A 111139-nucleotide genomic window follows, 5' to 3' on the forward strand; every position below is an offset into this window, starting at 1 on the left:
ATCCTGGCTACCGAGAGAAGAGAGGCAAACACTGTGAGCTGAATCGAACAGAGGATGAGAAACACTTCCTTCTTGTCTGTCCCAAATACAGCGAAATGTAATAGGTTACAGATTACAAGATACCCTGTTTAAAATGTAATAGTAGTGTAACTTTTTCAATTACTTTATTAAAGTAATGTAACTAATTACTTTTGAGTACTTTTTGATTACTTTTCTAAATTTGTGAAAATTAAAGAATAATAAATAAAAGCATATACATCAACTTAAATACAGTTATCTAATAAGCATGTGACGTATTCTGTGTACTAAACTCCTGAAACATTGGTGTTTTTTTTTAAACTGCTGTCTCTTTGTATATGATGATAGTTTTCTCAAAATAAGTAAAATGCACATGAAGAGACACAGAGCAGTTCTAGAAATTGTGTTTATGTGCTCGTTTACTCCTATATTGAGGCGGCAGGGGTTGAAAACACCACGAGCTTCAGCAGGCCTATGTCTAGTAAATGAAACCATGTCTTTGCCATTAATTTACAGGAGGGGCGGACTGGGAAAAAAAATCAGACTGGAAAATTCAAACTCATACAAACAAATTCATGGACAAAACTATTTTTTATCTATTTTAAATCTTTAATTTGGGGACATGCAAAATAATTAAAAGTTCTCTCCTAAACTGCACCTTCACTTCCATTTTTCTCTTCAGTCTCTTTATTTTGCCCTGTTATGCATCTCTCTCATGACTTTAATACTCAAGATTGAACAAAACTATACTTTACAATACAATACTCTACAATACTACAATAGCTTTATAGAAAAATCCTAATACTGTACACGAGTCATATTTTTCCCTTACAAAAATTAACCATGCTTTTATTAGCCTATATAAAAGTAAAATAACCTTGTTTATTTTTTTTGCAAATGGATTTGTATTTATTTTTAAATAAATACATTTGTAAAATAATTTTACATTTTTGGTTATCACAGTTAAACAATAGTAACCATTTTCTCTGGATTTATAGTTAAATATTAAAATGTTAATTTTCGTAAGGGTGTTGTTGTCTGTCGTAGCTCCCCCTAAACCTATAAAAAAAATCGGAATTTTTTTCAGCTAAATTACTACTGTAACATTACAACAGATAATAATGATGTCCTTTATATAGTATTTTGAGTGATGACTGATGAGCAACGTGCTGCTGCTTGATTAAATAAATAAAAAAACAAAGCCAAAAAAGCATCTTTACAGATGAAACTGACCTGAAACCCTGAACAGTAGTTCTGCTTCTCTGCTCCAGCTGTCCACTCTATTCTTTCTTTCTCTCTCTCTCTCTCTCTCTCTCTCTCTCTCTCTCTCTCTCTCTCTCTCTCTCTCTCTCTCTCGCTCTCTCTCTCTCTCTCGCATTGATTACTCTGAGTCTGATCCAAACCGTTTGGCGGAGGCGCGGAGAGCGCGCGAGTCATGACTAACACTTCATGACTTATTAGAGATTTAATTATCAAATGGCGGATTCGCAAATGATTGCTTTAGTACATTCGGCAGGCAATTATACAATAATGATATTAAATAGTGGGGCAAAATCGGCTGCGAGGTCACCGGGAATGGTCCCGGTTCTCCCGGTGTCCAGTCCGCGCCTGATTTCCACAGACAGGCAGAATGTGCAAGTCATATATTGCATTTTTGGGGCTTAATATTCACAGACACTAGTCCATGACATGTTTTGATTCAAGTGTACTGACCTACTTTTGATTTAGTCATCCAAAATGTGGCATATTGCGTCCGCGTTAGGCATTTCGTTTTTATGACTGGATTCTACGAACCAGACTGTTTTTCCGCATCCCGGAAATTATTAGGGCGGTATGTCTCAGAATAGTCAGTGCAATTTGGGAAATAAATCAGCTAAAACTGTATGTGGATCTGTGTAAACATTCAAATGTAATCCCCTTTGTAATCGTTAAAAATTTCATAAGTAACTGTAATTTAATTACTCATTTTTTCGTAGTAACTGTAACTAATTACAGTTACAATAATTTTGTAATTAAATTACGTAACGCCGTTACATGTAACTAGTTACTCCCCAACACTGCTCACAGTTTGAAGCTTTGAATCGTTCATTCTTGTCTCTAAATGACTCAGAGAAACTACTCTATATACTTGGAGAGAATGAGACGGCAGTCACAATAGCTGCTAAATATTTATACACCATACACACCATACGAAAGTGATAATTTATTATATTCAGCTGTTTTATTTGATATTCTTAATTGTATATAATTACTATTATTAATATTAGAAATATTATCTGCTGCTGCTATTTTTATTGTATTGAATTTTATTGTAATCATATTTTATTCTGTATCTAAATGCTAAATTTGGCAATACTGTAACTCAAATGTCATGCCAATAAAGCAACTTGAACTTGAGAGAGAGAGAGAGAGAGAGAGAGAGAGAGGAGAAATGTAAGAAAGTTTAATATTGTATGTAAACTGTGTTTGAGGGGAAGTCGTGGCCTAATGGTTAGAGAGTCGGACTTGCAATCGAAGGGTTGTGAGTTTGAGTCTCGGGCCGGCAGGAGTTCACCGCTCTGTGTGTGTGCACTTCGGATGGGTTAAATGCAGAGCACGAATTCTGAGTATGGGTCACCATACTTGGCCGGATGTCATGTCACGTCACGTCGTTTGAGAGAGAGAGAGAGAGGGGGGTGTTCAGAGAGGAGCCTGTTGGATGTTTAGCTGTTATTTGTTTTATGGACTCAATGTTGAAAATGTAAAACATTTCTGTTGGCAGAAGTGAAAAATAAATAACTTTATGAAGTTACAATTTTGTTTGATTCCATGATGTATTTTACTGAACATGAGTATTTACAATGCAAATCCAAATTATTTTAATTTACTGTTACTTATATCTTGTCTTTTAACTTTATTAAGATCAGATTCTGCAGGTAAAATTACAATAAAAAGGTGACTTGACTTGGACTTGACTTGACTTACTACAGGACTTGACTTGACATAACTTGTGACTTGACTTGACTTGCCCAAGAAAAAAATACTTGGGACTTACTTGAGACTTGAAGGTTAAGACTTGAGACTTACTTGAGACTTGCACATGTGTGACTTGGTCCCATCTCTTGGGTGTGGCTTCAGCAACTAGCTCCCGCCTTTTTGCCCATTTTTGATTGTCCGGGAGAGTCGCGCGGTGACGTGCTGCCAAGATGGCGACGGCCCGCTCTACACACTTTAGGCTTCAAAAACACACTTCAGGAGTCTACGGATGACATCAGGGACACTACGTCCATGTTTTTATACAGTCTATGGTTATTACCGGCCCGAGATTCGAACCCACAACCCTAGGGTTAAGAGTCAAACTCTCTAGCCACTCAATCAAATGTTGTGGAGACGCTGTGTGTTTTGTTGTTAAAGTAAAACTACTTTGTTTGACCTTCCAAAAGAGGACACAACTAGAAATCAGTGGTTAAGTTGTATTTACAACACTGTTCCAAAACACTTCAACCCAAATATTTAGATGTGTGCAGTGTATTTTACAGAGGACGAGGACTGTTTCCTGGAAAAGTAGCCTACAATTGCTGGCATCTGCTTCTATAAAGTTGGGCAATTCCAAATTTGCAAGGACAGTCTGGCCCTTCTGACTCACAGCCTGTAAGTATGTTTACATATTTAAAGAATTTGCCACTGATGATTCAAAAGTAAGTTTTGAGCAGTGTAGAGTAGTGCTTGTCGTTTGTCACTTCTCCGATCACAAATGCAGACATGGTTTTATGTTTACACAGCGTGATACGCAACGCAACGCAATGCGTAAAAGACAGTATAAGTAATTTTAATCAGTAATTATGTGCCCACTGGATGCTACAAAAGCCTCGTTTGTATTGGGTTTCATTGGTTTTGTCTCGTCGCGCCGGGTATTCAGCATCACAGTATGTAAAGTGGTGTAATATTTCCTTCACACGCTTGAGGAATTCGGCCAATCACAATGCACTGGATAGCTGGCTAATCAGCATACACCACACTGAACAATGAGCTTTGTATAAAATGCCCGTTTCAGAAAGGCGAGGCATAGAGGAGCAACGATAATGTACATTATGTGGAAAATAAGGTGTTTTTTTAAACCTTAAACCATAAAGACACATTGCATTACACCAAATACACAAAATAATGTTCTTTTAGCAAAGTGATATGACCCCTTTAAGAGGCTTTTGGTAGTAGCCTGCCAAAAACGGAACACACGTCATGTATAATGATTGAGTCATTGAGATTATTGTAAGCTATCAGAACAGAACTAGATTCCTCTGTAATCTTTGACCTCAGTATCAAAATGTAAACATAAACACACATATTGAATGGTGCAGTATGTGTACTACACATTACAAATTAGCAAAAGAAAAACCACCAGCTTGTGTGACCATGTTTTAAAGCCATTTCAGGCTTGGAAATCAGCGATGACAAAAGACAGAACCAAATAATAATAATAAAAGTAAAGCAACTTTATTTAAGCAGTAATGCTCCTTTTTTAAAAGGAAATTAACAGACAAGCCTTAGTCATAAAATGGTGAAAAATATACAAGAAGGCCAAAGTGACCTTTGACCCCTGTCTGGCCCATGTGGGCGAGCATGTTCATTAGAGCTCCAAGTCACAGCACTGATAAAAGAGGGGTTTTACTAGGCAGTATTTTCTCTGTAGACCTTATATTCCATCTCCTCTGTACTCACATTCATTTTTCTATGCAATGAGAGCAGCCAGAAAAAAAAACTTCCTGTACATTCTGACTGAGATTGATACTGAGTTCTCCATTAACCCTCTGGAGGTTCTTGAAGCTAACGTCCATTTCCTCTTTTTTTCAATGTACACTGTGTAAGACTACTATGAACGTAATGAAAAAAGACACCTCGCTTAACCATTTAAACAAATCTATCATAAAATAATATGTTAGTGTGGTTGTTAACAGCAAAACTGTGAAAAACGGATAAGACTGAAAAAAATAAAGACTTTCTAAACATTTAAAACTGCTGCAGTGTTTTATGTAAAATTTGTCATCTACTATGAGAATTGTAATAATTTTAATTGTTTTATAAAAAAATATAAACAAAATATTTCACAATTTAGAGACAACACATTTACTTTCAAATCTAAAATTAATTTCTCAGTACTTTGGCTTGAGGGATTGTAATTCAAATCCACAATTGGCTCCACAACACAAATCACATTGGCTCCATTGTGAAAAAAGCCCAACAAAGGTTGTACTTCCTTCGCCAGCTGAGGAAGTTTAACCTGCCACAGGAGCTGCTGAAACAGTTCTACTCAGCCGTCATTGAGTCAGTCCTGTGTACTTCAATTACTGTCTGGTTTGGTTCAGCTACAAAATCAGATATCAGAAGACTACAGAGAACTGTTCGGACTGCTGAAAGGATTATTGGTGCTCCCCTGCCCACCCTCCAAGAACTGTACACATCCAGAGTGAGGAAAAGGACTCAGAAAATCACTCTGGATCCCTCACATCCAAGTCACCCCATCTTTGAACTTTTGCCATCTGGCCGGCGCCTCAGAGCCGCAAATACAAGAACAGCAAGGCACAAGAATAGTTTCTTCCCCCAGGCAATCTACCTCATGAACAGTTAAATGTTTCCCACTTAAACTTATGCAAAAATGTGCAATATCCTTATATTTATTTGTTACCCCTCCATCCTAGAACATTCCTGCATCTCACTCAATCCTATTCCATTATCATTTATAGCACAATTGTTTATAGACTTATTTATTTGCCAATTTGTAAATCTCCTGTAAATTTTTTTTTTTTTTTTTTTTTTTTTGTCTGTGTGTTGTTGTCTCTGTTTACTGGAAGCTTATGTCACTAAAACAAATTCCTTGTATGCGCAAGCATACTTGGCAATAAAGCTCTTTCTGATTCTGATTCTGATTCTAATTAGTAAACAGTGTTTCATTTTACTGTAAAGCTACAGCTTTTATTACTTACAACAAATAAGAAGCATTCGGAGAGGTAAATATTATAAGAAACTGAAACTATGAATATGTGCTTGTTTTGTTGCCTTTATCATGTCTGAATTTAGCACCATATGTTTTTTTATATTACCAGACACATTTAGCAGACACAACAATGTTTCCAAGCATGGAAGGTATGTCATTTCTAATGTATGCAGTCACCACTGTATATATGCTCTCCCAACTTGTATTTTCTAGCAACAATCTTCACCTGAGATGTGTCTGGATGTCTTCTGTGCTGTGACCACACAGAGACCCTTTCCGTAGCATGCTCGCCCCCACCAGCCCTCAAACAGAGTAAAAGAAGGCAGCAGAGTCTTCAAGTATAAACACAGCTTGGGCACTAAACCTCAGACATGCATTGTTAGAGCCTAGAATCACTGCTAGGAACACAAACAAGCAGGTTATTGTATTGTTAGCTTGTATTTCCCCCACATATATAATATTTATAGATTAATATGCTTATAAATAAAAATTCAGTGCTGTAAAAATCTCCGATTCCATAGGATCTGACCCACCATAGAAGGCTCATCGTGTTTATTTTTTAAAACATTTTTGTCATCTTTTTCTCATGGGTAAAAAAGCTACTGTTCAGAATACGTAAACAGAGCTTCTGTGTTAATACTGTAGGTCCTTGATTGAGCATAAAACACTGAAATACTGAAGACTTGTTAATATCATTAATTTGTCTTTCTCTTTTTCTTTTTGGTTTAATGCAGCTCAGAGCAAAGAATCCTTTCTTGTGTGTTTTTCTGGTTGCGGTGAAGCACCAAGAAACACATATTAGTGTATGTCTCTGTGTAAGTGTGACTGTAGTTTGTCCTGTAAGCGTCTGAGAAATGCATGTTCCTCAGTGTGAATGTGGCTGAGGGGTCTTTTTTCTGCTAGTGTTGTAGTACTGCGTCTATGTTAAGCAGCGCTCCACATTGATGCCCTCCTCTGCGTGGACCTGCAGGTCGATAGGTCGCGCTGGATTTTCTCCCGCACGAGCGTTCATCAGTGAGAGGTTTTTCACACAGCCTGTGATACCTGATGAGTACTTGCCACCGGTCAATGCTTTCATGTCTGGAGCTCCACCTACAGTTCAGATAAAAACAATCTTACTTCAGATTCATGTGATTATGATTTTCTTTTACAAGGAAAAAGTCATTTCTTCGAGACACAACAATCTGATCAGTATAAGGAACAAATACCAGTGTAATATTATACTTACCCAGGTATATATTGCCCTTGGTGTTCACCATGATGCTTTTGCCTTGAGATTGCCCATGTTGGACAGATCCTCCATCGATCTGAAGGTAGCCCTGCTTACCCGTTCTGATCAACACACAGAAAGAACTCACTATTATTTTTTTATTATTCATTCTATGACGGTTTGGAGAGGTAAGGAGCATTACCGGACTGCAGTGATCATGTGCCACCGTCCATCATTGACAGGCTTACTGGAATGAATCTGAGCCTCTCCACTGCCCAGCTTGTAACTAACAGAGGAACAGAGCACATTATGACTGATCTAGACCAGAAAGAAATTGAAACATAGTGGCTGCAGCAGAGAACCCTAGTAACAAAAGTCATGAGATCTTTTGAATATTTTAAACATTAGGTTATTACACTGTCATTATATCAGATTAGACATTTTAGCCATATATGTGAATTGTTAATATTAGAATGTGCTCAATTACTCACCTAAACACAATATGTCCATTTTGTAAACCAATACTTATGAAGTCCTGCCCTTTTCCTTGACTTCCCAGTTCCTGGAAAGTATTTTCAGTGAAATATTAAAGTCAGCCTCTTAGTCATTGGGAGGGAATATGGATGTAGACCACAAGCTAAAGCCACAGGCTTCTGGAGCCAAACATTTATACAGCAGTGTATATTGATGATGTTGTCTCTAGGAATAATGTTTCTCTTATGTTTAATATTAGTTACTACTTTATCAAACGGCACAGTGTAAAACAAACAGTCAAAAGAAAAAAAATTCTTCATTTCCATAACATGGTGTATAGAGTAGGCTGGATTAATGATTCAATTTAATGGCACTTTTAATTTACACAAGCACAAATTCCATATTTGTTGTGAAGACTAAGATATGTGAGACATGTACCATACAAGTTGGTTTTAAACACATCAGATGTATGACAATCTACTAAATTTCTTATTAAAGTTATTAACTAACAAATATGTTTTTGATAAACATATCTGTGTCCTATGTTTGGTTTGAGGTTAACAGTCAATAATTTCCACAAAAAAAAGCACACTTTCAGATTTGTGAAAAATGCAAACATGATTAACTTGCAGTAACACAGGTGCGTTGATTGAACTGGTGGAAAGCCGGTGATAAATATGCAAACAAAAGGCTAATTATGTCATAAATCAGTGGTTCTCAACCCTGTTCCTGGAGCCCCCACACTGTACATTTTGAATGGAACAACAGAATTTGCTTCAGGAACAGGGTTGGGAATGACTGTCATAAATAAAGAGCAACTTTGAAATGACACTAACACATGCAAACAATAAATGAGGTGAAAATGTATTTTTTTTTACCCATTGAAAATTCCTGAGCCTGTTCACTTACAGCCACTGAATAAACTAGTTATTTATCAAATGCTTTTCTAATATGTTTAAATGTATCTGTGCAAGTGCTGTAAAGTTCAAAGACATTTTGCATTTATTCTAAGGAGAAACGTTCATGCTAATGCAGACATAGTCGTATGTCTGACTGCTTGTGAAGAGTGAATACCTTTATACTAGCATGCTTCTTACGGAGGCTTAGAGCTGCAGGCTCCTGAGGAGGATGAAGGTGAGTTAGCCAGGCAGACATGCAATGCAGCCATTAAAAATTATTTAGAAGTGAAGGACAAAAGCATATTCCAAAAAAGCTCCAAGAAAATTCCTTTTACTCAGTTTAGTGAAATGAGGCTGAATTTAAATGTAAATGACAATGTGTATAATGTATCCGAATGTGAGTGTATGCAGGGTCCAAAATTAACTGGACTTTTTGACAAAACAACTACCTAAAATTGTAATTTTTTAAATTAAAAAAGTTGTATTTTTATAAATAAATAAAAATAAATATATGTATGTGCCCCTGAGATCCAGTAGAGGGCTCATGTGTACAAACATACCACTCCCTGCCACAGGATGAGGCCGTCTTTAGAGGCAGTGTTGATCTCTAACTCAATGGTCTCTGGAAAGTCAGGAGCACTAAAACAAAACAAACCATCAATATTGCTCTATATATATATATATATATAGTTTGTTTTTACAAAGGAAAATTATTTTCTGTGGTTAAAAACTGCAGAATTTGACCGCACTCATTTAATTGGATAATTAAGTCACCGAACACAGTTCATCAGCAGTTTCACATATTAAGGGCCCTCACCTTCGGGGGAACATAGGCTTTGGAAGAGCCAGATATCCATTATCATGGAAATATGCAGAATATTCAATAGGAGAGTCTGGAACAAAGAAACCAAATAAATAAATACATAAATAAACCCCAGGTGCCAACTCTGGGTTATACTACCACCCTGTGGAGCTCCACCAAATAACAGAATGAGCAGTCAGTGAACAGAACTGAGACCGTCTACATTGAATCACATCTGATCTGATGAATTACTATTTATGTTATAAATGCTAGATTCCAAATAGCAGGCTTCATTGGGAACATACAATCATCAAGAGCCACTTACAAAACAACAATATGCATTCCTCACAAAGCATTCTCTTGAACCATGTAATAACCGGAGAACCCTCAGGCAAATGAGTGCTTACCAAGAAGTGCTTCATGCTCAGTGTTTCTGACCTTAAACTCACCTGTCTGGTCAGCTCAAGGGTGTAAATGACGGACATTCAGAGGTTAGTGTCTAAAAACATGTTTGTTCACAGTGTGAGGACATCATGTTGACAGACGTCGCCGTAGCTTAAAGTGTGGAAAATAGGTTGGTTGTTGGTTTCGTAACAAAGAGAAACAAGGATTTAATGAGAAAGAGATGACGAACTGCAACGAGAGGTTGACCGGACAAGACGCCTCAGGAGAAGCTAAAGGGGAATTCTATGTATGTTCGCCTTAGGACACAATTTTAATATTACCCACAACAACTGTACCAAAAACTAGCATAAACTTTCAGCATTTTACAGTGAAGACATAGAATTCCCCCTCAATGTTACATTTAAAACCTCACAGTGGACACAGTGACGTAACCAACTGAGTGCAGAGAGCAGGGATCTGTTTACAAAACCTCAGTCTCAATAAACTGTTTTACATTGTTTTGATTTTGTTTATGAAAGCTTTCAGGGACATCAAACACCTATTACTGTAGATCACATCATTAAATCATTACACATACACTATTGGGCAAATGTTAGGGGTTGGTAAGATTTTTTGAAGATTTCTTTTCACTAAAGATTCTGTATTTAAAAAAAAACAACAACAGTGGGTTTAAATATTAAAAGTTGAAATAATGATTTCTTTTTTTAATACATTTTTCAAAGCTGAATTTTTAGCAGTCATTCCTTCGGTCTTCAGTGTCACATGATCCTTCAGAAATTATTCTAATTCTTTGGTGTTCAAGAAACGTTTCTTATAATTTTCACTGTCGAAAACAGCTGTGCTGTTTAATATTTCTGTAGAAACTGTAGATTTTTTGATGAAGAGGATTTTCAAAAGAACAGAATTTTTTTTAAACAATTTTTTTTTTTTCATTTTTTTGATCTCTAACTTTATAAATACTACAAAAAGAATTGTCTTAATATTTTATAGATTTTTAATCAAATATTATAACATCCTTAAAACAGCTAATTTGCATAACTGCATATGATAAGATCTAGATAAGCAAATATATACCCTACTGACAAACTGTTTAAAGAATAAACCTCACTTTATTTAGATTTATACTCAAAACTTTAAAAATAAATTATTTTAATAATTTATATAATAAGGATTTATTCAACAACACCGATGAAGAAATGTATTTTTTATTCATTTATCAAAATGATCAAAAATATGCTTGGTATTGCCTCTGATGTTGGTAAAAAGAGCTCTGTAAACAGACCCCATAAAATGCTTCATTTTCTGGCTTTTTGTCCCCCACTGAGGCCATTTGTTGTCGTTGTTTTATTTGTGGTGTTAGATGGGCTGATGGGCCCTGAGGAGGACGCTCTCCCCTGGTTAGTGACGAGCGTATCAGGCAGACTGTATTCATACTGTTCCATTTCATACTGTACCATTTCTCCAACTACCCTCCAAATTCCACGGTGCCTCGGTGAAGCTGGTCTCCTGCCCTGTGTGTGTGGGATAGCCATGAGAGTGCAGGGGTCAGATTCATACACACATGGCCTCTTTCAGCGGCCAACACACTACTGCTGGATGACGTTAGGCAGCCTGACTGATGTCGCCGCGCTTCGTTATGGAGAACCTTTAATTATTTCCCTATAGTGCTTTATGATGAATCACTTACAGATGTGGTTCTGTTTAATGCTATAAAACCATAGAGAAATACCTTTACTCCCATAGAGAATGAATTTCTAAACTGACAAATGAAGCAAACGGTTTCTAAAGAGACCAATACATTATCGGTAAGAACAATAAAGCAATTAAAAGTTACATTGCTCACATATTGGCTTTAATTATGTATGTTTATCACCGTACAGTACATATTAAATGACATTATTTAATCATGTAATGTAAAATAGATGTATAGGACTATTACAAATATTTTTTGCTGATTGAAAAAATATTAGAATATAAATGAAATCAAAAATGAAAATTAAACTTAAACTTAAAAAAAACTTTAATGGAAATTACAATTGTTGCCCTGGCATCTACTGTAAGTCAAATGAAGTAAGTTGAGGTTAAAGTAAAAACACTAAAACCACAAACTAAAATAGAAATAAAGCTTAATATATTTGTTAAACTAATAAAATGACAAAAACACATAACATTACTAAATAGAATAATAATTATTTTTATTATATTAATAATAAATGGAAAAAAACTAAATGAAAATATTCAGAAATTCTGTAATAGCAAATAAATTATACAAAAATAACACTAGAATAGAACACTAGAGACTGGGCTCACTTAAAATGGTCTTAAATTAGAATAATTTTTGAAAATTCTCCAAACTAACATTTAAACATCATCATATTTATACTCGTATAGCTATCTAGATCATAAGTTAACTGTATCTGTTTGATGAATGTATTTAATCATGGGCAATAACAGTGAAAAAATGCATTAGCTTTTATTGTGCCCAAGACTAAAGGCACAATACTAAATATTATAACTAGCATCATTCTTGCCTTTTAATATTTCCTTAATGGTAAAGTGGACTTTGGATGGAAAGAACTGACAGTGATGTACAATATAAAAGAAACACATAGCAAAAGATGTACAATATATATGTACAACAATGCAGTCCCAAATCAGAGGGCAAAAATCATATACAAAATGTGTTACACATCTAGCAGTTGTGAACTAACCTTTCTCACAGTGCCGACCTGTGTAGCCAGCGGGACACACACAGTGGTTATTCACACAACTGCCACCGTACTGGCACTGAGAGGATTCTCGACAGCTCTCCTTCACTATTTCACAACGGTCACCTGAAGAACAACAAGCAAGAAAATGAGAAAACTAGTTAAAAAAAAATGCTTAGGATCAGTACATCAATACTAGTATTTCAAGATGTCTACTTGTCAGTTGGTTAAGCGGCTTACCGTAGTATCCTTCAACGCAGAGGCACTGGTACTCGTACTCTGCACTGGCAATACAGGTGCCTCCGTGCAGACAAGGCCTGCGGTCACATGGGTTGCCATCTTTACACTGGCTGATGGCTCTGCTCTCTATGAAGCTGTATGATAGATCCAACTTCTTTCCATTGATGAAGACCTGTAAAGAAAAACAAAGCCAGCACCAAGCAATTTAATATTGAAACATGAGTGTGGGGTGTAGTGTGAAGGCGATTCTCACCTCTCCTATGCATCCATCAAAGAGCATGCTAACATTTGCGGGTTTTGGCAGGATGTCCATGCTGGGCACTCCTCCCAGATACATGGGTGTATGGATATTAAGGCCCTGGGCATTGCCTGGAGAGGACCTTGTGATCTCTCGTGCATGGTCCACCTTCAAGGAACCGTCCTTTTTGAGCCGCTCGGCCACCACGCGATGCCACTGACCCAGAGACACGGGCTCCTGACTGCGCAGAACTGCTTGACCTGAGAGCACGGAAAAGTATCATATTTAGCTCTGACAGGTAGAAATCAGGGCACTATTTTAAGCTTCTGGGTTTTCCTATTTGAAAGGTTACATTGCACTCAGGTGAGGAGGTACTTTTCACTTCGGTGTCAAATTATTTTTATTTTTTTTGAAAGGTCAGGACCTTTTAAGGTTGGACATTTCCATAACTATTTTAAAGGGGTCACAACATTTTTTTTTTTATACAATTATCTAACTTAAAATTAACCTATGGCCAGTCCCACATTTTAAGTAATTACATATATATATATATATATATATATATATATATATATATATATATACACACACACACACACACACACACACACACACAGTATATAGATAGATAGACAGACAGACAGACAGACAGACAGACAGACAGACAGACAGACAGACAGACAGACAGACAGATAGATAGATAGATAGATAGATAGATAGATAGATAGATAGATAGATAGATAGATAGATAGATAGATAGATAGATAGATAGATAGATATTAACAAAAACTCATCAGAACTCTCACCTGTTCCAAGTTCATATCGGAACTCAATGTGTCCGTCCACCATGGATAACGTCACAAAGTCCTCAACTTTCATACTTTTGCCACTGCCGAAGAACATCAGCCCATCTGAATCCATGGGCTTGAACTCCATCTCAATCCGGAGGTCGTCGTGAATATTAGTAAGAGGAGGATATGCAATATAAGACTTGTCTCCATCAAACAATGGCGTTCTTACCAGGGTACCTGGGATTGTCACAAAGAGTAATAGTAAGAGCAAAATTCTACCTAAAAGTGCTTAGAAAATATACTGAAGTTTACCATCCATGCACTTGTTTCCAGATTTGCCCAAGTGACAGCGGCAGATGTAGCCCGAACCCCTGGGTTGGTTAATACAGGTGGCATCTAGTCCACAGGCATCTGTTGCAGTTATGGGCAAAATGAATTACGAACAAAGAAGTCTTGTTGTTTACAAATCCTAATAGTGATTTTACAAATGCTGACCTGTGTGACAGTGCGAGGCAGACTGATGCTCACAGTTGCTTCCGGTGTATCCTATCTGGCAACTGCATTTGTAGAGACTGGCTGTAGAGTTCTCACATATTCCACTATTCTGAAACACACACAGGACTTTTGAGCTGGTTGGTTTTCACAGGCCAACCACACAAAATACATATACTGTTTAGAGACAAAAAGTATTTCAGACAAAGTCTATTTGTCCACTTCTTTCAGGAATTAAATTCACATATTATGACTTACAAAAGGGTCCAAATACTTTTTGGGGTCACTGCATACTAATTGAAAGTTATTTGGTTTTTAGGGGATTACCTTACATGGGAAGTCCTCGCAAGTGGGACAATTTGAAACTCCGGTGGAACTTTTATTAAGGTCCTTGAAAATGACCTCATCACCTTGGATAATCAGCTGCTTGATACAGCCTTGAAGAACGACCAAAACACAGTCAAAGAAGACATTTGATAATAATGCTACAACTGATTCTTTCAAACAAAATTCCCATGGAACAGAATAACAAGGTTTTCTCACCAACAAACCCTGTCTTGAGGCCTGCAGTTTTAGCAAGCATGCTGTAGTTTGGATAACCGCCCACAAAAAGCTCCTCATTCAGGTCAAGGCCCTTGAATTTTCCCTGCTCCAACACAAATCATGTTATACTACATTTGTTTAACAGCCACAATACTAGCAATTCACAGAGTTTATTAATAAGCATAAGAAATCAGCATTTTATGGAGAGAGGAATATGCACCTGTGAGGTTCCATTTATAGGAGCTTCTCCATCCACAACAAGAGAGCCTCGAGTCTGATTCCTATAGAGATTCACAGTGTGGAACTCCCCCAGTTTAATGGAAATAGGGTAACGTATATTTGCCATACCAGAGCCCACATCAAACCTGTGGAAGAAAAAATATGCACGTTTAGAACATGACATTAAAAACCCAAAGTTAAATCCAGTTTCAGACTGCTTTGTTATTGACGTTTAATGTACCTGAATTCAGGACGGCCACCCACCAACCCAAAAGACATGAAATCAGCACCAGTGGTCTTCATTTGTCCATTATAAAGAATCATACCTGGACATGAAGGGAAAAGTAAATCCAATGCCAACAATCAGCTCGCCAGTGCAAAAAGCCATTTTCTCTCTTTTTAAGCTGAAGGTAAAGCAGCATGCAGAGGCAAAATCTGCTGCCATGTTCAGAATTTCACAAGCCACATGCATGGGCACATGCCATGACTGCTACTTGTTGGATCACTGCTTGATGTCCAATATAAGATCTTGAAGCAAAACTTTTTGAGAACCACTGGTATAGAACATGCCCTCTGGATTAGTCAATTTAACCAAGCTTGTCGAACCTTGTATGTATGGATGCACAATATATGGGTTATGGACAGATATTAGAAATTTTAAATATATTGGTAGGGCTGTACATTTTGGGGGAAAATGTTCAATGTAATTTTTCTGATAAAACCGTGATTTCAATTTGAAATAGAAATCCTGGTTTGCTGTGCTTGTTTGTACGGCTGCACAATTTAGTCAAAATTATGTGATGCTATAACATGGCTATAAACAACAACAATAATTATTATTCTTGTAATAATTACTACCACTACTAAATATAAAAAAATAAAATATTACTATTATAAAAATGTAGTATTTATTATACATTTAACTGTAAAAGTGCAATACTAATATTTATGGCTGTAACGGTTAGCCATTAAACTTTTATTTTGACAGAAAACTGCAGCGAACTCTTAAAGCTTCTCTTTGAAATTATTGTTTTTTATTATTATTTATAAATAATAATAATAATAATAAACAGTGTAAAACTGTCACTGCGGGATGTAAAAGCTTCAGTTGGTCCATGATAACATTCCTGTATCATGCTTCAGCCAACTCAGTTGCCTTGATGAACATTATAATCTATTGTCATGTCTGCATATTTTCATAAGGGCCCTTCTAAGGGGCCAATGAGAGATGCTGAGCTGCACTGCTCCATGCCATTAAAACATCACTCTCAGGCAAGCAAGCAGACTCACCGGCATACAAAATGAGCCCTTCATACCAAAGATATGTGAAGGAGTGCAAAAAACAAAAAGAATAATTGAGTTTACATACAGGAAATGAACATATAAAAGAAATTGTTTTAGACAAAGTGTACTCTTCACATAGTACACGTAATACTGTCAATTTATTCTAAAGGGACAGTTTAGCTTAAAATAAAAATGCCATCATTAACTGCAACTGATGATGTTTCACACCCGTATGGTTTTCTTTCCTCTGAGGAACAAACAATTAGACATTTTGAAGAATCTGCAAACAGGTGATTTCCATTCAATGTGCAACAATCAATATAGAAAAGACCTGCAAACAGATTCTTCAAAATATAGAATTTTCAGTCGCACAGAAGAAAGAAAGTCCTACAGGTTTCAAATAAAATTAGACTAACAACAATTTTCATTTTTGGGTGAACTGTCCACTTCAAAATGATACATAACTACACAAATACATAAACTTATAAACAAAGTCAAAACTGCATATTCAGAACTGCTTTGGTGCAGTGAAGTATCTGGAAGTTTTGAGGGTCCTTACCATCAGCATTGTCTGGCTTGAAGGTAATACTGATGCTGAATGCTTTGTAGGGGTTTTTGATAGTGGAGAGTGTGAGGTACGAGAGTGGTTCCTGGGTAAAATAGGGCATCACTCTCTCTAAAAGACCACGTGGACATGAATGAATGTTAGAGAGACAAGTACAACATCTCAGAAACACTTCAGAAGAATAAACAGCTCATGAAAAAAAGGATGTTTCCAAATCTCCAAGCTGTAAGACATCTAAAAAGCAGCATTTCGTAAGTCACTTTAAATAAAAATATATGTTGACATTTAACTAGATCCTGTGTAGATTTTTAAGCAGAACTATACTTGTCAAACAATCCAGATGAAATCAGTGCACTGAAGACCTACAATGGAAAATATGTAACTTGACTTGAATACATACCATGAACCAAGAGTTTAGTGAAGGCCTCAACTTTGCCTTGCTTATTAGCAGCTGTACACACATACTTTCCTGCATCTGAGTGTGTGACACTAGGGACTGTCAGGACATGTCCATCGTGTCTGCACTTAGGGGGTAACTCATTCTCCACCTGAAAGAAGAGCACAAACAAGCTTAACATTGATTTTCTGAAGTGAATATTTAGTACGCTAAACAGGACTGAAAACTGTAACATGCTGCTCTGTGAACAAATAGTATCACAGAATGTTGCGTCCTGAATTAGGGCACATTTAGCCATGAAACATTAAGGTTACCTTTGACCATGTGATGGTTGGGACTGGGTATCCAGACGCAATACAAGACAAGACAGCATCAGAGCCAACTGCTACTTCCACTGACTCAGGCTGATCAGAAATCTGAGGCAAGGCTACAAAGTACATTATTTATAGGAAATTAGATGCCAGTTATATTTATGAGACTCCATTTTTTAGAAGACATTGAGCTTGGTGTTTTTTTAAAGTGTCACATAATACAAATACAAAGCAATGGGAAAAGATTTAACTATGTACTCACACTGGACATTAAGAAGCACCTGGCTATACTCCGAGCCAACATTATTAGTGGCGGTGCAGCGGTACTGTCCTGAATCTGACTCAACCACACGAACTATCCTCAGGATGTTCCCCCTTATTTCCACATGGTCGGGAAGAGAGCCTCCCACTTTACTCCAGCGCACCGTGGGCTCAGGATCACCGATCGCATGACACTCAAACTCCACTGAGCTGCCCACCATCACCGTCTGTACTGATGTGCGCACGTTGATCATCACTTTGGGTAGAGCTGCAAAGCCAAAGAGCACAGTCATTAGTTTTAAAGTTTAGTAACACAAGATTTGGAATCTGGATATCATAAGGGACCTTGAATGGTGAGTTTGCCACTGTCCTGAGCCTCTCCAAACACACTTGTAGCTCTGCAGGTATAGATTCCCTCATTGCTTTGCTCAAGGTTCTCGATCCTGCACAAATAATAACAAAGATATAAAGTAAGGACACACAGCATAACTCAAAGTTTAACTGAAATACAATTTATAAATAAATAATTGTAGTAAAATATATATCTTTTTAATTGAATAAATGCAGTCTTTGTGAGCATAAGAAACTTCTTTCAAAAAAATCTTTTGAATGATAGCATACATAAGTTTATTAATACATTTAATGTGTGATAGTCAGTGTAGATATGAGATAATGAGACTCACCTGAGCACTCCGTCTTTAATGTGATGATTTGGTGGAAGAAATCCTCCCTCCTTCAGCCACTCAATCTCAATGTGAGACCCTCCTTTAGCAGCACAGGTAAACTCCACAGCGCTGCTCACAGCCTTCACCTCCACCTGTGGGGACACTTTCACTGACAGGGGTGCTGCAGGACACAGAGGTCAAAGGTCAAGCTGAATGTTAGTTACAATTCATCTGATGATCACTTTGAGAGTTTGACTCACTGAACTGTCAGTACTCACATCTGACAGAGACTTTGGCCAGCGCTTCACTCTTGCCAACCTTATTGCTGGCCACACACTTATATGTCCCAGCATCGCTCTCTTTGGCCAGATTGATCTGGAGGTCTCCTTGTTGCTGCTGAGAAGTAGGAGGCAAGCTGCCATTGACCTTGGTCCACTCATATCGCAGGGGCGTGGTGCCATGGGCCAGGCACTGCAGTCGGATTACTTCACCCACTCGTACAGACACGTCATCGGGCAAGGAAGTGGCATAGGGTGGAGCTGCTCCAACCAAAGAAATGTCATTTAGAGGAATGTGTTTCACACTTCTCGAGTAATTCAGACAAGTTACAATCTTTAAATGTAAAAATGTTTAAAAAAATCTATTTTTTTGAACTAACACAAAATAAATATAATTAAGAGTACATTTTTTTGAGGATATTTAGTGTATTTTTCTTACTCTGTTGCCATCATGTTTTAAACTTAAATCTAACAAAATTTTGAGAGGTTTATGCAAAAAACAAGAAAAGTTTACCAATGGTATAATTTAATTATAAAATAAATTAAAGATATAAATTAACTAAAGATGTATTACCTCAAATATATTAATATCTTATTAAATATAGATACATTTGTAGATATATTATAGATGTTTATATTTTTTTGATGAAACACTGATCTTTAGATGAAATGCTAAAATAACCAGATTTCTTTCCTGGCAAACAAGAAAAAAAATTCAGAATAAGAAAATATTTTTTTGGCAACGGATATGAAAATTTGTAGAAAATAAATTAAAAGATAAATGAATTCAACATAAATGATCTAAAATGTATTATTATCTTATGAAATATTATGAATACCTTATGACATTTTGAACATGAAAAATGTTTTAAGGATATTTAGAACTAAAACTAAAATACTGAAGAAATGTTCTTTAAATAAAAATAAATATACAAAAAATTCTAAATATGAAAATTATTTTTCACAATGTACACCTGCATAATAATTTTGTAATAAATATCTAGATGTCATGTTTGATTATAAAGCAAGACAAATATATTTTCTTCACAATATGTTCTCAAAAATCATTATATTGTAAACAATTTTGCTTCAAGATCAATTATTTGGTTTGGTGGACATTTTTCCTGGAAAACAAAGTAAAAATATTTTTACGAAAATGATTATTGACATGTAAAATGAACATGCGTCAGATTAATAAGGACTAAAAATGATCATGTATGAATAAGTTAAGCGTACTGTCTACTTCCAGCATGATGGTGACTACACTGGTGCCCATGTGGTTAGTGGCGCTGCAGAGATATTGACCAGAGTCCTGACGGCCCACATTAGTTAAGATCAGGCTGTTGTCAACAATTTTGTGTCTCCAAGGCAAAGAAGACCGTTCTTTAGACCATGTGATGGTGGGCTTTGGGAATCCTTCAGATAAGATACAAAAGCTTTAAGACATATTGTCTGCTTGCATTTTCACCTATTATTTTTTAACAGTCACTTTCAACCGCTGCTTATGGTTGCACCTACCATGGGCATCACAATGAAGTGTTGCACTTGATCCCTCTACCACAACTATCATAGGCTCAAGTACGCTAACTTGGGGAACAGTCGGCACCTGAGGCCCTCCTTCAACAAACACCTCCACTCGAGTTTCAGTTGTGCCTTGGTTGTTCTGTGCAGTGCACACATATGTGCCACTGTCTTCAGGCCGTGCAACTAAGATCTGAACACAGAATGAAACACACTCTAATTAACATATAGAGGGAAATCAACAAAGGCTTCACTACAAACGGCCCATAACCTGCATGAAAGCACTGGAATCTGCCGACACGGGGCTGCTCAGCATCGTCTTGCGGTTGTTGTCTAGTCTGTGCCATCTGACAGAGGGTCTTGGCTCTCCAGCAGCCTGGCATTCGAGATTAATGGGATCGCCGATCCTGATTCGCACCGGTCCTGCAGGGGTCACTACAGCCCTAGGAGATTCTAAAAATGAAATCAGACAACAATATAAGAATAGGTTCCTAAAATGGGACAACAAAAGAATCTGAACATCAGAAAAATGGAGTGCACTAATTGAAATGATTATTTCTGAAAATGAATTCTTGACACAGAGATTAAGGGGATTTGAAAATTTGTCTGTTTACTTAAATGTGAAGATTGACATTAGACAACATTATGAAACAGCCCCTGCCCACATAACAGCATGTTTGGTTAATGATCTGCATAACATGAATAGTTCCCTGTTTCTCATCAATCTAGGAGACTTACGGGGCGTCACAGACACAGATACAGAAGCCTGATGGGGGAATGGGCCACCCTCGACCTGACAGATATATTCTCCAGTGTCATCTGCAGAGGCCTGCAGGATCCGCAACTGAGTTCCCAAAACCTTGAGTCAAATGCACATGCAAGCACACATATGGTTTATATATTTGACACTCTGCTCAGAAATCTGTCATACAAACTTTACGTAAATCAAATATGCTTTACAATAGACTGAGATAAAAACCTGATGATTGGATGACAGCAAGCCGCCTGCCCTGCTCCACCTGACAGATGCTGCAGAGGTTCCTGGGACAATGCAATTGAGATCTAGAGTCTCTCCCTCCATTACTGAAGCAATAGAGGGCTGGATGGTGACTCCAGAGGGGATGATTTCTCCTGATCACAGTGACAGAACAATATTACAATTATACCCTAAAGATACTAGTCTAAAATTTCAGGACTTGCCTCACCTCTTTTGATAAAGACATCTATATGTGCCTCTGAAGAACCAACAGTGTTGGTTCCAACACAGAGATATGTTCCTGCATCAGATGACCTGATATTGGGTACGAACAGAGTGCTGAGATCAGTGCGCTCCACGCTGGCCTGAGGAGGATATGGATATATGGGTTTTTTAGGTACATTTTTAGTTATTTTATATGGACTCTAAGATATTATTGCTGTAATAATTTTCTGTCAATTTTCTTTCAAATAATGTGAATTGTAAAAAAGTGCTTAATAAATAAATTTGCTCGATTGTTTGTGAACATCAAGTGAGTTTGGTCAGTAGGAGCAGAATAAACATAACAGCATTAACAGCCGAAGACAATTTAATACTCATTACTTACCTTGCCTTGACAAGACTTACATTAAATAAAACAGTTTAAATGCATGAATATAAAGTAATACCTGCAAATAAACTTATTAAGCAATTAATGTTAAGCATTTTAGACATTTATGAAGTGATTTTTTGTTATGAGGCTGACAAAATGAAAGGGGTGGGGGTGGTGTTGGCGCAGTGGATAAGACACATGCCTTTGGTCTGAGAGACCCGGGTTCGAATCCACTGTGAAACACCAATGTGTCCCTGAACAAGACACTTAACCCCTTGTTGCTCCAGAAGCGTTCGACCTCTGACATATATAGCAATTGTAAGTCGCCTTGGATAAAAGCGTCAGCTAAATGAATAAATGTAAATGTAATGTAATGAAAGCAAAAATGTGGAGTGATGCAACAAAATAGGTCATGAACTCAGAACAATTATCTGACTTTCTAGCTCTCGCAATGCACTGTAGCTGAAGAGCGCAAAACAAATATGTCATATTTTCATGACTTTAGTAGTTAATTAAGCATAAACGGTTTCCCCTTTTAATGTAAATGGTCATATGCACAATTAAGCAAACTGTTATCATATTATCTTAATCTATTATCGTTATTATCAACACACTGGTTTGTAATACAAATGGTTTTACCATTTTTCTGCACTTTTATTGTCCTAGTCAATTTAGCCTGCACAAAGAACCAAACTTCCATCAGTTGGACTCTTTGTAATGCTTAATTTCAAAGGGCTTTATTGCAGTGGCTTATGACATACAGGTAGGCCTACACTGCTGGACAAGTTAAGACACTGTAATTTTGTTTTCCCTTATAACAGATTGTTATTAATCATTGGTGATACAATTATGGTGCTACAGGTCTATATTAGCAGATGATTAACCTGCAATTACCTGTAGTTGATTAATGGCATTGGTGGTGACAGTGATTATTTCACACAACGAGACATATAGTGACAGTGGACAGTTAAAGCAGCTAGTGGCTACACAATATACATCAAAATCCTACATCTAGAGACATCCAGGCCTGTAAATCAACTTTCAAATGCAAACATATTTAGACTTTCTTAGTTTAACAAAGATTTATAGATGATGAATGATTTGTGAAGTGAAGTGACATTCAGCCAAGTATGGTGACCCATACTCAGAATTTGTGCTCTGCATTTAACCCATCCGAAATGCACACACACAGAGCAGTGAACACACACACACACACTGTGAGCACACACCCGGAGCAGTGGGCAGCCATTTATGCTGCGGCGCCCGGGGAGCAGTTGGGGGTTCGATGCCTTGCTCAAGGGCACCTAAGTCGTGGTATTGAGGTATTTGTGAATGCAATTAGCACAATTATGATGTCAAAATAGTTATACACTTAAAGAAACTCTAAAACTGTAATTAACATCTGTAGTGTACTCTCTGCAAAAGAAAACATGACTGTATTCTGAAGGGAGGGGGTGATATTTTTTATCTGCTTAGCTCTGATCTAGTGAAGCGTGGCGGCAGTAGAGCAGGGATGGAGCAGGCTTGATTGAATGAGTGTCTGAAACCATTCACAAATTTTAAAAGTGGCCCGTTTGCTAGAGCACACAGAATTTCTGCATGGGCGCACGGTGGACCAGAGCACAGCTTGGGAAAGGCTGACACAATGCAACAATGCTCTCAGGCAGAACAAACCAGTCCACAAAGACACAAGGTATGCAAATACACCAAACCCCTCCAGCGGCATGGGATGGGTCGTCCATGTATCATATCTCAAATAACCCAAATCTAACAGTGCAAAAACATGTACAGTAGGGTCCACTTGGAAAACTGCTTCTGTTTGGCTTTATATTTAGCTATTTTTCTAATTTAAATACATATATACGAGTATAACAATTTGAGTGCAAAGTTCAATTGTAAAATGTAAATGAATTTCAGTATTTGGTTTGTACATCCTTTGCTTTAAAGGAATAGTTCACCACCCAAAAATGAACATTTACTGAAAATTGATTCACCCTGAGTTTGATTCTTCATTAAAACAAAACTGGAGAAATGTAGGCATTACATCACTTGCTCACTAATTATTCCTCTGCAGTGAATGGGTGCCGTAAGGATCAGAGTCCAAACAGCTTAAAAAATATCACAATAATGTACAAGTAATCCAAATGACTCTAGTAGTACATCTATTAATGTCTTGTGAAATGAAAAGCTGTGCATTTGTAAGAAACAAATCCATCATTAAGGTGTTAACTTTAAACCATCAGTTCTAACCAAAATACATAATCCATAATAACATTTCAAACTGTTACAAAAGTCAACCCACTGCTTTCCTCTCACATCAATATCCATAAACATATTTTGCAACATATTCAAAAAAATTTTGGATGTTTTTTCCTTGTAATCAGTTCTTGTTCTTTGCATATTTCTCTCCTAATACAGACAAGATGACTTTTTCACTGGAAAAAACAATATTATGGATAGAGGACTCATATTTTAGGCTGAAGTAACAGTTTCAGGTCAAAATGTCTTAATGATGTATTTATTTATTACAAACCGGCAACTTGTGTATTACTTGCATTATTGTACATTATTGTAACATTTTTATTAACTGTTTGGACTCTCATTCTGACGGCACCCATTCACTGCAGAGGATCCATTCGTGAGGACGTGATGTAATGTTAAATTTCTCCAAATCTGTTCTGATGAAGAAATGAACTCTCTTTTGGCCCAAGGGTGAGTACATTTTCAAATAAATTTTTTTTGGATGAACAATGTAGACACTTTACAATTTACAAAACTTTAACTAACTCTTTGAAGACTAATAAACCAGCACACCTGTTTCCCAGTGCAAACTGAGCAAACTAAATAATGTTTGTACTCACATAAGCCATCTGCAATGCTTATTTGGCTAATAATCTAATGGATATCATGTGAATGATTAAATGAATCATGCATTTAGTTCACATAGAATTTGGTGAGGGTAAGTGAAGCGAGACAGGTGGGATGGGACGCGCGAGACAGACAAATGGACAGACCTGTAGCTCCTCAATACGTCTCTGTAACACATCGAGACTGTTGCTTTTAAATTGATGGAAACCGTGAGAAGGAATTGCCTGAATAAACACCAAAACATGGGATGAAACACAAAGAAAAACTCAAAGGAGGCAAAACAAGGCAAATTTGACCAATGGCACGACCCTGATTTAGTAACAGGATGAATGACAAAAGGAGAGATTGGTTTTTTCACCTGTGGTGGAAGTGAACCACCTCTCTTCTTCCATGTGAGGGCAGGGGTTGGACTGCCAACGGCCCTGCAGTACACCCGTAAAGTTTCACCCTCGTGAATTTCCATCCGTGGAGGGCTCACTTGTACTTGGGGTAGACCGTGAGATTGACCTGTACCTGACACATCAGTTAAAAAGTAAAGGAGAACTCGCTTATCAGTTTTGGGAGCTTGTTACACTGTAAATCTTCAAGCATTCTGATGTCGGTCATGTACTTTGAACATGAAGAACTCCTCGGGCTGTGTGCTCGCCATGTGTGTTCAGAGCCTTGCAAATGTACTCGCCCTCATCCACGTGATCCACCGACGGGATGGTCAGCAGCCCATTACGAATGACAGCTTTTGACCCAATTCGTTTTCCAGGACCACCTGGCGAACACATGTTATAAGCAATAGTCAATGTTATGTGGGAATACCTAACCACACGACCAGATTGAAAACTCAATATATCTTCATAAACAATCAATGCTTTCCATGATTTCAAAGTAGGACGTTCCTCGATCAACACCCTTGTTGGTCCAGCAACAGCATTCTTCAGCAACAAGTATCAGTAGGTTTACATCATCAGGTTTCAAGTATATTTTGTTTTCCTTTAAAGAAGTACACTTAATCCATAGTGTTGACCAACATAATAAAACACATGTAAAGTATTTTATTTATCTTTATAACTGTCATGTTTTAATAAATATTAAATACAAAATTGAATAAATTGCAATTTCACTGAAACCAAATACACTTACAACAACCTAACCATATTTATATGGAATTATGAAATTACATTTTAAAGATGTACTAATTAAGCATGTCAAAAAGTTAATCCAATTGCCTTTAATCTAAATATTATATATATATATATATATATATAACTTTTTCATTTAACTGTCAAGTGTATTTTAACTGTGAGGTGCCCACACTTGAAAGGGACCAGACTTGGGATTTCAGAATATTTAATTTTGATCAGTTGATTTCAATGTAGTAGGATCAGATGTAACAGGTGAAAAACCTTTAAATAAATAAAAGAAAAAGAAAACACAAACATTTTAAATAATCAGGTATTTTCCTAAAACAGGAAAGGTCAAATGCATTTTACAGGCAACACAGCTTGGTCTTTTACAAGCAACACTATACCAATCTAAACATTTAGTCTTAGTTAACAGTTTCTCTTTTTAAACCATGCAGTATTAATTGCTTTCAAACATTTACACATTTACCACATTAAATACCAAACAGATGAACAGACAAATGATTCAAACTAAAATCTGTGAAACAAGAGTCAACATGAGCTTACCGATAGCCCGTCATAATCAAAGAAAAGAAAAAGTCCCAGTTCCTCACAGTGAATGAATTTGTGCCTCTGCCAACCTCTCTTCCCATTGTACCCCAATCAAATGACTGCTGCGCGTATTTAAATACTGAACCAGGCGCGAGCTTCTAATTTCCCCAATTAAAATCACCTGGTTGAGCCCGCACCAGAGCGCGCACAGTCACGTGCGGGCCGGCATACAGAGCACGCACAGGGAAGGCGGCATGTAGGAGAAAGAAAATGACATGTTGAACCACAACTACAGAAATGTACACGGAAGACAGCCATACCTCCACCAGGTTAGCGCGACACCTCCCACTCGATCTTTACGTGGCCATGCCTGGAAAGATCGCACTCTCAAGTGGGCTGGTCTCCGACCTGATCTTCCACTGGCACGAGGACCACAAGGCGCCGGACGTCCCGATGCAGAATGGTGCTCAACTCGGGATCTCTGGCACCCGATTTTGGATTTCTCACCGAAATGCTGGAGCTTAGAGAGACCCTCACATAAACATCTCGAACAACACCTCTGGAATCAGGATTAACACCAACGACTCTTGCAAGTCTGAACTGCCCTCTCAGAGCATTTTGGTCACAGAGCCAAACTATGTCTCCAACGGCAACGTTCCTTTCAGCAGTATGCCACTTACTGCGAATGAACAGGTTCGGGCCAGCGAGTTGGCTCCAGGACTTCCAGAAATTGTTGACTATAGTTTGTACTTCTTTGAGTCTTTTGAATGGATAAATGGTGTAGTCGACAGTTTTGAAGTCTCCACTTTGTGTGGCTCGACCAAGCAACAGGTTGTTTGGCGTGATGTACTGGATGCGCTCTTCTCGGCTCTGAACTCTGGCGTCGATGGGTCTCTCATTAGCAAGATTGGCAGCTAGCTGGAGCACAGTCAGGAATTCACTGAAGGTAAGGCCTTCCACATTGGTAAGACTTTGGAGGGCTCTTTTAGTGACTCTGACAGCAGCTTCGGCGGCCCCGTTTCGGTGAGGTGAATCGGCCGGGAGGATTTTCCACGTCCAGGTGGTCTCATTTCTGGCAGCATACTCTTCAAGCGACTCTTTGTCCTGTTGATTCAGGTAAGTATACATTTCTTTTAGGACAGGTTTTGCTCCGACAAAGTTTGTACCAGGATCAGACCAGATTTTCCGGGGATGGCCTCGGACAGCAGTGAACCTCTGGTAGGTAAGCAGAAAGCTCTCTGTTGATAATGTGTTTGCTAACTCGACATGGACGGCTCGGCTGGACATACAGCAAAATACGACACCCCATACTTTCATAGTTACTCTCTTCTTGACATCATCCTTCACATAGTAAGGTCCAAATAGGTCAACAGACGTGAACTCGAATGGTGCAGCAGGACTGGACCTCTCTTCAGGTAAGTTTCCCATTATCTGCTTGCAGGTTCTTGCTTTTGCTTTCCTGCAGAAGATACACTTGTCAACAACTTTTCGGGCAATAATTCTTCCTCTTATGACCCACGCTTTCCTTCTCATCCGCAATAGAGTTCCCGCCACTCCATCATGTCCCTCGCTGTGTGCTTCTCTGGCTAACAGGGTGGATAACCAAGCTTGGAATGGTAGAAGAGGAACAGCTTTGTGGTCTTCTCCGAAGGTCTGGACTCTGCCACCACAAACCAGAAGTCCACTTGTCTGATCCCTGTAAACGACTAGTCGGTTTATTGTGGCACTTGGGAAGTTGACACCCTCTTGCGCTGCTAGGCAAAGGTCTCGGAACACGTCTCGTCTTTCGCTGACTGTAAGGACACCTGAGGATGGTACTGCCTCCCACTTTTCTTGGTCTCTGATCTTGGCACTCAGGAACTTTTTAGCTGCCCTCCAGATCCACGCCACAGTCCCGATCAACTTTCTCAGGTTGCTCAAGTGCCTTTCATCGACGAGCTGTTGAATTGCTAATCCTGCTGGTCTTCTGGACTCTAACCGGGCTGGATCGTATGCTGGATCGTGTGCAGTCTTCAGGCGACTTCTGGTAAGTAATGCTACAAATGTCTTTTTCTGGATCTTTGTGACTTTGTCTCGGGCTTGGGCTGCAACCTCTTTAGCGGATTTCTTCGGCCACTCATCATCAGGAAGTTGGAGGAACTTTGGACCCGACTGCCACTCGGAGTCCTCAGTTAGGGCATCTGGATTGGCACCTCTGGTGATGATGTCTGCGATGTTTGCTAGCCCTGGAATCCACCACCAGTCCTGGACGTCGGTGCTGCTCTGAATCTCGCCAACACGGTTTGCGAAGAAGGTCTGGTAGCCATAACTCTCATGCTGTATTGCGCCCAGGACGGTCTGACTGTCGACAAGATGGTACCATTTCTCGACCTGGAGTCGGCAGTGTCTCTGGAAGTAGGCCTTGAGACGGGCTGCAAATACGGCTCCACACATCTCAGCTTTCACAGGATCGCCTCTGTGGTCGAGAGGGGTCAGCTTGGCTTTGGATTCAACCAGTCTCACAACAACACCATGGCTGCAGCTCCAGCGAAGATACATCACAGCGCCGTATGCGTGTTCGCTGCCATCAGAGAACGTGATGGCACTGGGCTTTGCGCAGAGATCTGGCGGAGTCAGAGATCTGGCGAAGCGAAGTTGGCTCAGGTCAGCATATTCTTCTAATAGCTTTATGGCGTCTTCTCTGAGACCTTCAGACAAGGCAGCGTCCCATGTGTCTTCTAAGCAGTACCTTACTTTGGCTTCTTGGAAAGCTCTCCTAACCAGAATGGCACCCTTTTGCTTGACAGGAGTCACAAGGCCGAGTGGGTCGTACAGGCCAGAAACTTGGCTTAGAAGCTCTCTTCTAGTGAGTGGATCTGGAGTTTGATTTCTAACTTCTTCTCTCAGCAGGTTTTTTCTTTGAAAAGTTAACTGCAACCATGACATGAAGCTTGTCATCATCGACGGTGTAACCAAGGCCAAGGGCTTTGTTTTCATCTTCCATCAGCTGGTTTGGCAGGATCATAGTCTTTGGCTCTGTTCTGGGCATTTCACTCTTGGGATCTTTCCTCCCACTTCGAAAAGAGTAGACCCAGGGCTTCATGTAGAATCCTCCAGCTTTCAGGATGTGCTCGATGTTGGCTGTGAGGCATTTCAGATGGTCAAGGTCGTTATGCGAAGTCAGAATGTCATCGACGTAGGCATCTTCCAGCACGCATCTCTCTTCTTTGAAGTAACTGAATGAAGGCAAGTTTGCAGTCTCTCGCATGGCGACTTGGGCTATGCAACCGGCAGGTTTGTCTCCGATGTTAACTCTTGTGATGGCATAATCCTCTATTTTAGTATCTTCACTGTTACGCCACAGAAATCTGTGCAGGTGGACCTCTTGATCTTCCAGCCAGACGGAGTTATACATCTTGCGGATGTCACCAAGGGCAGCATAGACACCAGTTCGGAACCTCAGCAGGACAGCTCTGATCGGGTTCAGAACATCAGGACCTTTGATGAGGATGTCGTTTAGACTGAGACCTTTGTACTTTTGGCTGCTGTTCCACACTAGTCTGACTGGGGTGGAGACTGAGTGTGGATTTGGCGCGATGAGATGGCTTATGTACCACACTGGCCCGGTCCAATTCTGCAGGAAGTCTTCGGACAGCTTTATTGCAGCCTTGTTATTCACCATCTCATGGATTTGCGCAGTATAGGCCTTCTTCCACTCAGGTTCTTTAGACAGCTGCCTCTCAGTTCTGAGGAATGTTGCTTCTACTGCTTTCTTGTTGTTTGGTAGAGTTACTGGATCTTCCGTCCACGGATACTTAGCGTGCCAGTGTGGTTCAGTGCTGTGATCATCTCCAGTTGTATACGTCAAGCCATTTCTCACGAGCTCCATCTCCCTTTCCTCTGCAAGCGTCATTTCTTTACCCCCTGGCTGGCAGTTCCCGCAGCGGCACCCTCCACATCTTGGCTGGCAGGCGGCTCCAATACTTTCCCACCTCCACCACTTCAGAAAGTCTCTGCTGCTGATGGCTGTGCTAGACTGAGATTCGGTGTGATCTGGATAATGGCAGGGAGCTGGGTCTATTGCAAACTCTCGATACTTGACTGATGTGGTTCTCATCGATCTCGCGAAATGAGTCTTGGATGTGTGGGCCATCAGGATGACTTCCTCGAAGAGATCTGGATGCGTGCCCCGACTGTCTTCCCGAGTGGACCATCCCAGAGCACCAGGTCGCCAATAGAGCGGACTTTTTGGGGCACCAGCTGGCCTTCTTTGTGGCTGATCAGAAGCTCGATCTCTTTAGGTCTAATGAGGTCTTTGAGGGGAATATCAGGGAAGATCTCCTGCAGCTTATTAGGTGGAACATGTCTGTGCACTTCTGCAATTCTGTCAAGTCCGTAGCAGATTAGTTGGTGAGACTTGAGGGTCCCTCTTAAAGTGCTGATACGGATTTTGAGGAGGTAGCGCTTGGTTTCAACAGACACCTTCATCCCTCCGACGCCATGGACGACAAGCGTGACATCTTCACTGCGAAGGTTCAGTTTGCTTGCAGCTTTATGAGTTATATAATTCGTGTCAGATGCCAGGTCAATAAGTGTCCCGATTCTTTGCCCGTCGTTGGCGGTGACATCAAGGAGCATCAGGATCACGGGGTACTCGTGCAGACCAATCTCCTCCAGAAGGCCTCTCTTTGCTGCAGTGGAGTTGTATGCTCGGGATGCGATGTTGCAGAAGGCATTACGACCCTGCTGCGCGAGCTCAGGTGGAAGTTTAGAGAGGAACTCTTCCTGGGCCTCGGTGCATCTTCTCCCCTCAGTTCTCACTGGACCGAACTTGGGTCTTTGGGACAGATGTCTGGGCAAGGGACAGAGAAGGTAGTAGTGTTGGTCTCTGCACTCTGGATTCCCACACAGGTAAGTAGTTTTTCTGCAGGGTTCATCATGGACTTCGAGGCACCTCTTGCAAGCTCCGAGCTGTTGCAATGCGTCCTTCTTCTCCTGAAGCTTTGTGGTAGTTCTAAACCTTCTGCAGAAGTAGAGTTTTCTCTTGTGCTTTGGGTCTCCACAGATAATGCAGCCTGCTGATCCACTGCTGGAGTTGGTCGTCTTTGTTCGGGCATACTTTGTTTGAAACCTGGTCTTCTCCTTGGCAGGGTCGATGTCTCTCAACTGCTCTAACTGCTCATAGATGGACTCTTGGGATTGAAGATATGCAAGTAACTTGTCAAAGCGGTTCTGGTGGTTTACAGCATTGTTCAGGTCAGCAGCGTGGGTAAGCCAGTCTTTTTTCAGGGACTCTGGCAATTTGCTCTCGATCGATTTTATTACTAGTGGGTTTTTTATGGCATCTGCATTGTTCAATTCATTTAAATCATAGAGGGCTTTTCCCACAGCTTGGATGAGCTCTACGATTCTTCTCGGCTGGTTACCACGGACAGGTGGGATAGCGTATAGCTCTTCGACAACCTCAATGGCGATAGTAGCTTGGTTCCCATAACGGTTTTCCAGGATTCTGAAGATCTCGTCTGCTGAGGTGTAAATAGACAGGCGTAGATCTTTGGCCACTCTTTCATCGAGACTATCAAGCAGTTGGAATTTCTTCACCTCCATGGACCCAGTTGGTTCGCCTTGCTTCTGCGGAGCCTCCCATTCTTTCCTCCATCTGTAATACTCACGTTGGTTGCCGGTAAACTTTGGTAAAGCTGTGGCTTTGAGCTTTATGGCAGCAACAGGGGCTGTACTATGGGCTGTGACAGGTACGCTGTTGATGTCCTCTTTAATTCTTGCTGCTTTAATCAGGGTGGCCTTTCCTGACACCAGCTTGGGAAGCAGGGTTTCTAGCTTCGTTAGGCGACGATTTAAGTCTTGCTTCTCGGCTAGTGGAGCCCAACGGTTCCAGGTCTGGTGCGCTTCTTTGGCTTTATGCACCAGCCTCTCTACATGATGGAGCATAAAGTCATATGCCTCCAGGGGTGTGTCAGGCTGAATGAAAGGGGCATTCTCGCACTCTGCCTCTGCAGTTTCTAGAGCGAGGGTCAGTTCCCTCTCACCAAAGTAAGCCCATAGTGTCTCCTGGATTAGGTGCTTTACCTCTTTTAACTTCTGCTCACACTCTTTCTCTGTCTTCTCGAGGTCGGCTCTCTGCTGGTCGCTTAACTCAGGTGCGCCCTCTGCATCAGTCTCCTCGCACTGTGCAATGTATGCAGCCTCAATCTCCTCATTTACATCCATCATTTTGGAGCCCTCTGCTGTGAGTCTTTTAAAATGACCTTCTAGCTCCTCCACAGACATCTCCATGTGGGTCCTCATTATATGGTTGGTAAGTCGAGAAAGAAGTCTCTTCACTGTTGTTCGCTCCATTTTCAGCTCTTCGAGTGACTTGGACTCAGCCATGTTGCTTTCCTGGCTGTTGGACGAACAAGTAGCTGGACGGGTGGACGGCAGATAATTGGCTTTCATCCAGGCCCCCAGGTGGAATCTTCCCCTCTTGTAGCAGGCTTTTTGTGGAGTCTTCGCTTCGTCAGCGGTTTTTCACTGTCAAGTGTATTTTAACTGTGAGGTGCCCACACTTGAAAGGGACCAGACCTGGGATTTCACTCAGAAGAATATTTATTTTGATCAGTTGATTTCAATGTAGTAGGATCAGATGTAACAGGTGAAAAACCTTTAAATAAATAAAAGAAAAAGAAAACACAAACATTTTAAATAATCAGGTATTTTCCTAAAACAGGAAAGGTCAAATGCATTTTACAGGCAACACAGCTTGGTCTTTTACAAGCAACACTATACCAATCTAAACATTTAGTCTTAGTTAACAGTTTCTCTTTTTAAACCATGCAGTATTAATTGCTTTCAAACATTTACACATTTACCACATTAAATACCAAACAGATGAACAGACAAATGATTCAAACTAAAATCTGTGAAACAAGAGTCAACATGAGCTTACCGATAGCCCGTCATAATCAAAGAAAAGAAAAAGTCCCAGTTCCTCACAGTGAATGAATTTGTGCCTCTGCCGACCTCTCTTCCCATTGTACCCCAATCAAATGACTGCTGCGCGTATTTAAACACTGAACCAGGCACGAGCTTCTAATTTCCCCAATTAAAATCACCTGGTTGAGCCCGCACCAGAGCGCGCACAGTCACGTGCGGGCCGGCATACAGAGCGCGCACAGGGAAGGTGGCATGTAGGAGAAAGAAAATGACACGTTGAACCACAACTACAGAAATGTACACGGAAGACAGCCATACCTCCACCAGGTTAGCGCGACATTAACTCTAACTAGGTGTCTGAAAACATTGCATTCAATACACACTGAAATATTAAAGTATATTTTTTCCATAATAAGTATGCTGAAGTGTACTACTTTTTCGCAAAGATTTTCTTTTGCAGTAATGCCGTTCTAGGGCCAATATAAAATCACACGTCCTTTAACCGTGTCCTACTTGGCATAATCATGGTGACCACAAAATAATATATGAACTTATATTCTCAAATGTAGATTGGCTCACCTATCCATTCCACAGCAGGAGTGGGGTTGCCGGTCACTGTGCAGCGGAACTCTGCCCGCTGGCCCTGTTGGACTGTCAGCACAGGTGGATTTACTGTGGCCACCGGCTGGGCGCCTTCAGTAGCTACAGTGAGGTAGAAACAAGTTTATCACACACAGGAGTAGGACACTTCAAACTGGAGTACCAGTCATAGATAATGTCTATTCAGAACAGACCTTACCCTCTCTTGATGACGCAAGAGGTCAAGAACCTTGTCAGTGAAGTGGATTTTTCTCATACATGGTCTAAATGCTATGAAATGTCATGCTAATTAATTGATCATGTTTTTTTTTCACATTTATCTTGCTATGTTGTCTCTGTTACAAGCACTAAAAACAGTTAAAACAGTTCTACATTTGGCAAAAGTCTGTTCGTGAGAGTGTTTATGAAGTGATAGTGGTGTGACAGTGTATGCAGCATGTGTCTGGTTGCCAGAGCTGATGGTCAAATCATGTCTCTTGGTAGCCAGATTGAGGAGATGAGAAGCTGCAGATGGGGCTTGGCAGGGCAAGGCCCTCACTGCTGTCTGTGCCAACTCGGCTGGATGCCGAGCCCTAGATCTATAGTGATTTCAGAGCAAAAGAAAGCTTTTTTTCACCAACTAGGGGTGACTACTGCTCTGTGTACTGTAAACCCTGTGTTAAGCTCCGGTCTGCTTCTCAGTGACTAAACAGTGCTCATTTAGCTGCCTTGGTGTTTCAAAAATAGAGTTCTTATTTTGGTCCATAACTCAGAAAAGTACTTTTTTTCCATGCATTTTGAGATCTATCGACCCACCCATCTAACAGTTTACACATCTGTCCAGCCACCCAACCAACCATCTCTCTGTCTATACACCCAACAATATAGCAGTTTACCTAGCCCTTTATTCATCCACTCATCAACCCACCCATTATTGTCTACACCATCTACCAACTCAACTATCAATGTCTACCCACCCATATATTTTTCAACTTATCCATCGACCGAACCATCTGTTTACCCAATTTTATCTTCTCACGTCTGTCTACCTACCCTTCTGTCTATACATCTTCACATCTATCCACCCAACCATCGAGCTTTCTAGCCACCTATCTTTTTTCAACTCTTCCATCTACCTGTCTACATGGCTATCCATTCACCCAAAAATCTAGCCGTCTAAACATCTAGCAATCCAACCACAAAACTGCCTGCTCACCCATTTTTCAACTCATCTATCTATACCCAATCCTACCCGTCTACTGATTACAACCAATTTCTGTATAAACCATCTATCTTCCTAATCAGCTATCCATTTGTCTACCCACACCATCTTAATCATCTATCAAATCATTTATTTACCCTATCTTTTCCATCATGTCTATCTACCCACCCTTCTGTCTATACATCTCCACATATATCCACCTAACCATCTAGCTGTCTATATACCATGCTTTCACGTCATCCATCTACCTACCCACTATTTTGTAACTTTCTACTCAATTTACTCTCTACTCCTTCTACTCATTTTACTAATTTATCCATCTAATCTACCCACCCAACCATCTACTCATCTACACACCCATCTATAAACCCACCTATTTTTCAATTAATCTGCCCAAACCTATCAATCTACTCAATCCATCTACCTTCCCACCCATCTATACATAAATGCACCACCTTAACTATCCACACATTTAGTTACCTATACATCAACTTATCTTTCTACTCTCAAAAATTTTGTCTATACATAAACCCATGTGTTTATCTACCCACCCTATTCATCTACTAAATCCATATATCCACCCACTTGTACCCTATCTATTTACTCACTTCCCTATCTACCATTTCTCTACCAATCTATCTCACTCTCTATCTACTCTACTGCTATCTAACTAACCAACTATTTATCTACCTATCCATCAATCACCATAAACCATGTAAATTCATACTAAAGTGAAACCATCTTTTAAATAATTTCTAAAAAAGTTGACTGGACATGTACGCTTCAGTGATGACATTTATAAATGAGACATATTATGATCTATGAAAAACAATGTATGTTATTTGATATTCAACATAGTCTTGCATATCACAAGCATGATACTGGGCTGATGAAATGTGCAGGGGACCCCTCTCTGTTAGGTAACAAGTGTGATGTTTGGTGGTTTGGTCACATATATCAACAAGAACAACAGGTAAAAAGAATTAACCGTACCAATCTGACAGTGAACTAGTGTTGAGTACCAAGAAATCTCTGTGTTACAGACCAATTAGTAATAAAATAAGTATCATTGCAAGACACACTTCAGCAACAGAGAGAAGTCCCCATGTGTGCAAGCATGCAGCTTCACTGTTTCAATGGACCCATATGAGCCATGAAAGCTTAGCCAGATCAAGTAATGCTCCTGTGTGCAACTCAACACATGTACAGTATGTGTAAACAGGATTAACACAAATAAATAATATCTTTAAAACTGTGGTGGTTAAATTTTTTTGTGTGTGTGTGTGTTAAATTAGCACTGTGCTTGTAGTTTGGTTGTACCTTGGCACTACTTGAGATGGTAAAGCTTGCGGGGTGTGAAGGTTGCATGCATGAAAGAAACCGGTCCTTTCAGGCATGGAGGGAAAGAACCATGTGGACTTACGCTTTCTATGTCCTTCAAACATCTCATAGGTTGTGTAAAACATCTGTGACTGAGAAGCCTCTGTGAATGATGGACAGGCAGATTTTGTCAAGTGAGTCTCCAGAGGGTTCAGTGAGAGTGGCGCATTGGTGCCTCCAAGCACTTCAAGCATATGCCACTCAACTCAGAGACTTCAAAACTTTTGAGCTCCAGAACTTGCGTGCAACAACTTGCATTTCTTCTGCTGTGAAATTATACTTTAATTGGTGGGGACTATTTTATCTCTATAAAAGTTTCAGCAAGCTTACATCTTACATTTCCATGAAAGTAAATCATGTTTAACCGATGGCTTTACAAATATCTCTCAAATGTTTGAGGTTGATATCGTTCATATAATAAATACACCAGTACGTGTCAGATTTTAAATCACATTTCAAAAATTGTAATAAAAAAAGTCTCAAATATGATCCAGATATGATTTCTTTTCAACATTTTTACCTTTTATCTATTTGTACAAGGAAGCTTCTTATTGGATTTTTAGTAAGGTAAATTAAGTTCTTCCCAACTACATCATTATGCTCCAGTATCATTGATTTACAGTGCCTGATATGTGAGACTACAGTCAATAATGTAAAAGTTCATGAATAGATGCTGTAAAATGTCAAGCATTAGTTTGCCCCACTGAGAATCAAAGAGGGCGTTGAGTTTTCTAGTGAAAAAAATCAATGCATATTTAGAAGACATTTCAAGATGAGTGTTAGGTAAGCATACTGTCTGTGTAATTAAAAAAGATTGGAGGAAACAGCACTCAGATGAAGTCAAGGCATGCAGGTTAGTATCAGAACACAGCATATGTAAAAGCTTTACCTTGGTATAAACATTCATAATTTATTTTCCTTGAATACAGCTTGTGATTGATAAATGTCTTTCTTAGGATTTCAGTTTTCACTTTCAATCCATTGAGCAACAGTGTTTTACCTGATTTTCTTTTAATAAGTTCACCATTTAAAGTGTAATGTGTACATACATTTCACAGTTTAGACAAATCAAATACAATGAAATCATAATGCTAAAACAAACAAAACATTTTTTTCTCAAGATACAGCACCATTTCCAAATGTACAAAATTAAATATTGTTTTAAATCACTGAAACAACTGAATATTCCTACATGCTTGATTAAAAGGAAAATCAAAAAAGGAAAAAGATAAAGCACCATTCAAGTGCAAAACATACATAATGAATAACAAAAACACAAATGCATGAGAAATGTATGAAATCTGTTATAACATACACATAAAACCTTAAAGTCAACTTAAACATACTTTTCATTATATTTCTCGCTGTGTTTGTAAACGTAAACCAAAATTTTTGTTTTTATAGTAGTTTGTCAAACCAGTCAAAATAAATATGAAATTAAGTTCTAAGCAATAACTACAGCACACATCATTGTTGGCAACATTTAGAAAGTATGATCAATGAAATGGCTCTAAATACTATTTAATATAATCGAGTTTACAAAACCTGTTAAGAAATGTTTGCATTTGAAATGCTGGAACAATATTTATGTATATATATATATATATATATATATATATATATATATATATATATATATATATATATATATATAAAAAAATCTCAAACCGCCTAAACCACTGGCAGTTTACGATCTATTTAGATGACCAAAAAGAGAGACAAAAAAGAAACATTTTGGAATGGAAAATATGACACTCATTACAACAACTCATTACAATGTCAACATTTCAACAACTGCACTATTAATAGCACCATTTTCAAATACAAAACTGAAGAACATTTCCATGACAAAACAGAGATGGAATCACATCTTGGAGTCAGGAACGGGATTGTGCCTGCAGTACTTCTGGCTGATGGGTCCCAGTATTTATGACTCCTCCCTACCTTATAAACCACATATCCCCCAAAAGACCACCACAGGAGGGAAATGACAGTAAACATGCCCAGAAATTAAGACAGAAATCCCCAACTAGTATGAAGACTGAAACAGAACCACCACCATGACAACACCCAATAACACCCACAGCTGATTTCACTGACTGCTACTAAGAACACTATGCATGAATGTAATGCATGTTAGTCTGGAGGTTAGTAAAATGACTAGACCTTATCAATTAAACACAATTAGAACAAATGTCTTTACAAATAATACAGAAATCCATTTTTATGTATTTATTTTTTTTATGCAATGTTACGATTTGTGCCAATATTTTACAAAAGTCTCTAACACATAATTTTTTTGGTCATGTTTCATTATGCAATTGCATAATATTCTGAACCAAAAACTTCCATTGAGAAAATGTTTATATCAAACATTTAATACAGCTAAATTGCTGTCAGTCTTTATAGGAGTCTGTTTGGTTTACCTGCATTGATATGTGAGTCACATAACAAAATGAGCATCATGGGAATTTATAACAAGTCATTAAATAAGAGCACTGAATGACAAAAAATGCTTAAAAATCAACTTTTTGCTCAAGATTTTAGCTCGCAACACCATTTAGCAGTATGAGAAAAAAAGTTATCATGAATTTGTATTAAGAATAAATCATTTCAGGTGCTGGATTAGACTTGATTGAAAAATCATTTTCTGAGATTTATTTATTGAGTACAAAATGAGTAGTTTTGCATTTCATTCACAAGCTGTATCAATTTGTCTGGCGTAAAGACTTTACACTGGCAACATAAGAAGCCATTTAAGTTTGTGTAAGTGAAAAAAATAAAATAAAAATGTTTTGATTAATGCAATAATTTAAACACAGAGAGTTAGCCATGCTGCTGTCCATAAGACAAAGCAGAATTTTGCACAAACAACACAATGCACAAAAATGGGGCAAAAAAGGAAAGCAAGAGGCATGCAACTTGAAAAAGACTGAAAAACTAAAAGGCAGGGAGGTTTAGAGGATGTGGTGCCAATCACAAACCTGGGACATTGAGTTTGGCTGTGCCCTCATCCATTCCAATCATATTGGAGCCCGTGCAAATATAGATGCCTGCATCCTCAGGCTGCACATTCTGAATGGTCAGGATTCCATTGAAATCCATGGCCCGGTTAGGCAGCTTGTCGATGCCCTGGCGGGTCCAAGCAAGTGTGTACGCTGGCAGCTACAAGAGAAGCACATGTCCTCAAATATTTTCATTTACAGTCATTCATACACACAGCAAAATACTGCTCTATCTCTCTCTCTATCCCATCTGTTTTGTCAGTCAGGGAGGCTAAGATTATGTCTTTGATAGATGTGTGCGTGGATGACATTCATACCTTGCTTTTGGCTGTGCAGATGAAGCTCACTGTAAATCCCACATTCACACGCTGTGATTTGGGCTCCTCAATAAAGACTTCAATCGGTTTGGATGGTAAGGCTGTTGTGGGAAATCAAGAAAGAAAAATGTTTTTGTACTTTGACAAATGTTTCCCAAAAAAATAAATATGAAACAAATTAAATACAATAAAATATTATAAATATAAAATATTAACATTACCAATATAAAATAATTAAATTAAGAACACTAAAAGACTTGATATTATCAAATTCATACTTGTTTCATCAAATGTCTACATGTCTAAATATGTTCAATCCCAACCAGATTTTTGTTCTACTGTAAATGCAACTTGAGGGTAAAATAACAGCAACCGTTAAAACGAATTGTAAAATGTATTTTGTGCTGACATACATTAAATCAGTGCAAAGTAAAATACTAGAATAGCATGCATATTGTGTTTTTATGGTGATGAAAAATATATTAAAAAAACGTACTTGTAACAACAATCTCTGCTTTGCTTCGATTGTAGCTACGCTGGTCTTGGCAGGTGCAGATGTAAATGCCAGCATCACTGTGGAGCACACTGGGGAAATGCAACTCCACTCCTGCGACATGGAACGAAAAGGTTAATAATGCTTATCCACAAAGAATATATGCAATATGAAACTCAATATGTTTCTATTTTTAATCCTTGGTTTCTCTAGGGGATTAATTTGTGAGATTGCGAGATCCTGTACTAGTCACCTGAACATGTTTATAGGAATGTGGGGAGTACCTTGTCTGCGTCTCACTGCTGTGCTGGAGATTGGGCGTCCATCCTCACGAGACCAGTGGAAATAGTGTGGTGGATATCCAGACACCTGGCACCTGAGAGTGACTGGGATTCCCTGCGCCACCTGAACCCTTTCTGGAATCACCTTCACCTCCAGAGACGCAGCAGCTGATGACATATAAATACATTGTCTTAGAATCTGTCCAATGGAAGAGCTGTTTTACAATTGCAGCGGCTCATAAATGTGCCCTATGAAATCAATTAAATATTTTTTTTTCTGTGATGATGTAATACCAATTTGAAACAGGAAGTTAGGGCAGAAAAGGCTCATCCCCTTTTTTTAAACTGCCAATTAGTCTATTTTCTACTGGTTTCCAAAGTGGTTTTGCGATTATGTGTGTGTTCATACTCATAATTTAGTCAACTTTCATAATTTCACTAGTATAATAGATGCTAGACTCGGGACTCAAAAACACAAACCTCCAGTTTTGATTTCATGGGGTCATTACAAGTAATAGTAAATGAACAGATACCACTACGGCAGGGGATTCTCTCTTGTGGATTTCCAACATAACCAGACGCACAGCTATGAAGAAAGAAGAGTGTCACATTAAAAACTGTGATGACACTAATAGCATCTAAACAATTAAAATTCTATTGTAACAGTATAGGAAGCGTGATCTTACCGTTCACAATACTGGCCAGTGTAGCCGGGCTGACAGGCAGTGCACCGGTAGCCTCCGTTACCCAGACTTTCACAGGTACGAGAGAACCTACATATAAAATGACTGTTAAAATCCTTACTGCAAGCGAGGCAGATATTGTGAAAACAGGAGCTGGCAGGGTCAGGTAAGTTTTACAGGTGTATATGTTAAGACTAACTGGTTGTCAGGGTCAGTGCCGGGGCAGGCACATGCTTGGCAGTCTTCAGGAGTTCCAGCAGTTGGATCTCCAAAGAAGCCGTCAGCACACTGTTCACAGAGCTCACCCTTGGTGTTGTGCTGGCAGTTCTACGGATCAAAAAGATGTGGTATAGACTACTTTTATGAGGGTGAGTAAAGGCAATATATACAGTATGTTGATTGATTTCAGTTAGTTTATAATATTTATTCAATCTATAATATATATTTATTGATTATTCTAGATGTAACTATTATATTGTTTAAATAATATGTAAATATAGTTAAACAATTAAAATTGTATATTTAATTTAATATTTAAGAATTCATTAATAAAATAATTTAAAGTATTATTTATTTAGGATGTCAATTAAATAACTTTGTTTAAATTTTTATTTAATTTATGAAGGTGAGTAAAAGCAATATTTATTTAACATATTTATAGAATGTATATACTTTTTAGATATTACTTTTGGATAAAATTCAGTTTGTTAAAATATATTTATTATTTATTTTTATATTAATTTATTGCATTTATTGTGTAACTTATGTTTTATTGTATTCTATATTATAAAGAAATACATTTGACTAAATTATGTAGTTTCTTAACATGCAATGTAATTATATTATTTTGTTTACATTTAACCAACTTACGAGGGTGAGTAAAATGAATGTTAATTTGTTCTAAAATCTAGTTATGATGTGATTAATATTGTTTTAAATATGTATAGTATATAACACTTTTTAGATACAATTGTAAAATTTGACAAATTAATGAAATTATATTTAATACAAATAGTTCAATGCATCCAAAAAAGGGAAGCAATTGAACTATTTTGATTAAATATAATTCATTCATTCAATTTTAGATAATTTAAATATTTATTGTCATGGTTTTACTGTATTATATTTTGTATTATGGTATTATATAAAGGCATATATTTGACAAGTTGACGAGCTGTTAAAGGAAGAGCAACACTCTTGAATGGAACTGCATACATCCCTTAAAGGGATAGTTTTTTTTTTGCACACAGATGTATTCTCGTAGCTTCATAAAATGACAGTTGAATCACTGATCTCACATGGACTATTTTAATGATGTCCTTACTACACTTCTGGGCCTTGAACATGTCAGTTCCATTGCTGTCTATGCAGGGTCAGAAAGCTCTCGGATTTCATCAAGAATATTTATGTTCAGCAGATGAACGAAGGTCTTACAGGTTTTGAACGATATGAGTAATTAATTAATTTTCCTTTTTGAGTGAAATATCTCTTTGAAACATTCCGGAACACACTTCTGTTGAAGAACCGCTGGTGAAGCTTCATACCGTGCAGATGCCAGTCTCTGGGTGACAGGAGTCTGTGTGGCCATTACATTCACACGGCTCACAGTGGCCAAGGTACAAGCCTCCTCCTGTGCGAGTGTATCCAGGTGCGCAGTCCTACAGAATACAGAGACAACAAGCAGAAGTCTGGAAGTAAGCAATACTGTCATCATCATCACTGCATGGAAAAAAGCCTTTACAATTCATCTAGTTGGTCACAGAGCAAAAGCTGCATTGTTCCTACCTGGCAGGACAGACCATGGTAACCAGGAGGACACTGGCACTGCTCCACCTCCAAAGCCTGGGCCAGGCCAGTGTACTCAGGCACAGCGGTATCCATGAGGACCCCTGAAATACTGGAGGAGCGCATCTCTGTGTGATACGAGGCACGGATCAAGATGTCATCGAGGTCTGCGAGCACCATCATCAGGTGTTCTCGGGTAGCCGGCATGCCATCGGGACGCTGCCAGTGTTCCTACAGACAAAAAATTATCCATGTCATGCTAAACCGCATATCTTGCTTCAATATGAAGGACAGTATGGATGAATGGGTTCTCACCTCTCTGAAAACAATCTCAAAGTCCTGTGACTCTCTGGCTCCATGCCCGCTTCTCCATGGTTGCCGTGCCACCAGCGTGATGTCATTACCCTGTAGAAATAGTGATGACCAGCAGTGGTCCAACCTTAAAAGAAAGCCTATAACATGCACGTAACATCTGCTATCATACTCACAATAATCTGAACATCAGCATCTTCTATTGGAGAACCTCGGGGTCCTGGCACAAAGGATATAGTGTATTTCAGCTTTCCACCATACGCACCAACCTACATAAGAATCAAAAACATAATTATTGTTAGCTTCTAATCAAAAAAGCATTGAAATAAAGTACAGCATGGGGATGTTTGACATTTTTATATGAATCATAATTCCAAATGCAAAACCCGCCAAAAGATGGCAATTAAATAAAACTACAGCTGCTGGGTTTGTGTGTGTGTTTATTTTATTATTATTTTCAAAGATAAAAGTAATCATTTTCTTAATGGTTTTATAATTTTTTTTACTTTGTTTCAGTTAGGGCTTTTATGTAGTTGGTCAATAACTGTTTATATATAAATGTCAAAAAAAGAAAAAAGAAAAGAAACAAAATAAAAGAAAGTATGCCCTAACCAGACATAAATGCAACAAGTGACAGGAGTCAAGTAAAATCTCATTGGTCTAACTGGACATTAAACATCTTCTGAAAGGCTGAGAATGTCATTTCACATAGCAGTTCACAAACTTGCTGTTATAAACTTGTCATATCATAACACATTCAAAACTATTACCAATATTCATATTTTCTTTTTCTTTTCTTTTTTAAAACAGAAAAAAAAGTTACTTAAAGGTTAGCAAAACATCAATAAAACATAAACGCCTCAGAAATGAAACCTCTACCCTTGATTCCACAGCAGCACTTTTTTCTGTCAGCACCAGAGTAATAAACGCTCTAGACATGACGTGATTAGATACACCAGGGTGGTTGGATTAGACTAATAAGTGATGTTTTGGCTTGCCCATCGATCCCACTTTTGGCTGATGTAGTGATTCAGTAATGTCTAAAGTGGATCAGACAACCTGGTGGATCAGCGGTAGGCGGGCCTGAACCCATCCATGTGTTTACCTTATCCCCTCTGAACTGCTCCGGGAGCTGCCAAAAGAGCACGTCATCTGGGAGCAAGCTGAAACCATTGTAGACCAAAACATACTGGAGCGCAGGCAGAAGAAAATACAGAAAGGTGTGTATGAAGAGAAAAGTAGCAGATAAGCAAAGCAGAGGAAAGGATGAGAGAAGAGACATCTATTCTTGTCAGTCACTGACCCAATATCAACAACTTCATAAAAATTCTTAGCATAAAATATGGTAGTCAGAAATAAGAAGAGTTGGAAACTGAGTTTGGTTTACTATCTTATGCAGACACAAAAAAGGTGTCTATTTAAGCTATACCAACAGGAAAAATCCACCATTTGAAAATCTATCCTTAACTATCTTTTGCATACTTTCCTAGATAAGTAGATGAGCTAATCCTCCACAGTCATACTTTGTTGAACATTAACCTCTATGATACACTGTTTGAAAGTTTGAGGTTGGTACAGTTTTTCTTTGCTTTTAAAAGAAATCTCTTACTTTCCCTAAGGCTGCATTTATTTGATGAAAAAATACAGTAAAAACACGTAGTAATACTGTGAAATTTTATTCAAAATGTTTTCTACATTAATATATTTTTAAAAATGAAATAATTTTAATGTATTCCTATAATACAAAGCTGAATTTTCAGCAGCCATTACTTCACGTTTCAGTGTCACATGATCTTTCAGAAATCATTCTAATATGCTGATTTGGTGCCCAAGAAATATTTATTATTAATGCTGTAATCAGATAAATATTTTTTTGTGGAAACAAACACTTTTTAATGTCACTTTGTACCAATTAAATGTGTTCCTGCTGACTGAAAATATTAATTTCTTTAAAAAAATCTATTAAATAATCTTTTAATGGTAATGTAAATTCAACTTAACCTAGACTGTGACCTTCTTAGATTTCAGTTTGGTTTTCCCAGAAAAGGGTGACATTTCCCCATGACTGTCACTGGTTTTTTCCCTGTCCCACCTGCTGATAAGACCAACATCCAAACCAAAAATCAAACAGCATAACTTTGTTTATACAAGAAAATGTTTACTAGCATACACTAGGGAAGTGCTAAGCTACTAGCTAATCCATGAATGACAAGTTGACATTTTTTTGTGTTGAAGTGTGATTAAAAGTTAAAGTTCATCCAAAAAAGAAAGCTGTGTCACCCTCTTGTCATCCCAAACTTATATTACTTTTTTTTTTTGGAACACAAAAATTATTTGTCATTAATATAAGTCAATGGGATCAAATTATTATTATTTTCCAGTGAACCCCATTGATACCCATTGTATTTTATTGAAACACTCTCCAAAATATCTTCTTTTGTGATCCACAGAAAGTCATACAGGTTTTGACTGACGGTGAGTAAATTTCCATTTTTAGAGTTAAATATGCCTTTAAAACAATGTGAGATGCTCATAAACAGCACAGGACAATGCAATGGTCAAATCTAACTAGTTACTAGCCAGTTAGTCTGACTTTGAATGACTAGCCCTAGTGAAATCTTTACATAAACCTGCGTGAGAGCATACAGTACCCGAGATGAGTCAGGGTGAGAGGAATGGCCTTTTTGGCCCATTTGAATGGGACTCAGAGGCCTTTAAAGAGGAAGTTATGCCAGAATGGATAGAAGGGGCACGCACACTTGACCGAGATAGAGAACTCTGGGCCTCAAGTGAAGAATGGGAAGTGGAAAGAGAATGGGAAGAGGATCAAGAGAAAGGGAAGGGAGACTGCCCATTGGAAAAATTAGTGATGATTGCCCAGATTCCATCATCAAGTTTGCGTACTTCATCAGCAGGATGCTAGTGAGAATAAGACAATGGATGGAACAAGAAATATTGCAACTCAAAGGCTTTGCAACTCAAAGCCAAAGAGAGAGAATGAAGAGACAGATGTAAAAAAGCTTTAATGAACTGAGAGGAAAGAATGGGAAATGCAGCCAAACAGATGATTAAATGAATGCAGGGAAGTGCTCCGTGTAAGAATCAGGATACCATGTATGCTCTCACCTCAAGTGTTCATTCTGTTTAAGGTTGTGCCACTCACAACCAGCTAAATATCTTCCAACCTCAATTTGTTTGATGCAGTTTTTTCCCTCTTAAATTGTTTTATCGCTTTTAATTCAGACATCTACAGGTTAAGTTAATGCATTTGTGACCTTCACTGATTCTACTGGAAGTTCAACATATCTGTCAGTTTTACAGCAATTAATTTTCAGTGCAAACTCTCCAGCGGTCAGTGTATTAAAAGCATGGAAGGATTAGAGGGAGTTCCAACTTTCAGATTAAATTTACCGTAGTACATTCTGTTGCTAAGGATATATCCATCAGTTATGTGAAACAGGAGGGTGTCACATTGTTGAAGTGCCTCTAGTTTTCAGGTCAGTGGTGAGAACTAACAGTAAAAGTTAACTAATACCTCAGTGGCTCTTTTGGACCTAAAGAGGTTTTTACCCATATCGTTCATGAGCTGCCATACAGTGCCATCCCTTCTCAGTTTGTCCTTTATCCATGGGGAGTCTCTCTATTTTTTTAAAATAAAACAATTTCTGTAACCTTATTATTAATAAACTAATGAACTACAAAGAACTAGTTACTTTTCTTTATGTACCATTTTTACCATGTACCAAAATTTCATTTTTCTTTAAGACTTTGATAATGCCATTTTTCAGACAGCAAATTTACGAGTGTATGATGTCAAACCCTCAATTCTTAATAATTCAATAAATTATAAAATCACAAAAAAGGTGTGACCCCATGGTGTAACTAGGTGTCAACAGGGCCTTAGTATGATTGAAAACGCAGTCAGAATGATGAAATCCCATGCACTTAAAATCACAATCAAAGCAAAATAGAACAGTAACATGAGTTAATATGCAAAACATTCTGAAAAGATCGATGCTTAGCTGACCCATTCATGCATCAGGCCAACATCAGACACACTTTCAACAAAAACTATCCGATCGCTCATTGAACCTGCAAGGATTACCTTGTGTGCACGTCTAGTTCGAGCAGAGTAAGACTTCTAAGGAAGGCAAATAGATTTAAAACACTTAAATCAGTGTATCACATCCAAAAAAAACTATAAAAACACATCTATCAAATTAAGCCTAAGCAAACACAACTTGATGAGACTGGTACCTTTAGTACTATAGCCTTTGTGTAGACTCCAACCACTATGAAAACGTTTCTAAGCAGTAGAAGAGCTGCCACGACTAAGTACATTTTGAAAGAAAAGGTCTTGGCAGCATGCATTTGCAGTAAGAAATCCATTAGAAGAGAACTCAAAGCAGGAGAAGATACTTCAAGATAGAACATAGGCAAACACACACAAAGACTTAAAAGGATTCTAAAATCCATAACGCTGCCAGACTCTACCTTGTCTCCCCGATAAATGCTGGGTAACTGCCAATAGTGTGGCTCCTGTCCAAGATAGTCAAAGTTAGTGTAGGAGAGTTGTGTTCCATCTGTGGACAGCTCTACAGAGAAGCCACCATCAACTCGGTTGGTGCGCTGGCGGTTTACAAGAGCAAAACCTTGGTAGTTGCCAGGGGCAAAAATGGTGGAAACCTGGAGAAAAATGGAAGGAAATGAACATATGCCTACACAGACTGATGAAAAACACTGCTGTAACTCATCAGGCCTTACCACATCTCTATAGTGTCTGGAGCTGGAGCACTGCTGGGTGACGCCCATGCAGAAGCAGGACAGACAGCCATCATTGTTAGCAGGACTGAGGTAAAAGGTCCCTTGCTTGCAAGTGGAACATGTTGAACCCTCAACGTTCATCTGAGTACAAACAATTACGTTTTAAATCTGAGTTTTCATAGATGTGATGCAAATAACACACATACAAAAAATAATCATTAATTTTCTTACCTTGCAGCGACAGATTCCAGTTCCGCTACATCCCTCGCTACCACTTTGGTCACAGCGGTAACAATCTATAAACATATTTTGTCTCAAATACACATATAATTTTGTCAAATATTGCTAACCTATTTGAATGTAGGAGAAATTTTCATTTAATTTTAGAATTATTTGAGATTTCTTGTACTTATTTTAGGAAAAATTGCTACAGAACATTATCTTTGCCAGTATTACCACCATTACCGTCGCCTGGAGTGCATCTTTGTCCAAGTTGGGGATTGCCAGTATATCCTGGGGCACATCTGTGGAAAAATAGACAACACCTTGAAAAAACAGTTTCAAAATGTCATGCAGTTAAAATGAAACCACATTAGGAATTAACAGAGATGTGACCGGACATCCCATAAACATTAAGAGTGATTTATGATTGCTATGAATGGATTCACACCTCTCTGAGAATATGATTAATGCATAGAGCTTCTTCAAATACTTCTTGAACATTTTCAGACAAGCTAATAATGCTAACATAAAGGAACTTTGATTTGTGTGCAGATAACTGGTTCACGAAGGGGAAAAAATGGTTGGGTAATAATAGTAATAATAATAAAAATAGATGGATAAATTACAGCCAGTAATGGTCTTCTCTCTCCTCTCTCGCTCCTCTTCTCTTTGAAAAACTACTTTGCTAATCTGATGGGCTGAAATAAAGCCAAAGACAACCAGAAGGACCCAATCAAATTGTCTAATCAAGTAAAACCACCTCATCCCCAAACTTGTGGAAGCTGAGGAACTTGACAAAAAGTCTTACCTGATAATGCAAGGTTCCAAGGTAGTCCAGACAAATACATTATACACTAATACACTACAATATAATTCAATACAATAACCCACTACTTTTAAAAAACCTTTTAAATATATACTGCTGAAAATACAAAATACAACTTTTGGGCAAATCAAGGTTCTATGTTGATGGAGATCACAAACTTTACAAGACAATAAGTAGGCAGTGTGGATAAATAAAGATTAACAGAATTAAATTGAATGTGTATAAAAATACACAAAATAATGTCTGAATATAAAAGTAGACAAAATAATATTAACAGTACAACCAAGACATCACATAATATTAATAAAACATTATTTCCACAATTCTGCTAAAAATTAGGAAAGGTCTTCTTCTAAACATTAGGAGCATCATTAAATAAAAAAAGCAAGGCACAACATGCTTAGTTTATAACATTCTTGGTTTATAAGCATGATGATATGTAATACCACTTTTGCATCATAGTTTGTATTTATACCTCAAGCCTGAACATTCACAATACATTCTGCATAGCTCCTATGTGGGCTAAAAGAGAAAGAAAAAAGGTCCAACGTAAAATAAACTGGTAAAATAAACACCATAATATTTAGTAATCAGGAATTTTAACAGGAATTGCCAGCCTTCCTAGAACAATATAAAGGTTCTCGTCTTGTTTCAGCATGGATCTTTTTAATGTTTTTTGGCCCCTGTTATTCTTCATGAAGATGAAGTCTAAAACATTAATGGAGTTAGATGGTTTGCTTGGAGTTGATTTTCTTGAAACAGGCAATTTTACTTTGGGTTTAGGGGAGTGTAATCTTTTCTTGTCAGCTGATTTACTAGAAGCAGTTGTGTAGGTAAACTCCTCAGGTTGGTTGGACCTTAAGTCTGATGCACCTCTCGATTCATTAGAAGGAACTAACTGATTTTGCTTGGAAGATTCAGTCTTAGAACGTCTTCTCTTTGTTTGGACATTGTGAGAAGATTTGCTGATGTTTGTGGCTTTTTTGGACGGACTTACTACCAAATAATTTCTTTGAGTTTTCATAGATTTGGATGATTTTTTTGAAGCAATACGTGCCCCTTTTTGTGGTTTGCTTGATGACTTGGAAGATTTAGCCGATTCTCCAATTTGAGGGATTTTTGTATGCGATGGAGGAGGAATCTGAAATTTAGTTGCAGATTCTTCTTTAACTTGGAGTTTTGTATATGAATGGGATAGTTGATCATGTTTCCTTGTAGTTTTTTGAGACTCTGCAGACTTCCCATTTACTTTTGGACCACTTTTGTGGTGTTTTTGAGAAATTCTGTTAATCCTTGCCTGGGATTTAAGAGAAACTGTAGTGGGTGTCTTTGTTTTTTGTTGATTCTGTTGCGTTTCATTAGAGGTAACCAAAGTTGAAAGCCTTTCAGAGGATGCAGTAAGAGGATGGCTGGCAATTCCTTTGGGAACTGTTGATCTCCTAGAAGATTTACTGTGATGTTTGTTATCTGCCTTTGATGTGAAGTTGATTTCAGTGTCTACTCTTGTTGATATTGGTTGGATCCTTTTAGTTAAGAACTTTCCTAGCCTCTTAATTGAACTTCCATTCATCTGGGAAAGTCCATCTTTTGCAAAGTTAGTTGTGGGGATAATATGTGGAGTTGGCAGGGTTTTGGGAATAACAGTTCTCATTTGAAATCTGCTGGTAGAAATGGGAGTAATCCAAGCGGTAGTCAAGGGTGGAATCCGGGTGGTAGTAATGACAGCGATATCTCTTTGATCCAGTGCTGGACGTGCCATATGGTGTGCATGTTTGACTTTGTCTAACTCTTGTGCTAGCGCAGTGAAGCCATCAATCAGTATCTCAAATTTGTGTTCTAGTTTATTTAGTCTTGTTTTAATGTTGGTGTATTTGTTGGTCAATTCATTGATTCTGTCTTTCTTGTGTTTTGGAGACAAAACACTGGCTAGTGTCTTCAGCTGAGAATTGAAGTGACTCTGGTGCTTCCTCATGTTCTCGAGGCTGTCTTTTATGTCCAGCATGTTGCTCTCAAGCGCACTGAGGCGCTGGTTGAAGCGATTCGTGTGCATCTTTAAGAGCATCTGGAATCTCTCCTGTCGTGCCTCAGGACTTGGAGTGTAACGCAGAGGCCCACGAGTCCAACGGTGGTTTAAACTACGTATAGTTGTTGACAGCAAAGATCTTGTAGTTGTTTCAGGTACTGAAGAAGTACTATCTTCTGTTCTATCAATGTATTCACCAATGTTTTGGTCAGTTGTATCCAGAGCTTGCCTCTTCCCAGGACTCAGGTAGAAAGCTTCATCACATGTAGTGGGAAGGAAATCTTTTGAACCTTCTAGGTAGAAGTCCCCGCAGTTGGAAATGCTGAGAGCCACGATGAGACGGGGCACGTCGGAACCAAATTAAAAAATATATACATAAGCCATATGTATTTTGTTTGTTTGTTTTTTTTATCCCAGACACCCAAAAGCTTTTGCACTCTGAGCGAGTGACAAGGATCCAAAACCCATGTCATCAACTTGTTTATGCTTCAGTATGGAAAGCATAAACAACCCTAGAGACCCACAAATGTCTAGAAGAAGAGTTTGAGATAAGAAAAAGTTGCTCAAAATGCAGCAAAGGCTTTACAAAGATGCAGTGAAGCATTAAAAGGGATGCAACACCTGTTACAAGTGACATTATGCAATGAATTAATTCAATTAACCTTCAAAAAGAGATCTCAGCCTTGCTGACAGTAAGAAGGAACTTTTCTCTCACAGTAGAGAATTTAAACATTTATGCTTGAAAAAGGTGACGACTTCAGACGAACTGTACACAATAATTTTAAGCACCACTGCTTATACATATAAACTCCTCCAAAAATGCCTTCAGACATTGACACTTTGGTATGGGTGGCACTGATTCAAGGCTTGCTTCTCCCATACCAATTGACAAATGCCATTCAATCACAAATGGTTGAAGAGATGCTGGAATGCAACAGACACATGCTTTCTGGCAGTAGATAAAGGGATGCCGATCACCTCTGTCACCAGTTTGGCCAAGCCCAGCTTTACTAGCATAATGAATGGGAGGTTTACCCTCTCATTGGACCATAGACGCTTACCTTTCACAGTGTCTTCCAGTATAACCAACAGGACATTCACATGTGGGCTCTTCATCTGAGTCCAAGTAACAAGATAAAGGCCTTCGGAAGAAGAAAAGTATTAGATTGGATGAATATGAATTATAGGTTATAATATGTCTGAAGGGCATACAGGCACCTTTAACCTCTTTATCTGAAAAAAAAATGTGTTTGATAAAGTTAATAGAGAAAGGCAAACTCACTGGCTACTAGAGTGTCCTAGACAAGGACAGGGTCTACATGCCTGTGGATCACCAGTCCTTGGATTTCCATAGAAACCAGGGAGGCAGTTTTCACAACGGCTCCCAACAGTGTTATGTAGGCAATTCTAAAACAGAAGGGAAAATGAGGTCAGTCACTCAAAATAAGGAATGAGTTGACTACAGAGGATGACTAGATTGTATTTTTTCTCATATACTTCTGTAATACAGACATTTTTGGTCTTTGGTCTTCATTTTTCCAATAACTGACAATTTAATTTTTCAGGATGACTAGTTTGATGAGCTAGCTTTGATTTCTTCTGACTTTAGTCATGATAGTCAACCAGTAATCCTATAACTGACTAAGTTTTTTAAATATAATTTTAGCACAGATTTTATTTAACTAGTGAACCAGTCATCCAATAACTGACTTGGTTTACTAGTTAATGAAGTTTTTTTTATTTTATAATTCTAGCTTAGATTTAAACTAGTCAGTTATTAGATTATAGATCAACTAGTTGCAGTAAAATCATAGCAAAAATAATATCAGTATTAATTTGTAGTTAAAATATAATCAGTGATCAAGAACGAAAGAAAAAAAAGAAAAAATTGTCAACTGTTTGATGTAAATTTTCTGTATAGATTTTTTGGTTTTGATTTTATTCACAATAAACGACCAGTCATCCAACTAATTAATTACTGTGGCTGAGTATTTTATGGAGGTTAATTTATTTTATAGTCAGCTAGTTAAGGATACTTACCGACTAGTTAATTTTGAATATACATTATGTTGTTTTGCACATCCCTACTCCACACAAATCTCTATAAACCATAATCAATGCAACGGAAAGGTTAACTCACCAAGCATCCTCCAGTCTCTGAATCACAGCCACTGGCATGCCCGTGGCAGTCACACTTCTCACAGGTGCCAAGATAAAGTCCCGGTGTACGGGTGTAGCCGACATCACAGTCCTGCAAACAATGGGTGAGTCAGAGTTGGCTGGGCTCACAGGTGTCTGTGCCAAAGTTATGAACTCAGCATCCATTCTCTTCATTGACATAGAGCTTTAGAGCTAAAGTGTTCAATGAGTTGCTAAGAACCTCCATTTGGAGATCAAGACTGTTATTAACTTCACAGGCAGAACCTCTTAGTCTTAAAATATACCTGGCAAGAAGGTCCTGTGTATCCTTGAGGACAGGCACACTCCTCCACCTCCAGAGCCCTCTCGTTTCCTGTAGCCTGGGGCACTGCAATGTCCATTTGTATATTGGAGATACTAAACAGGGAGACTGAGATTAAACACTAATATCCTACTCACATAATCAGTTAAGTGACAGATAGGAGCCAAACAGGACAATGTGATGCCATTCAGAGGATGTAAATATAAAGGACATCAAGAGTCAATGTATAATTAGGGACCAAGAGCAAAATTGAAAGTGCAAAGTTACCGGCTCTCAGCCATATTGTCTGCATAAGTCGCTCTGATCATAAATAAGCTGATATCTGCCAAAGCCATCAGCAGGTGCTCTCTAGTACATGGCTGTCCATCTGACCGTCTCCATGCAGACTGTGGGGATTACAGGCAATGGGAATTCATAAAGCAAATCAAGCGAGATCAAGTTTCACTTTATGGCCTTTAAAAAAAATATACAGCTCCAAAACATGTCATTTAAATAAAAAAATGACACTTTGTACAAAACACCCAATAAAAAGAAGTAGAAACATATGTATACAGTATTTTGCAACACACCTCTCTAAAATTCACAGTGATGGTGGCTGGTACTCTAGGAAGTGGTTTGGTCTGTGAATAATGCTCCAGGAAGATGCCGTTGCCTTGGAGAACCACATCAGGTTGTCTATCAATCACTAGTGAACGAGCCTGTGTCTCATAATGCATCCTGTACTGCAGTTCTCCACCATATGCTGTGACCTTTACACAGGACAGAAAAACAGCACACTGACATGTGCTATAAATCCTGACAAAGGTCAGATTGTACATATGGCATTGCATAAGATGTTTTCACCTTGTCCCCTCTAAAATTCTGAGGCAGGACCCAGTAGTAGATGTCATTAGGGATACTGGTGAAGGATCGGTAGACCACCTCTGTACTTGCTCTCTGGGTGAAGCCCTCAGAGATGGTCCTAGTGTTTGCTGCATTGGAAAGGGTGAAGAGCTGGCCATTGACACCACCTCGAACCTTCAGATCAACCAAAAAACATTGAATGGTTGATTTTAACATTACTTACAGGTACAACTATGACAAGATTAGAGGATGTGGTTACCTGATCTCTGCTCCAGGTTGAACTGGCACACTGTTTTGTAACTCCCATACAGAAACACTGCAAGCAACCTTCAGGATTTTCAGCCGCCAAATTAAAAGCGCCATTCTTACACTCATCACAAAGAGCACCAACCACATTGGTCTGCACAACAGAAGAACCAACACTGTTCGAACATTTATATTCTACTGAAATTGTTATACACTACCAATCAAGGCCGTTTTTTTTTTTTTTTAAGAATTAATACTTTTATTTAGCCTTGATGCATTAAATTTAAATTAAAGACATTTATAATTTCTAAGATAACCATTTCAAATAAATATTGTCCTTCAAACGTTCTATTCATCAAAGAACACACAAAACAAAATGCATCACTATTTCCAAAAAAATTATTATCAAATAAATGCAGCCTAGTTATGAGCATAAGCAACTTCTGACAAAAACATAAAAATCTTTCTGATTCCAAACTTCTTAATGGTGGTGTATTTAAAAAGTAACTGTAATGGAATTTAATACCTTGCAGTAGCATGGTTGGCTGATGGGATTGATGGTTCCTCTGTTATCACACTTTGCTGAACATGGACAAGAACACCATATGGTTGACAATTACAACTTAAATGCTTTAAAAAATCCTGGACACAAACAGCTGGCATTGCAGCATACAGTGCACTTGCCTTTAATAGTAATCTAATAAATCACTTACTACCACAAATTTAAACAAAAATGAAGGAAAAAATGCTCACGGCTAGTAGAAAAGACACATTTGCCATTGGGCTGAATAGGGTTGCCAACATATCCTGGAGCACATCTGTGGCAAAACAAAAATACAGATGATGACATATGTCTTATATGCATGCACTCAGCACCACAAAATGTAGTGTTAAAACAACAACATGCAAAAGAGCTGCTCCATTGCCTCTCACAACGTCGCCCTGTGTAACCGGGTCTGCAGGCGTCACATGTTGGCTGCTTGTCATGGTCCAGGAAGCAAGTATCTGAAAATCTTTGAACAAATCAACAGACCAGTTTTTCACAAAGATGTTTGGTGAAAGTTCCAATCAAATAATGTAAATTACTATTACTATTAATAATACTAATAATATATCATCATAAGTATAAAAAAGTATGTATATTTTTATTTTCAGAATTAAATTATTATTATAATTATTAAAAATCATTTATATTATATCATGTTAAATACAGAATGTTTAAAAAAATATTATTTTCAGAACAACATTATTCAATTATTATATATAATTTTGTATTCTATTATTTTAGATCATTTCTTATATTATATACACAGGTTTGATATCTTTACCGTCGAGACGTCTCTGTGTATGGACAAGGACAGGGTTTGCAGTCATCATATCGTCCTCGACTTGGGTCACCGAAGAAGCCTGGCTTGCATTTGTCACACTGAGGTCCTTCTGTGTTATGCTGACAACTCTGTCAAATGACATTTATACTTCATTGTGTGGCATACAGTACTCTAGTAGCTGATGCAGTGTATTAGTGAGCTACATATTTATAATGCATAGAAACACTTATCCTTACCAGACAGTGTCCACTAATAGGGTCACAGGCACTGGCATGACCATTGCAGTTGCAGCCTGCACAGATGCCTAGGTAGGGTCCAGGTACCCGCTCGAAACCAGGGGAGCAGGACTCACAAGACAGGCCTGAATACCCAGCAGGACATCTGTTTGAGATCAACAAATTCACACAGATTAACACTTTCACACAGAATTCTAAAAAATAAAGACATTTGGCTTAATCTTAGTTGCTCTTAGTGTCCAAAGAACATACAAAAATTCAAATAGAAATCAAATCTTTGATATTTTCTGTCAGGGCTGTAATCCTATCTGTTGATTTAAAGGCAGACTCACCTGCACTCCTCCACGTCTCCTGGGGTCCCCTGCGGGGTGAACTCTTTGGTGGTGGTATCCATGCTGATGTCACTCAGACTGACACTGGACATGCGGTTATCATAAATGGTGCGAATGTGGATGCGCTCCAAGTTGGCCAAGGTCATCATGAGGTCATCATGAGTTACTGCTCTTCCTGAAGAGTGCTGCCAGTTTTCCTGAGACACACAGAGAAAGAGGTGAATAACACTAACAAGCAACACCGCTGCAAAACCACTGAAAACAAAAATATATTTTACTTTAACAAATGTGTGTAGAACTAGCAATACTGCAAATCCATCAAAATATTACATTTGATTAGATTTTTGATTTTTAGATTAAATTAACCATGAGTTCGGTCAACATCTCCTGTCAACAGTAAGTGTATGCCATGGTTATGAATTTTTTTTCTCTGTACTTCAAAGCATAAGTCTGGGGTAGGTAAGTTTTATTTTTTATTAATGATCAAAAGTGACAATAAAGACATTTCTAATATTACTGAAGTTTTATGTTTCATACCAATGCTGTTCTTTTAACCATTCTACTCAATTAATCCTGGAAAAAAAATGTGTCATCGTTTCCACAAAAATTAAGCCATTTTCAACTGTAGTAATAATAGGAAATATTTCTTGGGCAGCAAATCGGCATATTAGAATGATTACTTTTGGATCATGTGACACTGAAGACTGGAGAAATGGTTGCTGAAAATTCAGCTTTAATATCACAGGAATGCATTACATTTTAAACTATTTTAAATTAGAAAACAGTTATTTTAAATTGTAATGATGTTTAACAATATTAATATTTCACTGTACTTTTTTCAAATAAATGTAGCCTTGGTGAGCAGAAGAGCCTTCATCCAAAAACAAAAAACTGTCACATCTTTAAATAATAGTGTGCATGTATTTTATATACTTAAGCATTTCACATATGTGGCTCACCTCTGTAAACTTGATCTCTCTATGGTTGATTGTGTCAGGTGAAGTTGGGTCGCCTCTACGGTAAATAAGTTTCTGCCCGTTGCCGCTCAGCACAACATCAGGTTTCTCCTTTGGTTGAGATCCATCTCGCTGCAGTGAGTATCTCACCTTAAACTTCAGATGACCTCCATACGAGTCGACCTGTACAACACAGACACAGTGACCAGAATACCAAGACGTCCAAGAGCTTCAATGCATATTTAACACATGCTTCCCAAGACAATCTAGCTACCACATCACAGTGACAGTGAGAGGAGAGACAGAAAATGAAAGGGAGAAGATGGAAATGGGATTGAGCAAAAACAGGAAGATACGGATTAGTCAATGTGTTATTGAGCTCCTATCTATATTTGTTCAGTAGAGTATTGTGGAGGGGAGTGAAACCTTGTTGCCCAGGAACTGGCGAGGCAGAGTCCAATAAGAGTCTTGTTCGAAGAAATGGCGAGACAGATCAACTAGCTGGAACTCACTCTCTGGATTGATCAACATCTGAGTTTTGGAGAGATGTGGTGGAGTGCTTGGATGATTAGGAAGTGACACATTGACTCCTGTGGATTAAAACAAAAAACAGACAGACAAGAGAAAAGTAGTGTACCATATCTTCCATCTCAGTGTATCATTTGTTACTTTAACCCCAATAAAAGGTTTAAGGTTTAGGTTTACTTGATTTTCCATACAACAATTTTTTTTTAAACTGTGCTAAATTGTGTGCAACAAATATCAGGTTTTAGATGAACATTTATTTATACATCTATCAATCATTGTTTTGCATTGCATTATGTTTGTTTAAACTGAATGCATTATGTTTTGCCGCCCACAATTAAAACTATAGAGCTTTGATCATAAAGCATTTAAATACAAATCTACAAAGACATAATACTGAGATATTGATTAACAACTGATATTTAAATGCATTTTATCTAAGCAGTCTGCTAAATAGTTATAAAAAGAACCATTGATTTACATTACAAGCTAACTGAAATTCATCTTTTTGGCCATATAAATATCAGAGACTGCACCAAATTGCATATTTTTGGTTCAATTTATACCTTTGAACAAAATGGCTTGTTATCCACCTTGAGCTTAAATGACACTCAACAAAAAAACACATGCATATTTTTTTTAGATATTATGTCTAAACATTTAATAACTGGTCCTGATCTGACTAATATTTCATATGTTATGCTTTGCAGGGTTAGTGATAAATTGACACCAAAATTTGCCACAGCATCTACATTCTCCAATTGTAAATCGATAAACATAAATGGAAGAATCCTAATTTTGAATCAGTTGAGTACCTTTGAAGTCATCGTCCTCTGTGAAGCGCAGTGTGATTTGGCTGCGGTAGCGACTGGTGCTCCGACAGTTCTTTGTGATGCCAAAACAGAAGCATGGCATGCAGTGATGGCCCACGCTAAAGTGCCCATCATTGCAGTTACCTGCTAACACGTACAGAGAGGATGACACAACTGGACAAGAACGACATGGAAGACAATGGATGGTAAGACAACCACCATCAGGTTTGAGCTGGGTGAGACCACAATGTCACAACATACGGTCAAAAAACAGTAGGATAACCCGTCTCTCACAAAGAAAAGATGACATCTTTCTTTGGAGAAGAATGCATCAGATGAGAACAAACATATAATACAGAATACACAGTAATCTAAAGATGTTCGCACCATATGGAGCTGGTGCAGTACCTGGTTTTGGTCTCTGAGACAGGCTGAGGACCCCATCAGGAATGGCAAACACTAGGCCTTTAGCGTTGATGGCCTCACAGCTGTACGCGCCCTGGTCACCTTCCTTCACGTCACGGATGGTGAGCGTTCCTCGCCCATTCTCACTGCTCGTTGTGATTCTGTCAATAGAATCATGTTTAAATTAGGGCAGTTTCCAGAGCCCAGAATTCAGTTTCATTCCTCGTCCTCTTTGCAGCTGTTTTTTTTTTTTAAATGAAATAATGTGTCCTATGTGAATGGTTCCAACGGAGTATTATTCAATTTAAGTTGAATTGGTGTGCTTGTTTAACATGTTAATTTAATTAATAATAATTTATCGCAATACAATTAACACATTCTACTAATAGTCCTAGTTTAAAAACATACATATTCATGCTCATGACTTAGGAACCTACTCAACTTATTTTCATTTATTATTTTAATATTAATTATTTAATTACACATTTGTTTTTGTTTTTTGCTGTGTATTTTATTTTCAGTTTTATTATATGTAATTGTTTGGAGTTTTGTTAATTGAACTAATAACCTTGGAAATGTAACTTATCACAAATGGGTCTGCTATTGTATAATTATTAGTCCATGTAGAAATGAACAAAAAAAATCTGGTTATGAAAGACAAAAACAAAAACTTTGCCTTTTTAAAAATAAAATAAAATCACATCTAACTGAAAAAACCTACAATAGCCAAGAAATGATTACACAGAAGAGTACATGCTGAGGAGCTAATTAAATATCATTATCTGGTTATATATTAATAATGTCCAATAATTATTATGATAAATAGTAATGGCAAAGAAGCAACATCAGAAGACGATCTGAGATTCAATAATGGGAAAAGAGACAGTTCACAACCTTTTTGCCAAAATAACAACAGTCTGTTTCTCATTGAGTACATGAAGTATTGCCCTCTGTTCTCACTTATACTAGTTCTAAAGTTATTCATTTACTTTATTTATAGAGTTCAGCAAAGAGAGCTGTGGGAGTACAATAGGAATGGATGAGACCACAAGTATTCTTCACTTTATTCAGTCTTTAAGAGTATATGGACTGTATGACTTACATAGATTGTGGACTGTAGATTGTGATTTAACACAGATTGTGATCTTGATCATTTCAGAGTTTTTAATCCACAATGCTTATTACATCCTGACCTACCTGCTACTGGTTGGTATGTGTCCCCAATTAAGACGCCATGTGATGATGGGAACAGGCACACCAATGGCAGAACAAGTAAAGGTCGCAGTTTCCCCCCGCGATACTACGATGGACTCTTCTGGTGGGACGGTCACAATGGGAGGTGCTTGGGTACAATGAGAGAGAACGTATAGTTATTCATTTTAAAGTACAATCAATTTCAATCTGCAGATTTTACAGTGTTACATGAATGCTTATATAGTAAAACATACATATGGAGACAAGAAACCACACACACAGCATATCTTTGATTCTAAATTGGCAGCCTGGGACAGCACAAATTTTATTTGGCAGATTTATTCCGTGAGATCATCCAGCCAGAGCCCGGAGGCACTGCTGACAGAAACAATACCAAAGCTACCTGTTAAATAAGCTATAAGCACAAGATATATGGAATATGAGCTCTATATGTTACTGAAAAGCTGTACGAGTGAGACAAAACAAGCTGGTGGACATGAATCTTTCTTTGCAGACCATATATACACAATTTTCAGGATTTGGATGTCAAAGTGAGTATGACAGTGAAAAACAAGTGGAGACAAAAGAGTTATAGTGTTTGGAATGGCATGACAATCAATGTTTACTTGTTAAAGATTAATTGGATAGTAATGCCCTACCACAGCCATATTCATCAGAGCGGTCGGGACAGTCCGGCTCTTCGTCACACTGGTAGCTGGCAGGAATGCATGTGCGGTCAGACAAACACACAAACTGCTCTGGGGCACATGTGTCCCCCGGACCTTTAGTGGCTGAAGGAACAATAAAAAAGAATCAATTATTAGCAAAGTGAGTTTTTTGAAACAGGTTTCCAAACAACTTCCCCCATCTGTGGACGGAACCTCATGTCTGACTTACGGCAGTTCATCTCATCTGAGTTGTCCTGACAGTCATTATCCCCATCACAACGCCACAGTTTCAGGGCACAGCGGCCGTTCTGACACTTAAACTCATTGGGTTCACAGGGAGTTGGAGTTCCTTTGCAATTACAAATATAGTTGTATAGTAAGTGCAGAGTTCAGACAAAAATATTATCACCAGCATAACCTGCTTGATTATAAATAAGTGGTTTTAATTTTGTGGTCAATGTAATGGTTACAGGAAACTGCCATTTGTCCTACCACAATTGAACTCGTCGCTGCCATCAGCGCAGTCTGTTTCCCCATCACACACGTAGTCCCGTGAGATGCACTGTCCGTTCTGACAGGTGGCCTGGTCTGCACGGCAGGGTCCTGGGCCAGGTGGGGGTCTGGTTTTAGGAGGCGTAGGTGGAGTAGGACGTACAGGAACAACTGTGAAAATAATTGATCAAATTAGAGCTGTCAATTATTAAAAAGTGAAGTGACATTCAGCCAAGTATGGTGACCCATACTCAGAATTTGTGCTCTGCATTTAACCCATCCGAAATGCACACACACAGAGCAGTGAACACACACACACACACAGTGAGCACACACCCGGAGCAGTGGGCAGCCATTTATGCTGCGGCGCCCGGGGAGCAGTTGGGGGTTCGATGCCTTGCTCAAGGGCACCTAAGTCGTGGTATTGAAGGTGGAGAGAGAACTGTACATGCACTCCCCCCACCCACAATTCCTGCCGGCCCGGGACTCGAACTCACAACCTTTCGATTGGGAGTCCGACTCTCTAACCATTAGGCCACGACTTCCCTTAGCACATTGCAACACAAATTAAATATATGCTAACAATTTAAAAGGATAGTTCCCCCAAAAATGAATTACCCCATGATTTACTCACCCGCAAGCTATCCTAGGTGTATATGACTTTTATTCTTTATCAGAGTCATATATAAAAAAAAGCTTTCGAAGCTTTATAATGGTCGAGATTTTGAAGGCCAAAAAAGGTCTGTCTATCGATCATAAAAAGTGCTCCACATGGCTCATATGGGTTAAAATTGCCTTCTGAAGTGAAGTGATGCATTTGTGAAAAAAAAATAACATACATATTTAATGTATAAACTATAAACTCTGGCTTCCGCTAACTGTCGTAGAGAGAGAGCAGAGTTCCAGCGGATGACGAATGATGTAGGTTTAGTGTAAGATGAAATGAAAAGAGACAAATGCGTAAGAGCAGAAGAGAGAGCAAAACAAAACACCGGTCATGAATTAGATGAGGACTTGTAAAGGAAAATGTCAGAGGATTTCGATCTAAGTCAAGAGGAGACTGGTTTTCGTTTGCTGTAAACAAAACTTGATTCTTGCGGGACTAGTATAGTAATAGTCATCCACTGGAACGCCACTCTCTCGTGAATGCACATACGAAAGTTAGCGGAAGCTATAGATTATGGTTTATAAAGTTGCAAATATGGATATTTTTCTTACACAAACGCATCTCTTCACTTCAGAAGGCCTTTTTTTTTTTTTTTTTTTACCCCCGGTGCCGTGTGGAGCACTGTATTACATTCATATGTTTACTTGCCAAATGAAATACAATAAAATAAAATAAAAAATATATATTAAGAATAATATAAATCTTATGCATGATATCAAAGTGCATTTAGATGGTGTTAGTCAGTTAACAAAGTAATGGCACTCATTTATAAGAAGCAGTCTTACAGAAGTGAGGAAGCAGTCTCACTCACCACAGTTCATTTCATCACTGAAGTCAATGCAGTCAGGCCGTTTGTCACACACATACACCACAGGGATACACGCAAGCCCATCCTGACATCTGAACTCATCTGACAAACATTCTCTGGCACTGGAAATCACTGAGGTGGTAGAGACACATATTCAGTGCTGTGATGCACTGTACGCAATGCAGTGATCCAAGAAAAACTGTACATGATGCTTTGTTGAAAGATGTTTCAATGTTTCACTGCAAGCCTATCATTGCCTTTCCATGCGGGACCTGCCGTTTCAAGAGGATACAAAAACGCTTTGTTCACACAGGCAATGAAATCTGCTTCCAACACAAAATCTGTTTAGCTTTCATAGTCTGAATAGAAAAGAAAAAGAAAAAGGAAAAGAAAAGAAAAAGAAATCCAATTAAAAAAACAAATCAAATCAGATTTATGTGCAATGTGAACAAAGCCAAAGTGCAAATCTGTATAATGTTCATTCTGGCTTTTCTATTCAGTCCTGAATTGTCATATCTGGTACCTTAAACCAAAAGTAAAAATATTGAAAGCCATGCAAAGCCTTTTGTTCTTCTCGTCATACTCAGGTCTTCATCACAGTGCACACATGCATATAGGTTTCATCCTCTACACAGCCCCAACTTATGCTGCGAAAACCTTCAACTGTCAAGTAAACAAGACTGGACTGTGTTCTAATGCATTATTGTCTCCATGCAGCAGACCTGGATGAGGACAAACCTGGCACAGTGATGGGCTCCACAGGAGGAGGAGTGTCAGCTATGAACCAGACCACAACCAGACAACATTATCTATACTACATTGTTAAATTATGACTAGTTCTTAACAGAAGTGCAAGAATGAATACTTTTATAAACCATAAAGTGTAAAATACAACGGTAAAAATGCAAGTTTGGATTTGACAATAATTTTAACACAATCAGAATTATAATTATTGTCGTTATTATTAATCTTTTTTATGTCAGCAGCAAAACTATCTTCATGATGAGAACAAAGTGAATAACAGGAGTCATACAATTACCGTATTTTTCAGACTATAAGTCGCACCTATATAAGTCGCATCAGTCCCTCTCGTGGCTGTAGACGGTAATGTTTTCTCTAGGTTCATTTCTCTTGGTTCATGTCAAATTAATTTTGATTAATAAGTCGCAGGACCAGCCAAACTATGAAAAAAGTGCGACTTATAGTCCGGAAAATATGGTAACAAAAAGCTAAACAAGATATTTAAGATTAATGCAAGACTTTTAAAATACTGTCTTTTTTGTATATATCAGTTAAATACCGTATGTTTCTGACTATAAGTCGCACCTGAGTATAAGTCGCATCAGTCCAAAAATACGTCATGATGAGGAAAAAAAAAATATGTAAGTCGCATTTATTTAGAACCAAGCACCAAGAGAAAACATTACCGTCTACAGCCGCGAGAGGGCGCTCTATCCTGCTCAGTGTAGGCTACAGGAGCACTGAGCAGTATAGAACGCCCTCTCGCGGCTGTAGACGGTAATGTTTTCTATTGGTTCATTTCTCTCTGTTCATGTCAAATTAATTTTGATAAGTCGCACCTGACTATAAGTCGCAGGACCAGCCAAACTATGAAAAAAAGTGTGACTTACAGTCTGGAAAATACGGTACATATCTCTGAATAAAAATGTTGTCTATTTACATTTAAAACTGTGCAGTCCAGTAAAAGATGCTTAACAGTGTTATGTAGGCATGATGTTGCTTCTTCACCTTTCAATAAATAAGGTGTGAAGTTTGAATAACCTAAATAGCAGCATTTCCACTGTGGAGCCAGTGCGAGCCAGTGCGAGCCAGGGCTTAAAACAGGCCGGGCGGTGCTAATAGCCTCGGACAGTAGCACCGAGGCCAGAATAGCGCAGGGTTTCCACAGTCAGGGCCTGAAGTATGCTGCGTGTCACTAAAACACACCTTTTACACGCCTCTCAGGAACAACGTCACGAAACCCCATCATTTCACCAACAAAGAGAAGTTATCAGAAAACTAAGAAATTAGTCACTATCACAAAACGAACATGATAAAAGTGGCCGTGTGTTTGTATGCTTTGTTAAATATTCCTATTAAAAAGCATCTATGTTTTACTATAGAATAAGTGATACATTGATCATAATGAATTAATTTATCAGGACTCAAAATTAAATCGCACAGAAATACATTTATTTGTATTTTATTTATTTATTTTAAACGCTTATAAAAATAGCCTGCTTATTCAGTCGAGTCCGTTTCTGTTTATTTGTAGCCACAGTAGCCTATATACGTCACATTTAGAATGAATGATGATATCTCTATTTTTATAAAAGATCCCAAACAAAAAAAACTAAAAAACATTATTATATTTTTATGATAGGCGACGTGGAGCTAAACTCTCGAAACGAGACTTATGACAGATAATGTAAGTTACTAAATGAATACACGATTGTGATAGAGAAAAAGAAGCTGACATCTGAATTCTTCAAGCGGTCATATTTACTATGTTTACTGTGGTAATGTTATAAATATTTCTGCCTTGTATGATTATAATCCACATCGCATCAAATTATTTCAAACACACGCTGCCAACTGAAAGTGAGTTTTGAGCTCAACTTATTAAAAAAAGTTTTTAATGCTGGTGTTATAGCTGCTTTTTGTTATGATCCGCAGCGATGACTCTCTATTTTTATAAAAGCACCCGAACAAAAATCATTATTTTATTTTGATGACATATTCTACGCAGAGCTAAACTCATGATGACAGATAAAATATGTTACTAAATGAAAACACAATTGTGATAGAGAATAAAAAGCTGACGTCTGATTTCTCCAAGTGGTTGCATTTACCATGTATACTATGGTAATGTTAATGTTTATCTTGCATAGTCTTTTACATCGCTTTTAAATATTTCTGCCTTGTATGGTGATCATAATCCACATTATCACATTATTTCAAACACTCGCTGCTGACTAAGAGTGAGTTTTGAGCTCAACTTATTTTACGAAGTCTTTAATGCTGGTTTTATAGCTGTTATCTTTCTGAAATGATCCACGCCGCTGACGCTCTCCAGATGCAGAGAAACTCCGCCTTTGTTCATAACCCCTCCTCTAGCCCCAGCTGGCCTGCTTTGGCCCAAGGTTTTCGTCGGGCCAAAAAACCCTGGCCGTTGGCCCAGAGGAAGCCCCCACGAGGCACGATCAAGCCCCAGAAGTGACAGTGGAAACACGACTGGCCCTGGCACGCACTAGCACACCCGGTTTAAGCTCGACAGTGGAAACACGGCTAATGATACCTAGTAGTGTTGTCACGGTACCAAAATTTCAGTATTCGGTACCGATACCAGTGAAAATCCACGGTTCTCGGTACCAATTTCGGTACCAAAGCATAACACAAAAATATGCTAATTTAAAAAAAAAAACTTTTTATCACTAAGAATAAAACCAATGCCATTCTTTATACTTATTTACAATTGTGTTTAAAGTTTTTCTACAAGTAATATAATTATGAAAAACAGTTTCACCCAAATTTAATTTGTCTTTTAATTAATGAAATAAAAACACATTTTATTTTTTGGTAAATAAAGGGGACTTGCTATTAAAATTAAAACATGGAAGAAATATTGTGTGATTTATTTCTTTAAAAATAAAGTTTTATTAATTTTTTCAACAGTAGTAGCAATATCACATACATTCTACTAAATAATAGTAATATTTCTAGCACAATGCCTTCATGTAAAAACTAACTTTTATTTTGATGGGTTACCATGAATACCTTTAAATTGACACTGGTTTTACTCAAATGAAAAGGTAAAATGCTTGTGAAGTGACTCAGAATAGTTCTGGTGATGCTGTTTATGTATTTATGTCCTCATTGAGACGGCAGATGCTGAAATTACTGCAAGCGTCACACGCTTCAGTCTATGTAGTAAAACAAACCCACACGTCTCTGCCATTCATTCATTCACATTCACATTCATTAATTTAATTTGATTAATTTATGCTAACTTTGACAAATTCCGTGACTGTCCATAGTAAAATGAAAGTTTCATTTTCATGACTGGATTTTGATATTCCGTCCGCGTTTTATGCTTCGTGGAAATCATAGTGCTGTATGCATCAAGAACCAGCTTGAGCAGGTACTCGGTACCACCGGTACTTACAGAAACCTGGTACCATGACATTTTCATTTTTTTAGTACCGACTTGGTACCGAAGTACCGGTCTTTTGACAACACTAATACCTAGTAAAAAGAACCTGATCATACATAGATTTGGATTAACTAATACTAGGAGTTACTTCATATAACTTATTTCTGTGACATGTATCCCATTTCCTCTGCCACCTGTTATTAATATAAGAGTATATTGCTGGTCAAGGTAATTTTTGTTGTTTATAATAATAATAATAATAATAATAATAATAATAATGATGATGATGATGATGATGATTGTGTGTGTTAATTTATTTTTTCACATTTATAAACCTGCAGAGAATGTCTTTGTCAATATCTGATGATTTTGATTATAAAATGTTATTTGGCTTTTATTACTATTAAGTAGGGATGTCCCGATCAGGTTTTTTGTCCTCGAGTCCGAGTCCGAGTCATTTGATTTTGAGTATCTGCCGATACCGAGTCCCGATCCGATACTTCTATAATACATAAAAAAAGAATAAAGAAGAGCGAAAAAACAGATCCAGGATCTTCAATAAATTACATTTTGAAATATATTCAAATATAAACAGCTATTTTAAATAGGCTAGTAAAAATATTTCAAAATCTTACTGTTTTGCTGTACTTTGGATCAAATAAATGCAGGCTTGGTGAATAGAAGGGACTTCTTAAAAAAAAAAAAAAAAAACCTTAACAAGCTTACCTGTTCAAAAACTTCTGACTGGTAGTATAGGCAACTTTATTTTTTCTCTAATTTCTAGCTTTTAATTGGCTTAGAGATCTATAAATGCTGGACAATAACAAATAATAATGATTTGTTTATATACTACAAACACTGTTTATCACATAATAATGCAGAATAGTTTCTATACTGTAATAAATACTATGTCAATCAGCACTGCATTGTTCATACTTTATTTATCACCTGCTGGAGATGACTTGAAGAACAATTTATTGTCGTGATCGTATATTAACGTCTTCGTGTTTGCATAAGTTTCTGTTTTCCTGTGAGCACCACAGCATAGCTGGACGCTTTTGTCCATATTAGGAATATCCTGATATCAGCGCGAGAAGTATGAATGAAACACACACTGCATGAGAGTTTAGCGCTCTGTGATGTTCATCTCGCTGTATCTTGGGTCCGAATGAAATATCAGGTCATGCGCAAACTATCATGTCTCTTTGAGTTTGAATCTATATTTATTCACACCAGCTCTTGAAAACAAACTGATGTCATGCCGCACGCGTTGCTGTTTCTGTGTGGAGTCAAAAGGGTCTAACTCTGTGCCACCGCATAACAAAAGATGTGTTAAAAATTAATGAGAATATATATATATATATCCGAGTCCTGATCGGGAGGTAACGTCCGATTCCGATCGATTTCTGATCACGTGATCGGATCTGGACATCCCTACTATTAAGTAACGTTGTTGTTATTATTATTACAAATTATTCTGCAGTTTACGTGAGTGCACATATAGTGTCTGTTATACGGTGTTTGTTTATGAATAAATATTAATATTATCAAATCAAACTTAAAAAACACTGAACATACCTTCTCCAAGCCGTCTGAACTGGAAGCCTTTTACTGAGGTATCGTAAGAGGCAATGGTGCCCTCTTTAACCACTGAGGACAGGACATCTCTGATCTGTGTTTCATTAAAGTTATTATCCGAGCCGACGTCCAGCTCCACAAACACATCTTTGCCAATTTTCCTGCAAATGTACACAGAGCACAGTTCATCAAAACAACAGTCCAAACAAACCAACCACAAAAAACAACTTAAGATGGTTTGTTGGCATCCCAGTCTGGCCAGGCTGGTCAGTTTGCTGTTTTTACAGAAGGTTTGGACACCAGCTTGGCCAGACTAGAAGACCAGCTGGTTTAAGATGTTTTTGAGCAGAGTGATCCCATAATGCAAAAACAGAACTTGAGTATTTGATTATTTCAATTTAATTAAATTTTAATTAAATTGAAATGATTACAAAAGTAACTGTATATGCTTATACATTAGAAGATGAACATTACATTACATTAGTGTTTGAAATTGAAAATGGTGTTTACTTAATGAGAACCACATTGACGGACTGCTGTCCTGGTATCCTATTGTAGTCAGACTCAAGCTGTGGAGAAGATAAACATCATTAATCACCACATACTGGCCTTGCCTATTAAAGTACTTCAGTCTCGGTGTATGATATTCTAATTGTACAGCTAAATACCATCAACACAGAATAAACAAAGAGAACAGAGGAAAGCCATGAGATCAAAAATCTGACCCAATCCGCAGGTGGAGCACACCTTTAATTATGACTGTGAAAACTCTCTTTTCACGTATTTCTTTAGCTTACAGTCATTGAGAAGATGCACATACCGTATCGACGACAGCAGATGATATCTCTATGAAAGCAGGAGAGGAGATGTCATCAAGTTCAGGCCCATACTGGAATGAGTTTGTGAAGTTCACCAGTGCCCGATAGTAAACTAGAAACAAGGCGACAATAACAGCACCCGAGAACAATCATTACACCTAGGATGGCTTGAAGGTCAATTTTAATTTTTGGATGAACTATCCCTTTAATATTACTGCTAATGTACTACAATAATTATCTTTACAATTCTATATTTTATAAATTGTAAATTACAATTTGTAATTGTTTTTAATTTTATTTTATAGATTTCACATTATATATAAATTAATTAGTAAGATAAATGTATTCTTTAAACTTTTATTATACAAAAGTTAGTTCTAAGTGATGGTTTTTGCCTAAATAAATCAAAAATAAAACACTAAACACTAAAATAAGTCTATTAAATTATTTACACTTGAGTTCAGACATCACTATAAATGTACAGCATAAAAATGGATATTCATTTTAAAATTTACTAAAGATTACATTTAACAGTGTTATTAAATTATTGGTGTTTTTAAAATTTTACTTGAATTGAGGATTAGATGACAGCAAAGATAATCTAAATGTAAAAATGAACATGTATGTGTTTGCATGCATGAACTTTACTTGAAAATGTAAAGTTCATGATGTTTACAGCTGGGGAAGAAAAAACCTCATAAAGCAGTCTAAAGCAGTTTGCTGGTTTTACATTTTTTGGCCACTTTTCAGTCTGGGAGTCCAGCTGGCTGACTAAATCGGGGATGAAAAATGGGGGATGACCTAAAAGATTAAATATAGGCACATGTACAGCACAGATGAATTTGGTAATTAAAAGGACAAATAATAATTGAAAACTACAGCACAACAAAATCTATTTAGAAAAGGTTTCAGCATTGACAGTGACAATTCTTCTGTAAAAGCTGCTGTTCAATAACAAAAACAAACACATGCTATTAGCTTATGCCTACAGCCTCACAATAAATCAACCTTTAAAAAGCTCCAGCCTCTAGCACTTTTACTGCCCTCCCTGCAGCTCGCCTGAGTGGGTTTACCCGATTTCAGTTTGTCAAACTGAATTGAGAAAGGAAGTCAATATTTGTGCTCTTTCTTGCAGTTAGCTGCCACATGCCACAGTTCTCCAGCAGAGTCATGTTTCATGCGACTGCCAAATGGACACGCAGTTTTTCATATTCACGTATACTGTATCCCTAACAGACTCTTCTGACCTCTTCTTAATAGGGTTGGAAATCGTTAGAAAATCCGACCCGGGATGTGTTTCGTTCACACAAAAGATGACCCGGCTAAGTTCCGGCAATTTTCCAGGCCCAATGTGCAGTGTGAAAGGGTCTTTAGAGTGTCAGAAGGTTTTGACTGACTGCCTTTGTCCAGGCTATAATAGTCTGTCTATTGTGACATAACAGAAAATACTGACAGAGGAAATGGAACATCAAATAGTCCCGTCAAAGTGTTGGCACTGACTCGTGATTAATCAAATCGCTTGCACGGGCACACTGTAAAAGCATCAGCCTCTCCCTTTAGACGGCTCAGCCTGCCCAGTGCCTGTAATCTCGTCTCGGTAGTTCATGCTTATAAGGCTGCAACTCAGAAAACCACATTCTCACTCTAAAACAGGGCAAAGCCCCATTCAGACTTTCTGTTTAGGAAATCCCCTTTGAACGCCAGTGAGGGTACTGAAACTGCATTTGGACAAGGGAAAAGGCGTTCCAAATGCTAATGTCATAAACTCTACTACTACTCGCTAAACAACAGCATAACTTTGGCAGCTTTGTGGCCCGAGCCCTCGACGGGACACACGGAGGCCAGTGCAGAAGACAAAGAGCTGATTGAGCCAATGCGGCCTGTCTGGCCTTTAAAGCATGAGTCTTTCAACTTGACCTTCATTCCCCTCTCTCCTCCTCCTCCTCCCTCCAAGAACCCTTCACACTGGATCAAACACTCAAAATAGTAGTCTTGTCTTATTTTGAAGGTCTGTGGAATGCACTTGGATGGAGATTCGCAGATTTGTCCATTCTCAGACACAGATCATCAAATGTCAAATGAGCATTTGCGAGAGGAAAACCTCCATCCGTCATAATGCCACAAAGCCAGCTGGCATGGCATCTTGTTGTCGTTCTGGTACTAAACAGAATTTCACACCCCAAGCATGGCAGTGCTTAACCCATTTAGCTCGTGTTTACTCCTCTGAGATCATACAAGCAAATGTGTGAATGCATAAATTAGAGTGTAGAAGTGAAAATGAATGTTTGACAGCCAATATGCAGAGAAACAAAAGAAAAAAAAACAGTTAATTATGTGAGTAGTGGTTTTTCGACCTTTGTGACAATATTCCAAATTTTCAGGTATTTTAGTATTAATGACAATTACACTTGTTTTGTGTGAATTTGGATGTATTAATATAGTAAATTAATTAAACAATCATTTTGTGATTCCAGAAGTTTCAAGAACTGCTTGTTTTTTAACAAAATCAACAGTTATTGAAGGGAGAAAATAATTTCACATCTTTTAAGTATACATCTTTATATTAGATTTTTAATAAGTATCAATTTATTAATTAAAATATTTAAGTCATTCTGTGGACATCCTCTAGAAAGGACAGGGATGAAATGGCTTGTGGTGTGACTTGTCAAAAAAATGATGATATTTATGATTTATTGTTAAATAATATTCTCAATACTACTGATATGACATACATTCATAAATAAATAAACATGATATCGGTTTAAAAAAATTCACCTTGAAAATTATATTTTTTGATATTTTAGCAAAAATAATTAAGTCAGCCTGAATAATATTCATTACTGAATATATTCAAGGAAAAAAAATATTTATTTTATTTTATTTTATTAGGTTTGTGGAGGAGATTTTACTTTAAGGATAGTGGGGAAACAATTAAGGAAAAAACATAAGAAAATCATATTTTACATCTAGTGACAGGTGCAAATTAGAAGTTATTGCATATAAAAAGCTATGATATGCTGAACATTTATGAAATATGAGATTCAGTAAAAACACCCCAGCTGTAGGAATCACAGTTTAATTGACGCATGTTTTCTATTTTAAATGTCAGATTTTGATTTGTGCGTGTTTAAGAGTCACATCTCTTTGGCACAGGGATGCAACGCTGCATATGTTCAACATCTGTCTATGAAGGCACCGATCGCTGTGAGAATTCTCTCAGCCTGTTTTAAATGGCAGCTACAGTTTTCTTGGTGGGATCTCCTTAAGTCATTGTAGTTTGCAGGATATCCTCCACTCCGGCCAGTAACTTCCACTATCTGCTTTTAACCCTTCAATGGGTGTATCTGTGAGAGAGGAGAGCTATTTTCTGGGCAACCAATGGGAGGGCCACATCCTGTTTGCTCCCATGTACTTGAAGACATGGCCAAGATAATTGGTCTTGATGTCAGAATACTCTGATAAACCATTTCTGGTTCCCACCATAGAGTATTTTGTTATTATTTACTCATCCACATGCTGTTTCAAACTAACATGACATTTTGTCTTTACGTCATTACGAATGTTTCAACTGTTTTTGTCTGTACAATGAAAATCAAATCAATGGGGCCCAAAAGAAAACTGTAGTCCCAGTGTATTATTTAGCTTAGTATTATTTATTTACATCTATAATATGTTAATAACGGCCCAAAAAAAGGACAAAAGATTAAAGTATTTCAGCTTTGAACTAAGAACAGAGTACGCTAATTATAATAAAAACTGTTCATTTTTGGTAAACTGTCCCTTGAAATCCACAGTGGAACCAGAAGCAGTTAACTAAAACATTATAGTGTCAAGATCTTTTATCTTCATTCCCTTTAATTGCTTTTCCCGCAATATAAATCTCTTGCTATGACTAGAAGACCTACAAAGAAACAATGCAATCAATAATTAAAAAAGTATTTTGAAACAAGCTGGAATTCTTATTGATCTCTAAACAATTGCATGTGTGAATACCAGCAAACTTGCACAAACTTTCTATGAAAGATAACATAAAAGAACATCCATCCGAGAAATTGCATTCACATAGTCAGTACAGAGCGGTAACGTGGAGGAGAAATCATTTTCGTAATTGCTATGATTATGTTTTGCTGTTCATTCCATCCCACGCTAAGGGGTGTTAATGAGGTATCCACAAATTCAAAGCTGTTCTGCATCAAAATCAAAGTGCCGAGTTGAAAGAAGCAACACTATTAGAACTGTCCTTTTATGTACTGAACTGCTACTGACAATTTCACACTACAAAGACTTCAGTGTGCTATCACAGAGAGACAAAGCAAGCACCCTTTATTCCTTTTAGTCTGTCTCCCTCTCTCGCTACTGTATCGTCCACTAAGTTCTTTTGATCACTTGAACAATGAATATTATTTATTTAGTTTAGCCACTGGAACTAAAGCTGTGAATTGTTTTATAATCCTATAATATGGATTATTACTTTCCTTATGGCCACTCCCATTCCTTCCTCCCTGAAACACAATAAAAACGCTCGACTGTGGTGAAACCCAAGCATGTTTCCATTAGCAGTAAAATGAGCTTATTCACTGTTAGACTATTGCAATCATCATAACTTCTGAACTAGAACTATCTACATGTATTACCGATGTGACGGATTAGGAAACAATGACTTACAAACACTATGTGCATCTCTGTGAGTGTCATATTGTAAGGACATTTGATACTCATGTCCAATGAGAGAAATGAAGCAATGTTTCCTATGGAGGGGGATAAGATTTTCCAAGGCAGTGCATATATGTAAAAAATAAGTGCTAGTATCTGAGACTGATAGCTGAAGGAAGAGGAAAGCTATTTAGGAAGTTCTATTCAGTAAACTAGTGGTTCTTGACAGATTTTCCTCAGAATTTTGCAAGATTTTGCATTAAACAATAAGTGGTAGGTTAATAAATCCAACATTAAAATAAGAATGGATGCTGTCAAAATATCCTCAAAATATCTTCCTTGCACTGTAAAAAAAAATATTATAATTAGGATACATTTTACAATTAATTATTATTTTAGTTTTGGTACAAAATTTTATGATTAATTAAATGTGTTGCAGTTTCTTTATAATCATGTGGACAACAATTTGTGTGTGTGTGTGTGTATGTATATATACATATTTCTTACTTGTTTATATTTTCTCATTCATTTATAATAATATGTGTTTTTTATTGCTGTTCACAACCATGTCAGAACAAAGTTGTGCCTGTTTTTAAGTTTAAGTGAAGAATTACTAGTCCACACATTGTCTTCATTTTCTCAATTCTTTTCCCTTTCCTCTTTCTGACAGAATGTATATGGCCTCCTCTGAGAAGGCTGGACCACAACAACATGGAAACCAAAATACCCCACCACGTCTCCCAATCCTGCTGTATACTATCATCGTTGCAACCCTGACACAAAATATTACATCAACTGCACCACCAGGACAGCCAATGAATGGACAGCTGGGTGGTCTTTTTAAAGGAAGGTTTTACATGCATCTGTTCACCTTTACATAGCTAGAATCATGCACAAGTGAAAAAAAAAATGGAAGCATTTATTTTATAGATTAAACCAATAAAAAAAAATATATTTTTTTTAATGGAAAAAAAAAATTAAATAATGTAATAATGTTTAGGTTAATGTATCAATATATACTTGTCACCACAGCAGAGTAGGCCAGATCTTTCAAAGAAAACATTTACATGAATCCAAAATTAGAGATGAATAAGATTGCCTTTTACAACTATGATTTCATTTTGGCTGAACACCTCCAATAATGCTCATGGGTAGATGACTTAACAAATGAACAAGTTGGTCCTTTGAGCTTCCCGTTTAGTGAGCACCGTAATCGAGATTCTCGTGGCCTCACTTCAAAATGATCTCTCAGCTAGTCTCCCTAACTGAAAGCATGTATGTATGCTATGCTAACCTTTCTCTTCAGTTTGATGTGGCTGTATGACCCAGTGTTCAGGGTCTAAACGAGGACCTGTGAAGCTTCTGAAGTTCTGTAGAGCTAAAGGAGGGTGAGGAGATCTACCACGTCTTTATCAGGCTTTATCAAGCTAACAACAAACAAACCAGCCAGGAATATGCAGCAGCTTAGTATCAGATAAAAGAGCCTTCTTGTATACCAAGGGGATTTAGGAAAGATAAAGAAAAGAAGCTGGATATCACCTCTATGGACTGCTTATATGGTGCCTAACATAATCAGGTGTTTTGAAATAATCACATTTTTGTCATTTAGGAAATGCCTTTCTACCTCAGGAGTAACCTGGGGTTAAGTGTCTTGCTCAGGGGTAGACTGTTGACAGACCCCAATGCTCTTCAGTTCATAAATCACCCCCTTTTGTGGTTTAAACCAATAACCTTTGAGTTACCAGCACAGATGTCTGACATCTCATACAGAGCAATGAGATTGAAACGAAAGGGAAAAGAGACTCCTGCTTCTCAGATGATTCTCATGAGGAAAAAGACCTCAGTAGTAATCTTATGTTCCAGAGTTTCAAAAAAACAACATCATAAATGTTTCTAAACATCATAAATGGAAATATGGTATGACGACAAAGATCATGATTTCAATCATCATTATGAATCATTATGAAAATATCAAATAATATCAAATAATAAAACTATATAATATACCAAATCCAAGCTCATCTAGAGTAGTGACAACTATCAAATTATGTTTCTATTGTCAGTATTCCCAAGTAACATCTTTCAGACGGAGATGATTCTTAAATAAAAAGTAACTATTTCAGGGTCTATTCAGGGACTAGCACACTTACATTTTAAATGTATTACTCATGATGATAACTACTTCATTTGAACAATGTAATGCATCCGAATTAAATACAAATATTTTATTTATTTCAAAAAAGAAAGACAATAAACTCCAAATGTTAAATGGTAGTACATTAGATTTAGAAGCCATTATTTTCAAGGAGGATTTTAAACCCCACTCTAAAGACCAGTTTGTAGCTATTTCAACAGATGCTCCATAAAAAAACATGCATCAGAAAAACAGGATTCTGTGTAATATTTGCTACAGTAGTTGGATATGAACTCTTATCAGCGACAGGAAAGGAAAAGTGGTCACACAGACCTCTGGAAAAAGAGCACATAGGTTAGACATCCACAAATACTCTACTCCAGGAAGGATGTTCTTTCTCAAGTGCTGTCAGGCACGGATATATAAATGGCTTTAGGGGGATTACCACTAGGTGACTCATAGTCTCAACCTATCCAGCCTTAAAACATTGCATTGCAGATATATTTGTAAAAAGATATTGATTTGTTATTCCAGATTCTACAAATCCACTGAGATCAGAAATGTACAGCTGGGGGCAGATGTGGCCTAATGGTTAGAGAGCCGGACTAGTTACCAGAAGGTCGCTGGTTCAAGTCTCGGTGCTGGCAGGAGTTGTAGGTGGGAGCGAGTTAATGAACAGCACTCTCTTCCACCCTCAATACCCATGGCTGAAGTGCCCTTGAGCAAGGCACTGAACCCCCAGTTGCTCCCTGGGCGCTGGATGTTTAGCTGCCCACTGCTCCGGGTGCGTGTTCACGGGGTGTTAAATGCAGAGCACCAATTCCGAGTATGGGCTACAATACTTGGCAAATGTCACGACTTTCACTTTCATTTTTGCTCATCAGGTCAGATCAGTTTTATGGCCCAGTTCAAAATTAGACGGAAGATTCAATTTTCTTCTGCTAACTTTGGGTCTACATTTAGCAAACTAAATGTTTGCTTTGAGAATTTAGAGTCTGTATGTGGTCACTTCATAACACTGAGTCTCACAGAGGTGATGTTTAAGATCTGGCACCTCTTAGTTGACACGGTCACCCCTCTGCTACTCCATCTTCTGAATATACTATAGCTACAGCAGAAATATCCCTTTCTAATTTATGAGCCAGCATGTTTGTGTGGAGGTCCATGCTGTGCTATTTTGAGAATAAAGCTCAGGTGTCAGGCTGCAGAGCGCTTACCAAAACAATACAATGGACAACAATGGCCCAGACAGACTCCAAAAGGACAGACGGGGAAGCAAAAGCCATTACAAAGAGTAGTTCCAATGATAGAAAAGTTTAGAAGGGAAAATGCAGAAGTCTGACACTGCAGCTGAGACACTTTCGATGTTTGTTATCTAAATAACGCAAGGTCCGTTTCCAAAATGAGGCTGGTTGCCATTTAACACAAAGAATATTATATTTTAAAAAAATGATTCGGTGACTATTCGCAGTGCTTTCCGAAAGTTTGCACAAGAAACTGATAATTCATTAGTGCTAATCCCTCTTTGTTTTTTGTTTTTTTTACCTAAAATAGTGCCGTATCATAAATATTTATTCTTTTTATGGGTTATGATGGGTTATGTTTTTGAACAAGAGTCTCTTATATTCACCGTAGCTGAATTATTTGATCAAAAACACAGCAAACAGTATAAAATTAAAATATTAATGCAATTTTCTATTATATTTTACAATTTAATTTATTCAAGAAATATTTCTTATTATCAATGCTGTAAACAGATAATCTCTTTAATATTTTTGTGGTTAATATATATATATATATATATATATATATATATATATATATATATATATATGAGTGTATATATATATGTGTGTGTATATATATATATATATATTTTTTTTTTTTTTTTTTTTTTTTTTTCAAAACATTTAAATTGGCCCCAGACTTTGTGTAATTTCTTTATTTTTTATTTTAAAGAAAAGAGTAGTTCCAATGATAGAAAAGTTTAGAAGGGAAAATGCAGAAGTCTGACACTGCAGCTGAGACACTTTCGATGTTTGTTATCTAAATAACGCAAGGTCCGTTTCCAAAATGAGGCTGGTTGCCATTTAACACAAAGAATATTATATTTAAAAAAAATGATTAAAAATTTATTTATTTTCAAAAATTAAAATTTTTTGAAATGGTTCAGGTTTACATTAGTGGAGCCCATGTGAAATTACTACACAAAACTTCTGTAAAAATGTGATAAAAGTACACAAGATTTCCTTAAATAGAACTCAAAGAGAAGATACATGTGTTACAGACCTCCCCAAATTATGAAAGGCGAGAATTAAAACTTATGATGTGAGTGAATCAACAGAGGACAGTGTTTGTATCGTCTGTTCCAGCTGCTATTTGTTACACTGACTTTCATGTGTGCTGCTATGTTTACACCTCTGCATCTCAGCTGATGAAAGGAGAACTGAGTATTGTTTGGATCTCCGGCAAAAATCTGAGGCCCTTGTTATGATGAAGCTGCTGTCTCATCACTGTGAGCAAAGGCGGGTGACAGGATGTGACTGAGACACAACAACTCGATATAATGCCCTCAGCAGATGATTAAAACGGTTTCATGTTTTACTGCAAGATGTTTGCAGAATCTGTTGATGCATCTCTTTTATCACACTGATATGAAATGTGTGACTTATGCAAAGCTGTAATAATTCCTTTCTAAAAAAAAAGAAAGAAAAAAAAAGGCTTCTCACTTGTAATAGGTGTGCCTGGTTCAACTGTGCTCGGCTCAGGGGTGCTTCCATCCTCTTCTCCACTTACATCTGAAGGAAAATATATATATATTAGTTTTTTATTTTTAGTAAAAAAAAAAAAAAAAAAGAGGATTTTGAAAATTAGTCTTGAATGCTCAGCAAGTCTGCATTTATTTGATTAAAGAATTTATGAAATATTGTGAAGAATTATAAAAATTTTAAAAGAATGGTTTGCTATACTTTATATTTTAATATTTGAAAATAGTATTTATTCCTGCGATGACAAAGTTGAATTTTCAGCAGGCATTAATTTAGTCTTCAGTGTCATATGAAGGTTCAGAAATTATTCTAATATGCTAATTTGCTGCTCAAGAAACATTTCATATTATTATCAATGTTGAAAGATTTGTTTTGCTTAACATTTTGTGTAGAAACTATGATTTTTAAAAAAAAATTCAGGATCGTCTCAGCAGTGCAGCATTCAGATAGTCCCACCTCCTGAAGGATCATAGTACTCTTCATCATCCACATAACCTCCCGGCCGCGTGTTTTCCTCCTCTAAACCTTCTGGGAAAGGCACCTCATCCCACACTTTAGAGCTCTGAACCACCTGTAGTCAAAACAAATGAAACCACAATTTATGGGATTGAAATCAGCATCTCCAAACTCATCTTGAGTTATGAGAGACTAACAGAAGAGAGAGACAAAAACAACAGTCAATGCCTTCTAGCTCTGCTGAAGGAAGAAGAGATAAACATCTTGCCTTTGTGATATGCATGCCCAAAAATGCATATCACACACATCATAAAAGACATGAAATGAAAGTATAAAAGCTGTCTTTAAAAAGTATTTGGAAACGTCTGGAAATGTCTGGATATCACAGAATTAAAGTATCAAATCAAGTGTCAAGGGCAAATAAATAAAGCTAGTTGCTAAAACAGTTTTATTATCACAGTTTCTGCAAAATAAATATTAAGAATAACACATGATAACAAGAAATGTTTCTATAGCACAAAATCAGCATATTCAAATGATTTCTGAAGGATAATGTGACATTTAAGAATGGAGTAATGATTGCAGAAAATTCAGCTTTGTCTACAAAATTAATAAATTGCATGTATTTATACAAAAACAGTTATTTCAAATTGTATTTGTTTTTCAGTATTTTTGATCAGATAAAGCCTAGGTCCACATCAGGGATTTAAAAAAAAAAAATCTTACCAGCCCCAAACATTTGAATAGCAGTGTAATATGAATCAAAAATAAGGTATGAATAAAATAACATATTAACGCCTGTGGTATCACATGAAAAATCATACACACACGCAAAAACACATTAAAGCAACTTTTTTGCAATTTGCATAATTAGCAGAAACTTGAACTTCAACACAACCAGCAGAGCCTTCTGCTTATTATTATTATTTTTTTTTGGTAGGCAACAAAAGCTTTGATGATTTTATACAATTATGTCTCCTCTGCAATCCGGTTCTCATCTTCACATTTGTATACGTATTTGGCAAGATGCCACATTTGGCATTTTCATTCTTCATAGCCTGCCAGTTCCCATTTCCCTGCATCTCCATCATGGTTGCAGTTCCCATTTAAATGGCTCCCGCAAATAAATAACTTGATCTCCCCCCCAAATCCTTTCTCTCCTGACTGAACACTCTAAAACAACAATCCTGGAGCTTTTGAAAAAGGAAATCGCTGACTGGCAAAATTCTTTCAACTGAATCTGCTCAGCGAACCTTTGGTGTGATCATCGCCTGCTTCCCTCTCCCTTGGGAAGAAGAATCCTCCCGAAACTAGACACTCTGTCAAGTCAAGTCACCTTTATTTATATAGCGCTTTAAACAAAATACATTGCGTCAAAGCAACTGAACAACATTCATTAGGAAAACAGTGTGTCAATAATGCAAAATGATAGTTAAAGGCAGTTCATCATTGAATTCAGTGATGTCATCTCTGTTCAGTTAAATAGTGTCTGTGCATTTATTTGCAATCAAGTCAACGATATCGCTGTAGATGAAGTGACCCCAACTAAGCAAGCCAGAGGCGACAGCGGCAAGGAACCCAAACTCCATCGGTGACAGAATGGAGAAAAAAACCTTGGGAGAAACCAGGCTCAGTTGGGGGGCCAGTTCTCCTCTGACCAGACGAAACCAGTAGTTCAATTCCAGGCTGCAGCAAAGTCAGATTGTGCAGAAGAATCATCTGTTTCCTGTGGTCTTGTCCTGGTGCTCCTCTGAGACAAGGTCTTTACAGGGGATCTGTATCTGGGGCTCTAGTTGTCCTGGTCTCCGCTGTCTTTCAGGGCAGTAGAGGTCCTTTCTAGGTGCTGATCCACCATCTGGTCTGGATACATACTGGATCCGGGTGACTGCAGTGACCCTCTGATCTGGATACAGACAGGATCTGGTGGCTACGGTGACCTCGGAATAAGAGAGAAACAGACAAATATTAGCGTAGATGCCATTATTCTAATGATGTAGCAAGTACATAGGGTGTTATGGGAATTCAAGTTCAATTCAATTCAAGTTTATTTGTATAGCGCTTTTTACAATACAAATCGTTACAAAGCAACTTTACAGAAAAAATTATGTTTCTACAATATTTAGTAGTAGCTAGTAGTTTGTGCACGTTTGACAGGATTTTAGAAAAAATAAAAAATAATAGATTTAAACTGCAAGAGTGTGTCTGCCTCCCGAACAATGTTAGGTAGGTTATTCCAGAGTTTAGGCGCCAAATAGGAAAAGGATCTACCGCCTGCAGTTGATTTTGATATTCTAGGTATTATCAAATTGCCCGAGTTTTGAGAACGTAGCGGACGTAGAGGATTATAATGTAAAAAGAGCTCTTTTAAATACTGAGGTGCTAAACCATTCAGGGTTTTATAAGTAATAAGCAATATTTTAAAATCTATACGATGTTTGATAGGGAGCCAGTGCAGTGTTGACAGGACCGGGCTAATATGGTCATACTTCCTGGTTCTAGTAAGAACTCTTGCTGCTGCATTTTGGACTAGCTGTAGTTTGTTTACTAAGCGTGCAGAACAACTACCCAATAAAGCATTACAATAATCTAACCTTGAGGTCCTAAATGCATGGATTAACATTTCTGCATTTGACATTGAGAGCATAGGCCGTAATTTAGATATATTTTTGAGATGGAAAAATGCAGTTTTACAAATGCTAGAAACGTGGCTTTCTAAGGAAAGATTGCGATCAAATAGCACACCTAGGTTCCTAACTGATGACGAAGAATTGACAGAGCAACCATCAAGTCTTAGACAGTGTTCTAGGTTATTACAAGCAGAGTTTTTAGGTCCTATAATTAGCACCTCTGTTTTTTTTTCAGAATTTAGCAGTAAGAAATTACTCGTCATCCAGTTTTTTATATCGATTATGCATTCCATTAGTTTTTCAAATTGGTGTGTTTCACCGGGCCGCGAAAAAATATAGAGCTGAGTATCATCAGCATAACAGTGAAAGCTAACACCATGTTTCTTGATGATATCTCCCAAGGGTAACATATAAAGCGTGAAGAGTAGCGGCCCTAGTACTGAGCCTTGAGGTACTCCATACTGCACTTGGGATCAATATGATACATCTTCATTCACTGCTACGAACTGATGGCGGTCATATAAGTATGATTTAAACCATGCTAATGCACTTCCATTAATGCCAACAAAGTGTTCAAGTTTATGCAAAAGAATGTTATGGTCAATTGTGTCAAACGCAGCACTATGATCCAATAAAACTAAAAGAGAGATACACACACGATCAGATGATAAGAGCAGATCATTTGTAACTCTAAGGAGAGCAGTCTCAGTACTATGATACGGTCTAAATCCTGACTGGAAATCCTCACATATACCATTTTTCTCTAAGAAGGAATATAATTGTGAGGATACCACCTTTTCTAGTATCTTGGACAGAAAAGGGAGATTCGAGATTGGGCTATAATTAACTAGTTCTTTGGGGTCAAGTTGTGGTTTTTTGATGAGAGGCTTAATAACAGCCAGTTTGAAGGTTTTGGGGACATATCCTAATGACAATGAGGAATTTATAATAGTCAGAAGAGGATCTATGACTTCTGGGAGCACCTCTTTTAGGAGCTTAGATGGTATAGGGTCTAACTAAATGTTGTTGGTTTAGATGATTTAACAAGTTTATACAATTCTTCCTCTCCTATAGTAGAGAATGATTGGAACTGTTCCTCAGGGGGTCTATAGTGCACTGTCTGATGCGATACTGTAGCTGACGGCTGAATGGTTGCAATTTTATCTCTAATAGCATCGATTTTAGAAGTAAAGTAGTTCATAAAGTCATTACTGCTGTGGTGTTGGGAAATGTCAACACTTGTTGAGGCTTTATTTTTCGTTCATTTAGCCACTGTATTGAATAAATACCTAAGGTTATGTTTGTTTTCTTCTAAAATAGAAGAAAAGTAATCGGATCTAGCAGTTTTTAATGCTTTTCTGTAAGATAGGTTAGTTTCCCGCCAAGCAATACGAAATGCATCTAGTTTTGTTTTCCTCCAGCTGCGCTCCATTTTTCGGGCTGCTCTCTTTAGGGTGCGAGTATGCTCATTATACCATGGTGTCAAACTGTTTTCCTTAACCTTCCTTAAGCGTAAAGGAGAAATTGTATTTAAAGTGCTGGAAAAGAGAGAGTCCATAGTTTTTGTTACATCAAGTTGTTCTGAGGTTTTGGATATGCTAAGGAATTTTGATACATCAGGAAGATAACTTAAAAAGCTTAAAAAGTCTTTTGTGGTAGAAGTGATGGTTCTACCATACTTGTAACAACAATTTTGGCTATATGAAGTTTGCACAAAACTAAATAATGATCTGAGATATCATCACTTGGCTGCATAATTTCAACACTATCAACATCAATTCCATGTGACAGTATTAAATCTGGAGTATGATTTCGACAATGAGTAGGTCCTGAAACGTGTTGTCTAACCCCAATAGGGTTCAGAACGTCTATAAATGCTGATCCCAATGCATCTTTTTCATTATCAACATGGATATTAAAATCACCAACTATTAAAACTTTATCTGCAGCCAGAAAAACTCGGGTAACTGGTAAAATCACCAAACTCTTTAATAAAGTCTGTATGATGTCCTGGTGGCCTGTATACAGTAGCCAGTACAAACATAACAGGGGATTTATCATTAACATTTGTTTCTCTGGATAATGTTATATGAAGCACCATTACTTCAAACGAGTTATACTTGAAGCCTGCCCTCTGAGAAATCCTGAAAACGTTGTTATAAATTGAAGCAACACCTCCCCCTTTGCCTTTTAGACGCGGCTCATGTTTATAACAGTAATCTTGGGGGTGGACTCATTTAAAATAATGTAATCATCAGGTTTTAGCCAGGTTTCTGTCAAACAGAGCACATCTACATTATGATCAGTGATCATATTATTTACAAAAAGTGTTTTCGTAGAAAGGGATCTGATATTCAATAAGCCTTTATCATTTGTTTATCCATATTGCATCTTTTTTTATTTGTTGAACCTCAATTAAATTGTTAATCTTATCTATCGTATCTAGAGCCCTAACATTCTTATTGTCCTCAATTAAAGTTTGGATGCGTGTCTCTAATTCTGAAATCTTCTCTGTCAGCCTAACTATTTCCCTGCATTTATCACATGTGAATCCCTCATCTGCGACAGAGATAGATAAACTGTACATATGGCAAGAGGTGCAAATAACAATAGCAGGAGAAGACATTACTCACCGTGCTTGATGAAATATTCTTACAGCGGTTGTTTGATGAACTTGTGAAAAACTGGAGCAAGAGAGAGGAGAGGAGAAAAGAAAACAGCGATAGGTTCGAATGAAAACGCTAATGACAAGCTAACGAGTGCTAACGCTTTGCAGGTGTACTGCACTCACGGATATAAAATAAAAGTGAACGATCAAAATTAATTTGATAAGATTGATCGATAATATCAGAAATATGGTGTGAATTAAGTTATATTTTATCACTTTAAAAAACAGAGAGTGATAGTAAGATGTAAGTAATGACTCTGTCATTATTATCACCCATAATTGTAATTCAGCATATTTTTGGGTGAGAAAACTTAGAAAAAAAAGTGTATATATCAAATTCATTGTCTCCAGATATGACACACAACTTAGCAAGGGGAAAAAAATAACTTCAGCTATTAACTATTAGTACAGGGTATAAACCTTAAAAGTATAGCTCACCCAAAGAATTTTGTTTTGTCCATTTATTTACAAATGTTCCATACACACAACTGCATTTCTTCAGCCAAACAAAAAAGGAGATGTTTTGAAAAATGTGCACACTGCTTTTGTCCATACATGAAAGTGCATAGGCTCCAAAAGAACAAAAAACACTATAAAAGCATAGTGCAAGTACTATTGCACTATATTGCAGTCTTCTGAACTCATATGATAGATTTATGTGATGAATAGAATGACATGCAAATCATTTTCATGTTTCAATGAAGGTGTTTCACTTTTGGGTTGATTCATACAGTATACAGTAAAACCAAGAAAACATCTAAACTTTCTTAAATTCTCAGATCATTCTCCAGCCTTAGAAGGCTTGAGTTCACCTATAGCCAAGGAAATAATAGCACAGACAAACACACACATAATGCTTTCCACTGTCAAAGGAACCCCACTGTTTACTTTCCAATTATGCCATTCACACTACCAAAAGTTTGTTCTGCAGGAGCGGCAAATAAACAGACAAAGAGCAACATTAGATCCCATCGTTTTGAAAGACTCAAGATTACACTTGGGTTTACTCAGCTGGTGTTTACAAGGCAAGAAGCCATATTCACTGTATCTATGCCAGTGGACAATTGATAAGCAGAGAGAACAGGGCTACACAAATGTAATTCAAAGGGATTGAGATGGTCTCAGCCAGCATGCTTGGACTTCCACACTTCTAATGAGTGACTCAGCCTCCAAAGAGCAATAATGATGACTAGAAAGGACAGATGTGCACTGCTGAAGTGAACTGGCGGCTAATCCGCTCCCACACACACCCCTCTCTGGCATTTCCAACCACCAAAAAGACCCATGTCTAATTTTCAAGACCTTAGGAGTACAGCGTGAGAAAAGGATTTTAGTATTTTGGTTTTATTCAATTTGAGTGCAGCTGTGGCAGCAATGACTCAAAAATCTGCAATTACTTTGCAGTCAATATTTGGAACATGTTCCTCTTTCAAAATGCTTTCAACAAATAAACATTACTACCATGTCACATTGAAGTTGATACAAAAAACAAAATGCCTTATAAAAAGAATTAATGTTAAAGAAAAAATATGGACGATGACAATAATACAACTCTTGACTACTGAATTGACTAGTCATTATCTAAAATGCAATGGTAGCAAAATGGAATAAAATGCTTCAGAGTGGCAATAAATTCCAGTACATGATACCTGGACTCACCACCCTGAATTACATAAGGATTTCATGGATGTGAAGTGGATGACAGTTCTTATAAACACACAAATGGAATGTAAACTGTAGAGCGTTAAGTAGGTGAAAGCTTGAGATGTGCACTTTATACCCTCATCTGAGCCAGAACACCAAAGCACAGCCTGATACAGGCAGATCAGAGGGCAAACTTCCTGACCTCCAGAATGCAACTCGCTGTCTACTGCAGGGCCAGAAGTGCTAGAGAATTTCCATTACCCTTCTCCTATCATATAATGTACTTCTTCTCTTGATAATGCACTGCTTTAAGCCTCGTCCCTTTCTTGAGAATAACTGAAAGGTATCAGGGAATAGTTGACTGGTGCTCTGTTCCAAAACCTATGGCCCTATACCAACCCTACACCTAACATATATATATATATATATATACATATATATATATATATATATACATATAAAATATAACAGTATAAACAAAAATTACTTTTACCAAATAATTAAGTGTGCCATGAATTACTTCATCAGAGTATCGTGCTTGTTAGATTAGCAACATGCTAACATCAAACTCTTTGCGTTATTCATGTGGGAGATGGAGATTCTGCCTATGTAGAATGTTCAAAATCAGTCACTTATGAGCTTCCATGCATGGTCAGCAATGGATACCCAAGCAGGAAGCTCACTATGTTTTGTAACAGTGCTAGGGTGAATGATGAGGGAGCTGATGTATGACGAAGCAGTGAAATTCACTTTTTTCCACACCTATTACCCAAAGGGGCTATAAAAAAATAAACATCCATCTAACAGGCAAGGGAAGACAACAGGGATAAGACAACAGGAAAGATCTATGCATGTGCAAGACAGATATCAAAAGGCATACAGCAGGTAGGAACAGAGATTCTTCTGCGAGTTTAACCTCTCGGGGGCAAGAACATGCAAGGTGATGAAAGCTGCCAATTTTGACACTAAACCTCAGCTTGAGCACCTTAAGGGTAAAGACCATGATGAGAGAGACCCTTCAACTACACAAAGCATTCTGGACAAGATTCGACACCAGACTTTCTCAGCAAAAACATGCCTCATTCACTTTAACCATAGCATACTCAGTGGATGAGGCACATTCTTAAACAAGTTGTTACGGTCTTCCACATTGATGGAAAAAGATGGACAAAGGCTGACAGCATACTTATGGCACTCAGGAACTCTTCCTTCTGGCCATGCACATGTTCCCACGTAGACCCAAAGCATGCATCTGGGATCGAGCTGGGACTCCCACAGGCAAGATTTGACATACATGCTTCCTAATGTGCTCAGTGCAGCTGTTTCTCATGCTGAAATCGAGGCTGGGAGCTGGGAGCTTCTCTCAGCTACAGTTTGAACAATCAGATTTCTTTGCCATTCATCTTTTTCACCCTCTCCACATCTCTTCTCAGTTAGTTTCTTTCCTGCTTCACTACTGAGTGGGCCCATCACTATGAGCACATCTGAGCAGTCATCCAGCTCAGCATCACACCAATCTTCACAAACTGCAGGCTTGTTAGTCAGAACAACTGGCTTACTGCCATGTTCTTGCTGTCAAACGTTCATAAATCTTTGTGCTCTCATCTTGACATATCCTTGACAGGTCCACTGCTATGATAAACATTATTATGTTTGATTGTCAATCCCAGAGAACCGATACATAGGATAGGACATAGGATTCTTCAAAGTATGTTCAGTGACTTTGCCAAGGTTTCTTTAGAAAGAGGACAGCGTCACCAAGACAAGAAAGCAAGTTCTTCTTAAAGAAGCCCTTCCTGTTATAAATAAACAGCTTTTCCCCTGCAAAGACAATTTAATAAGTGCTGCCTTATTAAATGCCATACGCTGACATTTATCACAAAATATAGAAGTCATTCTAACATATACAACATTATAACATATAGTCGTTGTGGTTTTTCAAGGTATACTTCACCCAAAAAGGAACATTATGTCATAATTTACTCACTCTCATGTCTTTCATGTCATGTCATGACTTTCTTCTGTGGAACACAGAAAGAAGATATTCTGAAGAATTTTTCAGCTGTTTTTGTCCACACAACTGAATTTAGTAGAGTTCAGAACAATGCTGGCAATTTCCAAATATCTTCTATTGTGAGATAACCATGTCTGATAAGGTATATTCGGAACACAATGAAAATTATTGTGAAAATCTGACCGAAACAAAACAACATTCTTCAGTGATTGCTTCGGATATCATGCCAGCCTGCCAAGAGAGGTTTAAAGCTGGATAACCTTTTGCAGTCTGTTCTCAAATTCATAAGTCCCGGTTCTATTCAATACAGCTATGTCATAATTAACTCGGATTTGGCCGCGAGACTTTGTGAAGGCTTTGGAATGGTCAGTAAAGACAACAGTTCAGGCATTTGATCACATGGACTATGGACAATGCTGTTTAGAGACCTTATATGGTGACTCAGTTCTTAAGTGTGTCATTATAAAAAGGCCTGTTTTGGGGAAATTAATAAATAGTGAGTGACTTTTGGCTCTTTAAATGTAGTTGTCTTTTTGAAAGGATATTTGTTAATGAAATCTAGATGATCCTCAACACACATTGAGGGGTCACTGAACATTTGTTTGTTCCAGATCAGCCTGGCTACTGAAAAATATCAACCAGCTGTTTTCCTTCACTCATAATTACATGAGTATGACAAATAAAATGGCAGCAGAAATCTAGTATCCCTTGAAACAAACAACAGATGTTGTCTTAAATAATGAACACTCCAAGCCTCCGTTATTAAATGAATAAATCAATCCAAAATAAAAATTGTCATTATTCACCCACATGCTGTTTCAAACTATTTTGCTAGACAATTTTTTTTATTAAACTTAAAGATAACTTTAAAATCCATATATAAAACAAATACACTATAGACTATCAAATATAGAACACCAAATAAAAATATATTAGGCTACATTCAAAACATTGATACTTCACAGCTTGACAGGCTGTAAAGCTCCCCAAAAAGATTAATAATATTATTCACATTTATATTTATATTATAAATAGTATTGTGATGCTTTAAAGTTAAATAATACATAACTTACCTTTTAAATAATTGTAATAGTATAATACATTTTGGATGAATTAACCCTCTAAGAATCATAATAATGTGAGATGACAAAGATCAGCTGCCTTGACAGAGTGTGGGAAGTTAATATCTCCTAAAAATCAGAGGGTGTGTGCTTTGAAATTTGTGTTTTGAGAGAAATGAGCCATAATTACAAGTCTGATCAAAAGTTCCCTAAATGGAATTTGTGCATGATTTGAATGGTCTTAATAACACATTCAAGAAAATCAAAGAGGAAGTTCATCTGATCAAAGGGGACTCTAGTGATGTCACAGCAAGCTGCTGCAGGCTTCAAAGACCTGCTTTGGCCCAACTTGGAATATAAAGCCCCAGTGAGATAGCCTGATTGAGTATGAATTAAATTTGTCTGGCATGTAACACACAGGGACCAGATGATGCTACAACTCCACTGACCCCTTTCACACCGGACTGAAGGGTGTGTGTGGGCGGACAGAGGTGACATTCCTCTGGGAGGTAAAAATACCACTCAAGCCAAGTAGCTGCAGGTGATATTTCATCCTACTATCAAACACCTTGTCAAAACGGCTGTGAGCAGGATTAAGGAGTACTGGGACAAGCCAACTATGAAGCTACTACACTTGTGTTTAATGCACAACACCTGTGGTTTTAAACAGAAAGTCATCCATTATCAGTTAACCATTGATTAGGTTCAGCAGTCAATATAGAAATGACTGACCCTCAATTTTCCAGCAGATTTAAAGAAAATGCTTGTGGTTAGAAAGCATGATGACAAAGGAAATTATTTTAAATTTTGTAAATTTGTGCATTCAATCTTATGCGAATATATACAGTGGGAAAAATACGGCTCTATTAAGGTCTTGCAATCAGTGGTTTTGACAATAATTGGTTTTAACTACATAAAAATCAACTACACTAAAACAAAATATGGCCAAATTTAATTCTGTAATTTTTTTTTTTTTTTTTTTTTTTTTATAAAATACTGACAAAACTCATATTGTGCATCTTCAAATACATGTTTTCATTTACACAACAAGTCAGTAACAGTGATTTATTCTCACAGTTCGAGTTTTGATTTACTAAACAGATGGACTCATTAGAATCAGTCATTCACGAATCACACTATTTTGGTTCCACTGCATGTTTTTGGTTTGCTATGAACAATCCACTTGAAAAATCAAATAATCAGTCAAGAAATCAGTCAGAGAGCGAGAGAGAGAGAGAGCGTATTTGGTCTCCATGCTTCAATTTACACCCAGAAAAGGCCTTATCATTTCTCACTGTACTTTATGTGTTTCACATACACTGATGGATATTTTATTTTTAAGAGCGGACGCTTGTGGTTCAAGTGGAAGCCATGACTGCATATGTACTGAAAGCCTCTTTTGTTAGACCTCATGCCTAAAGCCTCAGCATCATGATTGAAGGTTCCTGACATCCCGGCTCAATACTGTACATTTAGCTCACAGCACTGCACTGCAGTTGGGGTTATTTCTGGCCACACATCAGTAAACAAGTTCGAAAAGAGTGGCTTTACTAACATTTCTGTGGTGAAGGTGTTCTGGGAACAGCCGACATTGCTCGGTGGTTCAGACCCCCGCATCAGCATAAACTCCAAGGGCGAGATTCAGGTGATCTACAAACAGGTCATTGTTTTAGCAGCCCCATGGAAACCATCCTTACATATTTCATATAACATCTAACTACATACAGCCAAACTAATTTCCATAGTTTACAAACAAAGCCTTAAAAGGTAACAAAATATAAAATAAAAAAAGAATGGCAAATATTAGGCCAAAGTGTGTGACGATAAAAATCTTTGTCATTATTTTATCATCGTTATTAAACAATAACGTTTTGTTGTTTTATTAACATTAAAGGAATGGTTCAGCCAAAAATGACAATTCTGTCATCATTTGCTCACTCTCAAGTTGTCTTAAACCTGAATGAGTTTCTTTCTTCTGTTGAGCACAAGTTATTTTGAAGAATTCAAAGACCAGCAACTGTTAGTTTATATGTACAGTAGTTTATAAGTGTGTTTTTGACATAAGTGCAATCAGACATGAAAAGTAACTTAGTCCAGTAATCAGGCACTGTTTGACAGGCTTTTTAGTGCATGCGTTACAGGTGTACGCACTCAGAAAAAGCACATGTCAGAACAGCACACAAATAAAATGTTTAAATGCATGCAAATAATGTACTTTTGGGACTGCAAATAAGTGCAGTGTCCCGTAAGTGTATCTCTACCACTGAGTTAACATTTGAAGTGAATGTGTCACGTTGTACACTATACTGAGACAGTAATTGAAAGAACGCATACTGTACCATGATACTATGATATCATATCACACACCCCTAATGTTGATAATATACAGTGATTACAGTCACCTGGTTGTTATTGCAAAACAAAACCCAAATTAACAATTCTTATTATAATCAATGTTGAAAAAGGTTTTGCTTGAAGTTTTTGTGGAAACAATCATATTGTTTTTAGGATTCTTTGATCAAAAGAAAGTTATTTTACAGAAATAGAATCTTTACTGCCATTTTTAATCAATTACACCTTTATTGAATAAAACAATTTATTTTGGAAAAAAAAAGATATACTGACCCAAACTTTTGAAGGGTGCTGTATATGAACATTCCTGCAGCCAATTATTTCGCTTGTGTTTGTGAGATGGGATAAGGTGCCCACTTTGTCTGCTTGAAATGCTTGGCCTCTGATTGGCTTATTCTAGCTCTATTCTCCATTTTAAATCCTTGGGTTTAGCCTCCCCTTGTCACCCACTGACAAAGGAACAAGGAGTCAGCTGGTCAGAATCTGCAGGATTATCTTTACACTGGCTGGGTCAGAACTCTGGAGAATCTTGAGGCCCTAGAAACATTTCCACTGAATGTGAGAAGAAACTAAAGGAGAATCTACTGAATCTACTGTATGCTTTCAAAGGGGTCCGAGACCACAATGAGAATGCAACTCAAAGCCTGATACAAACTGTCCGAACTATTATTAATTGAGAATCATGCAAATTAGACATCAGAAGAATCAACAACAACAACAACAACAGTAAGAGAAAGATTCCATTTCAATTGTGGCAAAAAGACAGATGTCTTGTTTCACTGAGCTTTAAAAGCTGTCAGCTTTAATAGCTTTAAATTCTGATTTACTGTAAAAGAGTAGAGGATTTTAAAGTATGATAAAATAGTCAAATTTTGTACACATACGGAGTTATTGATAAAAACATAATTTTAAACATATATACATATATATATATATATATATATATATATATATATATATATATATATATATATATATATATATATATATATATATATATATATATCAGCTTAAATGAATTTAATTGGGACAAACCAAACTATAGAATAGCAAAATTCCTGGCTAGTTGGCACATGGCAGCCTTGCCTCTGATGAACCTTTGACAACCAATAAACAAAATACAATAAAATAAAACTTCAAAAACTTATTATGACTGACAGAATAAACATACTTTAAGACCATTTACTCTTTCCTGTATGAGCCATGGACACATAAAAAGCATGTCACATCAACAAATACATCCATTCTCAGATACCACAGACAGATCCTAAGCAGTATAAAGTGAAGACAATGGATATGTGTTGGAAAGTGTTTTGATCATTAAAGAAAATTTGTAAAAAGCTGCAAGGCTGGAGATAAACCCAGTTTCATAATTTGTCTAAATTGAACTAACTGAGATTTGGGGTGTTTTTACATTGATTTTGAATGGCCAGAGCCTCATTTAAGGGTTTAGGTGGTAAATGCACCGACACCACCATGTGGGTAACAACTCCATTGTCAAGGATGGCTGTTAGCGGAAGGAATTCCCCCAGACTGCACCACACCTGTTTGATCTGATGCAATGAAAAAGCCTGATAAAACTTGCAGTCTAAAATTGAACGACTCCTTCAGCCTTCCTTCCGAAACAGTCCAGAATAAACAATCACTTAATAATGAAGCTAGAAACAATAACAAAAGCACAAAACCAGTCCTTTGAGTAAAACATACAGACAGCTAGGAGGAGACTTACAAGGTTAATAGTGGCATATTTATTGTACATTGATCCAGGAATCTCTAGGTAACAGGAAAAAGGTTGAACATGCAAACCAGAAGCTACTGAAAAACTTCTGACCTTCCATTTAAAGAAGTACTTTCAAAGAAAAAGCCAAACCTCCAGCTGAACATCTGTGTGCCAGGGGAGTTATCTCAATATCAAGGAAAGCCAGGGGCCTTACCTGGCCATTCACTGCAAACAGATGTGAAGCAGTTAATTTGCTTCCAAATCATGAGAAAAGGCTACCAACAGATTTCATGAAAACTCTCATTGAGGCCCGGTTACAGATAACTTAGCCCTTAGTTCTTACTTTCAGGGGATTGATCTAGCAATGTAAAAATGCCACTGAACAGTTCATAGTGGCATGATCAATCAGTATCATGAAGATTCATAATCTGATCACAATACACTTTAATTAATCTTCAATGATTCCAACGCAGAGGCATGTTTTCTAGTCATAAAGATTATAAAGGCTTATTTGGAATAATGTTCACCTATGAATCATTTAATCGGGAATATGCATTAGGAAAGCCATTCAGGTAAACTTGGATTTTGACTAAAGTCACATTTCTGGGCACTGTTCTTTCCCTCTCCAAATTAAATAATGAGTAAATATGGCAAATCTCATTTGGTATCATCACGTATAAAAAAAACAACAACATAACAATGGCTAGTTATTAAGACCGCACCCCGTTACGTAAGAACGTAACGTAACTCTTCTGTTAAGTCTCCACACTGCAGGTTTTCCCCACCAAAGAACAAAGTGCATTAAGCTTGTGCCTACAGGCAGGTCTTGCACCCGTGCCAAGGAATTTGACTCAGCGAGTCTCTCCTCTGTGCCAGATCTTAATAGTAGTGTGCTCCTGGCACCACCCTTTGTGCCCACGTAACAGAGGCCTAAAGGTAAGGATTTTCCAGTGGCTAGAAATCTGCTCTACAGCAGCAGGGCTTCTGGTTAGTCATCAAACTCCACTGGACGGGCTGTTTAATTATCTGGTTTAAATGATAATTGCTTTTGCTGGCTATCAGTTGTATGTAGATATGTATCTGATATATACAGATCAAATTTACAGCTTCCGTGTTTCTAGTGACCATCGAAAACAAAAGAGTAGTCCATGTTTTATACAAAAAAGCTGATAGAACAAAACCGATAAACTCTTTTACATTAAAAGTCTTATGAAATATTATCAGCCTTTATGGTAAGGAGACTCTAGAGACAGTCACTGAAAAGCTGAAATTTTAGAGTGTTTTTTAATTTTTATGTGTGGGTGGAAGACAAAATTGCCCCAGGCCAGTTGAGTCTGAATAACCACACAAATTTGTTTAGTACATGCAAGATACAGGTATTGTTCTTTAAGTTGTCTATGCCCACAAGACATAGATCATCAGTCTACTATTAGCAATGAGTCAGAGTTTTCTACTAATTTCGAACACTTTAACAAATGATCAATTCATGCAAAAGTAATAAACTTGCATGGTTTACGATTCTAATAAAATGACAGTATAACACTATAGTGCAGAAAATAGTGGAATAGGTTTGAGTGTAAGCATTTAATGGTCATGATAGATGTCAAACTGATACATTGTGGTGATTTAAATCTGGCAAAGTACTTAAACACACAGGATTCACATTCCTCATATCAGACAATAGCTCAGGTTTCTTTCCCACTGTTCATGCAAGCATTCATCACACATGAGTAAGTCAAAAACACTGTAAACCTTGATCATACAGGAGCCCAAAGCGGTTGTAATGGATATAAGAAGGGATAGATATATCAGAACACTTTGAATACAGAGAGCAAAAGCACGCTATCAGCTACTCCCTTGCCACTGGTTAAAAGCACACAATTGAAAGCCTGTTGTATCTGCACCAATCATAATGTGCCTTACAAAACACAGTGGTCTGTAATAACAGGTTTCAGAGTGAGATTGTACTTTTTTTCCATTAAAGGACTTTGGCATGAAATATGTGGCCTGGAACCATCAGTGGCAAAGTTCCTATATGGAAAACCCAGCAGCAAAGCACTGAAACGTATGGTTATGAAAATATAAATGTGCAGTGTGGGATGTGGTTTTGTTACCATCAAGAGCAGGTGGAACCCTAGTAGTTTCCTCATTTCCAGTTTGAACATGTTTGCTCTTATAGATTGGCACCACGCATACTTGGTACTGATCTGAGTGTGTGGCTACAAATGTAAGGACCGCTTGACCCAACTGCCTCACACTTGCATTTGCAACTGACATTATATGTCTACATCTTCATCTAGCTTCTTTTGGATTGAAACACTTTATAAAAGCAGTATATATGACGCTGATGGGGAATAACTAGTATAATTGGGAGAAAACATTAAAAAAGTGAAAATCCAAAAGAAACACAAACATACAGTTGGGTCACTAGTGAAACCCTTAGTTTTACTGGAAATATTTGCCTGAAAATATGAATTTTAAAAAGATTTTAATGTACATGTACAGATCCCAGTAGAACACTACAGAGCCCAAATATTTCTTACTTATTTTAAGTTTCACTTACTTATATTTATAATTTTAGCAAGTGTTAATTTGTAAAATAAATTTAAATTAAGGTAGGTAGGTAGGTAAGTAGGTAGGTAGGTAAACAAAGCGGAATATGAGGGGGAAATTATTAGATTGTCTCTATGTTTATCTATAGTACAGGAAAGACTCACAGGAAAGCCTGAGTAAACTTTGTTATTGGGAAGGGGCTTTTGCCTCTCATAGATAATTCTGAATTTAATATCCTGGGCAGGATAATGAATCAGCAACCTGTTAATAGAGATTGACCCTAAAATCAATGCAATGTCACTTTTGGCTGTGCAGATATCTTCTCTACTGGAAGAGTGCAGGTTTCCTCTCTTATCATACAGCACTCACTGAAAGGAACCAGGGACTGTAAAGTCCTTCACATGGGACTTGTGTTAACTGCCAATCTGCCAAAAGAAAAACAAACACAACCAAGAGTTTGGTCAAGTGAGATCTAATCTTTCTTTAGCCACACCCTCACCCATAAGCCAACACAAGAATAACCTCACACCTCGACTCTCTCCTCTGAATGACAAAGAGAAGCACTGCTTACGATGGCCAAGAGCCAGAAGTGCCTGGCCCCTGTCGAGGAGCTGTTGACATGCTAATGTACATCAGCCTCCTGGATGGCTCAACTAGTTTTATCTGTGGCATCTTCAGTTGAACCCAGCAGGTAGAGTCGGGTAGAGAAGGTGGTAGTGGCCCGAATGCTCAAATGGGCTGACCGCAACACAGTGAACCGTGACAGAACCTGGCAACCACTTCAAAAGAAATATGACCAACAGTGCACTCAATCAATATATCCAAGGGACACTAGGTCAATGGCTCTTGTTAAAAAGTCACTTAGATGTACCTCTACACTTTTGTTTTGGTTAAACACTGCAAAGCAAGTTTTTGTGGCCTTTTATATTCACCGAACACCAGATATAACAAAGATGTGATTTACCTTTTTGCCCTTCCTTGTAAATTGATCAAAGGAGTGCTTACAAAAAATCAAATGCTTTACCGTCTTGTGGCAATGGGGGGCGTGGGGAGAGCGTCAGTGATGCGCCGTGAGTGAGTGGGTTAAGCGCAAATAACGAACACCTGTCTCTTGTTGCAGTAATTGGCGCGGAGAGAGTATAAAACACCAGGAGAAACGGGAGCGAGGGAGAGAGAGAAGGACTGCTGGCTGCTACCCTCCTCATCCTGAGTTTATGTTGATTTTTGTATATTTGTGCCTGTTTTGCACACTTTTTGTTTTTGAATTAAATAAAGCAGTCAGTTGTAGTCTTCCTTCCTACACAACGAACATTGTTACATGTCTATCTTCTCATTTTTTATTCCTTTCGCTTTGAATATACTTTGACCTGGGGACACTGAAATTCTTTTTTCTTTCTCGGCATGATCTCAGTGGTGTAATAACAGCCCTTGCATCCTATGGCGGTTTGCAGGAGGCTTGGAAAAAGTAGCGCCTTTCTTTCTGGGGCAAGCCGAGGCTTGTCATAGATTAATGGAAGAACAGGTATCTGCTGAGAACTCCATTCACAAGCTGTTTTCACAAGATCGAGTGAGACACAATCTCACCTTGCCATAAATAAATTTAAAAAAACACCTACGATGACATGTATGGAAATGTTGATATCATGCATGGAGATGCTATTCTAATGATTCTGATGAAAAAAAGTGTGACATTAAAAGGGATTGTTGATTGTACTTACTCCATATATAAATGAATGTAACAAAAAGGAAAAATTGCGGTTATACCAATATTACAATTCTAGATGCAGTAAGTAGATCATTAATGTTATCGCTAACAGCTGGGGGAAAAAAGGATAGAGATCTGCCAAAAAATACAATTAAATTAAACTACATTTTTTTCACAAGTTTTGAATGATTTGAGTTAAAAAAAAATTGCTAGACAGCAAACCTTAAAAAATAAGGTAGCGCATATGGTAACGCAGAGGGGGCCAATATATTGCACAGCCTAAACAACCCCCAAATAAACAAAACTCCATAAATGGTTATGTTGTACAGAACACATCTTTTTCTAGTTTTAGCCAAAACATACAGATATTTAAGTACAGCAAATTATGCATAACAATACATGAATCATGCTCTGGGTAATAAAAGAGACAGGTTGATCCCATTTAATACTAAAAACAACTACAACGTTTTTCATGGGTCGGAGACACTATTTAGCACTTCATCATAGAAACAAAAACTTCTTTACACTAGACATTATGTAATGTGCATTTGGCTTTTAATGTTTACATATATATATATATATATATATATATATATATATATACACTTGCAGAACACTTATGCTTTACAATTTATCAATATGCATATTCTCTGGGAATAGAACCCTTCTTTTGGTGCTATGCTCTACCACTTCAGCTACAGAAACGTTTTTGATAGTGACAGCTTACCAACCACCAAGTCATCTACAAGGCATCCTTGCACTGAAATGGCAACAATACATCAAGCTGTTCTTGTGAGGCAACTGTCTGGACTGTTCTCCAAAAGCAATGTTTGACATAATTGATCAAGCTAAAACCTTACTTTTGTATTTATGGATCTGGGTGCTCAGAATAAAAGGGCGCATCTTATGAAGCATCCATCCACATAATAAGTATGAGCACTCATGTCCGCACTTGCAGGGGTTACAATACCAGCTGAGCTGCAGCTGTGTTTGGAGTCTGCCTGCCGCTCTATCACAGACAGCTGGCAAATAAAAGATGAAAATTCCCACAGTGATGTACCGCAGGTAACCTGCAGGTGAAGCGGAACGGAGGGACGAAGTGATGTGTGTACAATCACAAATATTGGTGGGAACAACCCTCTGCAAATTGTTTTCAAAAGGCCGACATTTTGTGTGTACTTTTTAAAATGAAGCATGTATTTATAATAAAGTAATAATAATAATAATCTTATCACATTGACCTCAATCCAAACCACAGTCACAGAAATAACAAATAACAGCAGCACATGCTGTTCTCCATGTGTGCTAATAGGTTTACATGCAGCCACATCAATAAATAAGCCACACTATTTATAACTAATGCCAAAATCAGACCCAAGCCAAACTAAAATGCTGAAAATTAACTTGCAATGATATTAAGGTGCAGACAGATTTTTTCATATTGTGCCAGTGTACATCGGAGAGTAACAGACCACAGAAAAAAAATAAATTAATTAAGCAGACTTTGTCCTGTCCATCGGTTGTTGAATTAATTTTGAGATGTCAGCATAATTTTCATGCTGACTTTAAATCTCAAAAAGTAAAAAATTGGAATTAGTGACCACATTGTTATGGGTACGATTCCCCAAACACATGCACTGTTAAAATACACAAATTGAATGTAAGTCAAATGACTTTGCTAAATGCTGAAATTTAAATATGCGAGGTGTCAGATAAAACTACATTCTTAAAAATACATTTATTTATTGGTATCAATGGTTCTATGAAGATCTTTTAACATTCACGAAACCTGAAGTGACGAAGTGAAGTGTGGCCAAGTATGGTGTCCCATACTCTAAATTTCTGCATTGCATTTCACCCATCCAAGTGCACACACAGCAGTCAGTAGTGAATAAAAAACACACATACACACCCACCGTGAAACACACACCCATTAGCAGTAGTATGCAAAAATGGGCAGTCAATTTTGCTGACACCCAGGGAGCAGTTGGGGGTTTTGTGCCTTGCTCAAGGGTCTCACCTCAGTCGTGGTTATTGAGAGTGTGGAAGAGAGCTCTGGTCATTCACTCCCCCCACATACAATCCCTGTCTGTACTGAGATTAGAGCTGAAACAACGAATCGATTTAATCGATTAAAATCGATTATTAAAATAGTTGTCAACTAATTTAGTCATCGATTCATTGCTAAATAACTTTAATTTATTTAAATAACTTTTATTTATTTCAAATCTGCGGTGACCAAAGTGTGGCAGTAATGAGCCACCGGAGGTTTTACTCAGCCAGTACAGCAGGAGAAGTAGCGAATAGCCAATAGCTGGCCTCGTTTTAGGTCACGTGCTTCCCGAACAGCGTCTCTGCAGCATTCAGCGTGATGTGGGAATACTTTACTTTGAGCCTTCAAAAAAGAAGAGTAACCTGTAAACTCTGCACTACTGAACTGTTTAAGGGGACGTTCACAAATATTGCGTCTTTTGCGCGCTCAAGTTCGTTATTTCCAACACCGCACCAAGTTAAAACATTTCAATTTTCAGAATGCCGCAAGCGCACCGCGGGTCATGTGACAAGAACTAACCAATCAGCTTCATCCTTTCCCGTAACAACGTTAAAAGCTCAGTCAAGATGAAAGGAACAGCTGATCATAGTTGTATATGGATTTCCATTTTGAAATAAATTTAGTAGCAGAGCTACTGCAAGCGATTTTTTTGAGCTGCAAATCCATTTATCCTCTGCTGAAATTTCCGCGTCTTCAAGGAGAGAGCATGTCATGGTTGCTTAGCAAAGGCAGACGCCTCAGGGGCGTTTCTGCCTGAGCGCTTTGGAGAGAAGGAGAAAGCGGTGCGCCTAGCATTTTCCATGCGTTTTTAGGCGCGATTTGTGCACGGCCCCTAAGACTTTCATTTGTGCAGATTCTCCAGTACAAGTATTCACTGCTCTTTTTCACACAGCAGGTTTTTTTGTGTGTGTCCAATTTTTTTTCTGGACAACCTTCTAATGGATTTTACTTTAAATTGTGAGTTCCATTCAGGTTTCATGCCATTGGCACTTTTTTCGAAGGATTGTTTACAATTTCACAGCAAAAGCTATAAAGCTGTTTCCCAGTAAATAATAAAATACAATGCACTGCAATTTTTTCTGTTTTATCCTTATTCTTCGTGAAAATATGTTCTGAAAGATTCCTTAAGCTTTGTTCGGGATGTTAAACTACTTTAGGAGCTCTAAGGACTGCCATGGTGAAAACATTATTTGAAATCTCCTTGTGAAATTAGCTAGAGTATGGGTCAGTGTTCTGATTGCAGAAGAGTTCGACAAAGGATTACTAACACAATAAAACAACTCCAGGTATATTTTTGATGAGGATATGACAGTGCAAAATGGTTAAAATCTCTTAAAAATCTATGCTGAAGGATAAAGACCATTTATTAATAATTTACTTGGGGAAAAATTGGAAAAAACTAAAATATAAGTACATAAACCGATTAATCGATTAATCGTAAAAATAATCGACAGATTAATCGATTATCAAAATAATCGTTAGTTGCAGCCCTAACTGAGATTCAATACCACTACCTTTTGGTTACAAGTCCGACTCTCTAAACATTAGGCCACGACTGCAGTAACCATTGAACTAAATAACTTAATGAACTAAATGGTTCTTCTCTGGCATTGCTCTGAAAACTCCCTTTTAGAAACTTTATTTTACAGTGTAGCATAATGTTTTTCTAAACTCCCATAAATGCCATTTCAAAATGTCTGATTCTACTTCAATAAATCGAAGTACCTAGCACTTGCTGAATGTAACACCATATTAGGTTAACATGAAGCTCACAAACAAGATATATAGAAGTGCACACTGAGACCACTAATAATCTCCCGTCCTTAAAATCCCATTGAACATGGGCCCAGTTATCCCAACACTGTGCGCTAGATTCCTCTGTGCTTACTTAGAAGACCACGTGGGTGTTAAACTGACCAGGTTGGCTGGAGTATATCTAGATATTGCATAAGATACAGTAAATGTGGGCATTTAAGGGAGGCCAAGACGGTTAAAGACACAACAGAAATTTGTTTGTAACTACAGTCTGAACCAGTAGACCCAATTTATCCACAGGAATCCAGATCTACCTTAAAATCCTCCCCTGATGAAGTCAGGGTATACTTGTGACTCTCTAACCAGAGACACATCTCAAAATAAAATAACATGGCGTAACGCTGGACACCATGGGACAAACGTCCAACACTTAAAAGGCTTTGCGGATTTAAAAACAAAGCTAATAATAACTACCTACTTTTAAAGGGAGGGTTCAGAGAAAAATGAAAAACTTAAACTTTCTTTTTAAAAACTTAAAAAGAAAAAGATGAAAAAGAAAATGACTACACTACACCCCATTGACTTTCATTGTATAGACACAAAACACTGAAACATTTTTCAAAAAAATATTCATTTTTGTTGCCTCAGAATGGAAAACATCATGCACGTTAGGACAGACATGTATATTATGTAAATTATGAACATGAACTAACCCTTTAAATAATGGCTTTGTTATTAAGTAGAACTTAAAACACATCCACTCTCAACCAACATAAACTGGATTTGCTTAGGTGAACTGAAACTTTCAGTAACTGCAGGTCTTCAGTTCTTAAAAGAGCTTCCTACATTTTTCTGCATCTCAAAAAATGGTCAAACCAGCTAAAAACAAAAGGAGCAACACTGGGCATGAACCCACTTGCAACCCTTCTTTATCATTACACAAAACTTCAACGACCTCACAAGTAGCCAGTTTAACCCCAAAATTACATGCGTCAGTAAATAGCAAAGAACCGTCTCTTAATTACCAAGCCATTGATAGTTAACAGCAGGGAGGGAGCACTTGATTATGTCAGTAAACTTAAAGGTAATGAAGTGATTTTATTGGGGTTTTGTCAGTGCTGATTGATACTTATGACCCTGGAATTCCAGTAGGAAACCAGGAATGCCGGTGGCAACTGAAGCCCTAATTGTTCAACTGAATGAAATGAACTCTTTGTCAAATCTTAGGCAGGCTTGTAATGGAAAAAACACATGTAACTGCATCCATTTAATTCAATTATATTGCAATTGACATAGTAGTCCCTAAGACATAGCAGCGAAGATCTCAAATTACCAAAGGTGATGGGTCCCTGCCACACATCAGTAAACTCAGAGAGGCTCATGTTCACTAGTGTCTGAATGATAAGGGAGGAATTATACATGGTATGCAGGATGAACGCAAGCCGATTTAAAGAATCCCAAGTCATACATGACAAGACTTTCTGTTAGCATGTGACCCAGAGGATTTTTAGAGGATTCAACATCAAAGGCTTTCCAAGGCATCACTAATTTGAGCTAACTAGTTAAACTAACTGCAAAAGGTACAGGAGGAGTAACTAAATGTACAGCCTTCTAAGAAACTCTCCCCACAAAAACAAGGTGAATTTTATATGCTTTACACGGAACAGATCAGCAATAGTAACTTTATGTTCAGTTTACTGTATAAGCTACTTCAACTTTATGCAAAATAGTTAAGTATTATAAAAAAAAAAAAAAAGCTTTTCTTTTTACTATGTGATGTAAAAGTAATTTCACATGCTATTGCAACAGATCAGTTCCAGTCACTAACTCTCCACCTACATAAGCAACAAAGTTCAAATGTATCTACCAGCAAGCTGAAAATAGTACAGCATCACAGGTACCAAGAAAGATGAGCTATAGGTATTTGTTCTTCACATTAACTTTCATATCTGCTCATTAGATTGGCCGCTTTGCCTCATTCAGACAGTGATGATTTTAACTGCAATATACTTTGTCAAACTGTCACTGTATAACCTCTTAAGTTAATACATAATGTCTAGAGAAACTAATAATTCAAAGACAGTTTTCACAAGCGTATCAGTATCAGTCTTTGCGAGTGACTTACAATAAGAAAATCAATAAGCAAGCCTATACAGAAGTTTTGTGATTTATGTAAAGCACAGGAGGGGAAAAATATTGTCTATATGCATTACTTTAATCATGACAACATGAGAAAGGAAGCAATCACAGAAGAGGCATAGTTAGATCATACCACCCATAATCAAGATGAACCGCTTGTTTTATCACATGCAACTAAGATAAACAATAAACTATATATACTATGTAACTATTACATAACACGTTTTTCAGTTAATTCAGGTAAAATAAGTTGATGTGCATGAACAGGAAATATGATGAAAAAAGAACTAACAGTATCCTATAGGATGTACACATGATCAATAACGCGAGTTTAAATGCTAAAGTCATTAGCTACTTTTCATAAGTTAATGAGCAAAGAAAGTGTTCTAAATCAAGTGAGTGTCGAAAGAAATAAAGTTGACCAAATATACAGACTTGTAGGACGCCAGTGAAAACAACGATTAATAGCTCGGTTCTGTTTAAAATTAGAACAGGACAAGAACACATGCAACACTTGAGTCGAGATTCAAACAATTTAAAGTTCACATGATGCAGGTCGCGATTTACTAAATGCTGCAAAAAGAACGGAATGCAAATCAATGGTTTATAGAGTTACCTGTTACAAAAGGGCAGGGTGGTGTGAATTAAAAGTGTATAAAATTGAGTTGCATCACTTACATTAAGCAAATGCGATGTAAGTATCAAAGGGATGATTAAAAGAGTGAGTTTATGGGAACGTATCCGCGTCCCCATTTCTGCCAACCCAGCACGACTCCAAACACGCTGCTGGGGAAATCAAAGTCCGACACTTGAAGCCACTGAGAATTAGATTTATTCGCAAAAGTTTGAAGCGTTTCTTTTACAGCAAGGCCGGCGTCGCTTCTCCGTTCCACACTTGGTGGGACTTCATTTACCAAAAAGGAAAGAAATCCGTTTGCTGTTGAGTCCTTGTGAGTTAAACGAAGTGAAACTGATGGTTGACTTATCAATATCCGTTTTGTTCTCTTGGGCAGCAGAAAGTTCAGCATGCACTGCCTTAGCAGATCACGTCAGTGCGATGATGTTGAACTGCTGACGACGGCTGCCGCTCAAATCCTAGGGAGTTGCATAAGTAGACAGCATATATTGGGTCTGCTCAGCAGACGCTGAAAGTCACTCGAAACGTATACGATGCCCAGAAGAACGACCTCCAAATATGTTGTCTAGATAGGCAGCTCACTAGGATTTGAGACAGCCTTCCTGCGCCTGGCGGTAAAAGGCGGATTGGAATTCCGGGAGCGGGATCTTACTGCTGGACTACAACTCTACTAAGAAGAAAAACTTTACATGAAAAGTACACAACATATGCTTTTTACTGTATCTTTGCCAGGTGTTTGAAAAATGCAAATAAGCTTACTGTAACTTTAACAGGTGTTTAAAAAAATCTACATAAGCTAATTTACAAATGTGTTCAATATGCCAATGCCAGTTGTATAATTTTTATAATAATAACAATAATAATAACTTCTTAGCTATTTAAAATTGTATGGTGTTATTTGACATCATATATTAAAACAACACCAATGACAAATATTCAGAAATCATCTGACTTTGAAATATTAAAGCAAAACCTGAATATGCAGCTCTACATCTGGCCTATGAATCATGAGTATTTGCTATATAAGTAAAATGACATTTCAGCTTGATTTTGAAAAGATGCAAATAATAATTATAATATAGTTTATATAAAATTATTACAATTAAATTTGTATTAATTTTTGTGACTATTACAATATTTTAGTTATTAATTTTTTTATTATTCGTTTTCTGAAAGTATGGTTGCTTTGTAAAGTCAAAATTATTCCAAAGTTATCATATCACTTTTGATTATGATGCCTGTTCATGAGCAAAATTATTGGTTGCTGTTAAGCACTGCAGTCTCCAAAGAATTGTGCTCTGGTTTCGATCACTGTGGCAGTAGCACCACCTAATGACGCAGAACTTAGGACCCTCTTAAAACTCTCTGCTGAAGATGTCAATGTTGATTACAGCTGGATATTTCTTCACATATTATTCACATTTCTCTTTACATCATAAAATGATATTGGCCTCCTTACCCTGAAATAAAGTGTAAATGTTACATATATAAAACTGTGAAGCCACCAGTGACTGTCCAAGACTGCCAGTCTTTGGTTATTAGACACTAACTCAAACAAGTGCATAAAGAAGCGTTTAGACATAATATGTTATAATGTACAGGTGCTGGTCATATAACTAGAATATCATCAAAAAGTTTATTTATTTCACTAATTCCATTAAAAAAGTGAAACTTGTATATTATATATATATTACATATTTTTGATGATTATAACTGACAACTAAGGAAAATCCCAAATTCAAGTATCTCAGAAAATTAGTTAAGGTTAGTAATTAGTAAAGGTTCAATATTGAAGACACCTGCTGCCAAACTCTAATCAGTTAATTAACTCAAAACACCTGCAAAGGCCTTTAAATGGTCTCTCAGTCTAGTTCTAGGCTACAAAATCATGGGGATGACTGCTGACTTGACAGTTGTCCAAAAGACGACCTTTGACACCTTGCACAAGGAGGGCAAGACATAAAAGGTCATTGCAAAACAGAGCTCTGTGTCTAAGCACATTAATAGAGGGGCGAAGGGAAAAAGAAAAGATATAGTAGAAAAAAAAAAAGTGTACAAGCAATAGGGATAACCGTACCCTGGAGAGGATTGTGAAACAAAACTTATTAAAAAATGTGGGGGAGATTCATAAAGAGTGGACTGCAGCGGGAGTCAGTGCTTCAAGAACCACTATGCGCAGGCGTATGCAAGACATGGGTTTCAGCTGTCGCATTCCTTGTGTCATGCCACTCTTGAACAACAGACAGCGTCAGAAGCGTCTCGCTTCTAAAAAGGACTGGACTGTTGCTAAGTGGTCCAAAGTTATGTTCTCTGATGAAAGTAAATTTTGCATTTTCTTTGGAAATCAGGGTCCCAGAGTCTGGAGGAAGACAGGAGAGGCACACAATCCACGTTGCTTGAGGTCCAGTGTAAAGTTTCCTACAGTCAGTGATGGTTTGGGGTGCTATGTCATCTGCTGGTGTTGGTCCACTGTGTTTTCTGAGGTCCAAGGTAAAAACAGCCATATACCAGAAAGATTTTGAGCAATTCATGTTTCCTGCTGCTGACCAACTTTATGGAGATGCAGATTTCATTTTCCAACAGGACTTGGCACCTGTACACAGTGCCAAAGCTACCAGTATCCCTGTTCTTAATTGGCCAACAAACATGCCTGACCTTAACTCCATAGAAAATCGATGGGGTATTGTGAAGAGGAAGATGCGACATGCGAGACCCAGCAATGCCACAGACTGATCGACTCCATGTCATGCTGCATTGCTGCAGTAATTCAGGCAAAAGAAGCCCCAACTAAGTATTGAGTGCTGTACATGCTCATACTTTTCATTTTAATACTTTTTTTAGTTGGCCAAGATTTCTAAAAATCCTTTCTTTTGTATTGGTCTTAATTTATATTCAAATTTTCTGACATCCTGAGTTTGGGATTTTCCTTAGTTGTCATAATCATCAAAATTAAAAGAAATAAACGTTTGAAATGTATCAGTCTGTGTGTAATGAATGAATATAATATACAAGTTTCACTTTTTGAATGGAGTTAATGAAATGAATCAACTTTTTGATGATATTATAATTATATGACCAGGATCTGTAGTTTTATGAACACATATATAACTAAAAAACGTATGTCAATTAGTTAATCCACTTACTCAATAAAAAAATCAGTTTCCCACAGAAAATCAACACTCCCCTGATCACTTCTGTCATCGCTTTAAGTTCAGCCATCAGAATGTTCTCCAAACAATATCAGAAGGACATCTGCACAGGATCTGTTTACATGCCCAGTCATATCCATAACAGGGACAAAATATGCCTCTGTCTTGCCATGAGTTTGTAGAGCAGCTGTTTTCAATTTAGATTTCATCTGCCCAGCTGGATTTACTCTAGCAACTCCAAAACAAAACTGTAGGGAATGATTATTGTGAAAGCAGCCAAGATGCATCACTGTATCTGTGGGAATGCAGATGCACCTTGCTTGTGACACGAAATGGATTATGTCAGATTGTTACATTTGAGGATGTAGCTGACTGTAATTAAATAACTCACGCTACATTGATTTTGGATTAAGTTTCTTTAAACCCTCACATCCAAGTTGCCAAAATGATAGCTTGAGAGGGAAAATTATGCCTGAAAGGAACACATGAATATCAGAAAATAATCTAAAAACTGAAAATGTAGATGAAAAAAATGTATATAGAATAATCTTATAACAGGCCTCTCATTAAATTTAGGAAAATCAATAACAGTTGTATTTCATTACAAGCATAGACAGTAAAAGAAATGGACACAGCGACCCCATTGAACTCAATTGAGACAAGTGAAGCCCAGTTTTAGCTATTTTTAGCACTTCTGTTTCTGACGCGCAGACTCAAACTAAGCTTGATGACGTCAGCAACCTGTCTGACAGATGTAAATCTTCTAAGTGGCTGTGCGTGCAAACTGCCTTCGTTAATCTTGCAGAGACGGCGAGCTTGAGCGGGGAGTTCTTTGGCCTGAGTGAGCAGGAGTAAGTATTCTGATTAATTATTTTGTATAGTATTTTAAAATGTAACGCCAGTACGCCATATTAAGTTAATTGCCTGCGAGCTTCTCCTCCTGTCTGTACGGTAATGCGACAGAAAGTCGAGTGGTTATGACGCAATCGTTAGCCTATTTTTACAAAAACTGTTTCTACGGGGCCATAATGTAACATAGAAGGCAATGGAGCCCTTTATACGTTGTCGTGTATCTTTAGAAATAAATAATGGACAAATGGAGTCTTTAAACGCCTCAGATGTAAAGTTATTCGCTGTCAAAGTCATAGACATGTGTATAGAAAGGCTAGATGGCTCAAGGCGGAGTCAGCTGTGTCGTCACTTGGCGGCCATCTTAGGTCAGGAGACTGCGCTGCTGCTCCCTGCTGCTGTGGACGGAAGGTGAGTGACATACGCTAACTAAAATGCTCGTAACTTGCTGAATTCTTGACGGATTTACAAACGGTTTGGTTTATTACAAACCTTATTAACGTGGCTATGATTTGTGCTGATGCCGATGTTTAAATTGTAGCTTCACGTTTTGAGAAACGCTTAACATTGCAGCGTAGCTGTGTGTTTCATGGCTGCCCTCTACTCTAAAGTGATACCACAGTCGACATTTTCAATTATTAACAGGTTTCCTGAGACCAACAACGTTTCTTGACAACCTAATCTTTTGTCTAAATGTCATTTTGTAGATGTGGTTGTATTAATTTGCTGGCTAGCAGTGAGGAGGTCGTAAGTGAGTCACCAAGCAATTGTAAATTGGTGGGAGAGGCAGGGTTAGTCTTTCGTTTCAACATAGCTTTGAGTTACACATGATTTCCAAGTGGTTTGGTTTCTTAAAAACATCTTTACATTTGGATTACTTTGTTGGTTTTTTGTTTACAGAACTTCTGATTACGCTTGTGGAAAATGAGAGGAGGAGAGGGAGGGAGCTGTATTGATTATATTGTATTGATGGAAAGAGTTTTGTGTCCAATTGTGTCTTAATGTTTTTTTGTTTTTGTTTTTTTTTTGTATATTTTGTAATTTTTTTTTGTAAGTTTTTTCTAATTGTGTGCCTTTGGACCTAAGTAAAAAAACAAAAAACAAAGACCCATCTCTTTTCTCTTTATTTTACAGAATGGCAACTTGAGACAGATTTATATTATACATAAATTTACACATGTATTTAATAATGTAAATATTAGTAATAAACTAAATTGCACTATTTCATGTTTCATGTACCTTATAAATATTGACATCATTACTGTGTGTGTGTATGGGTATACCTAGTACTTTACCTGTCTAGTCTACTTAATATACTATTTTCTTAATAAACTCCGTGGCTATAATTTTTCACAAGTATGCAGTTAAATAGCCGCATCCCTGAAGTTTATGACACACCAAGCCGTTTGAAAATCGGTTGAAAATTGAGCAAAATATAGTTATTTCAGCACTACATGCACAATAGACTTTAATGTTATAACTGGACGAGCGGTCCTGTCCTAAGATGGCCGCCGTGTGACGTCATCGGGTCCCATTGGCTCCCAGCGCCGGTAAGCTATCTAGCCTTTCTATACATGTCTATGGTCAAAGTGACGCGAAAATGAATGGGAGGTCAATGGGATGCTAACGCAAGTGAAGTTCTGCTACAAGATGGCAGCACCCGGCCGACTTCAACTTCCGGTCGGCTTCCTTGCCGCCTGATTACAAGCAGTGTATATGAATATCTAAACTGTTGTCTCCACCTGCTGGAAGTTACGAGTAACTGATTGAAAGCAGGGTACATGCTTGACACGAGGAGCCTACAGTACATTACAAACTAAATTGGAAAAGACTAAAAAGGATTTATTTTGGGAGGGCATAAGTCTTTTTGTGTCATTCCCACTTTTATTAAGGTCTATAAATCAATATGAATTATGGCATGTTATGCTATATGAAAATAAAATAATTATTAGCGACAAATTAATGCCTGCAACGTTTTTATTCAAACATTTTAGCATCTGAAGACAATAATAAAAAAAACTTTTACGATTTGATTACTTCAATTTCTGAGTGGAGATACAATCTTTAGCAGTCAGGTGAGTTAAGCAGCTTTTCAGGAATGTCAACTTTCCTGGTTTATGAGGGAAGAGAAGAAACACAAAAACAGACCAAAGATGCAGTCAAGCAAGGCTGTCAGTTGTGTTTGTGACATCTGATGTCCATATTGTATGTTTTCAGACTAATCTCAGTTATTGCATCCTGCACCAAGAAAAAGAAGAAGAAAAGAATGACACTTTATAACATTTCAACCGTCATGTCATCTAGTCATACCAGTCAGTCACCAACTGTTTATTGACAGCAAAAACAAAGGTCACAGAAAAGGGACAATCTTACATTAATATCCTATCTGTTATTGCTATTCCCAGCAGGTTTTACGGTGATTTCATTTATCCATACATCATTTGAGAATATATGTAGCCTAGTCTGTATTTCACTAGCTCA

The 111139-nt window shown here is 37.5% G+C and overlaps 1 protein-coding gene across 1 annotated transcript; it reads right to left on the reverse strand.

The window, feature by feature from the left end:
* Positions 1–6526: 6526 nt before the first annotated feature.
* LOC132129312 (basement membrane-specific heparan sulfate proteoglycan core protein-like) lies at positions 6527–105210 on the reverse strand. Its single transcript, XM_059540858.1, is given in 79 exon segments — positions 6527–7081; positions 7218–7321; positions 7402–7485; positions 7691–7761; positions 9133–9211; positions 9390–9465; positions 11234–11290; positions 12491–12613; positions 12728–12899; positions 12981–13225; positions 13772–13993; positions 14069–14167; positions 14252–14360; positions 14576–14685; positions 14792–14894; positions 15012–15156; positions 15252–15336; positions 16301–16318; positions 16854–16970; positions 17260–17407; positions 17571–17683; positions 17830–18096; positions 18174–18271; positions 18512–18674; positions 18772–19032; positions 20008–20187; positions 20290–20485; positions 20564–21151; positions 21272–21423; positions 21498–21633; positions 24875–24952; positions 25087–25241; positions 25339–25491; positions 33887–34009; positions 36532–36591; positions 39473–39653; positions 39811–39911; positions 40307–40417; positions 40588–40752; positions 41118–41170; positions 41271–41357; positions 41467–41594; positions 42812–42925; positions 43053–43283; positions 43368–43457; positions 43541–43633; positions 47859–48050; positions 48129–48269; positions 48360–48424; positions 48585–48652; positions 52261–52341; positions 52482–52606; positions 53340–53450; positions 53644–53755; positions 53928–54046; positions 54230–54409; positions 54504–54677; positions 54763–54903; positions 55276–55331; positions 55503–55567; positions 55676–55762; positions 56078–56205; positions 56314–56458; positions 56646–56842; positions 57605–57784; positions 58028–58191; positions 58942–59082; positions 59326–59504; positions 60541–60685; positions 61197–61328; positions 61435–61554; positions 61698–61868; positions 63176–63304; positions 68904–69064; positions 69414–69472; positions 69724–69833; positions 79238–79306; positions 79733–79847; positions 104702–105210. Coding segments are annotated over 79 exon segments (10554 nt in total). The 5' UTR covers positions 104777–105210; the 3' UTR covers positions 6527–6908.
* Between the last annotated feature and the right edge of the window lie 5929 nt (positions 105211–111139).

Source organism: Carassius carassius, chromosome 46, assembly GCF_963082965.1.
Source record: "Carassius carassius chromosome 46, fCarCar2.1, whole genome shotgun sequence".
NCBI classification, from domain to species: Eukaryota; Metazoa; Chordata; class Actinopteri; order Cypriniformes; family Cyprinidae; genus Carassius; species Carassius carassius.